This window comes from Cebidichthys violaceus, unplaced genomic scaffold, assembly GCF_023349555.1.
Source record: "Cebidichthys violaceus isolate CVI_PGR_0920_01 unplaced genomic scaffold, fCebVio1.0.p SCAF_5, whole genome shotgun sequence".
Lineage (NCBI taxonomy): Eukaryota > Metazoa > Chordata > Actinopteri > Perciformes > Stichaeidae > Cebidichthys > Cebidichthys violaceus.
The window spans coordinates 10,364,180-10,508,358 of record NW_027176705.1 but is presented as its reverse complement, the minus strand read 5'-3'; the positions used below and the strand labels follow the sequence as shown (position 1 = coordinate 10,508,358).

Sequence of the window (144,179 nt, the reverse complement as noted above, 5' to 3'; positions counted from 1 at the left end):
TTTGTATATTACCACTGTGAAATAACATTGCCATCGTCATTTTCTACTTTGCAGTGAAAATAACTAAATGAAAATGAATCACTATAATAAAAAAATGAATTGATGATGGACGTCTTTCTTGTGGCATTTTCTATTTATACAGAAAGAGAACCATCAGTGAGGTACAGCTTATGCACAACGTTCGGGAACATAAACAAGTGGGAGACAGACAGGACTGGCTTCAGGAAAGGTTAAAGGACATAACTGTTGCCAGCGCCAAACCACAACATGGACAATCAGCAAATACTAAAAATAATTTCCCAAATGATGTTCTTGGCTCAAGCATGCACAAAAGTTGAACACAATAATTGTTATCTTATATCTTACCAAACATAAGGCCCATACAAAATTTGAGGATCTAAAAGTGAAGCATTTTTTTCTAGCTGTTATTTTGTATGTTTGTCTTTTTATTGTTTATTTATTTCTGTTTTAAGCCAATATTTTGTTAATTTAATTTATGTTTTATATTGATGTTATTTCTTTTAATTTATTTCTTGCTTCTATGTTAAATATTTTAACTACCTTTAATTTCATTAATTTGTTTACATTATTTTGCAATGTCTAGAAACTATTAAATTCATTATCTCAGGCCATATGAAAGAAAAGGCCACATTCACAGGTTTTTAAAAAAGTTAAATATTAATTTATAATCTCCTGTTTGGACTACAGGTGTCGAAGATTAATATTTAAAGTAAATGTTGTTTACTGTGTATTGCAATGTAAATACGGACCAACTACTGTAAACAGCTAGTCTTATACTGGATGTGTTGTTTCACTTGTACACTATAGGCATCCTCTCATATAATTACTTTTTGGAACAGGAATGATTTGTTTGTTAGACTTGACAAAATTATTTCTACAAGATCTTTGTTTAAATTCCATCATCTCACTCTTTGCTCATTATCATATAGAAATCTCATTGTTGTTTATCACCAACAGTATAAATTGTTTTCCTGTGTCCATTTATGAGCTAGAACCTGAAAAAACTCAACAGAGATGCTTATTGAGTCTAAAATTTCTGGAGTATTTATATTATCTTGTCTTGCATTACATACAAATAGCACTATAGTTTCAGCATATTACAACATTTAATGTCTGAATTAATACATTGGAATTAATTATTCCCACTGTATATCCTGATAAATAATCGGAAGTTTTCCTTAATCCTTTAGTTATCTGTAACATTTATTCAAATTTACAAACTCTGTTAGCTTTTCATCATTCTGTAACTGTAAGAAATATGATGTCTCATAATGTTTGATAAAACAACCTAGGTCTGATGATGTAACAGTTGAAACAAATTGATTTATAAATATTTATTTTTCCATCCATCTCATGTCATACTGTGCAATGATCAACTCTATTTTTTGTCAGAATTCTCTATCTGAATTCCTGTAGAAATTCACCCAGTAATTACTTTTAGTATGTTTAAATTGTAGAGCATTACTTTAATTCTCCCTGATGGTGATTTTGCTTTAGACCAAATGTTTGACACCAATCAAATGTTTGACACCAATCTCATGTGGTTATCAAAGCCTATCATTATATGTGTGTTATTCCGTTTTCCACAGGGAATAACAACGTTAAAACTGATGAATCTGGCAAAAATGATTAACTTTATCTGTTTGTAGCACTTGTGGTTGTTTAATTTGTCTAATTTATAATTTTCCTTTGTTTCCTTTCCTTTTCTATAGCTGTTTATGCTTTAGGTTTTATGTTTAGTTTCTCATATGTTTATCTTTTACATGCTTTTGTATGTGCTTACCACAGGTGCTTACATTGTTTTAAAAAGTAAGCAAAAAAAGAAGAATGGATAAAAGAAAGATATCGCAAACGCGCGTAACGTCTCGCGAGATCTCAACACCATTCCTTTTTAGGAAATAATCAAAATCGTTCTGACATCTGTTGAAAACGGTTGAAAACTAATCGATCTCGTTCAAAACATTTTCATTCTCAAATTAAATTCACTTTTCAGACAAAGCTAAAGTAATAGCAAGTTAAGCAATAGGCAACATCATTTGTAGTTTTGTGTGCGTCATTACGTCAAGACACAATCGTTACGTCCAACGTCAGTGTTTTGAAAGGAGATGGCTGGTTAGCTGCTGAGAGATTGGGATTACTCTACAGCGGAAAACGTACCCAAACAGGTAGCTATTCTTTATATCTTTGCATAATCGTCCTGGAATATGACAGCCTCCGGTCAGTACTGTTCAAAGAACTTTACGAGCCACACAGTTGTCCTATAATATTATTTGAATAGGGTCGTACCGTGCTGCTAGCAACGCCAGCTAATGTTAGCTAGCATGGTATGCTAACGCACAAACTGACGTTAGCTAACCTAACCGTAGGCTGACTCAGCCTAAGAGCAACGTTGACACGATTTGTTGCTGAGATGTGTGCAACTCACCTAACGCTAACGATTTAACGTAGCGACAATTAACGACAACTCCCCCCCCCCCCCCCCCTCCAAGCTTCCTTTACATTCAAGTCGACGGCACATGTGAACTCAGTGGCAAACTATTTTGCTAGCTGAAAGCTGCTAGCCCGTGGTTTGTTAGGAGCTGATCTGGGGATCGAACTGACTTGTTGATTTCGCCATTAACCAGATTATGAACGGTGAAAGATCCATACCAGACTCCCCCCTGTATGGGTGATGGAAGCACGTCTGCAGTCATATGACAGTAACTCCAGTGACACCGAAAACTGGGAACGAAACGCAACAAGCCGACCTCGCAAACTCTGCAAGCACTTGAGGTGAGCAGCTGAGAATCTGTCAGACCTCCTGGGAAGAGTTCATGGCAGCAAGTGTAACTCACTGGTAGGAGGCAGGATTAATGCTGGATTATAGATTAGTCAAATATTGTTACTTGAAATAGGAAATGATAATATGGTATGTAAGTAACCAAGTATTGCCCACCTGTTTCAAATATATCAGATACAAATCATACAGTCTCTGTGAATCAGTTCATTTATATTAATGTTGTACATGACTCCTGTCTTGTATTAACTAAATCACTGGATTAGCCAAAAAACAGAGATTCCCATTTGGTTGTTTTATTTATATGTAGCGAGTCTAGATTAGTTTACATAAGGGATGAGGGGATGAATATAGTTATGAAAAGCATCAAGTGATTATTTCAATACAATTTATTTTGTATAATCACAAATTTGCCTCAGAGGGCTTTAAAATCTGTACACAAACAACACCCTCTGTCCCAGGACCCTCACATCGGTCCTTTTCCTACAGCAAATCTGTTTATTTAGAAGGAACAATAGAAAGGCGGATATGATGTAAGGAAAGACAGGTAAGACTTGTGAGTTTCGTCTTAGGTCAAGGGGGGTGTATTGTTAGCCTGTTGTCGGAGGGTCAGTTTGTACTGACTGTGAATTATCACCCTGCAGCTGTACTTGTCACCTCTTCCTTTTCTCCCTTTGATGAACCCAATAACTCGTGGACTGTTGGTTTTTCTTTAAGTAAGCAAATTTGACCGGTCAGTAACAAATTTTAAAAGAAGGGTTAGAAATTGCATGATCCCACATCGATATTGGTTTTGTGTTAGATTCAAAGGTGATTGCAACACAACTTGGCTGTATTCTAAGTCTGTGCGTAACACTCTTATTACAAGCTTACAGAATGTGGTAGGTCCGGTTGTTGCATACGTTTTTAAGGCCTCATATGTAAGCTTGCTGAATTGAAGGTACATATGTTAACGATAATAATTTACACTCCCTTAACTGTTAAGAATACTTGTGTGTAAACCAGGTGAAGCTAAACAGTGAGACAACCCTGTTAAAGTGTAAATGTCTTTATCCCATATTCTGGCAGATGTGGTGTTGTTTTTCATACAAGGATTTGTTTCATTAAATGCACAGAAGTCGCACCACATCTGTAAAACCTTTGTCATAATTTACAACTTCTGTATGAAACATACTCTGGGCTTGAGAAACAGAGAGGAATGTTAACTTTGCCTTTGTTTTGAAAAGAAGCAGTCAGGCCAGAGCATCTAGAGTGGAGGCAGAACAGAGGAAGATGAGCATGCATGGTGCCAGTGGAGGCTGTGACCGTTCACGTGACCGCCGCCGCTCCAGCGATCGCTCCAGGGACTCCTCGCACGAGAGAGACGGCCAGCTCACCCCCTGCATTCGCAACGTCACCTCACCCACCCGCCAACACAACAGTGGTGAGTGTGCAGGGAAAGAATAGAGGACTCATGTGGATATCATGTTAGAGGTCCACAGCTCCTGGCTGCTACTGTTGAGAACAGCATTTATCAACTTGCTGCTCAGACATGGTTTATGCCAAAGATGAAGAATGTTTCTCATAAATGCAGAAACTTCCAAATTCAGACACAAAATGATAAAAAAATGTATGTCATTAATTATGTCTTAACACATTTGTGATGTGATGTGTGCCCTGAGGTTTGTGTCCTAAGTTAAAAGGGGAAACAGTCCTTTATGAGTCATTGCTCTGCCTGTTTGTTTGTAGAGCGAGATGGTGGCTCGTCATCGAGGCCCAGTAGCCCGCGGCCTCAGAGAGTCTCTCCCAGCGGCTCCAGCAGCAGCGGGGTGGTGAGCAGTCGCACCAGCAGCCTGTCAAGTACTGAAGGCGCCTTCAAGAGCTTGGGAGTTGGAGAAATGGTTTTTGTCTACGAGAATCCCAAGGAGGGGGGAGCGGGTGCCACTGTGGGAAGCCGAAATATTAGGACCTCAGAAAGAGTCACTCTGATTGTTGACAACACACGCTTTGTAGTAGATCCTGCCATCTTCACTGCACAACCCAATACCATGTTGGGCAGGTACAGTATACTTTGACCAGTATTATTATCTGTCATTACTCATTATCGCCACAAATACTGAAAGTATTTAACTAATCAGCAACGTATAAATCCAGTGTATATGCATATAAATTTAGGTATAAATGTGCTATGGCAATTTTGGATTTCTTTTGTCTGTGATTCAGAGAATAAATAAAGTCTCTTTATTTCAGAATGTTTGGATCTGGAAGAGAGCATAATTTCACACGGCCCAACGAGAAGGGGGAGTACGAGGTGGCCGAGGGCATTAGCTCAACAGTTTTCCGAGCAATTCTGGTGAGTTTCTCTCTACGATTTTCTCTGAGAACTCATCTTGTTACTGCTTGACAGATTGAGCAATGAATGAGTTTGGCAACTTGTAAAGTCTAACCTGTGAAGCTCTCAACTTCTGTTAGATGGCAAAACGCTTTACCAAAGTAAGATACTGTTCAAGGTTTTTTTTATTTAAAGCTTTGAGTGTTTACGTTTGGGCACTTGATTCATTTATGTATGTTTCATATTATGAGCTAATGGATTAACACTGTTTGAAATGACAGCCTTCTATGTGATTTCTGTCTAATTGACAGGATTACTACAAATCTGGGATAATCCGCTGTCCTGATGGAATCTCTATCCCTGAGTTGCGGGAGGCGTGTGACTATCTATGCATCTCCTTCGACTATAGCACCATCAAATGCAGAGACCTCAGTGAGTATTTCGTCTGGGGCATTGTAGCTGTTAATGTTACCCATTAACGGTGGCAGTTTGAGTCAGCGTTAAAAAGAAACGCAGCAAGGCTGTCTTGTCACTTTCTTCCTCTTAAGCCTTACACAACAGAAAACATGTTGAACAGCAAAGAAAGTACATAATCATAAATGTATTCTATTGTAGGTAGAACTTTTATTTTTAGGTTTTTATTTAGTTCAACTCATGGTGGGAAGTTGTGAGAACCAGTATTAGTTGGTTCACATCTTCTTACTGATACAATCTCCTTTGTTATCAGGTGCCCTGATGCATGAGCTGTCCAATGATGGAGCTCGGCGTCAATTTGAGTTTTACCTGGAGGAGATGGTGCTGCCCCTGATGGTGGCCAGTGCCCAGAGCGGAGAGAGGGAATGTCACATTGTAGTCCTTACTGACGATGATGTGGTTGACTGGGACGAAGAATACCCGCCACAGATGGGAGAAGAGTATTCACAAAGTGAGTACACACTAATACAGACTACAGGCACACAGGTCTGCACCTGTACAAAAGACTGATATGTGATTAAGACATTTGTTGTGGTTCTTCTCTTCGCAGTCATCTACAGCACAAAACTGTACAGATTTTTCAAGTATATTGAGAACCGAGATGTTGCCAAATCAGTTTTAAAGGATAGAGGATTAAAGAAAATAAGACTGGGCATTGAAGGTAAGTTGGACTCTCAAATGGTAAATACTAATGGTTTTATTCTTCCTTCTCAATGGAGTACTAAGGGCAAAGAAAAACATAAATACATGACAGATCTGTTTGGGTATGGCAGGGAAACTATTAATATGGATTAAAAAGGGAGCAGTTAGTTAGTGTCTGACCCAAATTAATAAAAGGCACAGTGATATGGAAGGAGTCAAGCATTAGAATTGATAGTATAATGTGTGAGTGAGTTCTAAAAGAGAAGACAACTGACATCTTGCAGAAGGGATTATTTTGATATTACTGAGAACAATTAAAACCAATTACTTTTTTGTGTTCCAATATTAAAGGCAAATTGTTTTCAAGGACATTGAAAGCAGTTTACCACTTCTTTGGTGTGTGTGTGTGTGTGTGTGTGTGTGTGTGTGTGTGTGTGTGTGTGTGTGTGTGTGTGTGTGTGTGTGTGTGTGTGTGTGTGTGTGTGTTGTATGAATGGACTAAATGTCAAGGAAAAGGCTGTTAATCTTTGCATATTGGCTGTCCACCAAAACTGCAGTAAGGTGACGGCTGTCGCTCAGTGCACTCTAGCCATAAATGCATGAAAGAATTACCAATTACGTCTTTCAATGTAGACTATATTGGAGATTCCTCCGCTCCATAAAAAGGCCAAAAACCAGCAAGTGGTGTTGTGTTATATCTAACCCATTTGTAGTTTTATTTATCACCACAAAAGTTATAACTCGAATACGTAGCTCAACACTATCAGCTCTTTGTCCACGATAAAAGACTGTTACTTTAACTTACTTACCAATTATACATTCTCTTTTCCAAACAATCCAGCCACATAATTAGTCATGAGATGAAGTCACACACTTTATGACCCTCCTTTCCTTTGGAATATGCACCAGCATTAATGGTTTGAGTGGCATTTAACAATGTAACAGGACGCTCACCAGAAGTCATCCTGGCCAGTCATAAACCACAGAACAGCGCATCGCCCATTGTAAATAGAAAATATTCCTACAATGTAATCCATTAAATCACACTTCAGGATATTCTATACTATTGACAACAAACTGTATTAGTCTATTAATCCACTATCTGATCTTTCCTCCTCCAAACTATTGTTATTATATCAACCTTTTAAAATCCACTTCTAAGCCCTGAAACATCATTGGTGTTTTGACCACTTCACTTACTGGTCAAGTAGTTGTTGCCCCATCATTCTGGTGTTTTTGTCTTCTAGGTGACCAGGACTGGTTTACAAAAACTGAGCTCATGATTTGTCCACACTGTTCCTTTGGCAGGTTACCCTACATATAAAGAGAAAGTCAAAAAACGACCAGGAGGTCGTCCAGAGGTAATTTACAACTACGTCCAGAGGCCCTTCATCCGCATGTCCTGGGAAAAGGAAGAGGGTAAAAGCCGCCACGTGGACTTCCAGTGTGTCAAGTCCAAGTCCATCACTAACCTGGCGGCAGCAGCAGCCGACATCCCCCAGGACCAGCTGGTGGTGATGCACCCTGGCCCCCAAGTGGATGAACTGGACATCCTACCTAATCACCCACCCAGTGGGAATCACTACAGCAACAACTACAGCAATGAGCCTGACCCTGATGCACCTTCACCTGCTGTCTGAGGACACACTGGTCCTCTTTCAATGCCTCTGCCCCTCTCCTATTTCTCTAGTCCTTCTCCCAGCATGCTGCAGCATGGAGCGCCAGGGGCACCATAACCATATTGCCTTGACACCTCCTTTGCAGCCTTAGAGCCTCAAGAACCTGGTTGACTGTAGAAAAAGAAACTTGAGGGTCTTAAGATTGGTGGAAGGAAGAGTTCAATATTATTTTTGTTTTTTACTTGACCAAAGGAATTTATTTTTCTGTTTGGGGAAAAAAAAGATCTGTAAAACACTTATTATTAACATTATTATTTACAATGTTATTGTACTTTAATTTGATGGTTTTGACTGAGCACTCATGTGGTGTCACTGTTTTTTCACAGGGTTATATTTTACTGATAGTATTGATTTTGATTATCTTGAGTGGCCTAACTACTAAATGTGCTTTGGGGAAAATATGACTTTCTGGTCATCGAAGAAAAAAAATGTATCACCGCATAGTGTCATGATCTCTGGTTCAACTCCTCTCAGATGTCTTTGAATCTTGTAATTGGGTATGTAGTTATTGGCTGGATATGTGATGTTATGCTCTTCCCGCAGCCAAGATATTAAGCAGCGCACAGGCTGTTGTGGTCAGAATCTTTTTGTGCAAAGCTTGAAATTGTTGTTCAAAAATAAAACGTCAAATCATCAAATAAAGACATCAAAATACCATTTTTGTATATTCAATCCTTAATATTCTAAACCCTACCAATAGTTTCAGTAACACCTGTCCCAAGACTAATCACATTGATGTGATGAATAAGAGAGGAAGTAAGTTGACAGACCAGAGACGTTAACTATAACTATGGCCTTTTTAAATTGCCATAGCCATTATAAGTTCAACAAATCAAGTCTGGCTACAGCTAATGGCTGGACATGAGATCATAAAGAGGATCCCATTGAGAAGAAAGGTCTTAAACATGACTCTTTTTGAGAGTCTCTTTTTTCTTCTTTTTTATGGTAGATATATAGTGTAGCAGTCAGTCTTCAGTCTACACTTTCTAATGTAATTTGTACCAGAACATCTTTTGAAGATTGATAATTGACTTTGTAGTCATATTGTCCGACACATCCCTACGAGAGGATCGGAGCTGTCCGCTGATCACCGCATGGTGCCGGGTTGGCTAAGGTGGGGAAGGAAGTCAGTGGTCAGACTTGCTGTTCCATTATAAACACCTCCCTACCCTTTTGAGCCAATGTCCTTTTCTCTTTGGCGTCCTCATCCTCTGCTGCAGGTGTGTATGCAGGTATCCCATGATGATGGCGGACATGCAGGTCACATGATAAGATCACACCAGTTCAAGTCTTGACCTCCTTCAGCTTGTCCTGAAAAACATCTTCCTCGTTCTGACCTGATGCTGCGACCTCTCGCGTTGTTGAGTAGTTCTGTGCTTTTTCCTTCTTCCCAAGGATATTTTCCACCCTTCTCCCCAACAGGTTCTCCAGAGCTGCAGACACCACATATGGAACTGCCTCCTCAAACACCGTCTGACCCTCTGAGATCACAGTGGACACGTCCATCCTTTGGTGCAAATAAGTAGACAATGTTTTTTAGGTTTTACATGGAATTATGTGTAAAAGTAATCAATCTGCATTATTGTTTTATTGTTTATGCACATTTAAAGGTATAGTGTGTAGTGAGTGGAGGGGGTATTCAGTTGGTTGCAATCTGCAACCACACCAGTAGATGCTGCCAAAACCTACACACTGTCTCTTTAAGGGCAATTTTAGCAAATGTTTTACTCTGAGCAAAACAGACTGTGAATTGGGATTTCACATTGACAGATGACATAAATCTTCCAAAGTATTTACTGATATTAAAAGAGGTTTGTCAATATTAGTCAGGAGATGGTTACACCTCTGGATTTCCAACAGCTCTTCTGCAATCGTTTCTCCCAGCGTCTGCCCTCGTACCATTAGGAATTCCAGGCACCGTTTGGAGATCCAGCTTCCCTTCACCTGCAATAGGACAAGGCTGTAAGATTAATTGATGTGCTGCTTTGCTTTGATGGTTGAGATTGAAAAACAAATAACATAAGAAAGGGCTTTCTGATTGTCACCTGGCATTAGTACGGTGGCCATTGTGTGTGTGGGGAGGCAGCAGGCTGATAACCGCTTTCAGGTCTGTCAACTGAAGGACTGCTTTGTCAATGAAAAAGTAAAAGAGTGTGGAAAGAGGCATGACTGTGTTATGTCATAGCTCAGCAACCTACATTAGTCACACAGTATCTACAAATATCCTTAATTTATTCTGCACTTTCTTTTTGTGTTGCCGTGCAGCGGTTGGCCAGTCGGTCCACCAGTTTGGTCCAGACTGAAAGATCTCCACAACTATTGGATGGACTGCAAGAATATTTTGACGGACATTCATGGTCCCCAAAGGATGAATCCCCCTGACTCTCTCACTTATATCAACATCTACATGATGGATTGCAACACAAAATGAGGTACAGACATTCATCGTTCCCACAAGATGCATTCTAATGACTTTTGTAATCCTCTGAAGTTTCCTCCAGCACCACCAGCAGGTCAAAATGTACATTTATCACACATCAAATATCTCAACATCCATTCAAATGAATTGGCACATTTTTTACCAATTAATCCTACTGTCTTTGAGGATCCTCTTACTTTTCTTCTATAGTCATCATGACTGATTTGACTTTTCAACTCTTTAATTGAAAAATCTTGACACAAACAGATTTTTTGCTGTGAGATTTGATGCACAGATTCATTGTCCCCAGAGGATGATTGTAATAACTTTGATCTCATTGAGCACCATCATCTGGTCAAACTTTCAATCATTTATTTTGTCAAATACTTTTGTTTATGACTGACTACGTGCAAAACTAATGACATCCAGTTTCAGATGCAATTTGTGTTTGGTCTTAGTCTTGTTAAACTACAAAATCTACACAAAATACAACAAAAACAAATTACAACAAATAAAATAATAAAACTTCTAATAACTAGGCTTGTGCTTAATGAAAAATATATACTACATAAAATGTAACACTAGAAACAACAGTTATTGTTGTTTCTAGTGTACAACATGATATTATATTATAAGCTAGAAAAGGAGTTTTACTTACGTGACTAGATTATTGGTAGAGACAATGAACTCCACTTTGGTCCAAGGGTTCTTAAAACTGAACCAGCGGCTTTTTAGTGTGATGAATGAGCCGTCTTTTATTTTGAACTTGTAGCACCTTGTATTGATCTTTTCTCTCACCTGCAGCACTTACAGCAGACAGCGACAGAGGGGGACAAGGACAAGTAATGGATGAACTGTCCCCAGGTAAGATGAACTACAATACTATTTTCACCCATTGCAGCAAAGCACTCCAATTCCACCAGAGCAGAGCAGATCAGATTGACAGACATTAATCAGTGTAATCACTGAACATTGACAGCAGTCCTGGTCTTTGGCAGAGCTTTGCACATAAGTGCATTGCAGTTAATCAAGTGTTATCCCTACTATAAGATACATACCTTGCCTGTGACTTTCTGCTAAATGAGCATTATCATCTTCATAACAGTATGTGTAACATGAAGTTCCCACCAGCTCATAACCCAAAATGGCAGTGGCCCTTAAAAAGAAAAGAAAACTATTGTTCACTTTATTTTCTTTATTGTGAAGTTAAATTGAATAATTACTCAATCTCAAAATGAAATCAAACCATCACTATCTTTATCATGAATGATAAGGGGTGTATACAGCGTCTCATCCCAGAACAAAGTCCTAAATAACTTGGATAGCGATCAGTCTTCATGAAAAGACCACCTGAAAAACAAACAAAAATGTAGCTGTGGAAATGGCAGCCTGTAAATTACAGTGTAATTGTATTCTAGCCTACAATACAACAACAAATAAGTACACACCTATATCTACTAGTACCAACATATTGGTAAAGGGAAAAACACTTAAGATTTAGAAACCAAACAATATTGTCATTTGAACTTAAGGTGAATGGTATGTAAATTGTTTGCATGAACTATTCCGTGTTTATGTTTGCATAAATATTGACTGAAATAATTCAAGCACTTTTGCTATTCCAGTATTGTGAACTACTTTTTGCATTGGTGAGTCCCTCTTGTGGTGCAGTAACCGCTGAGGACAGCTGCTCCTTGACTTCAGAAATGTCTTTAGGATGTAGGTAATCAAACAGGCTCTGACTCATCAGGTTATTCTTGAGACAAACAGACGAAATACGGGAGTGATTACACAAGCCAGTATTCACAATATGCCATTCGTTCTCAAAATGTACACTATAGGAAAGTCAAATGTGTAGCACAAAATAAAAGATTTAGAACTGTTTTCATATATCATTTAAGTTACAGAAATAATAAACTGCACCTACCTTGCCATAGTTTAGGATATTGCATACTGATTCAGAAACAAACAATATTTTCCCTCGATCACAGTCAACAACAAACAGAAAACCATCAGCATCCTGTAGACAGGAGAAAAGACAGAGAGCAGTGAAGGGGAAGATCACAGTTTCTAACATTAATTTATTTAATCTGAAGATCATAATTTAAGGGCTGACCCAAGACTCTTAGTGGCACAGAATGAGATTGTGTTTGTGGTGCGAATACACCCGAACCCTTGATTTTCCAGCTTCTTATTGATGTCAGTGTAGAGTAGTTCAGAAGCTTTTTCTTTTTGGAGGACCACCTTCTATTTAAACAGATGCCCTTAAATGTGCATTAATTGATTTTGGCCACTTGGGGGGAGTAGGACACACAAAACACTAAGTTAAAACAGGAATAATGATAATAATGCATAATATTGAACATGATCATTAAGTTGGAGTCATGATTGTGTCCACCTGACAAATATAAGTCCAATATTCACTTTCCTTTCACGAAAATTGTGAGCATACTATTCACTCTTGTAGTTGGCGGTGAAGTGGGTGTTTGCCTGAGCTGTATAGTACAGATTGATTCGCATGAATTGATAAATACTGTGACTAAAGCAACACATACATTCTTCATTTTGATTAAAAGTGAAATCCACTGTAGTAGATCTACTGAGTGTTTTAGCTCCTCATCTGATAAGAAGGCAGGTTTGTGATTTACTTCTGTGTACCGGTTGGCAGCAAAACCTGCATTTCAGAGACAGAAAGTAAACAAGCTGTTTGAATAGGAATCTTCATAACTTAAAAAAATACCCAGCATTTTCTCATCTCTTAATGTTTTCATGTGTTGTATCTGATTTAGCATTGCATGTAGTTGACACTAATGATGCCAGCTCATCTATGAAGCTGTTCATCTTATCCCTGCGTCTCTTCTCTATCTGACAGTGAGTCTTCCTGCAGCACAAATAGTAAAGAGATTATTTCCAATCCTGCTTTCACACTATCACGGTTCATGTGAAATGCAGTTGTGGTCACCATGCATTGTTAGTGGAGCCTTGCTGGTCACTACACACCCTGTAGAAACAATGAAGGTCCATGTTGAGTGATACTCTTTAGATTTTCTTTCAGCAGTAAGGCAGTGTTTTAATCCACATTTCATACAAAATAAAATGGAAAAGTGGGAGACCTATGACCAAAACGTAGCTTCTTTATTTCATTTTGTGCTGACCATGTGTGATAATCAATGCTATTTGTCCATGCACCTGTCTTACAGATGCAGCATTAGAATAAATACCATTTAGTATCATAACATTATTTTATAAAAAGTAACAGTAAACATGGTATTCTGCTGTTTAACAAATATTATAGGTAACAAAATGCTTTTATTCTCTTTGTCTAAATTGACATTTCATAAAGAAGACACAGCACAATTGAGCTGATCACAATGTCAAATCATAAAAACAAATAAACCCAGGACCAAATATTGTAAGAACTTACATTTATTTGTGAAGAAATCCCATTATTGTAAAGTCAATGTTAAGAAGATATTAGATATAAGTGTCATATCCCCTCTTCAAGAGGTGGATATTTTATTCCAAACAATCAATAAACATTAATTCAAACATCTGACATCTGCTAAATAGGCCAACAGAACGGAAACAAAAGCAACATGTTTTACCGGCCGCGGGTTAATGCACAGATGGAGTGTGTGTGTAGACTTATAGGTATACAGTGGAGCTTCCTTTCCTTTTGCAAGAGAACCTCTGGCTGATTGAGCCAGTTGAGCTGTTGATCAGGTTGGCTCATGGTGAGGACATGAGCCTGTTCATCGTAGATGAAATGTTTGTACTGTAGTCTGTCAGGTCCATGTGGACTTCATAGAAGTACTGAAGTAAAACAGGCTTGTCTAGTCAGGTCATTATTGACTTTTGAGCACAAGAAGGAAATTATATATCAAGTTTAAAGCAGCACGATCAACAACAGCTTTAACAGCTGGTACTTACAGCATATGCGCCCCTGCCTCTCCACACACCTCATTCATAGTCAGGAACACACCTGAACATGGCAGCTAAGACTCAGTTTTGACATATAGGAGAGGAAACTGAACTTCAATCAAGATAAGGTAAACTTTACCCTTTAAAGCTCAGTAATCTAAACTTTGGGATTAAATTACTTGGTTTAAATGGACGTGTGCGTTTCTTAACTGAAGATCACAATCAGCCTTGCATAAGCCACGACACATGTGATAATAAACAGGATCTGCTGTAGGTGAACTGTTAAAGGACCCTTGCTGGATGTGATTACGTAAAAGCCCCCTTAAAGAATTACATTTTTCTAAAAATATATTCTCCGATTTGTAATAGCAGAATCCTAAAATAGAGAGATGTCAAAGTCGGCCTGAAACTAAAAGTTGTACAGAGTGAACAGATGGCAGGAGTAATCACATTATCAAAGTCAGTAATATGAGCTTTTTGTTTGCTCTGGGGATTAAAGCCCAATTTTGTCCTTCTAGTTTCCATCCCAACATCTTCATATTACTAAACATCATAAACCTTGTTTTTGTTGTTGTTGGTCCAATTATAAGATTATTAGCATGCTTTTACTTTACTCATGCATCAGAAATGAACTTGACACTAATTACTAAAATCCTTCCAATTAACCATTTTACTACAGTGGAAGAGAGAGCTCAAGAAGACATCTTGCAAATAAAAACACAAACAAATTGAGAAACACAGAAACCAATTTGACTTGACATGACATTTGTAGAGGGAAGGGTGATAGAAATCCTCTATGAGAAAACTCACTGAAGCACTTACAGAAGCTAGTGGAACAGAAACTACAGGACGGGGCTTTGGCTCCTGCATGATGAATATTGTCATCCCCTCTTCCTCCTCAACCTAAAATGGAAAAATATATACATTTTTCAAGTGGGAAAACAATTTGTGCTATGCCTGCGTGCAAGATGCAACACAGAAAGGGGCTCAGCTTTAACGGTCGCCACAAGCTCCTACAGTTTAAAAGGATTGTACAGGATAAACAACAGCAATTCACAGGGGCGACAGTGATCCATGTGTATAATAAATGTGTAAACAAGAAAAAGAAGGGCCCTACCCTGTATATAATTGAAGAGGTCAGTTGGGTTGAAATACTTTGTAAATCTTATTGGGGATTCATTTCTGCCTTTTGAGAAGAGACACAAGGCAGGGTTTATTAAAATTGTATTGAATGATGAAAAACCAACCTCTACTTTAATTTAACTCAAGGAAATTGCTTAATAAATGGCATTAAAGAAAAATCTATCTCAACAGAAAGCAGTCCATCTTTCCGACTGACTGTGTGATTACTATTATTGTTAGTAGCAGCAGCAGCAGCAGCAGTAGTTGTAGCTGATGTTTGTGTTGTTGTAGTTCTGTTGCCATGGGAACAAAAAGAGAGAAACAATAAAATAAAAATAAAAAAAACACCCTAATAATCAAAGTAACAAATGCAAGTATAGATGTTGTAGGACCTCATGTTAGATAGATTATCTCTTTCAGCTGGGACTTTTAGGCCATCGTCTCTTCTCGCCACATGCTGGCGGTAGAGTGCCAACAAATTGATGAAAAATCCCTACAGTCAACATACTGGTTATCTAACAGGTTGAACATCTGTCTTTTTTAAAACCAACAATACAATTATTTTTGATAAAACTTTAAATCAACAGAAACAATACTTCACAATTAGCATTTGAATCAGATCAGTAGGTATTAGAAGAATGATTTATTCTCATGTGATGCAGTTTTATTGAGCAATGGTGCCAGAGACACTATACCTGTTCTATATCTGTATCTATTGACATCTAAGGAAACGATATATTTAAGGTGTAAACTTCAGGCCTATAACATCATAACATCAATTGTAGAAGGATTCTGGAAACATTGTTGATAAGATGCTCATCTTAAGATGGCGCATCAAACACACATCTTATATTGCCAACATGTCAGTTTGGTCATGTCATGTAAAGTGATTTATAACAACAATTCCGACTATGCAAGAAGGATTTAGTTACACGTTCAAATGTGTGATGCAAATGATTTGGAGGTCAAAAGTGAAAGATTGAATCTGAAAGTAAAGATCTCTAATCTGGCTTTAGCTGTAAGAATGTCCTCATCAACTGCACAGTTCTTATACATCCCATTAGTAACAGCAGTGAGAAGATTTAAACCAGTCCTGTGTCATAGTTTATGTTACATTTGTTCCACTTGGAGCCTTTGTGCATCAGCAGATGTTGATGTCCTGTATCACTGTAAATGACATCACTCAGAGTTCAGACCAGACTGTTGGGTTTCCCACAGAAACCCTGGACTGCTCACACAACCTCTGCTACACTACATTACATTTATTTGGAAGATGCGTTTGTGCTTGCAACCGTCAGCATTACTGTAGATCCACGTCCTCCCTCCTGTTTAGTTTAGAAGATAACATCTTGGTTGGCATGGCAGAGTCAGAACTTCTCATGATAAATTAACATGAACAACATGGATTTCAGATAGGGCAACCTGCTGAACAGCCTTGAATTGTATCTGTAGTAAGTAACAAGACAACAGTCAGCATTAAAATGGACACAGAGTTGATGTCATTAGCACACATCACACAACCAATGCAAACAGTTATACAGGTAGCGTCTGTGACTATGGTCTTTATTTTTAATAATAACACATGACAGATATACAAAATACAATGATGAGTGAGAGATTTAAACCTCAGTGCTTCAAGAAAGGCACAACAATCTTGTGTGGAGTCAAGTGAGTATTTATATCATCATAATCAAACAGTATAAATCTGGTGGTGACCAGTGTTTTAGCTTCAGAAGAATAGATTCAGAAGTGACATGTAAAACTGATTGTTTGGCTTTTGGCCTGTTTCCAGCAGCTGGGCGAGGACAGGCTGTGATGTCTTCTAATTCAATATAATCCAGACAGAGAGATGTGAACATGCAACATTATACCTTATTTACTCCAACCCAATCTAACCATCTGCTCTTCCTGTGGGATAAAGTGTCAGTCAACTACATATTGACATGTGTACAATCAAATGAAAAATGTGCAGCATTTTTTAATGCAGCATTTTCTGAATCCTAAAATAAAAGACTCTTCTGTAATTTAATTACACTCAACACTCACATGGTGTTATTTATAGTGTTTCCCGCGATAAATTACATTTTGTTTGCTTTCATTTCACAGTTTGTGTTTCAGGATAAAGAAAAATATGCTCCTACTAAATCAGTTTCGATTTGCTCAGCAGATCAAATAAGTGGAAATAATATGCGAGCAGAGTTCATTTAGATAAAAAAAACAACAGAATGGCCTTAAAAGTTCACCCAGTTGTTCATTATCTTCAAAGCCATACACACAAAAATAATAATGAATAATAAACGCCAAAGGCAGCTGGATTTTCTTTTGTATTCTTTAAGACGTTTCACAGCTGGAGGTGTCCAAAAAGACTTTGTCTCTTGTCATCATGCCATTCTAATGGACAAACTGTATGTAAAAACATGTAGGGAAATGTATCCGATTCTGTTTTATCTTGTGTATCACAAAAGCCAAACCAGGCATCTTGCATAATTGTGATATAGTTACTATGTTTTTTATAAATCCATTCAGATTTCCTGTCAGCACCCTGTAACCAAAACATTGCAAGAAGCAATGTGTAGTCTTGCTTGAAAAACAACAAAACAACATAGCAACAAAATGTGAAACCAGAGATGAGGCAACAGCACAAAAGGTCAAGTGTCTAAGTAAGACAAAAGTAATCTGAGACTAAATGTGTTAACGTGTAGAGCGAGGGTACCGTCACAGAACACCCTTCAAATAAATGACTTGATACTCTGCTGCTGTGGATTATAGCTGTGTAAATGTGGTTATGATGTCAGTTTTACACAGCATTAGGTGTATTTCAGCTGCATGACGAGTGTGTGTCTGTTAATTGTTGCCTCAGTCTCACACAATAAAGACATTGCTTTAGAAAATAAATGAGAACTCTAGCTAAGACCATATTCATCTTGCAATTACAGACTGAGCTTACATAAAATGTCCTGCCTTAAACAAATTACTTGAATGTACCCCGTCTGTCATGAGTGAGTCATAAGGCACAAAATATTGTTTGGCATGTCGGTATGTTGGGACGCTTGGGTTTCATGAAGAATTTTGGCTGGCTTTCTCTGGCTACTGAGATCAGATGATGACTAAACTCTTGTTATTGTCTGTGTCCAAGTAACAACATGTGAAAACTGTGTGGCTGTTGATTTAAAGATAAAATCACATGGTTTATCTGATCAAAACCTAGTCACAACAAAATCTTATGACTAGATGCTTTTGTCCACAGCTAGATGCTTGTAGTCATCTTACTTCCTATTTTATAATTCAACTTGACACAATTAATTTGTTTCTTTCTACTTAAGTATTTGTTATCATCTGTTCTTTTGAATTAATAATGTGTATATCATGTATCAATATATAGCTTCAAAGCATAGGCTACTATATTTCTGGTATTCCAAAGCAGGATTTCTTCAGTACCTCTACACAAGGGTCCCATCTCTCAGAGGGCTGGCTTACCTTCAGACAGCCAGAGAGAAGAAGCAGCCAGTGGCCAGTTATTCCCATTATCTGTATGTCTTGTTAAACACCTAGTCAAACACTACTACTTTCATCAGAATGACCAGTGAAGAGCCTGCCTTGCTGTGGTATAAATCACAAGCTCCTATTCATGTCTATTGAGTGTAATCGATCATGTTCAAACAGCGTGATATCATTTACGACACATAATTGGTCGGTGTGTTTCCTGAAGTAGTGCTGTAAAGGCTAGAAAAGCTGTGACGGTTAAAATGTAAACATTTAATGATTCTCAATTATCTAACAGTTTTAGGTTCGTACTATACTATGACTTTTTTCAACATTCTATACTATTACTTTTTTTGACATAATACATTATCGCTTTTTTATCAACTTTTTGTTGGCATACCATACAATACTTACACTTTTTTTAGACATACTACACTGTGACTATTTTTGACATACTATTCTTTGACTTTTTTGTGAATTTCTTTCGACATTTCGGGTGAATGAAGACGTGGTGTAAAAGCGCTTTGAGTAGTCAGAAGACTAGAATAGTGCTATACAAGTACAAGACCATTTACCATTTACCATTTACCTGTACAGCACTCGTTCCGCAGTCCAGGAAACACACCGACCAATTACATGCGTTGTAAATCATCTCACATGATGCTACTCAACCATTCAAATATGTGTATTCCAATAAACTTCCCGACTTGAGTGAGATTTACACACACGGGGGAGACGGGGCAACAGACCGAGTAGTCGGAAATAATACGTGAGTCAGAGAAGTTATTTCACATGGCGTCTCCAAAAGAGAAATGTTCATTCTTCCCACAGGCATGTTCAGAGACGTGACGATAATTAAAAGCATTAATGTAAAGCGCAACTATGAGACAAAGCACAACTCTTTTGAGCAAACATACCCACTCACATCCGAAATGAAGGCGCTGAAAAATAAACCTAAAAGCCCAATGTGATCAGAATCCTTGCACATTAATTCACTGCCCAACAATGATGTTAACAGAGAGGAATAGAGCTGAAACAAATGGTTTCAACAACCACAGAAATTACCTTAGACCCTGCACACAAATTTCTCTTTTTAGAAGATGACAAGAATATAATATCGTGGCTTTTTTTTTAGTTGATATCATTTCACACTTGAATGAACTGAATTTAAAGCTGCAGGACAATTCATTTGTCTTAAATTAAGTACTTTATTTTAAGATAAACATTTTGATTTTGATTTTCATTTGATTTGATAGTCAGTTATTGACTACGTACAAACGTTGATATAACTGCTAGGCTACTTCAATATATACTGGACTAAATCATAGCACAAGTTAGACATTATTTTTATGTTCTGGACCTTTGCATGAGGAAATTCTGTTTAAATGGACCTAATTGAATTTTAATTAGCCCGAGCGCCCACATTTTTGGGGGCTGTGGAGAAAGTTTAGTGTACAGGGTGAATAAGAATGCACTTTTGAGGAACGAATATAATGATGTTATACTTTAGATTAAACAGCTAAGCCTGGGCTACAAGAATATGCAAGCTGTTTTTACATGCTCCAAACACAACTCAAAAGCTAACTAAATAATTATTACCAAATATCAAAATCCATATAGCGGCACCTAGGCAACCCACTCGCCACATTTCTGGCTCTACCGCTGTGGTATTTTATGCAATACGCACTCACGATATCTCAAAAGAAAGCAGACAGTCCACGGATTCTGGACATGTGCATGTGCAAATCCAGCTAGAACAAAGCATCAGTGAGATATGAGCCAAGAACACCGCAACACACATCGCTTCATCAAACGATTGTTGTAAAATTTCTCTTACCATAGTCGTTTATCCTTGATAAAATCATTTTCCCGGATATTTTTTCACCGGATACATTACAGCTATGTCCTGTGTTACATTTAAATGAGTCTGGGCATCCCTAGGTGATGAGAAGCGGGATGGAATGTTCGTGACTCACAGCCAGTAAGCGTCACAGAACGGAAGAACTCTGCTGATTCTGATTGGCTAACAGTGCTGTCATTCATTTCCATGTGTGTATAACTCAATTGTATTGGCTCTAACGCGTCAAAAGAGGTGCTGTGTGCCATCTTCATTTACTCTTAACCAGTAACATATATACTGATATTTACACATCTGAACAAATCTCACAAGTGTTCCCTTTATTATAACACCAAATTATTCAAATACACCTTGTGGTTGCAGAGATATACTCTTTTTAGTATGAGTATGCAATTTTCGAGCAGAGGCCTAAAAAATAGGGTGCTCCTCCATGTCGTCTTACTTTATACATTATTTCTTTAGATGTCTGACTTGGCTTCTAAACTTGCTTAATGGATGCTTAGTTAATTTATTCTGGGATTTGAATGTCAAATATGTCCTCCAACAGTTTATTTTATTTTATTTATTACACTATATTTATCCCGTTGAGGGGGAAATTTTTCTCTGCATTTGACCCATCCCTGCAGTGGGCTGCCCATGACAGGCGCCCGGGGAGACAGTCTTCGCAGCTCACGTGCCAGCCAAGAATTGAATGATGATGAAGAACCCCCATGACAACAATTTGAAATATAACACAAAGTTAAACTTCATTTAATATTTCCCCTTGTTAAGTGTCACCCTTTAGCCCCCTAGTTCAGTTTGCGTTTGGGTTCCCAGATGTCCAGATGACTGGTTTCCATGGCAACACTCCTTTCACCAAAATAGGCTCCACCTTTTATCGTACCAGGGAGGTTTGCACTTGAGTGCAAGAGTGCTCTCCTCGCAGAAATTCCTTATTCTTTACTAGCTCACTGAGTAGACTGGGGAGTAGTCTGTGAAGATACAAACATGGACGAAGCTTTCATTAGTTGAATCGGGATTTTTTTAATCCAGACTGTAAAGCAAGTACTTCACTCCAGTCTGCACATATGACTTACAGTGCTTTTGCAGGTTATTTAGGCATGTGGTTTGTTGTTCATTGCTGCTGTTGGTGTGCTAATGCACAGAGAGCTTACACTGCACACAACATCTTCCTCACACCCTCTATCATCCATGTTCAGTCAGTAGGGTTAACATGGTGTTAAAATCAGTTGAAATAATCAAATACTGTGTCCTCTCCAAAAAACGCCTCAAGCAACATATGTTTATGTTCTGCTTTAAATTGACGTTGACACTGGAGACCCTGGTTTGCATCTCGTCTACTCACTGTCAGCACTGGTCTCAACACTGGTCTCCTAACCCAAACATGAGTTGTTTTCAATATGTAACAATATAAAAATATAGAGCTTAGAACTTCACAGTTCTGATGAGCTGAGCAGTCAATGTGTTGTTGTAAAAGTGACCTTTCACAATCAAATATCTCCACTCAGCTTCAAGCTGCGTTTTATTTTACTGATGTGTCACATCTAAATAGCACCATCTTCTCCTCCCACTCTGTAGTTAAAAATAAAAAAGAACAAAAGTAGAAACCCATAATTTTTACTGTTTAATTTGAATTCGTTGGTGTCATGACAACTTGTACATGTTGAATTTTAAGATAAAAACTGCTTCGTTAACTAAATTGTTAAATAAACATAAGCAGGCTTGCCTCTCAACAGTACAAAAAAAATACACATTCCTTTATATAGTTAATTTACCTATCTCTCTCTTGGCACAATTCAGGGACTTCTGGAATATTCTGTTGCGGCAGCTTAATCATCTTTATGAGCTTGATCAAACTGGTCTGGTTGCACAGAATGATTCATGAAAAACAAAATGAATCAATTTGTATGTGTTAATGTTGTTTAGACGAAGCGGACATTATAATAAGCTGTAAAATGTAGTTTATCCATATGAATCTCGTTAATTTAGGTTTTAAAACTACAAATAAAATAATGCCAACCATTTAAAATATGAGGGTGGGACAAATTAGGTGAAGCACAAACCAAATTTGTCATATACCCTTGGTCAAATTATATTCAACAAATCTTATGTGTGTTTTTAATGAGCAACCAGCAGCTCCATCTTTTCAACCAATTCAGAGGGTCTCTGTGATTATGAGGAGAAGCTAAGAAAGTGCACATATGTTCATTATACTTAGGAATAAGGGAGAGCAGGCCTCCAGCCTCCCAGACATGCAATTTACATTTGAGATGTGACCTCACTGCTGTTAAAGAGCTTTCAGCCCTCCTCTCAAAAGACAGAGTGACTGAACTCTGTTGTGGGCTTCTGTCAGCTGTTTCTAAATGCTAATCAGCATGCCTGTTATTCAAGCCAGACTATGTGTGGGGCTCCACCTATCACAGCACAATACGTGTTCTACTACTTTGCTGTGGCTGTGAGCACAAAAGAAATTCAAAACAGCTAAAGAAAAAAGCTTCAGTCCAGGAATAATTACTTCTGTGTGAGAGCTTCCACCCTCTCAGCAGAGCTCAAATTCTGTATAGCCACATTTAGACAATTATTTTAAATCTAATTTTTATATCATCACTATGATTATAATGTTAAGTTTTAGCGTAAGCCTGAACTTGTTTTCAAACAGAGCAGTTGGACCAGATATACAGTTATCCAGTGTCTCCACAAAGTTAATGGTCATTATCCTCACTGAGACATGTCATTTCATTGATTATCTATACCGGCAGAATGAACCCTGCGCTCTGACAAAGAGGATGAGCAAGACGAGCAATGATAAAGCTGACAGCGGCTGAACTCATTGACAACCTTTAAACTTTCCTGTCCTGATGATAATCAGCTTTTACTCCCAGTAATCTATACTGAATAAGGGCTCTGATTGTCTGATGATGTTACTCTATGATGATTTTTTTTATTAAAGTATCAAGACTTTGTTTATCTGTTGTCAGATCAGTATCTTACAATGTAAATTGTGAAGATTAAGAGTTTCTGTTTGTGACACGCGAGTAAACAATGTGAAGATACCTTTTATTGAGTGGTATTGTTTACTACGCTTTCAGAATACAGCCATGTGTTTAAAATATATTTGTGTGAGAGATGTCTCACAGAAAGTAAGTTCCTACACCATGCAGCCAGTGAAAAAGCAGCATGTGGCAGTGCGTGTGTTGTGTCTTCAGTACAGTATATTAACAACCACAAACAAAACCACAGTGTATGTGGCTTATGGGTCTTTCTTTGAGCATCCAAGATATCAATGGTTTGGACTTCAAGTACAGACTTCTATGTGTTTGTACAATTTGTAGTTCTCAGACATGAGTCACTCCTGCTCTCTCCAAACTTTGTTGTCACTATTATTTACTTTTTTAATAATCTGCTTGGTGAAAATGAGACTGTTCAGACAAATCTATTGTTGTAAAATAAGGCCAGGCCTGTGTGTCCATCCCTTTTTCACTCATTCACTGTTTCACTATAGACACAATAGACACTTTTATAGTGAGATTTCAGACACCCATTAATCATCATCCTTTTTGCATCACTACTGTCAGGGACAGAGTGGCACAACTGTCATGTTTGCATTATTAGATTAAGTGATTTATCCATGTTCTTGCTCCATTGTTTGATTTTTTTAGAGCACTATATAATAGATCAAACTAACTAACTATAATAAAAAATACAGTCAGACAGTCAATTTAGTGATAGGCAGTGATTTCAAGAACAGGACTGGTTTACACATACACACATAGCCTTTGTTTTGGCCGGATTGTCACCTTCACAGTCATCAACAAGCCCACATCAGTTAGCAGCACATTGGCCAAAACATCAGTGTATTTTCAATAGTCTCCTGCATTTGAATGACAGATTAATAACTAATAATGGCATCAGAAAAATCTGTGCTTTACCTGCTATGAAATATAAAAATTCCTGCTGTAAAAATGTCTATTGCCAGTGATCGCATTTGCAGATTTAAGAATGTGTGTCATTTATCAGTTGCATCCTCATAGACTGATTTGCCCCATCTTGTCCCAAGATATTGTACACTCTTTCTGAGATTCAAAACAATCAGAATAAGTAATAGCGTGCTCAATGTGCATACACTATGAGTTAAAAGATTAAATGTACCCCAGATGAAATGTGCACTTTAACAACTGCTCATATCAAAATGTGTAAATATCCCTTTGCATTGAGGAAGGGCAAGAAAATCAGACACTTTCCACATCTTTGCTGTTTTTGATCCTATTTCAGTCTCCACTGTACACAATGTGTGTGTTTCAAAAGGAGAAATGGTGTGACCCACAAAAGTACTGCAACACAATCCATTCCCATTGTATGTGAAACCAAACTTCCCCATTAAGTGATGAAGAGGGGGCGTTACAGCAATTGTTCTAGAGAAAAGATTTTAGCCTCGAGCAGAATCCATTCACTTTTATGGCGAGGAAGATAATTCAGTGAATTTCAGAAACACTCAGACATCTTCATGAGTTTTTCTGTAACTGATACACCAAGCACACCCATGAAATCCTTTATTTTGCACGAGAGAAGAATGTCTGTGTGTTGTTGGAGGAGATAACTGTAATATGCTTACAGCTCTCTTTTCATCACTTATGGGTGTGACACCTTTTGCCACAGACAACCTAAAGCTGTTGAACACTAGTAAGATGTAATGTGGCGTATCATTCCACTAAACCCTGATACACTTTAATTAAAGGGGACATTTCATGCATATTTTCAGGTTCATACTTGTATTTTGGGTTTTTACTCAAGCATGTTTACGTGCCTAATTTTTCTCATACTGTCTGAATATACCTGTATTCAGCCTGTTTGTTTTAGCACCTGTCTCTTTAAGCCCCTGTTCAGAAAAAAAGCCCAGTCTGTTCTGATTGGCCTGCGAGAATTAAATGGTGCACCTTTGCAGAGGTGGTTCTCAGGTCGTGGGTGGAGATACTCGGATGGGGTGCGATATATTGTAATAAGCCTTCATGTGACATAGGAAGAGGAGCTAAATCTGAATGGCTTGTTGAATCGTAGGTTCGTTTTATCTAAACAGCCCACAAAAATACTGTCCGTGTACAGCCTCAACTGTACTTTGCATTAAGTGCAAATTAGCAAACTTTTGCATGCTAACACACTAAACTATCATGCTGAACATGGTAAACACGTTAGCTGTAAAACATCAGCATGTTAGCATCGACCATTTTAGCTTTTCTTCATATGTCTTGTTCATTGCTGGCAACTGTGGTCTAAGACTCCAAGTGATGCAGTTATCAAAACTTTAAACTTAACTTTTAATGATTTCTGGTTTTCGTCACACACTTTTTACACAACTATGACACAAATTATGAGTTCAGCATTGCCTTTTACCCATCCAAATATATCAAAGGTCTACCTTTCCCCATTGAAAGCTTACAAATCCAAATTCCATGTACACATCACATTCACTGAGGTCATGGACTCTGATGGACATCACTGCAGAGCCATGTCAAGGTTTATTATGATGGGTAGAGTGTTGGGTGTAATGTGGATGAAAATCTAGGTCCCGATGGAAATGACAGGAAAGACATGAAGAGATAAACAAACATTCATACTACTCATGGATCTTTCTGTTATTTGCATTTATATAGTTACAGTTTTGAGCATGACTTGCTGTTTTGCAAAACATGTATCACCTATTCTCAAAGACGGATCTCTTGTTCCCAACAAAGCATCCGAACAATGGAGAAAAGCTGTAGCCAAGCCATCTAGACGTCTTTTGAAAACCCAATGCCCCACTGGACAGCTTGGATTATGTCGATCAATTGACAATGTACTTCCTTGCTGATAAATGACAACTTTTCTGCCATTGAAACCTTATTAATATCCATTTGAATTCACTGTAACTGATATTTACAAGTTGGCTACAGACTGTGTTCTTGTGGTAAAACTACCTTTTTACGCTCACCTCTATAGTATTTGATTCTAAAAGTATAGATTTGGTGTAAAGTATCATTTTAAAATATCAATATCCGCTCATTATCTGCTCTCTGTCATTTGGTTACACACTGCATTGTTGGCAGTCTGCAATGGCTTTATGTATTTCCATTGCATGAAAAAACCGAGATCAGAGGTTTGAGTTAATCAGGAAAAAAGGTTGAGTGTAAGACCCATTGCTCTTCTGACCTTACTCTGTGTGTAGGTACACTATTATGTAGCGAGTTAAACACAATTCCAATAGAATTGGCTTTTTTACTAAATATCACTGATAGTGATTAGAAATGATACAATTATGAAAGTTAGACCAAAGATTTTGTAAAAACGTATTAGTACTGTGACAAGGAAACTTAGTTTGAAGAGCTTTGAGAGTGCATCTGTCTGCTTTGGAGATATGAGGAAATGTGGGATGAATCTTGAAGACTTCCTGATTTACCTGCCTCTGGAGATTTTCACGAAGTTGAATTACATCGAAAGCAGCGGATTCTTTATAAAAGACTTTGAAACGTTTTTTCAGATTTCAGTTAGATATCCATGCCACCAGTTATAATGTGGTTTTATGAGAGTTGGTAAACAAAGACTTGCATTAAAGTCCCCTACATACTCCACTAGTTGTGATTTAGCTCCTGTGAGGAAGGTTATTGGAGGGTAATGAGCCTGTTGGTGACAGATCTGGGCTGCGTCAGATTCTACAGGAGGTGACAGGCTTTGAGATGCTCGGAAAGAGGTTGTACAGTATCCCACAGGCGAGGTCCTGGGGTCAGCACCCGGCCTTACAGGATTAACACACCTGCCACCCGCACAATGAGGTCTAATGAGCGCACACTGGCAGCCCCAGTCTGTTAGCAGCAGGCCAAGTGCTCTCTGAGTGGCTCACACCTCAACGCTGGTTATTGAAGTCCTGGTTTTTCAGTCAATACCTTCATTAGTGACTTCATGGCGGATTGCTCTCTGAGGCCGAACAAAGGAACAACAGGAACACAAAGTGACACATTCCTGGGATTAGAAAACTCTAGCCAGTTGAGCCATTAAAATAAGTTTTTTTTTTCTTGACGTGCAAGGAATTTGCTTTGACTACAGGAAAAACAATTAATTTCAATGTAATTAATCTGACGAGTTTGAAGTAGTGTTGACATATTGCAACATATCGGAGGCATATGTGTGCCTAAAACATTTGAGGCTGTCTTAACAGTTGAAAGTGCACATAAAACTGGCAGAAAATTATATATTTAATCTAATTAATATTTCAATATATATATACACAGTGGCAAAAAAGCCCAAAATGCTTTTCAGAAATGTACTGTAGGTAACAATGTACATAACTGTGTTAATCCCAATAAGCATGTCCTTGTAACAACAAACTCAATCACAAACAGGTAGCAGTCTAATAGACATGGTGTAAATCTACAGATTAAAAAGGTTATGTAAGGCAACAACAGGAACATTATTTCTATTCAACCATAAATGAACAGGTCGCTGTTTATTGAGTGTGGATAACCTATTGATTACAATTTAAAGTCTTGTAGTGCAGCTGCTGTCTCTCTGTTAGTACTAACTAATTAATACAAATTACACTGCCCTCGAATACAACCCTTAAAGAACACGTTTTAAAAATTGGTTTAAAACAAATAATCTCATCTCATCTCATCAACATATGACAATATATAGAGCTGAGCAGTAACCCAGGTCTCTTACAACGCTTCCTTTGCTTACTGCTGCTTAGATAGCACATTGGAGTATTACCCTAATCAGGTTATAATTGAATTATCAGCATTTGTGTAAACACACCAGCTGCTGACATGTGAAACATGTGATCCTCTGAAGAGGATATTCTTCAAGTTGTAATTTCCTCATTTAGACAGAGTTGATGCACGGACTCTTTATGGAGTTAACAGAGGTGACATAATGATTTAGTGGCCGTGCTGAGATCTCTCTCTTCTGCTCTCGTACCAATACATCAAACCCTCTGCTCTGTCCATGAAGAGCCTGAGTTGGGGACCCCGGCTGCTTAAAGAGTCCTACCTCCCTACTGTTCACCTTCATGACCCCCGACGGCAGAAAGAGTCAGATGGCAACGACGCTTCAGTGACTTTAACCTCTGATAACATGACCTGTGAACCGTGTGATGACCCCAGAACAAAGACTGTGACATTTCCTTTGTTAGGGCCTGACATGGTTTTTTGTTAGCCTGCACAGGGAGTTGTACATCACATGCCAGAAAAGACTGAATTTCGGATATAGTTGTGTGATAACAGACGCAAATAGGCTTTCAGACAGGGTGCAAGAATCTCTGACAGAGTAGAGAAATTACGCTCAAAATTATGACAATCCTCAATCCTGTGTCTTTAATCATGCCAGCTCAGCGAAAGGCTCTAGAGAAGGACACTTCAGATTTCCTCTCCAGAGTTCTGGGGACACATATAATCAAAAGTAGACATTTATGCAAACCCCCATTCAGTGATGTGGGAAACACTCCACACAGACTTCACCTCTGAAACAAAAGACAAAGGAATGTGCTCATGTTGTCCTCAGGGGATACAGTACATAGTAGCCTATTACATTTGTGCTTGTCACATGTGAGATAAAGTTTTTTTTCTATCAGGTCAAGCTAATTTATGTTCTTCTGTGTAACAAAGGGGCAAATAAAAAAGAGAGCCATATGAAAGAGGAGTGTGCTGCCATTCAGCAGGCGAGTAATACAGTACTTCCTCTTGTTTGACAATGATGCTGCCCTAAATTCAAGACACTTAAGATGGCTTGTATAAGTGTGTGTGTGTGTGTGTGTGTGTGTGTGTGTGTGTGTGTGTGTGTGTGTGTGTGTGTGTGTGTGTGTGTGTGTGTGTGTGTGTGTGTGTTATTGTACTTCTGTCTCTGTGAGGACCATTTTGAGTTTCAGACCTTGACAGAGAGGACATTTTTGTGAAAATGAGAATATTTTGGCCTCAAACCTACAAAGAACTATTTACTTAAAACATTATTGTCCACAATATGGACAATTGTCTCTGGCTTTATCACAACATGAATTACAAATAAGACAATAGTAAGAAACAGTAAAACTATTGGGAGAGCTTGGAGTTTAATTATATGCAATCAAGTTTAAGTGTTAAGACCATTTTTCTTTATAGATTTAATGTCAGAATTTGGTTTTAGCAGCACGCAGTTTCAATAGAGTCATGGTTGGAGAATGTATTGTGTCATTGAGTCTCAAGGCGCCTCACTTTAACAACATTCATCTGAAATACCAGTACAAGGTTAAACTCTAGACCATTTGATAACTAACTGTTGATTAGTTTGTTTGTCAGAAATGCAAAGCACGTTAGAGACTATATGAGTTGCCTCATGAACATGAAACCTGTTTTTACTCAGACTCGTAATATATTCATACGGTGGACAGTGAAACTGGAGCTGTGCGCAATCAAATCTTTCGAATTGCTTGTCGAGTGTGATTTAGAGAAAGAGATTTACCTCAGTTTGATCTATCGAGAGCTAAAACATTCACTCTGACAGTAGATGGTTACAAACTGCTGACAGGATGGAGAGATGTGCCTCGCCTTGGAGGTAGTCATGTAGTTCCTGCTGTGTGGAGCTGTTGGTTTTCTGTAGGTCACATCTGCTTCTCTGGCAGCAGATTAACACAGCAGGTTGTTTATTCTGTGCGAGTTATGGACAGTATCAGTGTGCTTTTATGAACACACCAGACCAGAAGTCTAAAGAAGGAGGACGCAGAGCACCTGAGAGTTCACCTGCCATAAACAATGCATAACAACATGTTGACACTTGCATTAAGAAGAAAGTATAGTCTTTGTCATCTAGTGAAACTGGGAGTGCACAGTAACTACTGGGAATAAACAAACAGTGTTAATAATACTGCGTATGTTCTCCTTTGATAGGAATTATTCTCAATCCTAATGACTGTAGCTGTTATCTTTATCCACAGTTATCATTATATTTGACTTTTCATTAAGAGGAACCTAAAATGTCAGTGGCCCCCAGAAAACTTTAATAATCCATGATAGTTAGAAACAATTAATCAATGAATTGATATGTCAATCAACACCAAATTAATATCAATATTTCAATAGCATTTTTGCTTGAAAAACAGTTCAAACATTACTACACAGTTTCTGCTCTTCCAATGTGGTCATTTCCTGCTTTTCTCTGTTTTACAACATTGTCAACTGAATATCTTTGGGTTTTGACTGTTAGCTAAACCAAAAAAGCAGAAGACAAAGCAAGAAGTCATCTTGGGCTCTGAGAAATTTTGACAAGTTTTATATTTTTTACATTAAACAATTTAAACTCATCTCATCTGCAGATTATTCCACAATAAATCTAATCCATGACATGTCAGAGTGAGATGTAGATGTGTCCAAAACTCACATCCCACAATCTCTTCTCTGTAGGACACAACTTGTCTGCACACATCATGTCCTTTTTTTGTCCTTTTAAAGGAAGCTCTCTTTGTACTGCACACAGACACATTGCAGCCACTGAAAATCTGCAGATGTGGAAACATTAGTTAACATGAGCAGCTTGCAGCTCCCTCACAAAACAGTTATCTGCAGCACTGCACACTAAAGCGCTTCAGTTTTGCTTTCTATCATTTTCCCTTAATCACAAAAAGCTTAACAAGGCTCTAGTTTATCGCCAAAGTTTATCCATGTGGACGTCATTTCAATACTTTTTAGCGTGAATAACATACATTTTGTCACAAACTCACATTACAAAGTCCAGTCACTTGAGGAGATAACGGAGTTAGTGAATTGGGCAGAATATTGAGTTCCAGCCATAGTTCAATATGTTAATGCCCATATCTTCTATGAAGAGTCCAAACTATCAGTGCATCTGATGTGTCTCTCTGCATCTGATTGATTTACCAATACAAATGATGTTGGAATTTCAAACATTGTTGGCATATAGCAAAAAGAAATGAAAGTAAAAAACAAATGAGGAAATGGCAGAGTGGTACGTGTTCTCGGCTAACTTTTACATGAATATATAATGTATATGTAACATTTGCATTTCCATTTTTAGCTGTTGTGCTCAGTTTCAGTTTGTACTTTGTTTAAAACATTTTTCTTTCAAATAGCCAAGGGATAAAGTATAAAACATCTTGCTGACAAACAATTAAAACCATCAAGAGTTGCAGATTAAATCACTTTTTTCACAGTTGTGCATCTGCGTCCTTTTTTAATCGTAATGTGTTGTTTAGATGATAATGTGAACAAGAACTTGAAGCACATGACTGGATTACTGCACATCATAGTGATTGGAAGAAGTTGCCTGTCAATAATTTGATAATAAAGAAAAAGTCTCTGTGAAGTACCAGGATGAAAATATCATTATGATACTGAACAATGCCAAACCCACGTCGTTGTGTAACACAGTACACTGGGAAAACAGACTTTACCCCAAATAATCCTCCAGTATTCACATATAGGCCTATAAGTGAGTTATGTAACAGTTTCTTTGCTCAGTCACTGTATACACTGAGAAATAACATTTAACATCTTTTATTCTTCCTGTGGATTGAATAATTCAATACACCTATTACGTATAGGTATACAACTCCTGGGACACAGGTAGTAATGTATCCTTTAGTGTTGTCTTGTGTATCACTGTGTACTCAGGTATAAAACTGCACTTGGGCGGGTTTATCAAGGGCGGAAACTCAATACTCTTTCTGATGCTGTTTTAATGTTTGCTATTCTTTAGCACCGAGCTTAGGAACTTTACAGACAGTAAATTAATTCAGCAATGAGCAGCAATGTCATTTTGTTCTGTATTAACTTCAGATGGAAGGTGTTTTTCAGTGGCTGCAGCAGAGGATGTCACGTACTGTACTGTGCTCAATATAAACAGAGCATGTTTGTCATCTGTAGGCCACAGTGTTATTTTGAGTGCAGCTCAGCCAATTCTATAACAGCAGTAATATAAAAGTGAGTCTACCACGTTTCATCATACAAAGCTGAAATCACAACACCAACAACACCAACTCTGAATACCACATTTCTAATTATTTAGAATTAACCAGTTTGTGGAAAACTTAGGAGCACATTTTTGGACACAATAACACATGAGCCTGTGTAGACTAATGAATATCATACAGTGTGGAAACAATACTGTCTGCCAGATGTCTTTGACATTAGACTGTAAACTATATGTATGCAGCAATAATTAACAACTTATTGCCAGGATATTAAGTTATTAATAGGAAAAGCACTCATACAAATGTTCTCTCCTGATACGATACATCAGTACTGCCGAGTACTGATCCAATAGCAGGGCTCTCTTTTCCCCACATTTAAAATCTGTATAATACACAGAGGTCATTGGAATATTTTTTATGTAAAGTAACATGGAGCCTGAGAGGCTGTGGTACTACAAATTATGTTTTTTTTTTTTTTTTTATGACACTGACGAAGAAAGTGTATTTAATGTGGATCTGTATTGTTAATCCGCTAAGGCCAGAATCAACGCCAATATCAATCAGGCATCCTGAGGAGATTTTGATTTCAGCCAGCACAGCTGCCACTTCCTGTTGCCAGTGTGTCAAACTTAAGAACAGGCAGGCGGACTGTGCCAGGGATTCATAAGACATAAAAGACCGAAAGCAACCTTTACTGTATTCTGTTTTCATTTGGGGAAATGAAGGGTGAAGTGTCTTTCTTTTTTAAAGCAGCTGGCAGATAAAATGTGGAGAGGCTGCTGATGTCCCCATAATCTGGATGACTTATTCACTGACAAGTTTCAGCTGTGAGATGATTTTCTCTTGATATAGTTCAACAGCAATCATTCACAGCTTTCATGTTGTGTCTATATCAGACAGTGAAATGTCTTATCATCTGTTGGAGACTTTCTGCTATGACTTAATGATTCATATGTTTTCTTTATCCCTCAGTGTCTAGGTCACAGTGAACACTGAGATGTTGTTCAAAATCTGCAGACATATCTTAAAGACCTTTGACTTTGTGTTTTGGCTGTCGCCCTGCTGTCTCTGAGGTGTGTATTAACACGTCAGAGGTTGTGGAAATTATCTGAGAGTGATTTTGTCATCATCTCTTCATTGGTTTGCTGCATTCCTGACTCGAACATCCAAAAAAGATGAAGAGAAAAAAGGAACAAATGAGGTCAAGCTTCAAAAACAGCTTTTATTTTTATATCAAAACCACTTTCTTGGTGAGATTAATACTTATTGCCCCAACAATTTAGAAACATAGTTTCTAAATGGATGTTATAAAAATATATGAATATGTGAGGATTGTTATGATGCCATACAAAGATTTAACAAAAACACCATAAAATAAGATAAATTCAGTTTATCATCCATGTTTACTTCAGAGTAAATATGATCCCTGAGACTGTGGAGGTTTAAAAATGATAGAAAGCCAGATAAATCCTAAACCAGTGACTCCCACACAGGGTGGCTGTCTGAGTCCTGACTGTGCAGAGAACTTAAGCCAGTGTCTGAGTCGTCGTCGTTCACACTGTGAGATTTGGACAGACCCCTGGCCTGCTCCACCCACTCGCTTTTCCTCTCCAAAGTGCTCGTCATCCTCATCTTATCATGTGTCCCGTGGCTACATCTCTCCTCACTGACTGTCCCTTCCTCTATATCCAAAGTGTTCACTTTCTCCAGCAAATCCCTCATCTCCTTCTCCCTCGCTCCGCAAATCTCCTGGGTCAGCTCTAAATCGCTCCTAATAGCTTCTAAATCCATGTTGAGGCGCAGACCGACGTATAAACTCGCCTCTAGTTGAGTTCTGATCCTCTCTTCTTCCAAAAACAGCTCGTTGTCTGACGCTGCGTCTGCCTCGGGGCTGGGAGGGGATGGTGCGCCCTCGCCGGGCTCTGTGTATTTCCTCCGCTGCATCCATCGGTGGTTCAGCTCCTCCTGCACCTGCAGCGTGAAAATGTCTATAAGGGCTTCCTGCTCCCACAGCTCCTCTTGTAGTCGAACCACCTCCTCACACTGCCGGACATACTCTTCAAAGTTGGCAAGAGTTTCAGCCGAACACACTTTGTCTCCATCTCGGCTGGACGCCGCCGCAGCATCCACTAAATACGTGTCCTGCACGTAGTTAACACCGTGTCTCTTAATTCTGTCAAAATGCACCTTTGCCTCGCACATTTCGATGTCTGCGTCCAGCTCTGTAATCCTCTGGACCTGCTGGCGGATTGTATGATCCTGAGAAATGACAAGATGAACCAAAGTTTCCATCTTTTCCGCAGAGGACGCGTCTCTCTGCGCCCTCTTTTTATTGATCTTCTCCAACTTTCTGAAAGCTTTCCTGACGACCCGACGCTGTTTCTCGGGTGGGATGCCACCCGTGGGAGACCGTGCGGTCCCCTTGGTAACACAGGGGCTGTCTCTGCTGAGCACCACACGCGCCTCTGCGCTCCGGGCTCCGTGGTTCGCCAAAGACGCCTCGCTTTTCACCAACACAAACTTCACATTCCTCTGCTCCTCTCCCCACGCGACCCAAAGCCGCAACATCTTTGTCTTGTTCGGTAAAATCCTCTCGAAACCTCTCCATTTCTCCACTATACAGTAGGACTGTGGGTGTGCAGCTGTGGAGAGGCCGTGCTGTGAGTTCTGGTCCTCCAGAAGCACTTTGACAACATCAGCGCAGGTTGTGCGCTTTGACAAGCCGAAGACAAGCTTCTCCTCTCGGCAGACCCACACCGATATCTTACTCTCCTCCGCCTCCATCGCAAATATCTGCTAAACCGTATTTATTTTAAAAAGAAATAAGAAATAAGTCGTTTTTAAAAAAATCGACTTAAATCCGCATTTCTGGAGAAAAGCGCAGCCGTGTCATCTCCTCTGTGTGCATGCGCGCTGCGTCCCGGACGCGAGATATTGCTGATGGAGCTAAAGGTTTGAGGGTCCCATGTGTCCTTCTGTGCACTTTCCTGAGGCCAAATTAAGGCCTGCCCTCACGAGACTGCCTCTGCTGTGATCACATGACTGCCACCAGCAAGCATCAGCAACCAGTTATTGTCTGTGGCATGTTGAGGTTTATGATGGTTATTTTATCCAATGCTTTTTAATGAAATGTTAAAGGGTTAATAGGTTAATAAATGATTTTACCGTTTAAATCCTGATCTAAGTGTTTAAAACATCATGAACATAGTTATGAACACAACACATAATTATAAATTCATAAATTATGCAACATCAAATTTTAAGAACATAGGAAAAAGTAGCCTATAAAGCTGAGTATTCAGTGTCAGTGGGAAATAATTTATATTAAAATATAGAAAAGTATATTTTTTTTAGCTGAATGAGATTTTCTAAAATTAATTTATGCCGTTTTAGCTTTGGTTTGGTCTGCCGACTCCTGAAGGGAAACATCTGGTTTAACTTTCTTCGACTGCTTGTGTTCATTTGCACACAGAGAATGTACAGACAGTACAGAGCTGTTAACCCGCTAGCATAAATATAATCATAATAAACTTTATACAGCACCGTTTTAAAACAATGTTGCTTTACGAAGGAAAAGCTAGGCTAAAGTAAAATGAATCAGCACCACAGTTAAGCCAGCAAATTAGCGAAGGGAAGAGAATGAATAAAAAAAGAAAAAAGGTCAAATTAACAAATTAAAACACATAACACTTAGTGGAAATGGAAAAATAAAAGATGCAGACCTAACATTATTAAAAGGATTTAAAGAAATTATTTTAACACACTGACAACGTGCACTGTGTTTGTGTGACAGACTGATTTACCTGCAACTCCAGGTCTCACTGTAATTTTCCTTACTGAGTTGACATTGACTGACTTAATATGCAAACATGTCACCTTTAAAAGAAACTCCTTCTGAAAGCTGCACAGAGAAATGAAATGTGATGGTGTTGACATAAAAAAATAGTGTTTAACGGGGCTCTAAGATTTAAGTTTCTTTAGGAAGCTATTAGTATTTGACCCTTGAATTTGGACCGTATGATGCATTCGCAGGTTGTGATTCTGTACATTGTAAAGTATCAACGGTGACGTAATTTCAAATAATGAATAACCATCATATGACTACAGACAGAAGAAGAAAAATAAATCAGTTTATTGCAGAGCAGACGCTTCCTGCAGTCACCAAGGCTGTGTGGCAGAGGCACAAAGAAACTTACGGTACAATCATCGGACACATTGAGAGCTCTGAGTGGAGCAGAGGTGGCCCTCTGCTGGATCACACTTTTGTGTTCGATGATCTGAGTATTCAGGGTTAGTTTGCTTTTGTTGATTTGAGTGAGAGGGGACAGATATTTGATTGTGTAAATGACACCTTCAGATTGTGGTGAGGATACCCGAGGGTTAGAAACGCCCCCCAAAAAATGTCTGAGTATTAACTGAATATTGTATAAGTGTCAGCTAAGAATGTGCTGCTTTGCTTGTTCTGTCCTTGATATTTTGTGATAATGTGCTTAAAAGGAAAGGGATGTCTCTTTAAAATGCTATCATTTTGAGCCTGTTAGCTTTTAGTTCATTATCTTTTTCGTCTCATTGACCCTTTCAGATTTCGGCCTTGGTGAGTCCTGAATGCATGAGCTTAGATTTCAAAGCACATCGCTGCTCACCTTTGTCTTCAAGAAAGACCTGATATCCTGAGTTTTTTGGGGGATTGTCAAGGCTGCTGCTTGTGTCCCCAGGAGGCTTGTTTGAGGCGTATAAAGACCATGTACTATATAAACTTGTAAGAGGTGTGCCAGCTTCTGCTCGTGCAACTTGTGATGTTACACTATACGATTGGTTTTATGCTGAAGGCTTAAGAGGAATACCTTGTGTGTGAGAGAGAGAAAGCCACTAGTGGTTGGTATACTCTGCAGAGTCTTTTCAGACCAGAGCCTAAGAAACTCATTTGAAACCTGAAAGCACTCAATCCTCTAAATTTGTCATATCTCATTAAAATGAAGCGTTGTCAATCTTTACCTGGATTTGAAGGGTTGTTAATCTTCAGCAACTAACAAGAAGAAGATAGATTGAAAAAAAAAAAAAAATGCAGCCCAGTGAGTCCAACTCTTTGCTATTGAAACTAGCTTTCCCAACCCGCCAGATGGTTTGTTACTCTGATTCTCACGTGATCTCATGACATCGCGAGAACATAGCTGCTGTGCAAGGTAAGTAGCTGGCAGCACTAGCTCCAAACCAAACAAATGTCCCTTCAAAGACACTCACCGAAACTATCACAAGAACGTAAACCACGAACACGGCTACTAGTAATGACAGGCAGGTAGACAAGCAGGTGTCCGAGTATTTGATTAATTGATTAATTTCAGGATGTAAATAGAATTTCAACAAATCTACCAAAATGCTTTTCAAAAAGATGAACAACCCTATCATTAGAAGGCATCGTATTGGTGTAGTGCAACCGTAAAGTAAAATGCCATCACAATGTGTAGGCTCACTCAGAACACATGACCATGAAAGATGGCTTTGAACTACATAATCCAGAATAAATCATTTTGCTTGTACTCCCCGCAATTCAGGAGTTATTAGTCTAAGGGTAAAGTGATTTATAAATGACCACATAGTGGACTCAAACAACTATTCAGCTTTCTCCTGGTTCATGGGCACCTCTTTTTAATGAAATCTGTCAAGTATTTCATCAGATATCCTGCAGAAAAAATGTTCGGTTTTAAATCCTTTCACATGCTTCTAGAATTGCTAACGTGAACTCCCATTTGGGCAGAGCCTTTATTGCCTCTTAAGGTTTACTTCAAACCCACAGGAACAAGCTGCAATAATTCCAATATTATCTGACAGTTTGCTTTTTATCAATAATGTTTGTAAACACAGCAGGAAAACAGGCAAATATTTTCAATTTAAGTTGACAAACACAATATATTATGATATTTGTCATTCAAAGGGTCTCAATAATTATTGGTTGAGCCTTTTAGTATTTGATCTCTTCACTATTTCTGCTTTCAGTATATTCAGATGACAGCATCAAAGGTTTTCCTTCAAATGTTTGATGTGACTGCACTTTAATTACACAATAGATCATATTTACTGGTGCCTCAACAAATGGGTTAAACTCAAAATTAAATTGTGCAGTTTTCTTTAAATTAAACAATGTCTCCCTCTGGTGAGGGTTTCCGTTACTACAGTGGTAAACAGAATATTATATAGTTGTTTTACACGTGAAACAGGGACACAGACAGTGACGGCAAGTACAGGCTCCATCTGCTGTTGATCTGAGGTTTCTGCAGTTAGAGTAAAATGGGGCCTCAGTACAAACGGGATCATGTAATACTGCTTTCTCAGTAAATACTCAACCCGTGCTTATTGCTTCAGGACCGTAAATGTTGAACTGAAGTGACAACAAAAGCAGGCAATCTATTTTAAGATTTATTTAACTTCAATATTGTATACATACAAAGTATCTAGAAAGCTACAAAAAACTACTATTATCAAGAAGGCATCGAAATGTTACGGAGCAAAGACAAGACCAAATGCAGAACACAGAAACATAGCAGAGCGTCTTTTCTCTCCTTTGCTCCAACACTTTACTGTCATGGATACGAAAAGATATCACACATCTGTACCAAGAAAAGCTAAGATATATCATTTTGTACAAAGCACCTTTTTACAAAAAAACAAAAACAATTCTGCACACAAAACCCAAATGTGTGTATGACAACTATATGTGAGCTATGTGAAAAATCACTTTAAAGCCACCATCTGAAAATGGTCATAAAACAAAAAGGTACCAGTACCTACTCTTTCGACAGAATTACAAATAACAAGAGCTAAACTGCTGATATGTTTATATCATGATTCCTCGACTTGGCTGATTTTTTATTTTTTTTTCTTGTGTCCATTTTTTCTCTTCAAATGGTCCACCAGACATTGATGCCATCAAAGGCATCAGTCCTGCTGTTTGAGTGTTGAAACGACATGTCAAAATGTACCAGCAGTGCAGCAGCAACATCATTATATCATCTTATTGGGCTTGCAATATACAGACGATGTCATCACAAAACCAAGTACGACTGTATACAAGTACAATAATAAAACATCTCACTAAGTAATCAATAAATGTGAACAGATACACAGCGTAAACGTAAAGAAAAGAAAGCCTATTAAAACTCCACAGTGTCCACAGGACTGTGGCAAAATACTGAATGATTGATTGAACTTTATCTGCATCCACCAGAGACATTGTCTGCAATTATTTAGAGCTTCTTCCATTAAAATACTTTATAATTGTATGAGTAGCTATGGTCCTTACGGTGAAAAGCATTAACCTCAACGGCCTCGTCCACACTAGCACCTGTGAAGGATGAGTTTCTGAAACAGCATCTCAAACAGATTTTGGAAACAATTTCAACCACATTAAAAGTTATACAATTTGTAGTGTAGAATCATTAAATAAATGTTCCCTTTTCGTTCTGAAAGATAAATTATAAAAGCTTGTGTCGGTCCCTCAAGGACATCACAGCTGTGTCTGCTGCATCATCGAAGGTAACATTGTGAAGTTTTCACATCGTGCGAGCGCGTGGATGCAGGAGAGAGGAAACCATAATGTTTCCCAAAACCTTTTTTTTTTTAAAGAACACTTGAACCTGCAAGTGTGCACGGAGCAAACAGCTGCGGTGTCCATACGAGTTCACATCCTGCATGCAGTCAGCGGCCGTACGTTATCAGCAGATCTTACAGTCTTTGACCACAAGCAAAGAAATAGGTTTTCGTCAAATACATAATTTGTAAAATCAATGAAAATTTATATATAATTCATCTATTTTTTTGACCAGTAACCAGCTTTTCTCCTGCTGTGATAATAATCCTTTAAAAAGGCAATGTGGTGATTGGTTTCACGTATGTCTCATTTTTGGTCTAGCAACATTTAATTTGTAATTTCTGTTTGATCTTTTCGAAGCTGGACATTTTATACCAAAGGCACTTCCTTGCTACCATGCAGAACAGGACAAAAGATTGACTGTATCTCTGTATTTTTGGTCTTTTACGACAGGAAAGGCAGTCAGTCTGTGTTTATAGTACACTCTTAGAAAAAAAGGCTGATATTTTAGGAACATTTACAGCATTAGAGGAAAATATAACCGTGTTATAATTTTTCTGAGCTTTAATTTGCACACTTCAACATAAGAGCACTGCCTTTTAATAACGTCAACAAAAACTGTATTATTTTCTAGGATTGTACCAATTGTAAGAAACACAATTTCTCCGATGTGAAGATGTACCAAGTAACATAGCAGTGAGTTATTTTTGACTGTTTATCCACAAAACTGATTTTAGACTTAAAACAAAGCAAAGGGTGATGTTAGAGTGTATTCTAAGGCACTGTACATCTACACTTTGGCAGATGGGATTGTGAATTTCTTACACAATGCAAACATCAAAGAGTCTTCCTGCGTAGAGATCACAGTTTAAGGGGCATCTTTTGGAGTTCTCACAGCTATAACATGTTTAAGGCTCGGGATCGGCGTAGGCCACAGAAACATGTGAACATAGTGTGAACGTGAAGGCAGCACCACTCTGGTTTGGAGTTTTCACACCAGCATCCCAGAGTGGAACGATATTCTGAGCCTTTCAGGGGCCAAAGCCACAGCGTACTGAACAAGGCCTTCTGTCTACATGTGATTTATAGTGTGCTGATTATTTAAACTGTTCTAAAACCACAGCTGTAACAGAAAAAAGTAAGCATCACTAAGGCAAGTCCGGGCGCGGGAACAAAGTGCTTTTGGACAAGATGAGTCTGTTTTATCTAAAATCTAAAATTCTCCCATCAGTTGTCACAGAGAAAAGACTTGTTTGCAGCACGGAAATGCTTAGCAGGTGGTAAGACTTCCTACTTTAGGAAGCAGATGCAGGCAAAATGTTTCTTGTATTTTCACAGTGCAATAATTCTGCTGTTAGTGTCTAAGACTTGGAGTGCTTCAACGGAGATAAATATACTACTGAAAGCAGAGTTTTCTTTAAAGAAATAGCAGTAATTCTGTAATATTCACAACCACTTGCTTCAACTGTCCATGTAGTGTTTTGTTAGGTTAGTTTCTTTGGAAAATCTATTGGCTGTGGGTGCATGTCTGTATATCTACAGTATGTACGCTCACAAATTATGAACTACAGACGCACAAAACACACTCAAACATATTACACAGACCACATCAGGCCGCTGAAAGAAAAGGCCAGCATCCTTTTTTTCTTAATCTACATAACAAAGCAGAAGAAGACGACACACATATTTCCATTTACCAAATTAATCTAGTAAATTCCTTAAAAACGGCCACATTTATACCCATCAGAGACCAACTCAACATATTTTAAACAAGAATTCTCGTATTTAAACATAAAACAACTGTACCGCAATTCACAGCTGCAGTCAAATAACAAACACTTTATATTAAAACAAATTTATAACAACTGACTTCACCTGATACCATGACCAAAAAGCATTGTAGGTGTGACTTTCAGGTAGAGGCACTGCCACTTGTCTTGAGGTTGGTAAGTCCATGAAAACGGGAGGGGGGGGGGAGAGCTCGGAGCCTCTCATTCTTTTACCAGTCTGTAGATATGATGCTGGGCGCCGTGCTCACTGTTTGAAACCTCAAACACACACGCCATACACAGCAGCGTCTCCTGCGTGTCCCTATTCGTCACCACCTGCAAGAAACCAGACGGTTACTTTCTAGTGTTGAAGTGAAAGTATTCAAGGAGTTGCCATATTTTTAAAACAAAAAACACAAGTATAGAATAGCAGGTATAGAATCCAAAGCTCAGGGTCCTGTCTCCCGATAGCAATCAGTCTTTGAAGAAAAAACCCGTAAACGCTGTAAACTTCTAACGTTACATTTTTACATGTTTCCGAAAAACCCTACGAGTTTCTTAATGCAAACTCTCTTTGGTGTTGAAGATAATACTGAATACACTTTTGAGTACCTTGACATATTTAACTGTCTATAAATCCATTCTGTATATTCAAAAATACAGAGATCACAAAGAATAAACGTGGTAAATGATACAATAGAAATGTTTTATACGTAGAATCCTTCAGTATTAAAATGAATGTGCAGTCAGCAGTCTACAGTTTTCAGTTACTGGGTGGAAGTTAAAGGGTGAAACAAGGTTCATACTTCTACAACAACATGTTAACATGCTTTAATGTTTAAAAAAGACATTATTGTTCTCATACTGTTTGTATGACTGTACCAGTATTCGCCCTCTGTCTGAAACACTATGTTTAGCACCTGTCTCCCCAACCCCCCTCAGATGTAGATGTTCACTGATATGTGTCAGTTTCCGTTCCTCGTGAATATTTCAGAGCTTTTAAAGACAGTCTAAAACAGATAGGAGGTGCTCATTAATCTACTGTGATTATTTCCAACATGATGCCTTGGGGAAACACCTCTTAAGGCTAGAATGAATATAAATCTTACAAACCTTTTTAAGCTTCAGGTTCTTTGGGGCCTTGGTTACCCATGTAAAGATCTATGCCTGTCTTGTTATTTGTTTTTTTGCTCTCTCTGGAGTGCTGAATGACACTTTAAGACCCCATGTGATGGCTAATAACAGGGGTTTCTCTCCCCCTCTTATCCTCCCTTTTCCCCTGCAGATAATGAGGCTCCTCACACTGAGTTTCATCCCCTGTGGAATGAGAGCAATGCAAGAACAACGAGAGGAACTCATCTCAAGGCCCAGTCAACCCCCCCGGCCCACCAACACACCCTGACAGCAAGGAGAGGAAGAAGAATGAGAGGGATCTCCCCCACTCAGGTCAGTGTGGTGATTACCAATAAGATAGTGAAGTTCTCCAGCACGCTGTTCATCATATATTTCTCTGGCAGATGTTTTAGTTTATGGATGAAGTTGATCATGTATTCACACATGGGAGACCGGCTTATCCGGTAGACAAAGCGTCCATTCTCAAACCGCGCATATTCAGTCTGAGGAAAATGAGAAAAAAACGAATTAGTTAAAATAGTATGAGACCTAAAAATATAATGGTATAGTGTAGATACTCAATGTTATTCACATCCTTTAGTCATTGTTCTGATTCCCAGGATGAAAAGACTTGAGTTCATACCTCAACTTTCTCAACCACCTGCTTGCCAAAGGAGCAGACCTTTGTGGAGCACGTAATGGTCATGTTCTCCGAGCTCTCATACTGACTCGTGACTCCGTAGAAAGATCCAGTATCATCTTGAATGTTGCAGTTCAAGTCCGCCTGGGAGAAATAGGAACATAAAAATGAGCAGTCAGTGGCAATTCATATTTGTATTTAGGTGTTCAATTTACAGGAATAAACAATACACACAACCACGGTAAAAGAGGTAAATACAGCGTATTAAAATGGTGGAATAAAATACTAGAAGTGACAATGGTGACAAGTTGTACAGGAGAAGAGTGATGAACTAAATTAATTGAGTAATTATGTTTTGGTACAGCAACTTCTGTGAGGTTTTTCATACAAGTAACAACAAGCCTGTGAGTATATTAATTATTTAGAAGGTAACAACCAATTCAAAACAATTAATTATCAAGGATCACAGTGAATAAATATTAGTGGACGATCTGTAACATACCCAATGAAACTTTTAAAAGGATAATATTCAGCCACTTTTTGAACATAAACAAACAATCTTGATATGAAAACCCTTGGACTGATTTTTTTTTTTAAAGCTCTATGGCCAGAATCCATCAGCGGGACATTTTACAGTTTAAAAATAAACTCAGCGCTCTCTGGTGGACAAACTATGTAAAAGAGACTCTGTTTCTATATGAAATATATGCAAAAAAACAATTATCAGCTGATACATAAGTGGTCATTTTTTCACTACATACTAATTGTGAGCAAGTTTTGATCATGTAGTGTGTTCACACTGGAAAAGTGACAAAATTAAGTAAATTAAGAGTCCTCTAAACCCCCGCTTTTTAAATGTGCCATTGATGCCCACTACTTTCCAACAATGCAAAGCACAAAGATAATGGAGGAGCTGCTCACAGCTAAAAACAAACAGCTAATGATGGTTTAACCACTCAAGGAACACCCCAGAAAATAAAAACAGATCTTTAGTTTCTGAAGAAGAGAAATGCTCTCTTTGTTGAACGTGCAACATGTTTTTTTTTATCTTTTACCACTTGGGAGCAGCAAAAACAAGTTGTGAAAACAACATTGACATATCATCACCTTTGAAGTTAATATGACTTATTTACAACGATCATTTATGGAGCAAATTTATCATAAATTTTTTGCCACTGGTTTCTTGAATACTAACTACAAAGACAACACACTATGACGACCAGAATAAATTACATATATGGTGTACACAGGATGAATTTGAAATATCTGTACTTGGTCTTTTAGAGGAAGTCAGAATTTGGTTTAAATGTGGAATCTAAAAATGTTAATTTTCTTTGTCATTGTCTCACCAAGAGCTGTCGAGATTAAACATGTACATCGCATATCAAATTAAAAGATCTCGGCCACATCTGAAGAAGCATGTAAATGTGTCCATATTGGAAATGAGATTCTAAAGAGGATTAAATGAAGTTACGTTAAAAGACTGATTAACAAGGTCGAACTGGTCTACTCCCGGAGTGCAGCCTTTCTATGCCCTGAACATCCTGTTCATTATGGATTCAAAAAGAGGAGACATCCTCCTACAACATTCTCCTCCTTCATTAAGCAAAGCAGTTATACATTCATTATTGTGCAGATTCTGTCTTTCATTTGAAATTTAGATTGGTCGGTCACTTCAAAAGGAATTTGAGGGGACTTGGTCCAAGTGCAGACGGTCCTACTTTGTTGGCTGCCGCTAGTTAGCATTTTGCATCAGGGAGGAAATACATGCAATGTTTAAACAGCCATTAGGCGTGCAACCAGGTCACTCCATTGTTTGGAGATATTACATTGAATTAGTGACTGCTTTGATCAAAAGCTCTCCTGCTATGCAAGTCCAAATATAGCTGAGTGCATTCTGCAAACATTAAGAGAGCAATCTCCTCTGTGTAGACTGATTACACCCAATCACCAAAGACGAACCTGAGCAGAACGTTCCTGATTCTGCCATCAAACATTTCACAATGATATTCATGTTGATGTGCGTAAAAATACAATCCAGCCATTTTAGATGATTATCAATTCTGTGGCTGTAACACTCACCCAGAATTTTATAAGGAAGAAGGAATTCTGGGGACCTTTTCCATACAGCTCCTTCAGTCCTCCTTTCTTTTCTGGGAATTTGTCATAAATCTGACGAATGTCCACAGACTCCAGCAGGGCGTCACTGTAGGAATGATTTGTCTGTCCGATATGTACAAATAGGTGCTTGTTGTACTGAAAGAATAGATGGATAGTGTTAGAAACATACTTTAAAATATGGTGCTCTATTTCACATTATATCAAAAATGATCTATGTATCAATATCAAGAGAGTCATCAACACGGAAAGGTTTACTGAAACAAAATGAGCCGATTCTGACAAATTAACCACCATAATAAACGAGGTGGCTAGAATCAGATTGGTAACAATAAAACCTCATGATAATAACCCAATGCAACATTGCTTTTTATTTGGCTGTCTACATGGTTTTATGATGTACAAATTTGGATACAAAAACAAACTGATCCCCTAATTTGTAATACAACCCAAGACAGGAATGCCAGACCGCTTCACCCAAATTCTATAAGCTTATAAGTTGAGACTTTTTTATAAGCAAGAAAGCCATGAAATCACAAAGCTCATTATTCAGTCTTCATTTACATGAAAAGCAACATTTATGCATCAACGGCAACTACAATCAACCCAAATTGACAAAATGGAATGAAATATGAGTGCTTTATCTTTGAAAAAATATGTTTTATCTATTTCATCAACTTTTCCACGGAGAATATTTGGATTTGGTTTAACAAAGAGAATAAATGTTGTGGTTTGTTAACCCTAAAAACCCATGATGCATAGCAAAAAACAGAAAGAGAAGCAAATCAGAGAATAACATTTGATCTTCAGAGGTTCTTTGCCCTTGTCGTGACCGCATGAAACGCTGTGGTACTGCACTTCAATTTAAAAGCTCGCAGAGCAGCCTATCCAGCGTGGAGTCTTTAGGGCAAATGCAACAATTTCAGCATCAAGCTAAATGTAAGATTAATGGCTGTTGTCATGCCGCAGTACTAACAAAAGAAAGTGCTCAGGAAAATGTGGACAAACATTAAAAAATTGCTAAAGCAAACAAGAAATGTGAGACTTGAATTTGTCAACTCACACTCTGTGAGTCTGTGGATCGTCTGGCTGAGCTGACGTCTGCCGCGAAAATACAGTTTGGGCATGCCTTTTAAGGTACTGATTAATATACAGTCCTTCATTATTTCTGCAGGTTTTCATGCTGTGTGTCCCTACAGGCCAGGCTTCTCCCCTCTCAGCTTGTTTTGGCCTCCTCTCAGCTGACTCTCTGCCTGGGAAAAGGTCCCAGTGTATTCATAGAGGAAAGGACTGGATGATAAGAGGTGGGAGTGAACACCAAGAGATAGTGATATTTCATGCTTTAGTTTAATGCTCCACTCACTGTGTCTGGGTCTCTCTGTTGCTCTAGGAAGGCGGAGAACTCCACCAGTCGGAGTTTAGATGTACCGATGGAGCGGCCCTGCCATGCTGGTGCCGTTGGAGCTGGAACTGCTGTGGACTCGTAACCTACAGTAACGCCACAATAACACAACATTTGTCCTGTCTGTGGGGTGTTCTACAGTACAGCCAGATTCAGTTAGTTTTAAGACATTATAACAAAGACAACTTATATCATATTAGAGATATTGTCTGATCGGTCAGGTTTGTCCTTATGGTTCTAGCTACAGTCCTCTTTACTGAGATCAAAAATACCCAGCAATTCATAAAATGTACAACCAAGAAATACAACAAATAAGTAACACACCCAAAAGATTAAAAAAATAAAATGAAATAAATATCCACTGTATCTATGAATGCTTCTTTTTCAACTTTTACACAGGTTTAATAATTTTAAATCAATCCTAAATCACAAAAACACTTTAGATGGGTAAGAATAAAGTAGTTATTTCTGAATGTGTTGAATGACAGAATTAAAAAAAAAAAAGATTATGTGCATAACAAATGTAAAATTTTTTAAAAAATATTACATTTTAGCTGCTGACAAAACTTAAAGGCAGAATGACTAGGCAAAAAAAACTATGTAAAGACTCATACAAAAAGAATCCCTCTCAATAATCACTACCTAATAGAAGTGTGTAGCGGTGTCTGTATCTGCAGAGATGCAGACCCTTGCCTGTATTTTCTTATTTTTCTGTGTTTGGGACATTTCTGGGCATCAACCGCTATAAAAACAGGCTTTTATTGTTGTTGCCATCTCCCGAGCATTTTAATCTTTCTCTATCAACACATTCATTTTACAGCTAGACAAGTTTCCCAGTAAATCTAAAGGAACAGATTCAACAGCTAAGAATATTTTGAATGCTTTTTACCGTACAGGGAAATGCTCATGTGGAGATGGAGTAAGTTTGAATACAGTAAACAGTTAGCATGTTTTACTACGTCGTGCATGTTATTGGCTCTTTGTCCAAAAACCAAAGGGTGAGGTTGCATTTCCAATATTTCAAATTCAGCAATTATACAATATGATGTACGTTTTGGGTCATTTTTTCCTTAATAGTTTTCTAATCAGGTAAATTCTTACTTGAAATGGCTGTTGTGACTGGCTGGATGGGATAGGCTTGCTGGGTGAAAGGCTTAATACTGGAATAGAGAATGACAGACCCATAAGCATACTATATTAGATCTGTTGCTTTAAGAGTCTTTTGTGAATTCTAGTTCTCTTTTTATGAAGTTTGATACTTACTCTTGTGAGGATCCTGGCTGACCAGCCGATATCATGCCCTGCCATAACTGGAGAATTACATATATTAATAGAAAACAATCAACAGAGAACGTACAATTGTGATCAAAATGTATCACAGCTCCATGTTCAGTGGATGTGGTTATCTTGACTAACACTCCGTTTGATATTGTGCTTATCTGATAGTAGCAGTTATGCAAAGCTGGGGTGTGTAATGTGATTTGGCGCGGCGTGGTTGGCCCCATGGCTGCCCTGGGTGAAGCTGGACAGGATGGATCAATAGAGGGGTGCCGACAAGGCTCTTACCCCTGCTCCAGGAAAGGCTGGGCGCGGGATGCCTGGCAGGCCCAGCTTGTTGTGAATAGCCGTGGCAGAAACAATCTGAGCCGAGGACATGGAGGCCATGCTCTGGAGGGCTTTGTCCTTCACGGCTTGGTCCTTTAACAGCAGTCACAAAAGGCTTAGCACTCGCACAGAAGGGGAAGGTGGGGCATTTTGCAGAGGTAGCAACAAACAGACTCCAAACAACACACTAAAAGCATCACCGACCTCTCTCACAACAGTAAACTGCTAGCAGGTTAAAAGAAGATGCATGTGCATCACTATTCACATAATATAAGTGTTTTTACAGGAATGTGCTGAACAAGGACAATTAAATTCCAATATACAGTGCAATAGCTGTGGTATGCACTTACACAAAAGTTTTGTTGTTGACTAATCTACCAATAAAATACTTTCAAAAACTCATTCAGCAGCATTTCTATCAAGGCTGCGTTTGTCTGCAAAATCAAAAAATTGTCAAGAATGTCTCAAGTAGAACTGAAGATTACCAGTCCCACTTGGTGAATAAACGTTCACTTCTATCGTTAGTTCCTTATTCTTTGATCTTTGGACAAGTAGTCTTTAATTTATCAGAAAAAAATCTAATTGTAAATGGTAAATGGTCATGCTTAATCATAACAAAGAGCCATAAAAGCTTGCAGAAGTGCACTGCACATCGCACGTCCTTTGTTAATGAGCATTCACAAAGTTGAACACAGTCACACTGAACCTGCTAAATTCAGGTACTGCAGCAGAGTGCACACCTGGACAACATATAAGCACTAGCAAACCCATGCACTCACTGGTGGCAGAAGCTAAAGGTAAGCATGCTGGCAACAGATGCTGATGGAGCAGAGTCAAGCTACAGTATGGTAATAGTATGATGACACAATGAGAAACCACTAAACTGGAAAAACACTGGGCAGCATCTACTGTGGCAGGACAACAAATGCAAAACTAGCAGCCGAAGGACAAAGCAGGCCCTAATAAAAGCAAAGACAGCATCACAAACAGAAAATTAATACTTACCATGCTTGTAACCTAAATGCAAAGAAACAGGGTTTTGTTGTAAATTAATTTATTGTGAGTAATTCAACATTTATTAATAAAACTGTTATTTAAGTCTGCATGACAAAGTATGTCACCTACAAACATCATTAAAACAACACTTTAATTTGTGAATGTCAAGCCTTCTTGACACAGCACAACGCAACACAAATGTGCAATGAACACTTAATAACAAAGGATTATTACAAATTATCCTTGGTCTCTGTGGCGAATGTCTTGCTCTCTATAATTTTCACTATCTGATCAGTAGTCATCACTCGAGACAAAACAACAGAACAATAACGTAATGACTGTAATTTCACAAAAATGCCATAGACGAGACCAGAAACAGCAGGTTTTCATTGATGCCCCCTGAAATGAAGGGCACACTTGTATTTCTCTTTGCCCCAACACTCTAATTTGCTTTAAATGAGAAAAGACAGGGATTCATACAAAAGATGTCTGTTTTTCCTCAGACAGCCGCCTGTGCCCTTGAAAGACCAGGCAAAGCTGCCTGTCTGACTCGTGCTGTCTCTCCACACACACACACACACACACACACACACACACACACACACACACACACACACACACACACACACACACACACACACACACACACACACACACACACACACACGGGGTCATTAATTTGTGTTGGAGCAAATGGTAAAAGTCAACACATGAAGTCGGCTCCCCATGAAAAGAAGAGAATGGCACATGGGTGGGGAGTCCTTTGATATACAAGCATTACTTCATGAGATACCTTAAATTACAGGTCAATACTATTCAAGATGGCTTCTTTCACAATGCTTTTGTCCCATTTTAATCTACCATTGTGAAAAGCTTTCCACAGTGGATTTTAACAGAATTCATTCTTGTTAAACAATGAGAAGAACGCTTTGAAATGATGACATCTGAACTGGGAGGAAGGAAAGCGGCTGACAGCCATGTTACTGCGAGGAGGAAGGAGGAGGAACAAGAAAGCAGAGCAGAGCAAGAGTCAGCCATCAGACCGATTGCCTTGGACCTTCAGCTCTCGGCCACTCACCAGCAGCCAATGCCAGCATGCTTCCAGACATTTGCACACTTTGATTGTGATTTACTAAATTATTACAAATATGGATAGAGTTAAAAAATTAGAACCTGACCAGTAAATAAACCGGTAGATAAATATATATATATATATATTTCACATTAATCTTAACAATTTCAAGGAATCATAATCTCTTTTGGTCCAGACCGAACATTTTAAATGGATTGACATGAAATTTGGTACAAATATTCATGATCTCCAGAGGATGAATCCTCAGAATGAGACTTTTCTTTTGAGGTTGACATCTGTTTTGAGGGACATGTTGGATGGATTGTCATGAAATTTGGTTCAAACATTCATGCCATCTTAGGATGAATTATAATTACCTGTGATGAATCTCTGACTTATCATTTAGCACCACCGTCAGATAAAACATTAAATAGTAAACATTATACCTGCTATCATCGGCATGTTAGCATTGTTTTTGTGAGCATGCTAGCATGATGGTGATAGCATTTAGCTCAAAGAGCACTCAAGAGTGATTGATAATAATCCATTTTATTATTTTTTACTAACACAAAATGTCTTTACTATTCTTGTAATAATTCATGGATATTAATGAGTAAAGGCCCGTAAAGAACAGTGAATAAATGTAGATGAAAACAAGCAGACAGGACATTGACAGCATGTCATGGTGAGAGTAAAAAAGCTTGACGGAGAAGTTAGAGGGGGTTAGAAGTAGAACATTTGGGTTAGCAGGAATCAGAGCAGCAGGCATTCACTCTGTCACCACGGGAAACAGGAAGTTAAGTCTCACAGCAACCAACAAGCCCAAAAGCAGAAAAGCGCATACCTTTAGCTTGGAATGAAACTCACGAGATTTCCTTCTGGCAAGAACCTGAATGTGACTAGACACCTGCGGGGTAGGGGAGGGGAGGAAAACAAAGGAAGAGCCTGTAACCATGGCAATGAAAAGCCCCCTGCAACTGGGCAAAGCCAGACGTACCTTAATGGCAGCTTGGATTTCTCGAACTTTCTTTCTTGCTAAGACCTGTATGTGACTAGACACCTCCATTAAAAAAAACAAAAGAGAAAAAGTAAAATAAAAAAACAAGAAAATTCAAAAGAAGTACAAAGTGGATTATACATTTATTTGTTCAACAGACACTTGAGGGAGAAATGGTGCATAACAGAAGCATCTCCAAACCACACACCAAGCTAACAGCCAATAAAGCGTTTTGCTGTGTGTTGTCGTCACTTAAGTGAACTGATTAAGGAGGATGCAGGCCCCTTTAGCACACATTAAGACCACCCAGATGCGATCTGCTGTGTGTTGAATGAGAATTGGCTGGTCTAGTATTCTTACGGGAGCTTGGCGAGGCATTTCACCGGCCAAGTTTACCCTCCAACGTTCACACAGTGCTAAATTATTTAATATTCACACATGAAACATTCAGCAGTGCAAGTAACAGCTAGAAAGACAAAGTGTGTTGATGACAGGTTTGAGAGGCGTCTCCTCTAACGCTATCCACGCAAATCACACCCAAGGTGAGTTTTCTAGTGGGAGAAAAGTGAAACTAATTGATTGATCAATTGAAAATACAACAGCAACTATTTGAATCATTTCTCAAGCAAAAATGCAAAACATTCTCTGGTTGTAGCTTTTTCCATGTGAGGATTTTCTGTGTTTCGTATTTAATTATAACGCAAGGAATCTGTATGTCCTTCTTTCTGTCCATCTGTCCGTCTCTCTGTCTGACTGTGTGTTCTTTGCATATCTCGAGAATCGCTCATCTGATCTACTTCACAGGTGTATTGCTGTAGGACCCAAGGGAGTGCTTTGTTGAATATGGTGCAATTTGGACACTTGACACGCTCAATATTAATAAACTTAATAAACAAGCAAACAGCGCTCTGTGTAGCTGCAGGGGCGGAGCTTCAGGGCTCTGCAGTCGAGCATGTCGTCCATTGCTAAATGGATGGTGGATAACGTTATGACCCAACTTCACTTCCCTGGAATCAACGGGCACGAGCAGAGAGCCTGCACAGGAACAGTGCAACTCTGCCATTTCAACTCAAATTGTATACATTTTGCTCTACTTATTTATAACACAAATATGGTTTTGTGATTAATGATTTTTTTTCCAGACTGTTCACATCATGGGTTCACTGAAGAATGTAAAGCAATGGCCACCAAATTTCCAAATGTGAGTTATATGAAAAAAACTAACTACACTATTCTAAATGGTTATCTTCACGCATGACAACATATTGCAACTCAATAAAGTGACATATTATCAGCGTTTATTAACAGCACTCAAAACGTTCTTTCTGAAGTAAAACGATTAGGTATACGTAAAGCTGGTAATACTGCTCAGTAAAAGTCCTGCATTCAAATGTTTACTGTCAAGAGTGAAAGAGAGGCGTTATCAGCATAATATACTGACACTTACTAAATGGCTGTTCTAGGTGGAGCTTTCAACTCTATGATGTGGGATAGTTTAATGAATAATAATTCAACATATTTTAATTGTTATATTTTTTGAGTCAAATCTGAATTTGCAACGTAACCAGTTTCTCTGTCAGCTAAATATATTAGCATAATGTTTCCTCTGAACACAGTACTTATTATTACAGCTTATTTTTTAAATACTTTGGGGCAGTTATTTTGGGGTACAATCAGTTACAATAGTAACATGATTCAATATTTGTCATATAAACATAATTAACCTTTAGCTGTTTGGGGGTCTTTTAGTCTGGTGCCGCAGGCATTTGTCTACCTTGCCCAATGGTAAAGTCTGCCCCTGGTGTTTTTTCCTTTGCTGAGGACTCAAGAGAGTAAAGTGTCGAGTGTGAAGTTGTTTGATTGAACGGTTCTCCAGAAAGCTGCTAGCAGCAACAACAAGGGCCAAGAATTCAGCCCGCTCTGAACAGGCATGTTTTGAATGGGCACTGCACTAGTTAGTTATTATAAATTGAACATCTTGGGGTTTGGGACATTTGGTCGGACAGAACAAAACATTTAAAGATGTCGCGTTGGGCCCAGGGAAAATATACTGGTTATTTTTCACTATTTTCTGTCATTTCAGCTGCAGCTAAGTTATTTTCATATTTGATTAAACTGACGATTAGGGTTTCAATTCATATTTAGGGCTTGAAAATGACAGAAAATACCCATAAAGTGTTTCCTAAATCCCAAGTGGACATACTCACATAGCTTGTTTTGTCCAACCTCCAGTCAAGATTTTTAATTTACTATCATAGAATATTTTTAATAAACTTTAAATGGTGAATCTTTGACAAATTTGCTTAAAAAAAAGCAAGAAAAACAATTATTCGATATCAACATTTTTGCAGATAAATGTAATCTTGATTAACTTGACATTTTATCTCTACTGAAAATACTTTTGCAGCCTTAAAATAAATAACACAGCAATTACACACAAATACAACATGCATTTAAACTAACAGTAGAAACAGATGCATGTTTCTTGGTGTAGATGTGAACTCTCTCTCTCTCTCTCTCTCTCTCTCTCTCTCTCTCTCTCTCTCTCTCTCTCTCTCTCTCATTCTGATTCTGTGTCGAGGAGAACAGTTACAGAGAGAAACCACACGGCCATTCTGCTCCAGACTGATCAATTCACACACAGTGATTTCTATATCATTTACATGACATATTACAGCACAGACTAATAGATTCATCACAGCTTGATTCAGAAATCTGAGCTGAACGCTGTGGTGAGAGTTGTGAGTCTGCAATGCACTCAGTGTGTTGCAGAAGACAGGATGCATTCTCAGCGAATACTCTCTTTGATCAGAGATTGTACCAATCTATTAAGGCTTCCACCTTCCTATTAATACAGGCTTCTACTCCGACCAAGTGCACGACCTCCATGATTTAGTCATGAAGCAGAATACTTGCACTGTTAAGCTCCTGTGGCTCTCTTTTAATGCTCTTATGTTTATGGTTCATAGCGGCTATACTGTAGGAAATGAAAGGCTGCATTTTAAGGAGGAATTAGCTTTTTGAACATCTGCTACAGTTCTTGCACAGTATGTGTACTAATAAGTGACAATTTTAGAAAATGTCATAATCTAGGGGCATCTGTTCATGCAACACAGCAGTGATGGGGGACTTGTCAGCCTCAGAAGTCTCCTTGAGAGCAAAGCATTGTGTTATTCTCTGTCTGGAAACAAAGGCAACAGTCTGCCGGCATTCATATTTGACAGCCCTCTGACACTCATGCAAGAGAGACGTCTCTTGTCTTGTCTTACCTGCTTCCGAGTCCTCGTCTTCCCGGTCCGAAGCTTGATGTATCTGGCTATCAGCTCATTTCGACCTGCGTGTAGAGAAAAATGAGAAATGTGTATAAGAAAAATTATATATATATATATATATATATATATATATACACACACACACACACATCTACATCAAATAACATGAAACATTTACAGATAGATTAAATGTTAAATATCAAGTGAGGAGGGGAAGTATTTTAGCAAGAAAGACATGAACAGACTCACGTAGGCTTTTTACATAGACTCATGTAGTCTGTATGGCTCATGGTTTAGTTTTTTAATACTCAAGCACTTAACACATGCAAGTTATGTGCTACAGTTAATATAAGAAACATAACATTGACATTTTTAACCAGTGAATAAATACCTTTAAACCTAGTCTGAACATATAAATTGTAAATAATGGATATTTAAAGCTGGCTGACAATGAATGGCTTTAGTCACAATAAGAGTAATATATTCATTCACAAAGCTACGACAACTAGTCAAAAAATCCAACACAAAGCTATAAAGCAAACTATAACCATCATTTTAGGTGTATGCAAATTGGAAGGTATGTGTGTCTCCTAAACAAACCAGACCCAGTTTCCCAGTAAGAACACAAAGAGCCATAAGCATGAAAAAAAAAAAAAAAATCGCAACAGCACAGCCTTTCAAATTAATCTAATTCAGTCTCATTCTCTTCAAAGCCCGGCGCTTTGAAAGGAAACAGATCTAGCTGTTCATACTATTACAGAAAATAATGGCAACTGAATATATTGGGTTTAAAACAGTGCAGCTCTGACTAAATTATAATTAAAGCATAGCTTTGTAGAGATTTCCAATTAACAACGGCTCCAAACATTCTTCTGCCCTCAGCTCTGCTCTAATTGCTGTAGCAATGCACATGACCCCTGCTTAGCCCTTTCATATGGTAATAACATGCCGCCAACAAAAACTATTACACAAATTATTGGTAAGGAGGCACTCTAATTATGTGTCCAGCTGTAGCCAATCAATGCCATGGATCTGCTCTTCTGCTCTATAAAATGCACCGTACCCTCAATATAATGACACATTTTTCTACATTCACATCATTATCAATTAAAGGCCTTATTTTTTTCATGACACAATGGGGCCACAATGTACCACACATGTGCTAATAAGCCGTGTCTTAGGTAATCAGAAGAAAAGGCATTTTCAATGAATGGCAAAACATCACAGATCACAGAGTGTGACAGGTCGCAGGAGTACAACACTGATAGATGCTAATATCTGCTTGTTGTTTGTATAATGTAAATATAAGGTAGCCAGTGTGAAGCATCATCTTGTGATGTTTAGGGTTCTTGTGCACTGCTCAGGAGAGCTAAATGAAAGAAAACTCAGTCTGGGTAAAGCAGCTTCAATTACAACCCATCCATATAGTATGCAACTAAGGATTAATCTACTTATATTGTTTGGTCCATAAAATGTCAGCAAATATTGAAAAATGACAACTTCTCAGAGTCCATGATGACTTTAAACCAGACACTCAAAACCCAAAGATCTTCAGTTTTCTATCATCGAAGAAAACCAGAAAATATTTACATTTGAGACTTTGCCTTAAAAGATAACACTAGAGACAATTTAGTTATCAGAGTTTGTTTTCTTTGTTATTTTTTTATCTATCAATTTATCAACTAATTGTTTCAGATCTACAACATTTCCTTCATAGTAACTTGTTTTAAGGTTAAGGTTGCTTTCAAAAAGGTGCTGATTTTATTCATAGGAAAATTATTTCAGGCTGATGTATTTTGTAGACTCTTGGCCAGTAAAAGGCAAACCTTAGCTGTCATCTGTGAGTTTAAATAAAAACACAGGGTATAAAATTGTCAAGAACATGAGATCTTTGATACCTGCCGCACCTGGCGGCCGTGCCACACCTACAGATTTTATTGTTCCACTGAGCGTAGAGGGGGAGGGGTGGGCTTTGACGTCGAGCTGCAGTTTGTAACAGGTTGACCTCGTAGCTGTTTTCACGCTGAACATTTAGGCGAGGCCAGCCTGACTGAACCCAGCCATGTGATCTCACAGGACAAATAAATAACATCTGGGGATTTACAATGCCAGCCTGCCTGTCCACAGCACACACAGTGTAAACTTTACCAGATGACGCGGGGGGCCGGCACTATTTTCACTCATTCACACACAGTGGAAGAATAAGATGACAATACAGGCATTCATGCAAACTCCTGATTCCTAGATCAAAGCACACAAATGGCCAGCTGAAAGCTTGCTTACTGTTGAATAATTCATTATTTTTACCAGGCTGGAAAAAAAAGCTCAGTGGGTCCTGGCTGGCCTGCATTTCTTTTTTCTTGCCTGCCTTTGCACTGCAAAACAATTGCTGAAAAAATCGTGTCCACATTCACAACTGAAAATGCTTTAGACGCAACTCTGCTTTTTCCACCTGACATAAGGTGTAACATTTTCCCACAAACAAATAAAGAAACTGTCCCCCACAAATAATACAGGACAGTTTTTCTTTATGGCACATGCAATGTTAATATGCTGATTTCATCAAACTAACCTGATCAGGAACAAAATCAACTAAATTGTTTTAAAGTTATACGATGCAAAGACATTTCAGATTCAACAATGTTTAGTTTCCTTATGTAAATTCCATGTGCAATGAGTTCACATGCATTAGGGAAAGTTTGTGCACTTGTCATTTTATCAAATCCACTGACAGTGAAGATTCTGCAGCACCAGTAACACGTAGCTGTGAACATCTCTTTGTGAAAATGCTGTTGATAAGTGTCACCAACACTGCAGACATTGGATTGGACTGCAGAAATTAATTTAACATCTTACAGTATGTTTGGTGGCTGTTTCATAGCAGAAGATTTCAGTGTCAACTAACAGAAATCAAGATCATTTGCCCATTAGTGTAGCATTGTACACTAATGTGATACAAACAGTAATTTCTGTAACGTTGTATAGTACAATGTGGCAGATCGGAACTCGCATATGTGTTCACACTTGACACTTAAATGTGACCTGGCTGATCAGACAGTGGTTGTCAGAGGAACGGCTGTAAAATGTTGGATAAACACATTTTATTTCTTATAAATTCGTAGTTATTTTTGCAGCTTATCATTCCTCCCTGCAGTATAAGTAGACTTGTTTTATTGAAGAAAAGCCACCATCAAACAGTGATAAACACATTTTCCTATAAATTATTCACAATACAATTCTACTTTTATCTTGTTGTATTTGTATTTAAAGGCTTTTATTTTGAAGCAGCAAAATCAGGAAATGTTGGGTTTCCATCAGCAGTAGCTTAACACGAGACGGTGGGTCTCAGCTGTACAGTCCCGGTTTTCTTTGCTCTCGCTGGAGAGATACTGACTAGTAGTAGCTGGATTGGGTTACGGTGGCAAGAGGCCGATCTGGTATCGGATTCCATTATTTTGATAAATAACAATTCAGTACATTCATATCTATGTATTTATTTTATAATGTGTAATGCAGCCTGCGGAGGCTTCTGCTGTGTCCTTTCGGCCCGAGCCCCATTCTTAAGTTGTAGACATCTTCAAACAGGGCAGTGCTGATCTAAACTTTGAATTTGAAGAGTTATCTTATGGTCAGTCCTGTCTACTATTTGCCCTGATGGCTTTTTCTTGCATTAGTTTGGCCTGGAGAGGGCTGGTAAAACTAACTCTTTATGGGGTGTTCCTGTCACTCAGTAGGAAAGGGATTAAATATTTATAATGTGATGTGTGTAATTTGTGGTGCTAAGCAGCTGGAGGAACCCTCCACTTGGCCAGCCTGGACTCTCCTTTGAATCTCAATAACTCTGGAGGATCTGCGACATATGAAAGGCACTCCAGCAACAGCCCCACAAAGAAACGGTGGCTCAACTTTCTCTAGACCGACCCCAAGTAGCTGATTCCTCATTCAGCCAAAAATCAAATTAGGCCCTCAGCATCCTTCCTCCATGGAACCTGGGACAGGCTCCCTCTGTTGTGAATAACAATGGAGTGTATTGTCACAGTCCACTATGGACCAACCTCAGAGATACCACACCCAGGAATAACTTCCTATACTCTCCCTTAAGACCTCCAGTGTCTAAATCAACTTTTTATGAACTTAACTCTACAACCACAACAACACATGTAGCAAGGAGTTTTCTGCTATTATGCATCCCACAGTCACATCTCATCCATTTAAGCATATCTTAACATCTATTTGCAGTACTCTCCCAAGTTGATCACACTGAAAGAAGTATCTGACTTCTCTCTATCTGATATCAACTGGGTTGCTACGTAAGCCAATGAACAGGTTGCCTCATACGACCAATATTTACTATTTGTAAATTAACTTTACTTCATAGACACTTCCTACAATTCAGACCGTCTTTCTACAATATTGCTGCTTTTTACGTCAGTTCTCATTGACAATTAGGGGCCAGTCAAATAACCTGGCAAAATGCAGGTACCATGGTGGTACCATGTTTGGTCCTTGACTTCTTTCCTTCTTCACTCATAACTCCAGATGGAAAAAGAGTGCGATCATCTACTCCACTGATAAAGATTCAAAATACTTTCAATTCAATTTATTTTGTATAACCCAAAATCACAAATTCAAATTTGCCTCAGAGGGCTTACTTTATTGTCATTGAAACAATACAACGAAAAAATTCAGCTTGGTAACATCTTCCAGTGACCAGCAACAAGAGAACAAGATAAAACAAAGACGATGAGATGAAAACAAGCGGGATAAAACACCTAATTGAAGATAATAAATACTAAAAAGCTATTGCACAGAGACTTAGATGTATAATTAAGTGCTGGGAAACATTATGCCTAGTTCGCACATCTGTGCTTGAGCGCTAAGCGTGAACTGGTCAAAAACGCAAACAGAGAGCCTCGCCGGTGCATCGCAGACTCTTTCCTGATGTCTAGCATGCTAAATGTCTGGATCTGTCAGGAAGTCTGTCGGGGACCTACAGCCAATGGGAGCGCACGGGTTAAAGGGAAACCTGACGGAGGGATCACCATGCCGTAGGCATACCTGTGTGTGTTACAATTGCAATCCCTGTTGCACATTGGGTGTTGGATGTTTTCATGCATAAACATCACACATAGCACAGTGACTGATCTACTTAGGGTAAATAGTAAAGACACGTGGAAACACGCTACGCTACGCCCGTGTCACTTCATGGTGAAGTTCTTGTAGTGCGTGACCCCTTGACGCTGGTCAGTCATGTAGTGTGAAAACCACAACTCCCGATAACAAGACTGCACATTGTGTAGCGTGAATAGTACAGAGATCTGACAACTTTGAACTTGTAGTGTGAACTTGCCTTTAGCAGCCGATGAGGGCTGGGGAATGGGTAATAGTATTTGCTGGCTACAGCTGATTGAGGCTCTGGGGAAAAAGCTGTCCTTCAATCTGTTGTGATTCAGTGTAGGTATTTGTAAAATGCATTTATGCCCTCAAAGCCTGGAACAACTATGTTCAAGCATTAGTCATTTGTAATAGCTCTTAGAGCCAGTACAGGGATTCTTGTTATATTATTTAATTCTCATCCTGTGGATGCGACGACCCTCGCAGTTCAACAGAAATGAATGAGATTTTTCCAATAATAGAAAAGTGAGAGTCACACCATTTACTTTAAACACAACATACTTTGGGTTTACATTGCATTCAGGTTTATTGAGGCTTCTCCCAGTGAATAACCTTGTGTATACTGACATTCCCACTATAAATTACAACCTGGATGAAGCCTTTGCTCTTCAGTTCTGAGGGACTGACACCTTCATGGTGAACTGATGAACGCTTGGTTATCAAACTCTATTGTTGCTGCGTTTTCAATCAGCTCCTTACTGTTGGCAGTGTGGTCCAACATAAACACACAACTTTCTGACAGATTTTTTAAAAGTTTTAGTTTCACATGAAATAATTCTGTTTGTGTTTTTGTCTGATGTCACATGTTTCTGTGCACTAATCAGGATTCAGCAACATTTTAGGTTTCTGAGTGGAAAACTCTAAAAAATAAATAAAAATAAAACCAAGGTAAGGGTCTTCTTTTCAATTTAACTTTGGTCATTAATATTTCATGTTATGGAGAAATACTTTAAGGCAGGCCCTCAGGGAGTTTAACAACACGTCTTGTAAAAATACACCACCAGACAATAAAACATACTAATACAAAGCATTAGGGTTCCAGCAACTGCAATGTTGTATTTCCGTGATTACTCTAATTATAAATAATCATTTTCTTTCATATACTAACAGAAAATTGTGAAAAATGTTATACAGCCTATTTGAACATCTTGTTATATTTGACCAACAGCAAATCAATGTTCAGTATATACAACAAAGAAAATAAACTTATTATTTACAGCTGGATCCAGTGAGTATTTGTGCAAATTACTAAAATGATTATCAAAATAGTTGCAAAATAATTTTCTGTCAATTGACTGATAAATTAATAATTTCAGTTCAGGCTATTTGCTGTTTAAAAAAAGCTTTGTATCATGTTGAAAGGTTTTGCGATTCATATTCTTGTAATTTATTTTGAGTGTCTTTTGGCTTTTAGACATCTTAAATTTGCTAAAATGAATGATAAAGATTGTAAAGTGCATCTTACAGCCATCAGATACAGAATAAATAAAAATGAATCCACCTTTTTATCTGCATTAAAACAGGTTTTACAAAATCAATACAGAATAAAATAAAAGCGAATCACCAGGCAAATCCATACCACAGATGAATTTTACATGGCTTGTTTTTTCATGTCTAAATTAGTAAAGCAGCATTGAATGAAACACAAAGGCATGTCATTGAATTCACTAGCAAAGCCTGTATGCACCTGTGCAACATAAACCCTGGGGCTAATTTAAGTAATGGCATATTAAACAATTTAACTGGCTTGGTTTCATCCTTTGAGCGGCAAGAACAATACTTTACTGCTCTGCTCGAGTTTCCTTTTTCTTCTCTTCGTTTTAAAAGCATCCATTTCCTGTAACAGCACTTCTTTCTAATGCAGGCACAACCACAGTCACATCTGGCCCAGCACTCTGCCATGAGACGGCGCTGGGCCTGGCCGAGAATCAGTCGGCAGATTGCCTACATGTGTGTGGCTTCCACCGCTCGGCTGTCTCTCTCTCTGCAGGGCCTGCTAGGGCAGCCTCACAGAACAGAGTACACATGACACTGCCCGGACTGTAAAGGCAGAGCTATCATTAACCCTTCATTCTAATCAAAACTAGCTACAATACAGTTAATGACATCAACTTGGGCCTTAGTGATTATACAGACATTTTTTTAGCCGAAGCGATTAATCAAAGTAAATGATTGGAAGTGGCAGAACAAACAATTCTGAAAATAATCAATAGTTGCAACCCTGTCCTACTATACGTCACTATAGCCAATACTATTATTATACTAAAATAACAATACTCATTTCTAATGTGAGCAACAAATATCCAATATGCTGCTGAAACGATTGAATGTGTCAAGTGTCAACAATTTTTGAAATGTAAAAATTCCAAATATTTTCTGGTTCAAGCCTGTCAAACATGAACTTTTGTAGACATATTCACTTTTATATCATCAAGATGTAACTTAGAGCTCTATTTTTCACTATTATTCATAAACTAAAAATCTGTTTATCAAATAAATGATCAACAAATGAATCAATAGTTAGTTGCAGCCCTATCAAATCATTGATCAACAGTTCGTAAAAATCCAAGAAATCTTTCTGCAAGATAATTTGTTAATTTTAAATAAACATTTGATTTAGTCTGTTGGTACTAACCTTTCTATTTAGTTTCTTCCTCTTTAAAGTTATATAGACCAAAGCTCAGTATGTGTTTGTTTCTCTCTCTCTCACTGTGTGTGTGTGTGTGTGTGTGTGTGTGCGTGCGTGCGTGCGTGCGTGCGTGCGTGCGTGCGTGCGTGCGTGCGTGCGTGCGTGGTGGGCCAGCACAATGGCCCCAGCTTTCCTGTCATCCGTGATAGATGACTCAAGGGTCTCTAGCAGACATTAGCATCACAATAGACTAAACCAACAATATGAAGGCATACTCCCAGGTTTTGGGAATAGCAGGCAGGGGCAGGAAGCCTTTTACTGGCATTATCAATGGGAAACCACTGCTTGCCAAGTAGAGGAGAACCTGTGGCTTGAAAGAAAATTGACAATGCCCTGTTTTGGAGGGAAAACTCCATGCTATCAGTTAAGCATCACGTTAGCCCTGGATGAGAGGCCAAAGGCTTGGCTGGCAACTAGGTTCCTGTGTGAGCAATAATTTCACACGAATGAATCAAGCATAACTGTTGTGGTGAGAACCCTACATGTCAGTTATGTAAGCCTAAACAGTTACAACTAAAAGGTCTGCAGCCGGCCAGAGCCTGCAGGTGTTTCCTAAAATATGAGTGTTTTTCAAATATTTTCTCTCCGTTTGGTAATAATGCAGGTCAGAGCGACCGGGCACTCAGGCCTCTTTAGCAGAGGAACTGAACTCTCTTGTGGAAGTCAGAGGATAATGTCGACTGATCATATCATCGGACTCCAGTCCACCAGCTGCTTGTTACGGGAGCTTTAACTTCTCGTATTGTTGAACCCTCGCACAGGAAGAGTGGGTCCATAAGAAAGACTTCAAGGCCAGGCGTAGCATGCGTGACGCCACAATGATCACAAACACAAAGCCTATTCTCCAAAGCACATTAGAAATCCCTATTCCTCCTTCACTCACTCACACACACACACACACACACACACACACACACACACACACACGCTAAATGTTGTAGTATATTTTTGGCTTTTAACTTAATTTCACACTTTTTTGATTCAGTAGATGGTGATTATTATGGTAATCTTTTAACATTCTCTAAATTACATGTAGCAGTGGTTTTAATGTCTCGTAAAATTCTCACAGGCTCTTTCAGTTATAGCCTCACATGTACATGGGTGTTCCACCCATATCCACAGGAAACTAGTCTATTCAGTCCTCATTTAGACAAGAAAAGCAGGGACATAAAAACAAGAAAGCCTACAATTAAGAGCAGTATATTTCCAAGCCTAAGAATTTCTGAACTGAAGACCAATAGAGGCAAGACGGCGAGTGGGGTTTTCTGTTTTGTGTGTGTATCCATGTTTTACCTTCAACAATACCTTTTCCAGACACTGTGAATTTAAAACCTGTCGCTATTTTATGACCACGGAAGGACTGCCTTTGGTTATTATTCTTTGTCATATGTGCTTTTATTTGCACAGAAGGGTCTTTTGGTCTAATAAAACATCTTTCTAGTGAACAAAGAGCTTATGTCATCAGCTTATATCCGTATTTAAATATAAAACAGCACTATAGAACACACATCTGCAAATTCATTTTGTTCCACTGACCAAGTTTCCACCCAAATTTATCTAAAAATATTAAACAACTTTTTAATAAATCAACAAAAGAAAATGTAAATCAATGCGTCATTTCCATCCACTACTCTTGTGCTAATATTAGGAGTTAGGTGAATTAAGGTAAACAGTTGGTTGTGCTAATTCTCTCATTGGGTGCCATTAAACCAGTGGAGAAGAAGATGACATAATTAAAAGGAGTGCCAGTCAAAGCTAAAATGATTTGAAAAACGTGATGGATATATTAATGTTTGTTTCATTAATTAATATGAGGGACGTTACAGTCTTAGACTTAACGTTAATAAGTATCACTCAGGGTCCAGCAACGGCGCATTTAAGTTCTCTCCATAATGCAGTGTGCAACTGTAATTAACAGCTCTTTAAAAATCCATTTTTTCTCTGGACACCAAAAGAAATCAATACTTAACTTCAAATGACCTTATTGAGCTGGATAAAAGGCTTTATTGCATGGGCTGGGTCAGGAGCGGTTGAGCTAATGTGTTAGTTGAACAGTGGGGGATTAAAGGTGAGGTGTTCTCTCAAAATCTTACAAGACATCACAAAGCAGCAGGTCACTGACCTGAGCCTTCCTGGAGACACCGAGAGGATTACAGCAGCCAACCTCTGCTGAACTGAGCCTGTATTCATACGGGGCTGAGGAGGCAACGACAGCCTCTTTATCACTCAGCAGGTCCAGCCCGTTCTCTTTCCTCTCTCCCAGCTCTACGCCTCTCAAACGATGCCAGAGCTGAAAACCCACTAGTCCCAACTCTTTGCAATATACTCACAGGGGACCAATTTGCACAGGCAGCCCTTGTCTGAATCACTCTATCAATTAGGAGCCGCTGTGTTTATCATCACATACATTATTGTAGAGGCTGGCCAGGCCATTGTGTTGAGGTGTGCCTCTCAGGAGAGGGAAAGGGATGAAATAAACGACCAGAGAGTGAAGCCACAGTTGGACAGGCTGCTGGACTAATCTGAAAGGACGGCTGTAATTATGAGTCTCCTGAGGAACTGGCTGTGTGGCGAGTCCCAATGTGTGAACATGGCGCTAACAGTCAGGAAGGTGCACTGCCCCCCCCCCCCCCCCCCCGCCTTCTCCACAACAAAGTCAGACACTGAGTCCAATCAATATTTTCAATCTCTCAAGATCAATTCAGCATCTGAGCACAAAGGAAGACATGTTGGCTGTGACCAATATGGGTAAATGAAAAGTCAAACTTTGTGGTCATGATGGGCTCCTCTGTCTCGCGTTCTTTTGTAATCATGAGCACAAGCTGAGGCAGTCTGGACTGAAAGTTGTAATTGAATTCAAGTTTGGAGAGAGGCCCCAAATAGTTCATGACAATACTCCCAATAGTCATAATGTAATAAACATGAACTTACTATTACATTACAAGGATAATAGTATGATTGGTCATATATTATAATGGGGTCAGACCATAACACAGCATTGAGTATGATCATTTTATGGCTATGGTTACAGTCTTCCTTTGTTCCCAGGGATGCTGTTCAGTGTTGAGAGACCTTTCTCTCTTCCACAAATAGCAGAGAAAGAGATGACTGTCTCTGTTAGCGGTGGAGTGTAGTCCCTATGCTCTGGATGAGAGAATAACACTGGCATTCAGATTCCATTCATATGTTGATTACACAAAATGGTCCCATCAGTGTGAGATGATCTCATCAGAATAAAAGTGTTTCATCAATGGAATATGATGTAATCAGCACGAAACAGATGATTTCTCTAAGAGAGCACGAAAGTGACACTGCATCTTTAAGAAGCCCGGAGTCTCACTGTGTTTTAGTCAAACAAAAGCAGCCAATTGGGAATGTGCAACCTGAAACCAGAAGCCCGACTCAGAGGGCCTCACACAGACCTCAGAGCAGGGACACACCCCGTGTACTCCTGATTCAGGCAGGCAGAGAGTCACAGCCTGCTATCCAAGCATTCAGTGCAAACACTTCCACACAGACGGTCAGAAAATCACAAACACAGACTCACTGATCATTTTGCCTGGCTTCTTTCCAGCAAAGCAGTTTAAAAAAATACATGCAGGAAAGAACACAAACACACACACACACACACACACACACACACACACACACACACACACACACACACACAGGGACTACATTTCTATTATATGTTCAACAATGTTCATTTAGGCAACACATTTGCATTCAGCAACATTTTAAGGATGATCTGAGGTGCTGTGTCAATTGTACACATATACATTTGCCACTTAAGATAATGTTGCAGTGCAAATGTTGCCCATATGATAAATACAGGTACACTATGCAAAGCAAAATACAGAATCTCTGCCTCTGCCTTTTTACTACAAACAAATCCTTTGCCATCTTCTCACAGCCTGGTAGGAATCAGCACTGCTTACACCTTGAACCCCTCCACCACTGTTCACAGTAAGCAGCCGAAGCTGTGGGAAGGAGCCATCACAAGCCACAACATGTTATGCTTGGTCACCACAACACAGACATGAGTTAGAGAGGAAATCTGCTCCTCATGTACTGACTGCCATCAAATAATGCGCACTTCAAAATCAATCCTGCTTCTGAGCAACAGGATAGCTTCTAAATGTAGATCCATTTTGAGTCTCATTAATTGCAAGTTCTCAGGGCCACAGAAACACACATGGGTCATAAGCTAAAGATATGTAGCAATCAAACAAAACAAGTACGGTGAAATCAACTAGGACTCAAATCATCTATTTCCCTGATGTTTCCATCGGCTGTTGTCCAAACATCCTGACTAGCGTCCACTGGGCATTTAGACACATTTGCATTTGCAGTGCAAAACAACAGGTGTGGAAGGACTGTGAGCAAATGGTTTCCTTCAAGAAAAAAGAGAACTTACAATTTTGAATTACACAGGTCAGCTGTGGAGATTCCTCAATTACATTTTTTCCCGACGATAACTATAAAACAAACGGCAATGAGCCATTTTGGTCGATCCATGGCCGATACCGATTGTTTCTTTGTTGTTTTGTTTTATTAGCAGCTGATATACAAGCCTCCAGACAAATTTTTTCCACCACTGTCCTGGAACCATCCCGAAAAATTATTTGCTGCTAAATCAAATGTGCAGCTCCTCGGTACGCTCCACGGTTGTCATTTTTAGCCGCATGCACACTTTGTGTAGGACGCTCTCTAGGGAACCTGCTTTAAAATGATGTGGACCATTCATATGAGACCTCTGTCACCGGTCATCTCTAGAGGTCTGCGACAGTAGTTTCCATACACATCACTGCTGATTGGCAGAAATACATACAGTAAAAATCAGACCAAACAAAATGTTATTTCTGGTAGCGCCTTGGTAGCCAAGTACACTCACAGTATCTTGTCTGTAGTTCTCTCTCTCTCTCTCTCTCTCTCTCTCTCTCTCTCTCTCTCTCTCTCTCTCTCTCTCTCTCTCTCTCTCTCTCTCTCTCTCTCTCATTAACAACATATTAACATCAATTACATCAACAGAAATATCCATACTATCCATAATAGAAACACCTGTTGAATAGAGAAGAGGTGTTTCACCCTGTTAAGCAGAAGAGTCATGAAACCAGGGTCGATTTGTGCTTGTTGACCCATTTGCATGTTCTATCCCTGCCACTGTGTCAGGTTGAAAGACATCTCCATAGCGACCCACGATGAATATATAACCAGTTAGTCACAACCCAACCCTAAAATCCTAATTCAAAACGTCTTCTTCCCTCCCTCATCATACCTGCATCTATACTAGTTACACTTTTGGCAGTTACTCCTTTTGAGGAGGGACATAAAATAATTGGACTTTTTTCACTACCATGTGTGTGAAAACACAGTAGTCTTACACCGACAATGGCAGGGGAACAAATGAGGGATTATTCTGGAGGTGTGTGATGCCTCTCCTGCGATGAAGTTCCTCACACTCCATTCTGCGTGAATGTAGGTGACTCGGAGAGCCTGAGCTGATCCCAGAATTCCTCATTATCCGCCCAGCGGGGAGGATCAGGTCCGCTCGCTCTGTCTCAGAGCATGCTCGGCCCGGTGAGACGAGCCCCAGAGGAGCACCGTGCTGGGCCATCGGGGGCAAGCCAGGTCTGCTCATTATATCTAACTCATCCTTGGCATCTCTGCAAACCAAGTGCCACTTAGTTCCCACAGGAGGGGTCTGGGCTGGATCACTGACGAGATGGCAGAGCAAACAGCAGAGTGGTAATAGGAAAAGCTTTACATCAAAAGACACGTGCAAACAGACTCATAGTGTCCAGCAGTCCACTTAGGGGGTGAATATTACAACATGTAGGGCTATCTCACGTATTTGGTGATGGCATTCCTTATTGTAAGGCTAAATATGCGTTTAATGGTATGACTGCTGCTACTGTTAATCAGAACCAGATGTACACCTGACATAATGACACAAGCATATAAAAGCACCCTCAAATTCCCATGAAAATTAATATATCTGTACAATAAGCGTTTGAAAACTCAACTTGAGGCATCAAATACAATTGGTGGACTTGCCTTTTCAGCAGCAAAAACAAAACAAAAAAACACCACATGGTATAGCCTACAAGTAGAGTATGTATTTACATATGTATTTGTCCGGAGATGGGGAAACAGTATCCAACAGTAACTGAAAAAAAATTCACCAATGTCATTTAGCTTGCGGGGCAAGTGCAAATATATAACTCAATGAATAAACATACAATCTGAGTGAAGCGTGTTGTTTCGTTTATCAACTCTATTTCTGGGATAAATGAATGCAGCCTAGCACAGCAGGTGTATTATGCAAGTGCAGAGTCTTAGGCCTTTGGCTAGGGGCCAGGGCCCTCTATTTCCCTTTACTTTTTAAAGAATATTCTCCTAAGTAAACTCTGTGGCCGGGGCAAGTGCCAGCTGATGCGGTCTATGCAGATGTGGTGTCTTCCATTGCAGTCACAATTAGCCTCAGAGAATTGGAATAGCGCCAGCCAACGCTGGTCTCAGCACATCCGAAACACTTCAGGTAAACACCACAATAAGCTAAGAAGCAGAAATTAGAAATTGTTTTGTACCGCAACACAGTTGCTATAGAGACTGTTGCTAATTAACTGCACTCTACCCCAGGATAACAAAGGGCTTAAGGGCACTCAGGGCAGATCCTCTTGTGATGAGCTATGTGTATGGAACACTATGCCATCCCCAGGGTCTCTCAAATACAAAATACCAGTCTCCTTGCAGCCAACTTTCATCTCAGATGCCATGAGAGGTTTTGTGTGGCGTCGGTCTGCGGCTGTTTTAAACCCTATGGACCTGGATTACAGCCCCATATCGGCCTCACCATGATTAGCTGAACCCTTCCTTTCTTAAAAGACAAATCACTGGATGTATATGAAAAATAAATCCCTTGTAGCAGCACGGAGGACCACTTCATTGGTTACTTATCATCTCTGATGGCAATCCAAAGAAGTGCACTGTTAGTAAGGAGCAATGCACGAATGTAAATCGATAAACTCCTACAAAGAACACACATTCATGTGGCCAACAAATCATATTTGCTTTTATATCGGCATGCAGCCAGGGTTTGGATTTTAATTAATATTTTTTTCCAGTTGAGTTCTCTCAATAGTAAAGCTGCCTTTATACATTTGACAGACGTGGTGGTTCAGATGAAGCAAAATACTAAGACACTGAGCATTAAAATGCAATATTTTTTATCCTACATCATAAATGCCTTACACATTTTAAAATACTGAATACTGATTTTTACTTTTACAGTATTTCCACACATTTGATCAATCACATGCTAAAGTGACAGTGGGAAAGACTCTCCTTACAGGGAATATATTTTATGTTTAAATAGGACAAAAATGGTGCAAATGCCTGTTTACTTTGGGATTAAGATGGATAAGGAAATTGACATCAGTCAAACAAACCATTAGGCATTTTGTAAGAATTGCTCACAAAAAAAAACTGTAAATATAAAAAAAAAATAAAAAATCAATTGAGTCACATTCCAAGCATTCCTCAAAAGATTCCCAACACTGGGTTCATTTTTAACACAGAAATAATCCATACAGCTGGCCACTCCCTACAGCTAAAGCCTTATCGTACCGCCTCCTGCATGGATTGTCCTGATGCCTCTAAATGTCACCATTTTAAGTGGGCTAACACCATCTAAAACATATTGTATTTCCCTGCTCTAATGTTATATTGTGCTTGAATAAGAAACAGACTGAAATGTCTTTTGTAACAAAGACACAACAAACTCTGATATGCTAAGAAGGAGCACTTCATCCATTCAGCCTTTACTCTAAAAACAAAACAAAATAACAGCTGAATACTAGCAGTATCAGCAGTATTGTCATCATTTTGCAACATAAAACCATGCATTTGGTTTCCCTCACTGTGTCTTTTCAGTTTGCAAACTTGAAGAAAATCATTTTACTCTAGTGTCTAACAGTTCGGACTCAGTAATAAGAGGAATGACGGCCCTGTGATTCTGCTACTGGTGAGACAATGTGTAACCAGATACTGAGCACATCTGGCAAGACCAAATTCTATTCAGCTCTACATTTGTCTCTTCAGCAGATTTTAAGACAGATCCAACACCACAAAAAAAAAAATCTTCACAGTTTTGAATCAGCAACAATCTTTGTCCAGAGAAAAGAAAACTTGAATGTTTTAGTTTGTGAAATGTATCTTTTTGTCTATAAGTGATTTCATGAGGTAAATTTCAGCAGATTGTCTTCTGCCTCGGGTTACATTTAATCAATACCAGTTACAATATTTCTTATAGGGTTATATGTCTAATTTGATTGTAGGATTTTGAAGAGAAGCACCTACAACCTACATTTAAGGTCTTGCATTTTGGTATTTGATGCAGTAAATGTAAATCAACATCAAGTATGATGTCACGCCAACTTTCTACTTGCTCTATAACTTGTCAAAGAATATATTTAGGAGAATAGTTAACATTTTTAATGTCCCAGTCCACCATAAAGCATAACACTGGCATCATATTGAGGATGTACGTTGAGTAACAGCGAGGACTGCACTAAGCATTGCTCATTTATAGCTAGAAAAAACAAACGGACATGCTTTAATCCACAGCAGAGGGACAGCTTCTCTGGCAGCTTCGCTGTGTGTGGGACGAGGGAATTGGAGGAAGAAACAGTGGGGAGGGTCCTGTTGTCTGAGCCCACATCTTTGTAGTGGCAGCTGAGGGGTTTCACTGCAACTCCTAGAATTTACATTTCGTTTGGCCGGAGCGGGTCACATGACAGCTGCAAGCGAATGCTCTGAGGGGCTTTATGCTTTCACTTGACACTGACTGACTGGCTGTGAGACGGTCCAACACCACAGAGAGAAAATATTCCCTCTTTCCATGACATCACCCAGCCAGGAATGGGGGAAATGGCGGGAGGAGAGGGGGCACAGCTGGTGGAAGCCACAGTACCATCTGCTACTGACTAATAGTTCATGCTGCTTTACTTATAAACTTGCACTTCTGTGGACCAGAATAGTGGCTGTATGGTCACCGTCACAGATACATTTGACAGTTTTATAATATTACATTACTGGACACAGCCATGTATTGATGTTTTTTTTGTTAGTTTTTTTCAAAGGAATAGTTTGGAAAATATGCGTATGCACTTTTTTGCTGTGATATAAATGAGAAGATTGATACCACTCTCATGTCTCTAAATTTGAAACTACTGCCATCAAAAAAACTAAAAAAAACACAGTAAAAAACCACAACTTGTCGTTTATATGTATAATTTTTTTGTATAGATTAAAACAAACAAGATACAACATATTAACCAGTGAGCTTTAAGGGTGCTGATAAACAGATTTTGTTCCCCCCTGTTTCCTGTCTTTATGCTAAGCTAAGCTAACCAGCTGCAAGCTCTGACATGAGTGGTATTGATATTGTCATCTAGCTCTCCTCAAGAAATGAAATACATGTATTCCCCGAAATGTCAAATTATTTATTTCGGCTCACTCAGTTTACACCTATAAGAATATCATGCAGCTACACAGATAACACTGGAGTTAAAACTCACGCATACGCTCATCTGTACTCACCATACATCTTTCCCTCATCAGAGAGGATGATCTTCCTGCGTCCACAAGGAGGATAGATGGCCAGGGCCTCCTGGAAGCTCTGTTCAATATCAGGGCTCCACACCCCCTCAGCATCATTGTCCATGGGCTTGTCTGCCGAGTCGCTCATCCTCTCCATGTCCTCGGCAGGGCTCTCGCTGCCGCTCCAGCTGCTGGGATCAATCGTGGCGGTTGGGCTCTCCAAGCTGAAGCCTGGAGCAGACTAGGGAGAGACCTGGAATTCCCAAATAAACAAACACAACCAAACGGTCACTCTCCACAACAGAACAGTGGACATCTGCTTCCCAACAAAAAAAGAAAAAAAACACAGTACACACTGTTAGAGAGCACAATATGGAGCACAAGCAGCCAAACAAGCTCGGACATTGCCAAGAATGTTGTTGACTTGATTTACAATGGATGTTATGGGTTTAAACAATTGCACATATTCTCTCATATATTTGTGGCACTTCCTTCTTATTAAATGACTGGACACAGAGTAAAGTGTTCAAATCTTGTTTAAAAATAAGAGAAACTCTGCAGACTATGATGAGAAATGCAACCCCTGCATGAAAAAGTCCATGAAACACTAGACAGTTGTAAAGTCAAGGCGCAATTGAAATTCACCCCATTAAAAAGTACCTCTACCGTTATTTTTAACTTTTTATATTTTAACAAGCTATAACAAGAATCCCATCAGAATTGTCACCCAAAGTTGATTCCTGAGGCGATAAATCTGGGTGGGGAAATGAGAGAGCACCATTTGACACTCCTCAAACAGGTGAGACTGTGGTTGTCTCACCTGTCTCACCAGCTGGCAGCTTCCAGGTTTAAATGTGTGCAACTCTGTGGTTGGGAAGAAAGATATTTCTTAAAAAAAAAAAAACACACAGCAAGACTATACTGCACAAATGGAAGTAGAAAAGAAAGCATTGTGGCTTACGTCACATGTCATCCACAGCCGTCACACCATGGCAGCATATAGACATTAGACACTCCAGCCCCACAGAGAAGCCAAAGGAGTTAAAAAAGAAACAACAAGCTGGAGACCTGCAGGCATCACAAGAACACTACTGTTTACAGACTGTGGCTCAATCCAAGAAGCAGCCCCCTTTGTGCATCTTACCAAGCTGCTCACACAGCTGGACAAAGTCTCATCTCACCGGCAGCTATTGACAAGACCAACAAGCTCCGGGGTGAATCTGCAGCTAATAAACCGAGGACTGCATCATTATGCGGCGACAGCATCTGGAACAGAATGCGTTGCATGTCCAGAAACATAAAACAGCAGACTATCCCACATTTTATGAGAAATGACTATCACACACTACAGCTTCATAAATGATGGGCTTCGGCGAAGCGCATGTGTAGTAAAATGAGAGTCAGCAGTGTTGCGGTCAGAATAAACTGTGTGGCCTTCATGAATGGAGCGCATTCTGCACAAAGTGGCTTCAGCAGCCACAGCGTCCGACCCGGGACTGCAAGAGACTTTGACAGAGTTTGTCAAGGGGGTTAAATGACATAATAAAACATCGGAATTGATTTTAAAATGTTCTCTGTTGAGATCGAGTGAGAAACTAGCTAATTTATTATGTAAAGGTTGACTTTATAGTTGCAACACTTGTATGGCAGAGGTGTGCTGGCTTAGAGGGTGGATAAAGCCCAAAAATGGACACAGCAGACGGCAGTTTTTGTTTTTCTCAGATTATGTTCCAAATGAAGATGAGCATATTAGCATCTTAAATGTGTCTGTGCATGGAAAAAGGATACAATAACAAACTGCTACACTCAAAGCATGTAAGACAAAACGGTCTTAATTATGGGTAAATAAATAATGCACGCAGGGGACTGAATGTTTGAAAAAGCTTGCTCCGAGGCACAGCAACTGAACACAAAAACACGGAAGAACACAATGAAGGCACGTCAGCTGAAAGGCAAGTTCTCTCTCCTCCCAGAGGGAATGGGCAAAGCAACCAGTGGATAAGACATCCTGAGTGAACTAAAGAGGAAATTCTCTGACAGGCTAGTTTCAGCTGTTTTTCATTGTCCAATGCAGCTGTCTTACTGGTAACTCCTCCTGCTTCACTCACAGTTTGCAACCTGAAGTGATATTCTGGGCTTCATGTCCATTTTGTCACATAAACACAATAAGTACATGATTGTATATCGGGATGTGAGCTCTTGTCAAACGTTTGAGTGCACGACAGCACTGTGGCTGAACGAGTACAGTGTACACACTGCGCGATGTGTTGAGATGAGCTCAAAATTAAGTGACAGTGTCCTCCGCTTCACTCACACGCAAATCAAATTCACTCTAACATTCAGTAACATGTTGACTGCATGTTAGAGCAACTTTTTATCTACAGTCTAGCTCAAGACAAACACAGAAACAGATTTAAAACAAAGAAATCTCAGAGTTTGTCTCAACTGTCAAACTGTTTCTGCCTTAATTCACAATGTTTTACTTCCTTTACTAACACATTCACTGAGGTTTCTCTCTTTTCTTAATCTCTCCTCTCTTTCCAGACAACTGCTTCCTCTCCGAGCAAGATCCCATTCAAGCAGCACAAGCTGTCAGGAAGTGGGAATAGTAGCATATGTTTCTTCCAGCATGTCAGTTCATGAGGGGAAAAGGGGGGATGGGAGCAAGCTGTTGAAAAAAAAAAAAAAAAATCCCAGCAAGCAGAGAGAGCTTTTACTGAATTCCGTTTTTGTGTGCCGACTGCTGACATAGCAGAACTAACTCACAAACTGATGAGGGAGGGGGAAAAAAAATCCCATTTCAACCACTAACAGTCTGGGACTCTTTCTAGATGCTCCTCTCATCCCAACCAGATATAATAATGCGCTTATAATCACTTCCAGCTTACAAGTTCTGAAGAAAATGTTTGTTTGTATCCTCATCAAGCCCAAACATTGAATTACAGTGGCTTTCATAAAAGCTAAACTTTAAGACTTTGCATTGATATGTCTTCTCTAGAGCTGCTACCAGTGTGTTTCAATAGAGCTTTATAATGCAGAGTCTACTAAAACATTCTTTCGCGCAAACTCATTCTCACACCTTTACCAAAACAACCCAAGAAAAAACAAATATTAAGGCTAAACTATAAGTCTATTTCTATGCACAAGTTGACAAACATTTTTGTACATCCTTCTAGATCTCTTAATAAAATGTTTTCAATGAGCACCGGCTCTGTTTTGTTTTTATGATTGTTGCAATTAACTCCACCAACTATCCTATCAATAAAGGCGATAGCTATAAAGGCTATGCAACAACTCCAACATAATCATTTTGGCAAAACTAAAACTGTTTCGGAGAGCATCAAGAAAGAGAAGAAAAAAGTCAAGAATGTTGAATTGGCTAAATCACTGAGCACTGAACAAAAATTACCCAATAAACAATGTTTCTCCAGAGGGCTTTTTTCTAATATGAGATCAAATGTGTCTTCAGGATGCTGATCATTATCGGAAGGGAAAATGAAACGGCTCGCACAGACGCAAAGTCAACCAGCACAAATAACACGACAAAACTGTACACTGTACACTGTACACTGTACAAACTGACTTTCAACATCCAACCCACTCTCTTCAAAGCAACAACTAATAGATTTCTGTATTGTCATATAACATCCCAATGTGTAATAATGAGCTCTGACGTGGTGGGGGCAGCCGTTCAAGAGCATCAGATAGGGTATCAATGCATCTTTTAAATCTAAATAGCACAAAGCCTTAAAAGATGTCAACAGCTTACAACAAACACCATTACCTAATGTTTCCTGTCTCAAATTCAAATATGGTCAATTATATAAATGGTCTCTCACGGTCTTCATCCTGATACTTACTTTGGGAATTCATTTTCAAAAAATGTATAAAGTATTAGCAATGCTAACACAGTTTGAAATTAAACTAACTTAATTCAACTTTAGCTGCTAATAACACGTTTGGAGAATGTGCAAACTATTAATTTAAAAGAACATGAATAAAATATGGGTGCAGACTAATGTAAAACAATTTTGAATGCATAAATTATTTATTGAAGGTTTTTGTTATAAAATAAAAACTATTTAGCAACAGGATTCCTATGTAAGACGCATATGTTAACATTAGATGATGTTCAAATGAATGCTATTTCTTCATTACAAATTGACAGTTGACTCACTATTGTTTTTACGGCAGAACCAGTTCTTTTTTGATGTATGTGGGTCCAAAATGTTTTATTGTTTGGATGCTCTGTGGAATTATTATTTTACCCTTTTTCATTCATTCAACTCTTGGTCCTCAATGCTGCACTGTCAAAACTACAATGTTGTTTATAAAATGTCAAATTATTACCAATATAATGTGGAATGTGGTGGAATAATGAAGGAGGGAAGTAGTGTTTGCAATGAAGGAGGATAAGGATAGTGCTATAGGGATATTAAGGTGTGCACAAAAAATGTGCATACGTTTTGTATTACATACCACAACAGAAGATCTACTAAACTGGTAACCCTGTTGTCTAGATCTTGTCATGCCAAATGAAGACAGGCTGTGTTGACTTGTCCTCATACAAACACAGAAATAATACAGCATAGAAGTCATCCCCATCCTTAATAGACCGGTTTCTTAGCATCCCGTGGCATCAAATGGATGCTTTTGCCAAGTGCAACATGTGAACGAGTTGTCAACGAAGACAGTCTCTTAGTGCCTTAGAATCTGTGCACTAATTATGTCCGCCAAAGAAAGTATGAATGTCACCCATAGAAACACTTGCGGCTTCGAGATAATACTTCTGCATACTTCTGTCTTTGCAGGGTGTTCACCATAGAAATGGTCTTATTTGTGAGATGCGGGGTAAAGATCGCCTGCAATGCAATAAGTGAATGTGGTAACTAAGCAGAGTAGTAGCTGTGACATGGCATTATGGGAAATTACACTTACCGTGAGATTACATAAACCACTCAGCAAGCTGGAATCTAGCTCCTTAAATTAAGAGAACCCATTTCACCCATCAGACAGAGCAAGGTAATGAAATAGCAGATGAGAGGTCTCAAATGTAATTTTCCATGTGGAGTTCTTTTGTGCCGTTATCTCAGAGGGTGCAATAATGATTCTGTGAATGACTTTTGTGCACCCCATAATGGCCCACAGTAGTTAAGGCCACAGTGTGTAAAACTGTAATTACCATGTGATTTCCAAACTCAACATTTTCAGCTTGTTGTCAAGACATATCCTGGCCTTTGCATAATTATAACAGCAATGTCAAAAATATTCAATTTTGAGCAACACGTAACTTACTGTGAACATTTACAATGACTGAAATTCCATTTAGTTTCTGTTCATTACCTTTGGGAAAAGTATGTTTATGGAATGAAGTCTCTGACAGCAGGTCTTTGAGGACCTTGAAATGTGGTTACAGGGCAAAATAAAATTAATCAAAAATCTATGGAAATACTCTTTGAATTGAATGTATTTAGAAAGCTTTACTACACAAGGCTAAATTCAGGCATGCAGCCTCTGTTTAAAATAAAGCAAAATCAAAAAGGTGAATATGAGTTTTAACCTTTAATTAAAAACAAACAAAAAAACATTTTGGAGCACGCAATTATCCTACTGCAATTTAATTTAAAAAAAGAAAATCGGGCGGATGGCAGGGAAATATTTAATTACCGCGGTCATGTCGAAAACATTTCCAAACAGACTATAATGTGTCAAACTACTCAAGAATGTCAGGGCAGAACTCTTGATTCTGTATTGGATTTTCCTTTAGGTTTCATGAATAAATCTACACGTTTGGAGTACAGATGAATGAATAAACAAGGTTTTCAATACCAATTTCCTCAGGTCCACTGGAGAGGCTGGAAAGCTTACTTTCCGCCTCCGTTATTGGCAATGGCTTAGTGTTTATTTCATGCCTCTTTGAACCTGCAGGCTGAGATGCCGCGAATCTGTCTGATATCATCCCACTCAAATCTGAGGCCTGGATCCCACCGCCCAGCAACCATCAGGCCACTATGGGATCAATCTTTGTTTGCCAGAGAATAGGATTGATTTACAGGTTCTGTCAAAGCAGCCCTCTCTACCTGCCTCAGACTAAGAAACAGGTAGCAACAACATGACCTGGACAACATCAGATATGTCGGCTAAAGGTCTTCCAGTCTGAACAACAGAGGGAAATTTGACTGTAAATCTAAGACGGATACATCCCTGTCCTGCCAGTAATACCACAATATATAAAAAATACAATTGACCATTCAAACATGAAATGTAATGAAAGCTCAGAAGACATTTGCCTATCAAAAATTTGCAGTGCATTCCACACAGCATACGCCCATGTCACCGTGGAGTGCGAGCGGAACACATAAAGCTCAGGAAATTAAAGCTGTAAATAAAGGTCCGTCAGATAAAGGATCTCCTGACAGTTATGAGAGCAGAGCAGGCCGAGAGCTGGCCGCTGGCTCATTCAGGACGCGTGCGGAGGGGCATGAAAAAACAAATCACAGTGATGAGCATGAAGGCCACCATTTGCATTTGGCTGTGCCAATTCACACCGACTCTCATCTCCTTTCTTCTTCTCCTCGCACGATCAGTTATCCCCTTACATACTTCTTTCTTTCCTGTCTCTCCACATACATCTTCTCCTCTACTTCCTTTTTTCTCTTGACAAGATCTGCATGTCACACTGGACTCATCTGTCATAAAACAGCCTCCTAAGAAGTGATCTGCAGCCAGGCGAAACTGAAAAAACCTTTACCAATTATGTATATTGTTTTTCGGGGCTGACTGAGGGTGCATTAAACATATATCTACACACACATTTTTTGAGGTATCATCATCAGTAATGTATGACACCCAACAGCATTTTTTAATTCATTTGATGTTATACCTTATAATGTATTGCCTAGCTCTAGGACGTTCAACAGTATTTTTGGCAGACTAGGCAAAAATACATATTTACCTTAAAAATGTACAAGTTGTTGAGAAAATTGAATTTAATTAGAGGTTGTTTGCCTTTTCACATTTTTGGCTATGTACAGTGTGAAAATACTTGGACGTTTTCTATGTCAATTGTTTGACATTGAAAGAAGATCAAGTCAGCTATGCAAGAAATAATCAAAAACCTGTGACTTACTGGTATTGAAGCCTCCCTATTCAGTATTCAGGAATGAAGGTATTGACATGATCACAAAAATCATAGGCCAAACTAAAGCTACATTCATTTTTGGGCACTCTGTGGATAATGAGAAATAAAGATCCAAGGCTGAGACACTAAGCAGGTAGTTATTAAGTTAGACACAATACTAAGACGCTATGTGTAGTCTTAAGTGTAGCCAATGCTGGACGATGAATTTAATACATGTTTTCTCAAAAATTTGTCCATCAGGAAACAAAAACCTGAATGAAAAAGAATCGACACATCTGAACATTTGGAAGTTTAAAACATGAGTAGTGTTTGAAGAACAAGGCTGCGTCCCAAATTCCATATTAACATGATATTTAGCACTCGAATGTGAACTCGAATGTGGACTCGTATGTGGACTCGTATGTCCAGAACCTTAGTATGAAACCAAAATAGTACATGAATTGCATTCTATTTCAAGTGAAATATTACAGGACGGATGCACACTACACTAGATGGACACTTCACCGAGCTGGCATAAATGTCCCACAAAGCCGTGCCATGATTAGGGATGGGTATCGTTAGGATTTTATCAATACTAGTACTATTATTGATACTGCTTATCGATTCGGTTCCTTAACGATACTCTTATCGGTTCTTTTTGACCCCCGGGTATTTACTACTGTCTTATCGGTTCCCGTTTAGAACCGGGTATCGGGGGGGCATCCCTAGCCGTAATGACGGCAACGTTTATAACAGACAATGACGGAAGCTCCATAACATCAATAAAGTACATATAACAAGTATAAGATTTAATTTTGCTTGGTGTAACATATTTTTTAAATGAGTTCAGACCTCACAAATCATTGTTTGGTCACATGAGGTTGGGTCGGGTTACACGTCTCCAACCGGTAACAAGGCCCTCAGGAAGTGGCGTCATAATTACTGCTCTGTGCATCCCAAAAGATACAGAACAGGGACGGTTTATTCACACAAAAGTACGGATGGATTTCAAACAAAATACTATATATAATCACTGGGACCTATTCAATTATTTTTCAAAAGACAGACAAATGGAATGAGTACATTAAACAGGAAGTTAGAAATTATGAGACAGACTGACACACCTTTGGTTTTGTTTTTCACTAATGAAAATATAGAATATCGGCAACTTATTTTATAATATGATGAAATACGCTGTGGGAAAACAAGATAATAAATGATGTGTTGTTTGTTGACAGCACAGCAATCCTTTGTTGATGGTGTAATTATAAACCAACGTTACTTCTCGTTGAAAACGTCTACTATTTGGGTCTATTAAACAGACTAAACAGAGAGAGAAAAAAGTTGGGACAACTCCCCATTGCTGTGTCCCGGCTCGGATTCCAAACTAATTTACTGGGCACAGCCTGCATATTAATGTTGGGAGCTCACCCTCCAGTCTATCTGTGCCTCCGCTGAATCCAGGACACCTTCGGGGCAGAGAGGGAGCCTGCCTGATCTGTGTCAGCCATGATAACAATGCAGCGACCATTGATGGAAGGTCTTGTGGAAATTTATTACAAGCAGCGACTGGGGAATACGGTGCCAGAGAGACTGAATAACCCACATTTGAATACAAGCCACAAATTATACACAGTTTCACTAAATGAAGTGACTGTGTGCCTTTGTTCCACGGGTTTCCTTTCACTAGTGGAAAGCTGAACACCACTACCGCTACTCTGGCCCGCACTGAGAAAGGAAGTTGTTGAAGCTGAGATTTCCTGCTTTCATTGTGGTTAAGAACTCAAAATGTTTATAGTGGTTTCAGAAACTGACTCATCTAATGATTCATGGAGTACATATTGCTTTTCATCTGTGTGTGATCTCGAGGCAGCTCGTTTACTTGTCTTTTTATTTCAAATAGTAAGAAAGAAAAATGCTTTTCCCACCAACTTAATAACTTCTGAGGAACTACACATCAATTATGAGTGGTTGAGACACTGCGCTGTCCAAAAATGAAGGAGACTGCCATATGGTACAAATTTAAAGTCTGTAATATTAAAGTGGTAAGCCATCAAAGGGTCACAGAAGCTCAATCATTTGGTGCTTTATGTAAAACTAGAAAGGCTCAAACATGACTTGTTCCATCTGATACAACTCAAGCTAAAATGAGAGTAGGTTTAAACACAGGCTGTTTTCCATAAGTATGCACAAGGAGAGAGAAAAAAAACTGTGTTGCACTTACTAAGGTGGTTGACGGGGCCAAAGTGCATTCGGTAGCTGGCAGTCATTTTATGGCTGCAGTACTGAAGCAGATTTACTTAGATGACGTCAGTGGCTTTGAGCCAGCTTTTCCTTTTTGGTGGCACTCTCCGCTGGCCTCAGTGGGCCCTGCTCAAACTGCTGAGCAGCAGCACATACTCTAAAATTCCCTTTCTAGACCAGGGTTTACCTCAGGGCACACACAGTCTGGCAGCCTGCAGGAGTGTCCTTTTTTTGTTTTTAAAGCGTGCTTTGACCGCAGAGAAAACTGATGTTTTGATGTTACTCTACCTCTGCCACACATCACATCTAATTAGATAATTAATGACTCTGTGTCCAGATTCAATTACAGATCTTTTTCTAGCCCGGAATTTTCATAACAGTAAATAGCCTAATAATATTGTGTATTATTATTTTAATTAAAACGTGGGAGGCGATGTGTTCACATTCCCATGAGGAATTTCACAGGTCTTTTACCACAAATAGAAAACATGCCTTGTTGAACATACATTTGTATTTTTAGTCAGGTGAAGCTTTCTAACATCAACACCCCGTTCATGCATGAATGTTATGGAGTATCCAGAAACTATTTTAACTGTTGACAGTAACAAATATATAATTTCATTTGACTAACTAACTTAAAAATAAAAATGAACAACTAATTTAAATGTTAACAAAAGTGTAGTGCACAAACCAAGCCATAAAGACGCCTCCTCGTCTGAGCACACAGACACTAGTAAACACATAGTGTCACTGCTAAAAGGTATTTGCATTCTAGTGCAGAAAAAACAAAGACATGCTCAACATTACAGTGTGAATCCATGCCATCCTGAGAAACTAAATACATCACAGCTCTAAAGCACCTGTTGCATGGAGCACGGACTACACAGGTGCTTCTCTCCAGCTGGCAATTATGACTTTCAACCACAGACTGTATCTCTTAATATGATAATTAAAAACAGTCAGGAACCAGTTGTGGTTATTCTAAAATTGTATATATTGACAATAATCCTTGTGGCTAAAAAGGAGAGTTTGAACTCTTTCTGAGGTGTCATTCAGCATTAGTGTTTTGTGTTTCAAACGGACATGTGCTTCATCCTCACACTACACCAATTATAAGTAAACATGATCATATTCTGTCATCGCTGTATGCAAAGACTTCACAAAATCGTACGTCATTGTACAAACATGGTAAGAGCTTTAAACACATGAACATGTTCATGGTAAGGAGACTGGTGTGAGCCTGACACCGGGCTCACAGGAAAGACAAAAGCATTCATATTTGCAATGTTTTGTGAAGCATAAATTGAGCAAAGAATTTGACAAATGTTTGGCCACAACCTAGTTTTCTGAAAAGTGAACACTCCTCGAACAGTCTGGACAGACGAAGAAAAGAAGAGTCTCGCTTTGCCCCGAGAAGTAACACAGTCCATTCTGTGCTGCACAAAAGCACATTATTACTTCACGACAGATGAAGAGACTGCACTCTGTAGTTTCAACAAGGCAGCAAAAACAAGTTACACATCGCCTGTGTAGCCAATTAAGAAATAAACAATATAATACAAGGACATAAAAAACAAAAATAACTCTGCGAGTCGATACAAAGGGCTGTTCTTTTTTGCTCATGAATTATTTAAAAGTTTAGACTTATCATAATAAAGACACAGGCTCAGTGTCATCATTGCTGTGAACATATCTATGTTGTGGTCTCTTTAATATACTACGACAGCCTAATGTTTAATGCTCACACAAGCTTGGATTACAGCTCAAACAGAGTGTGACTTAATTTCCTGCTCAGGACGCCATTACTCCAATACAGCTTTACTAAGCAAATATATTGTTTGCTGCTGTATTAATGCTCTGAGTTTCGACTTTAGCAGCTTTAGGGATTTTCACACTGATATACTTTGGTTTCGTATTTTCCAGTTGATGTTACGACTAGACTAATACCGGCACAGTTACCATTTTTGAGTATTACAGCAATCTTGTTTTAATGTGTTATGTATCTGGAGACTATAAACAAGAGAGCCTTTGTTGACACAGCCGAACTCCCGGCTAATCCAAAAATGGTCAAAGAGGTGGATCGTCGGTGGAGCTGAGGCGGTGACCCAGCAGAGGAGACAGCTAGCAGCTAGCGACCTGAGACGACACCCACACTCAAAGCGGCCGCTCCCTTAATTATGACTAAATTATGTTAAGGCTTAAAGTTAAACGGGTGAGTTTTATAAAAATTCACCCCACGTACATTTATCATGAAATTTGAGAGCAAAACCGTTTTTTGTACCAGTCTGTAAACATGTTTATTTCTGCTGTAAAGTTGGACATTTTAACATGACGGTCTATGAGGATTGACTCACTTTTGGAGCCAGCCTCAAGTGGCCATTCGATGAACTGCAGCTTGTGTCAGTTCTGTCGAGTTGGCTTTATTTTAGCACTGGGGATTGCTGCTTAGTAATATATATATATATATATATATATATATATATATATATATATATATATATATATATATATATATATATATATATATATATATATATATGTGCGCGTGTGTGTGTGTGTGTGTGTTAGGCAATCCATTGTTCTTCGAATAGTCTATTTGTCCTTTTCCTCAAAAATACAAATGCACAAATTTAATTTGCAGAAGTTCATTAATTGTAAGGAACAAAACATGTATTGGGATCAAGCCCACTCACACAAAGGCCTCCCATATTATGCATATGCAAGCGTGGGGGGGGGATTGTATTGTGGCTGTGGCCCCCCTTGGCGGCACCTCTGGTGATGCTCCATCAAAAAGCAGAGGGCGTTTAGTAACTCCTAGTTTCAGAGGTAAAGTCTCATTCAGTCAAACAAAGACTACATCCTATTATTGCACAAACGTTATGCAGGCTTTCGTCCAACAGGTCCACTGGTTGCATAAGCTGAAAACAAAGCATCTGTTTCTACCCCTAATTCTTTTCTTCCAAGCGAGCAGATTTACATCGTGACATGTCTGGGGTTACGCCTGACTGACTGCATTCAGGCTGTTTGCTGGAAATGATCACGAACTTTCACGTTAATTAAATAAAAATGTCTTTTTTCCTCATAATAAGTTACATCAAATTATAATAAGCAGTTAACTGTAAACCAAAACGTACAGACTGAAAGTGGATTGTGTTGAAGCTTGTGCAGCTTTCTCAGTTGTGTCACTTCTTCTGCTATAATACAAAATAGTAACTTTCACAATCTTTTCTTTTTTTTAGAGAGATGATCAATTACTTTCCCCAAGCTTATGATGAAACACAGCTGAAGCCATGAGATGTCAAGACTAGTGTGACTAGACAGCTGACTGAGATACTGAAAAGGCACAACAGGAAAGCTCACAAGAGAACAAATGAGGTTATTTCATAACTGCTTAATTAATGAAGTATAAAGACACTGATTGAATCACAGCAGCATATCTGATAACCTGGCTGGGTGGTTGTTCAAAGCAAAACCACATCCGACCCTTTAAAGCGACAAATATCCAGTTAAGTGTCAGGGATTAAAACAAGTTGAGGAGATCCTTCAGAGTTTGGTGCAACAGGGTGTACACCCATTTTTTAATCCAACTTTACTGTTGCTAATGAAAGCTTTTGGCCTCGTTCTCGTCACTCCCTTTGCATGAGAGGCTGTGTAGTTGTCCACACAAAACCATTGTAAGGAGTAAAACTTTGTGACACTCATACACACACAGCTGGCAAACGGTTTGAGGGGAGTTCAGTTTTAGCTGAGCAGGCACTTCCCAAAGTAGAGGAAGGAAACCCAATAAGAGAATAAAAGTAATAAGCATCAATTGAAGATAATTGTCCTCACTAACGATAACCAAGGAGTTTAGCTTGAACTGACCATTTTAATATAAATCCAAACCACCAAAGTAACGCAAACACATCCTTTTAAAAAATGCAATTTAGTGACTCGCATTGTTTTTGTGAAAGTGTTACTCATGGAGGGGCTTTAATCCACCAAACAGTAAAAGGGTCTAACCTTTCCCTACGGTCCACTCGGTTTGGTTAAGAGTTACAGTAACAACATGGAGCACACACACAGCTGAGAGAAGTAACAAACAAACATTACAAAAAAAGAATCTACTTACACAAAACTTCGATGGCGATTAAAAATCACCGTCAAAAACGCGTTGAAGCAACAAGTCTCTCCACCGTGTTTTCCTCTTCGAGGTGGTCCGAAAATGCTCCGGCGTGATCTCCAACAAGTCCCGGCTGAGTCAACTACGGAGAGGAAGACAGCAACGTTTTCAACCGTCATCTTGTCCAAAAAAAAAATCGTTATTCGTGCGGTTTAAATATATATATATATATATATATATATATATATATATATATATATATATATATATATATATATATATATATATATATATATATATATTTTTAGTTGATCCCGAATCCCGCTGGGACTTTCTGCTGATCTGACACAGGACAAAACGGCCTCTGGAGCTTTTTATAGGGGCGTATGATCGGGCTTCTTTTCCAAAAAATGTGAAAAATGTCAAAGATTTTCGCTGCTGTGTCAAAGCCATCGGCTGCAACAGTGAGTGCTCAAAGTGAGCACCCTGTTGCAAACAGCGACCAGGATCGGCCATCTATCTCAGCGATGGAAACAGACGACCTAACGCTACTTCACGCCATGGGATAAATAGTAAACACCTAAATAAGCAGACATTTTTAATAGATTGTCTAATATCTCCAAAGACGTAAACTAAAACCTCACGAACAGAAGTCCACAACCAGTTTGGATACCTGCAACTACCATTGAAACTTACCTCGTTATTGATAGCTCATATAAAAATGTCCCTTTTTTTGAGTAATGGGATGTTACGGGGTATTTCTTTTTTAATACTATGTCAAGTTATTCTGGTGTTTCTGGGCCAGCCAGGAAGGTGTAGGTGAATCGCTTCGCGCACTGACAGAGATGCGAAGAATGCTCGGAATGAGAAGAGGAATGAAATGAACGCAAAGAGCGAGTTTGCGCCGGGGCGGAGCGAGAGGTGGCGTCATCCCGAGCCGAGGAGCCAGCCTGGGCAGCGGGCAGCAGCAGCAGCAGCAGCAGGGACAGGGAGGGTTCAAAACAGCCCGAGGAAGGACGCCTTCAGGGACTCCACCAAGCTCAGATTTTACAGCTTCACAGCCCCTGAAGCCCACTTGATAATAGCATCGATCCAACTGCAGTTATCAATACAGAACAAAGTCCCTTTCAAGACAGGGGTAGTAGAAGTATTCAGATAGTGTACTCAGTTACAAGTAAAAGTACAAAGTATCACCATTAAAAAATGCTTAAAGTACAAAAAGTGCTCATTATGCAGAATGGCAGAATGACCCATTGCATATGTATATATATAAATATATAAACCGGGTTTTGACATTATCTATCTATCTATCTATCTATCTATCTATCTATCTATCTATCTATCTATCTATCTATCTATCTAATATAAGATAAATAAATACATTTGTGATGCATGAATGTGTACATTACTTAAATGTTGCAGCTGATAGCGTGTGAAGTGTTCTCAATACAATAATATCAGAATGCATGAGTTGATTTTATATTTTGTACTGAATCAGTAAAGAGAGTAGTAACTAGAGCTGTCATGTAAACGTGTAGTGAAGTAATACGTATGATATTGCCTCAGATTTGTAGTGGAGAACAAGTACAAGTATGTAAATTGTATTTAAGCAATTACTTGAGTAAATATACTTAGTTATGTTCCAACACTGCTCTCAGATCACCTCAAGCATAACAAACCCCTGTCGAGACTTGGTCGCACACGAGGAGTGCTTTGTTATTTTAAATACGATTTAGAAGCACTTGTACTTTACTTTTTGAAGTTAGTTAAATTCCAAATCAAGGTTTACATGCAAATATATATTACACTTATAAAGTATATAAAATATGATCTGAAAATAGTATAATGGTATAACAATGACAGTATAGCCGCCCTGCATTATGAGTACTTTTACTTTGGATACTTTAAATACATTTTGTTGCTAATACTTATGTACTTTTAATTAAGTAAATGATTTGAATACTTCTTCCACCACTGAATTTTTAGATATCCTGTAACTACCCATCACAAAAAAATACAACATATGAAATGAGTGTAACATGTGATTAATTCACATACAAACACACACGTTTTCAGACATTCACCGGTATGAAATATCATATATAAAATATCTATATAAATTTCACATGCGTTTTTGTTGAAACAAACAGGACCTATTTTCACAACATCACTGCTCTGTTACAATTAACTGTCTACCATAAAGTTACAGTTATAGGTACAGATCCATTTCAAATGATGGAATGACCAGGAGCATTCAAGTTTGTTTGCTAAACTGACACTTGATATATGAAGGGAAGTAAAATGACTTGATCCACAAGCATAATGTGAATTCACAGAATATACCAATGTGATTTACTGTCATGGTTTCTATGTATTATGTAATTTTCCCTCAAGACAGATTTCAGCTCATTCCTTATCGCTCAGTTCAGGGATAAGATATTTCCTACAAGACTTAAAGGCAGCAGCTGACTTCATAAATCTGGCCAGATTCAAACAGGAGATAGGAGGGGAGTGTTGAAAGCGGGCCTTCATGCAGATTGGGTGTGGGGAAACTTTGTGAAGTTATAATCACAGTTTATCAAAACTGTGTCCTCCAGCTGGCTATCACTGAAGGCATACAGATACATTTGAATTAATTTAAATGCATTATTTCATGTATTTTCCACTTAATAAGTCTATCTCATCTGCACAGTGATATAGCAGTTACAAAACATACTATTAAATAATGAATATATCATCTTAAATCTAATAGATCTATATTCTTTCAAATTAAAACTGTTCACTGACTTGCTATATTTGGTATAAAGGTTGAGTTGGCCAGATTTACAAGAGTGGGTTCAAACACTTATAGACAGAAACCCCAGTCAAAGACATATCTGTGGTCCTGTCTGAACAAGTCATCCATTAGAAGCCAGTGTTTTGACACCAATCCTTCAAAAGAAAAGGATCTATGAAGATGAATGACTGCCCTTCCGAGGACATCCATCAACACCTTTTAACACGTGTCTCTGCATGTTTAGCTGAGAGAGAAACACAGGGAGCTGAATGATTTAAATGTTCTTTATACAGGATTGGATTTCAATACATTTTTAACTGTTTGTCTCTTTTATTCCTTAATCTGTTTAGAGTGAACTTCATGGCAGAGCAGCAGCCGCTCAAAGCCATTGTTAGCAGTCATATCACTTTCATATTGTCCTGGGAGTTAGCTGTTCCCTCAATAACAAACTATTAATCATCAAAATGCAGCTGTATCTAGGACGCCATTAATGAAAATCCCTGCTTTTTTTCCCTAAAGATGACTGCAGCAGTAACTCCAGGAGCTCAGAGTGCTGATTCATCAGCTGACAGTGTTTGAAAGCTACATGTTTACAATAATCCCCCCTCACGTGTGTCGTGTCAGTGCAACCAGAAGAGATTACATTTTTTTGTAGGTTAGTTAGCCAAATGATTATAGTTAAATTATGGATATATGTATTCCTGATGTTCTTATCTATGTGTTTAGTGTGCAATTATTATATTTCATTATTCCTGCACACCAAAGCAAATAGCTCACCCTATACAACAACACTATCCATGCACAGCCACTCAGCTGTTGTGTAATATAGGGTGTCGCCACATACGAGCGGGAGCTGTGGGATAAGCTCTATAGGCAGCAAATGAGACAAGACAAATGTGGAAGCAAGGAATGGGCGAATGAGTGTGAGACAGAGTGGGAGAGTCCTGTGTTCCAATGCATGTTCCACTTATTAGAGACAGGTGTTTAAGGTCCACACCTCTGTAAACACACACACCCCTGTCAGCTTTTTACTTCAACACATACTGTGTCGCTTATAAACAATGAAACTTTGCCTCAACCTTGCCAAAATATTTAATTATTTTCATGATATATTTTGAGATTATTTGCTGTAAATCAAGTATCTGCTGGGGCGAGCAGTATCTTAGAGGAAGCATCTATTGATTGTTATTGTAAATATTTTTACTATAAGTCTAGCTGATATTTTGAACTCCTGCGAGCCTATATGTGTGCAAATGAGTTTGATGATGACATCCATCAACAAAAAGAGTTAATCTTTTCCTTCTTATTGAGTACACCAGTTCAGGGTTTGGAATTGATGGTTAGGATCCAATTAACATTTATTCTCTGTGCAACAGGCACAATGTTTCTATGCAAGACTACTAGCTGATCCTTGATTTACTGTGCGGTAATTCAATAAAACACATTCATTTAGGAATAATAGCCTAACTATAAGTACAAAATTGAAATAAAGAAGGCCTTAAAACCAGATCTTTACGCAGCACCTCAAAATCAGCTGAACAGGACCCACTTTAAGGTCTTTATCACGGCTTTAGTGGTGCATATTTCCAAACTAATTGTCAATTAAATTGTTTAATCTGGAGCTTTTAGGGGCCCTGTGGAAATTACCCGCTTTGCCCAGGTGGTAGTCTTGCAAAGACAGACCAGCGGAACGGCCTTCATAGACTCCACAGAACCTTCAGGCCAGACGTCCACTAAACATTGTTCAGACAGTCCTTATCAACTTGTAGAGTAAAAAAAGAACAAGAAAAAGAAACAAAACACATTTAAAAAAAAAAAAATTTAATAGAAAAATAAATGCATTCTTTAACATTTTCTGCTGCACTTAATTTATCAGTGTATCTTACATGTAGATTAAAAATGATACCAATGCCAAAATGAAACCTTGGCCATGAATGCTCGGACTACTCCTGCATTACTCACACCTACACTCTCCAGTATTGCACTTACACTGTGTGTACACTTTGCCACAAATGGCCAACAAAATTTCCCAAACTGAACAAAAACAGGCTAATGGAACCGACCCTGTCATGAAGCAGCCTCACAGTCGTTCAGGAATTACACTGTAATAAAAAACACTTTCTGTCTACACAACAGGCTGCTGTTTTCAGGTGCCTCTGTGTCGATTTAATTGCTTAATAGTATCCCTTACTTTCAATAACTAATGAGTATAATGGGCCCAAAGCCAGGTCATGACTTATGGTGTTTTCTAGTGACTTCCTGCGGTGTGCAGTATGTCTGCTTTTATTTTCCAGTCTTATAGGCCTTGAACTTGCAAAGGTTTATCCTGTGATTTGATTTTTAGGGCCCAAGCAACCGATAACGTTGGGTCGCGAAGGCCCTATTGAAATTCAAATACACATAGGACATCGGGTGCATATTTGGGGGACTTGCCATAGTCGAAAACTCACCAAATGTTGCACACTTGTCAGGCCTGGTGAATATAGCCATCTGATATAGGTTGCATATTTGTGTGTAAATAAATGGCTCTCTAGCGCACCCTAGAATTTGGACCGGCGACGCCCCTTGGCCAGTAAGTCCGATTTACTTGAAATTCAACACACATGTCCACCTCCTCTAGATCTACAAAAAAGCCTCTCAGATCCTTAAACTCCGCCTACTTAGATTTTCCGCCATTTTGAATTTTGTGAAAAACACATTTTTTGCAAACTTTTCCTACACACTGATTTTGATTGATACCAAATTTGCTATGAATCATTATTGGATCCATATCATCAAAAGTTATCAAAAGCTTTTTGATATCTCTTTGTCTTGGCTTATATATTGAAATACACATAACTTCTCAACCATTTGTCCTAAAATCACCAAATTTGCAGCATATGTGCACATCGCATCCTGTAACATACCCTGACGTTTTTATTTCATTCAACCACCAGGGGGTGCTACAGTAAACCCACCATGTTGTGCTTTTTGTCACTTTTCGCAGTATTCAGCCTTTGTACTTTAATGAACTCCTCCTAAAGAATTCTTGGGATCAACCTCAAATTTGGTCAGGATGGTCTTCAGGCCTTTATGATGAAAAGTTATCAAATTGGTGAGTTTGGTGAGAATTAGTGAGTCCCCCACTGGAGCCCCATACAGGACTCCAGTCAGGGTCTCTAAGAAGGCCGAATACTCTGAACTGTTGTTCGGTGCATATGCACAGACAACAGTCAGAGTTTTCCCCCCATAACCCGCAGGCGTAGGAAGGCGACCCTCTCGTCCACCGGGGTAAACTCTGACGCAGCGGCACTCAGCCGGGGATTTGTGTAAATATGTTACAATTAATCACACAATATTGCAAAAATATGTTACAAGGACAATTCAATAACATCAGAAGTATTATACATAATGTTACACAAGTGCCATCAGAGCGGGGGAACGGATTCCATGGTCGATTTCGTTCTGGCATGATGAGAGAAAGTGCTAACAGCCAACCAGTTTGTATGGAATTCACCCGAGCAACTGGTTTGTGTGATCAGTTTTGCTTCTGTTGACACCGTGAGGTTTCCACAAACCTGTCAGAGACACTGTTTTACCACTCTTTAGGTTCTAAATGTGTGTATGCAACTATATGTGTATTTTTGGGTGTGGTGCTGAATGGGTAGCTCCCTCGGTGGTGACTGTATCACTTGTCGCACCCGCGTTGGTGACTGCGGCTGTCGCGGCCGTGAGCCGACGTGCGGGAGGATGCGAGGGCCCGTTCATCGCTGCTCACAGCTTTAATTTCTATTTGTTTTGCCATTCATAGTTAAACTTCTACACTGCCTAACAACCTCCGTTCAGTTGTAGGTTCCAAGCACGACAGTATCCAAATTTATCAACCTAGCAAAGACTACCCGTGCATCAAAATGTGTCATGCATTGCCTCATCTGAGCCACATGTAATCTGCATGTAGCTACTGATGTCTAAATGGCCGTTACCTGAAAAAAGTAAAAATAATAAAAAGATAATAGAAGTACAAATTCCTAAACCTTTGTGTAAAAAAATCTCTCACTAATGCCTTCACTCTGCTGTGTCAATCTCAACATTCATGCCATTTTTGTCTGTGCCAAAATATGTCAGAGAAGCAAGCCAATTTGGGAGCTTGGGGACGTGGCAGATAATAACAGTTTAATCATTAAATGCATGCTTCAGAGAACACCAATCAGCTGTTCTGAACCAGTGAAGCTATAGTTTCTCCACTGCACTCCTCACTCCTGGTTGACAAGGTTGGTCTGTGCTATCGCATGGCTTTGATTTGAACCTGCTGGTCCAAGCCTCTAAGGGAGGCCATGATGCAATAGAATTAGCCTGGTTTAGTTCATTTTGCTCCAGATCTGCCACGGCCTGGCCTGGTCTGGTTCATCCTGGCCTGCAACCTTCTCTAATCAGATAGCCATGTAAGGCCAGGTGCTTCGCTGGCTCTCTGCTTTGACTGCTCAGCCAGCCGCGCTGATTCGCTTTATTCAGAGATCAGAGAGGGACTAGTGAGGGCCACTTACTGGTTAAATGAATAGGAGTGGGGGAGCCCACATCCAATCAGCAGAGCTTCTGATTATTTCATTCATTGCATTTCTGTTTAAGTGCATTTGTTTTGTATGTGTTTTGTTTGTTTGTATGAGCAAATGTGCCTGAATTAACCCAAACTAAAGTTGTTAGTTTGTTACCAAATAATTCCTTGACACACCTAGAGGAAAACCACAAATTACACTACAATAGTCTGTGTTCATAATGTATTAAATATTGCTTTCAAGGCTTACAGATGAACTGATGAACATGTTTAAAGCAAGGTGTCTGGAAATGGCCCCTTGTGGCAACTTAAAAAATGGTTTTCTGTTTCACTTATTATTAATATTAGTATTTTTAACATTTATTTGAATATATCATTGTAAATTGGAGAAGTCTTTATTTTTTAACACTAGCTGTCAGACAGAAATGAGCAGAATTTAAAAGTTAGAATTGCTCACTGTTTCCTGAAAACACTGAATTATGTACACTGTGTTCCTCAGGCTGGAGTAGAGTAAAGGTGATCTGCAATGAAACATGTACAATCGTGGGAATAGGGCTGGGGGTTTTTTTGCCCTCACTGATCTTTAAAATGCATGTATTTCTTGTATTCCTTGTGTACAACATGCCTCCTGGATGCAAAAGTAATGGACCAATAAACATTGTGAAAAGTATCACCTCGACCTAAACTGCACAGTCAGAGTCAAATGCACATTTATACACTGATACTATTAACATTTCTTATTTGATCTGCACTTCACACTTAATTCCAGTAAACAGATTATCTTCCTTTTTGGATTAAAGGAGTTGGTCTGTTTCTCACAGTAAGGATATCTTATTAAATCTTGCCATCTGATTGGGTTTTAAAAATACTCTGTTTCCCAAAGTTGCCTTATCATGTTTTTCAGGGACAATTCTGATGAAATATGATTATACCACTTTGATTCAATTGTTGTCCCAAACGCAATTATTATGCAGCAGGGATTTACATTCAGTACAAAACACTATTGTCAACCAATTGTACATGTACAGACATATATACACTACAATAAGAAAAGCAATCATGAAAAGTACCGTTGTTCTAATGGTCTGTCACCACAGTCGACTATAGGACATATGAATGTAAGAAGATATTGCTAAAATCGTAAACATTTTTACAGAAAGCTGATTGGTTAGGAGGCAAGCTTTTCACAACATTTTATCTGATCGTATAAAAATAACCTTCAATGTAGTAATAGTCTAAATGAAACATGTTCTGAAAGCTCCAAATGCCTCATTCTCCAGCATGTTTTTAATTCTGCTTTCAGTAGGAAAAATCCAACTCGATGTGTCTGAATGACTATAGACATTGTCTGTTAAAATAGAGGTGTTTGAGCGCCTGGTTTGCAGTAACTTGTCCGGTGTTGTGTTTGAAAGCTAACAGCTTGCACATAGGACAAAATGGTCTGTCAATGATACAGTGTCATTATGTTTATTATAACTCAGCATTTAATGCATACCCTGCAGGCTGAACTCCTCCAACCGGGACTCCAAATGTCTTTGTGTCAGTGGATCTTGGTCTTCTTGCAGTGGAAGAAGCAGGTGGTCACAGTTCACAGCAAGTTCTTGAAAAGCAAGGTTATTAACACTGAGGCCCAACAGGGATGCGTTTTGTCTTCAGAGTTATATACTGTATGTATGAGTTTATTTACAACTCTGTCTGCTAAGTTCTTTAAGGTGATTCTGAGGTGATTACTGTACGTGATATGAGGTTTTGGTAAGTTTTTGTTCACTGTGAGCTCACCAAAACTATGTTGAATTGCTAAAGTATTGAATCTTTCCCTGGTCTTATGATGCTGCTTACGTTTGGTCACCATGGTAACCTATGCTGTACCAGGTTATGATGATCAGATCAAAAAATACAAACAGCCCTCCAAACCAGTCAACACAGGAAATGTTAAGTGGTCATTCCTTCTTGGTCCTAATATTAAAACAAAATGATCAAAGTGAAGAGTAATGAACAGTCTGATTCTGAAATGAATCAGACTGGTAAGGTCACTTTTCTGCCCTTGATGATTTATTCTATGCAAGATATAATAAATGTCTGTGGTACATCCAGTTGCCCTCCACTCTGGTCATTAAGTAGAGCTCCATTAAAAAGCACGTAGGTCTGTAGTTGACCAATGGTCCTAATAAAAGAAAATTAATGTTGCATTTGTGCAGAAATGTTTAGTGCATGTTCAATATTCCATCACTGCAGACCGTATAAAAATGAAGTACCTTTGTGATACATTTGTGTACAACTAATGAAATGACAAATTCTTGCTGTGTTTTCTATAGAGGAGGAACTCAGATGTCAGCAATCAATTCCTCTTACCACATACAGTTGAAGCGTCACAATGTATATTATTTTCCACTGATCAGGGTCCTTATTTATGTGAATAAATATAGAAATGTATTTATATATCTGATGATTTTGCATGGAATTGGTTAGTTTGTACAGATGCCATGGTACATTAATTGTGAATGTGTAGTTACAGTTAATTTAAGATTTAGTTCTTGAAATTAAATGGCCCGTTGCATTGTGTCAGTACCCCAAAACACACTGTACCTACTGTTACAAGCACATACACATACAGTGCTGTGTGTGGAGGTTATAAAGGACAAAATCCTCACAAATGCAGTTTCAAATGTTTCAATATACTCCTGCAGCTCTTTGGGTTTTTTAAAATCACAGTTTTAAAGAGTTTGCATACCTGCTAGTTGCCTACAAATCTCATAATATCAGTGGCAGCTCAGTTGTCTATTTAATAGAAGACTCTGCCAGGAGGACACAGACATTAAAGACAGATTATTGCATAACCAATGTTTAAAATGTGATTATAACCAGATGTGCGGGCAGATTGTATCTGAGGCAGAGGATTTTGTGATATCACACAGATGCATGCTTTTAGAACAGAGCTTCATGTCCTGCCATCAAAGAGAATCAGCGCACCATCGAATTTCTGCCATCTGGCAAAAAATGAGTTGGACCTACAGGGTGATACAAAAAAATTCAGAAGGAATGATTCCTGTAGAAACGATGCTTTTAGCTGCTACTTGTATATATGCTTACAATAAAGGCATATGGCTTCATGGATATTGTAAAATGCAATTTCTGGCACATAATCTATGCAGTGAAATTGATGAACAGTAATTTCAATAAAGAAGAACATCAAAAACCACAAATGTGCATGTTCAAAGAGATGATAGCGGAGAACATGGAATACATTTGATAGATTCTCCTGTTCTGAGGCCCTAGCACAAATCAATAACAAACACATACGAGTTTCTCAACCTCTAATAGACATAAACTACTCATCCTCATGGTTGTATTGCCAAGCTTACCTTACCTGTGGGTGTTTTTCTTAACTGCTGCCAGAACTGCTGTTGTCCTCTATGAGGGGCAGACAGGGCTGCTTGTTTGACATGAATACAGAGGTATATAAAGGCAGATACAGGAGTGCAATTACACCTAATGGCTGGAAATGCTCCTGTTCAAGACATCTTGGCGTATGATGTCTGATTATGGGTGATCATTTTCTGCTTTTTGGTGAAAAAGCACAGCTCCCTGGTCCTGGATTTTACTGATGATAGTGGTTCAGAACAATGGGCTATTGAAGAGCATTGTCACTATCCCAGCTTAAATGTCAGAGGATAAGGCTGACAAGAAACCAAGGGCTCAATTTTTAGTAGCATCCTCAACCAAAACTAAGAGACACTGGCATGATCCGAAACAACCCTTCCAACATAAAATATACACTATAACAAAAAAAGTGTGCATTTTACATGTGAAGTGATAGATTTATTTGTATTACTGTTCTAATAATGAGCTCAACATCTGATGATCTTAAAGAAGAGCTGTCAATCATACAAGGACTCTGAAATGAGTGTTACACAGAAAAAAAAAACAGCAAGGTTTGAAGCCTCAGGAACAGAACAATTCTGTCATATTAAAAGAGAGTACTATATACTGTAGGACAGTATAGTACATAATACCTGACTGGCAGCAGTGGTGGAAGAATCATTCAGGTCTTTAAACTAACTGTGTCTGTCGTTTGGTGGTCAGCAGGTAAACTGTACAGTATATTTTTACAGCATTCTTGCTAAAAGCAGCTGCCTGCAGTGGGTGAAAATGACGCCATGAGAGCGTTGATAGTGAACCAGAAATGTAAAGTTGAAGGTCGGACATCTAAACAATGAGCTATAAAGCTCTTTCAAGATGAGGGGAGCTATTCAGGTGATAATTCTCTATAGGTTCATCACTATGAGTGTTATTATAAAAACATCAGTTTGCCACTTTAGTTTGCAATACTTGTACAATACTCTACTATGTTACGCCCCCAAACCGGGGGCAGTTGCACACACCGGATAAAGACAAAATAAACATATAGCAACATTCACAACTTACACAGCTCATAATAACATTTTTTGCTAAACCAAATTCTAATCCAATTCAGGACAACTGAATAAGCTCACAGCAAAAAACACACTAGCGGTGCATGCAGGCAAAGCAATTTTGTTACTTCATATTACCCACACAAACCAAATATCATTGTGTCACTGAACTAGCAGCTAAAGAAGAGAAAAAATAAACTTTACTTTACAAGCATAACCATAAATGTCTTACCTTTGTTGTTTTGTGATTAAAAAAGAAACAGAAGAAACACTGCTAACGGCTACTCCAGTGTCTCTGGATCATGTTTGAGTCAATTCCAGATGTCTCTATTAATTTGCATGGTAGAGGAGCATTTGCACACGGCACTAATGCAGCATCAAAGAGCCTATCTACAGCCTTGCATGTGAAAACATGTTCTATGTCTCCATCTGGTGGATGAAATCCCACCTTAAATAAACTATGGATCAATGAGGACTGTGTGTAAAATCATTAGCTCGTTCTCAAAATTCTCAGTAGTTTACTCCCTAGTCAGATTTACCTTTACTCAGGTAACAACCCTCACAGTCAATGACTGACTGACTTGTCATAGCATGAAAAGCACAGGTGAAAGTAATACAATTAACAATGCCAGCGAACCTGTATGCAGTCCTGGACTTGTCTCGCCTAATTAAAAGGCAGCCACTATTAATGTCATTAATTACCGCTGTGGTTTTGACATGTTAAAATGCCTAGAGTGTAAAAAGTCTTATAAATTAGGGTTTGCCTGTCACTCCGTATCATTCCAGAGCCTGCTATTCCCTCCCTGCCCTGCAGTAGTCTCCAGTATTTAACATTAATCTCACACCCACCTGCACACCTGCTCTCAATCACTCAATCAGCTCCTCATCGCATACTGGCAGTAGGTGCATTTGACTAAAATCTGAATATGAATTTAATCAGAGTAAAACATGTTTTGTGTAAACATACTCCTAGTCTGACCAAAGTATAGAAAAGTGTCACCTAAACACTCTGTTTAGGTGACACCTAAACACTCTGTTTAGGTGACACTGTACTGTATTTTTGGAACATCTATTCACTTTATGCAGATGCTCAGCCACTTCAATTAATGTTTTTGGATTAAAATGTTGTCAAGGAAGGATGCACCACTCTATCTACCATCATATTCTTTTCCAAGTGGCCTCTCCCATTTTTCTGACAGGTGCATCTATCCTTGGAATCTACCTTTGAATATCTGATATTCGATAGTTATTTTTTAGTTTTGTAGACAATAGTAGAATAATCTTGTAAAATTGTTGCTCCAGTACAAAAGCACAGCCAATAATGGAGTCTATTTTCTAAACATGGTGGAAGGAATTTGACGTATTACATCTACTCACCTTCTTGGGAGCTGATGGACTAACCAGAGCCAGACATAACAAAGAGGTTTGCGAGGTAGAAGAGGGAAGAGGAAGTGCAGCTGCGGGCTATGTTTGCCTAAAATACATTTAGAAAATCACATTACATATTATTATAGTGTACATATTGAGTGGAATTAGTCTTTTCCATATGTATTCTACACATATTACAAATATAGGCAAAATTGCTATAAGAAAACATGTATTACTTGATACTACTGGAGGCATCTCCTGAGAGATGTGTGGTGGGTTTTAAAGTCAGTAGAAAACTAGTTTTATGTTTTACATTGGTGACCGTGCCTAAGTGGAGAGCAGGGTCGCCTTTCAATCACAGGGTCGGCGGCTCGATCCCCGGCTCCTGCTCCTCTAGTCTCATGTCAATGTGTCCTTGAGCAAGACTTTAACTCCAAAATTGCTCCGGTAGCTGTGCCTACGGTGTATAGATAGAAACTGAATTGTAAGTTTCCAATTGAGTGACTTTAATAGTGATTTTACATGTGATTGTTTTGTTTTAAATACAGTCACATGCCATGTGTGTAACAAGAACATGTTTTCATGGTTCTGCCTCACAGGTAGGACTTTTTAAGTTTTTATTCAGTTGCCATTTTCAGACATGCTTCTTTCTTCTCACAGATATAAAAAAGGAGAAAATGCCATACACCACATATCTCTTCATGATGTTTGAGAAAGGTCTGGACAAACTCACTGTCACTCTGAGATATCTGAATGAAATTATCTGAATTATCTGGGCTGTTTTGAATTGAACAAGGAGAATTGTCAATGGCATGCTTTCTGATCTGTTTGCCCAAATCACAAAAATATATACATACAAAAAATGTAAGAGCAAAATATTGTAAATACAACTTACAATTGACCCTTAACTGACAATCCGAGGCAATGTAAAAACATCACATTGAAATTAGCAGCGTATTTAAGTAAAACAGGTGAGCTGCACTCGATTTGAGCAGCTTAATGGAATTTTGGGGTTCAAACTGAAGCAAAAAAATGTGAAGGATTTTGGACGTGAAGGCTGTTGTGTTTGAACTTCCCGATTTTCTTTATTAAAAATGTGTTTACAAATATTTGTATTATGCTCTAAGCACCAGTTAAATTCAGAAGAGGCAGCGCACATTTATCCAAGGATCTCAAGCAAAAACATTCTTTCAGTTAATAAAACGTACTCTGGCGACTTTAAGAAATGATCACTGAATACTTTGTGGCATATTTACACATTTAGAGGGATGACATTTGAAATACACCGCTGAAAAATAAATAATTTCTTTATTGTGTAGCTGTAGAACAATGAAACTGTCAAAATTCAGGAAGAGATGAGTCAATAAGGTAACATCAATGAATAATAGAGTTAGATTTTGTTAAAAATGGAGTGAAAAATAGAGCTTTGTACTTTAAGCTCCAATCAATTGATGAAACGGTTTTACTAATTTCTATTTCTGGTTTTCCCAACAAACAATTTCAATTTTCCTACTATTAATATGATTAATGAGATGGGTGACTGCGGCTACAAGAAAGAAAACAAAAAGCTTCTTTCTTTTGTTTCAACTTATTGGAGGTTAAAGTAGAATAAATATATCCAGCAGTTTGTTTCTATTAGCTTTATATTTTGTTTTTACACTCCATTACTAACTACCAACTGATAACCTTTTACCGCATTTTGTCAGTTTCTGGGCTCCACATGTGATTGAAAATGTGACTTCAGTAAAAAGCATTATTAGCAAAATGTGATTCAAGTATTAGAAGTAAAAGTACTCATAATGCAGAAAAAAAGCTCCCATGTGTGTTACTGAATACTATAATACATTATTAGATCATTAATACTGATGCATTACTGTGTAAATTATAGCTAATTTATTCATATATATATATATATATATATATATATATATTGTGTATTGTCAAATCTTTAACAGTGCATAAAAACTCATCAAATGTTTTGTAATCAAAATCTTAATTTGCAAAGTAACTAAAGCTGTAATACAACTGTAGTGGAGTAATGATTAAATGTAGCGAGTAGAGGTGTAAACTTTTTTTTCCACCAGTGAATTTATGTTCTTTTCAGTAATGTTATGCTACTGTTGTGTTTTACAGTCTCATGGTGAGAAATAGATCTCTGTTTTCCTTTCAGACACACTGAGCAACAACATGTACAACAGGACCTTACCTGCCCAGTAATTACGATTAAAGCCTTTTCTTTTTCAGACATTTTCCATGTTGTTGCTGTCTGATCAAACAGACTGGAGCAGGAGCTCAGTGCAGACTGAGAGGAGCCTCGTGGGCCGGCAGCATCACCACACTGAAGACAACTTCATTGTTTCTTTCATCTGACCAGCGGGGCCTTAACTGTATTTCTCTGTGTTCTGTTATTTAGTATGAGATGGTCGGATAGGGTCTGAGTGGTTTGTTATAAGATATAGAAGGACATCGGCTGCCATTAGTCCTTTTCTTACATTTATCAATATGAAACAGGGAGCTTGTTTATCAGCTCCTCTGTGATGCTCTGTTATGTGTGGAGCCTGTTTCTACTGGCATTTGTTTTTAAACATGTTTGCTTTTATGTCATATAGCAGCAGTGGTTTGTTCATCTGAATGTTACCTTAGAAATATTTCTTAATAGCCTTACTGCAAAATAATGTAAGCATTGGGAATATAAATCAACTTCTGTTTATTCTACGTTTTATTTCCTCCTGAGAGGAAATATAAATGTTCAAATAAAATATTGATTATTTACTCCAGCATCCCAGCAAGTGTCTCCTCCTTTTTGAAGGTTTGTGTTTGACTCTTTAAAGGACGATTTGCGTGAAAGTGCCGAAATAATGACATTATATTTTTAGATTAATGTCCCCCCAGCTTTTCTATTTTTTTTATCTACTTTCACAGCTTCTGCAATTTCAATGCAATTTCAGGCTCTGATTGCTCTATTGCTTGGATGCTAATCATTGTTATCGTATAACTTGTTTTCTATTCTGCTCTTTTTGCATTTAAGGAAAGGTCGTTTCATACAAAAAGAAATGAAAAAGTTACAAGAGGTCAGTAAACAGATTGCACTCCACAAGAGATCCACACACAACAAAATGCAGGGACTGCTGCTTCTGCAGGACTGTTTTATACAATCACACAATTTGGAAATGTTGTCTGAAATTAGTCAGAAGACCAGCTTTGTATTGAAATTCTCTCAAATAAATTGAAATATTTAGTGAACATCAGTCTATCATCTTGTGTATTTATAGCAGTGGTGGGCCGTCACGGCCAGCAAGGCCTTCTCTGCTGGCCTAGATAGTGACAGAATCCCAAAGTTATAGCTATTTTATATATATATATATATATATATATAATTTAATTATTTTTCATAAATACACTACATGTATTCTAAATATTTTTCCCATTAGCTTATTATCTCATTGCATACTCTCTTCCTCAGTTGCGCTGCTTCCAGTGCAGCTTGTTTTAAGTAGAGCTTTTATCCAATCAGATTTCGCCCCTATGCTGTCTCTAAGTAAAGAAATCTGCCCGGAGCCTTTCAGAATTACAAGTGAATCCCTTTGCAGTTTAAGTAATTGGCGACAATATTGTTGATTGTCATAGTCTTCAACCAGTCAGATCATTAGTTTGACATGTTGGGCGTATTCTTTGACATGCCAGAGCCTTCTAGCTGGCCTACAAGTACGTCATTATTAACGCGCGGCTTGATTGGTCAGTGGGCCAGCATGACTGTTGTGAAACTAGCTAGCAGAACTTTGTACTAGTAAGAGTTAAAGTTTAAAGATATGTAAGAAGTTTTTTATGCGACATTACATTTTTAGCGTTTTGACATGTTTGGCGGTGACAATCCCAATATCTACTGCCTCTGTGGAGTGGACATTTTCAGCCCTCAAACGCATTAAAACGTATTCAAGAAATACAAGTGGGGAGGCTCGACTGTCATCACTGGCGTCTATGAATGGAGAAGGACCTCTTGCTGGAACTGAACCACACCGATGTACTGTACAACCGTGGTATTAAACTCTTTGTAAACAAAGAAAGGAGGATGGAGTTTGTCTTTAAATAGTGAACAGCAGCTTTGGTAAATTAACTGCTTTTGTTTTTGTACATCTGCAGTAGCGTGACTACTGTGTTAATTTTTCTATTGTACAGAAATATCAGAAATATCTATCATTGGTCATACCAGACCAAGTGTCTTGAATTAAGCAACAGTTATTTTGTTTGCTAATGAATTCTACTTTTTATTTGTAAGATGAAGAATTTTACACTTCTCATATTTTAGAATCTTAAAGTATTTGTAAGAAACAGACAATAGCTGAAGTTTAAGTGTGTAACATGCAGACTTCATGTGTGAAATTGTTGTGTGTCTGTGTCTTTTTCTAAAATATACAGTCAAGATGAAGGCTGTATGTATTTCCTGCTCTCAAATCCTAAAATCTGCTGGGTGTTGCTGTCAGTACCGAATCAAATATGAAACTGACAGAGGCTAAACTGAACACAAAGTAACAAGTAGCTGCATTAACACCTTAAACAAATCTGAACTTCAGTGTTTTATTTAAAAGATTTCTTTCATAGACTGTGAACAGCTCCGGTCTAAAGAGCTGACACTAATGCAATGACAGAGAAAGAGAGTACAAGAACAATATATGAAAACATAACAGTGTGCACACATTGATAACTTAAAATATTTAAAGCTCACATCTACTTAGAGTTTTAGAATTACAAAGGGTAAAACATATAGAGGTCATCATTAGTGAGATGTACATATTCAATTCAATATCTGGATGTGTTTGTACTATTTTGCCCTTTTAAATGACCCATTCATGAATAAGTTAAGAGAAGTAACACTCGGACTACTTCACATACATGAGGCCAGCTAAATCATTTCCTCTTATATCACAAAGTGCTGCCATCAAACTCTGAGTCAAATTCTTGGTCTTTCTACTCTTTGATTCTTAAAAACTTGAAATTTTATTTAACCAAGCCAGGCGATAATGACTTTCATTCACAATATGAATTCATTTTGTAGAGTCAAGGACTTCTTTTAGTTCACACTCTGAAGTACTATTGTGCAACACTTAAAATAATCTTTTGTACCGAGCAATTTTCACAAGTCAATAGAGGCCTAGCCCTCGCAGCTCCAAGTGCATTCCTCAACAAGACACAGGAGAGCAATTTCCTTTTAAAATGTTAGACTTTCAGGACTAAAGAGGAAACAGGGAAGTTCTCTTTTATTATGTGCTTTACCAACCAGGTTTTAGCCCAGTTATTCAGAGATACAGAGGTGAATTTCTGCTCATGGAGAGAGATGTGAGGGTATTCATGAGTTGTGTTGGTCAAGCTAAGAAAGACTTCACTTTTCTATGGGATCTTTTATTTTAAAGATAACTCTGCAAAAATTATTTAATCAACAAGACAGAAACCAGTTTGATGTACAGACAAACTATGTTTAATAATTAGTTTCAGTCCTTTACTTGACTTTTTATATCGAATCACATTGTAGATTATAGGCAATGAAACTGAACCACCTTAAAATCATTTAAGTCTGATAAACAAAGTTAGATATCAGCCAACAACACAACATTTATTGACAAATACTGTGGCACAAAAAGCAATCCAGGAATCGCTCCACAAAACAAGAATAAATGTTTTACACACTTTCAAGAAGTCAGTATTAATTATAAACAATTATATACAACAACGTCACAAAGACTTCTAATTATTCTTTAAATCTCAGTCCTCAGTGGGTGAAGTGACACCTCACTTGCATGGCAGCTTCTGAGTGAGAAACAAACAGTGTAATGTAAATCACTAGACATGCACACTCTTAACTGCTGCATACAATTTTAAATATGTATCTTAGGTGTATCTTGAAATTGTTACGGATCTTTGAGGTGTTACGTTTAATACAAACAGTACTGGTAATTCATAAAAAGTTCAGAACAAAGAGGAAAAAACATGAATTGGTTCCGGCAGCTGATGCCAGAAATGATCATCAGTCTTTGTATTTATTATATAAACAATAAAATATATTTTTATGTAGCTCATCTCCTTTACTGCATAAGACTCTGATGATTTGCTGGTCTCAACATGTGCTTACTTATTTTAAAATGTAGAGATGTAGGGATTCACTGATACTTTGTAATATGCACACAATAAATGTTATTAAAAAGTTAGGCTCCATCACATGTGCTCATAAAACAAGCTTTTAGAGGCTGAAAAGCTCTTAAGTACTGTCTATAGAACTAGATTTTATTTTGTTGGGGTGGTGTAATGGAAATGGCACAAAAGGAGCATTAGAAGAACAACAAAGATGCACAAACATTATTTATAAATTTAGAGCTGACAAAGGAACAGCACGGCATGGAGAGGATAATTCAGCAACAAAGCTATGTGTTAGTTTGTTGGCTGTCGTGGCGCATTAAGGAGTAGAGCTTTTGGTGCATAAACAGCAACTTCTGGTTTAAATTGTGTTCTCTGCTAAACATCACAGGCCAAAATTACTCAAAATATGCACCCACGAGATCTCATCCTTGACTTAGACAACGTTAATGAGATAAATAAAATAACTCCTGCGGATTTAATACAGTTTAGTTACTGGCATGCACGGACCGGGGGGGCTTTATTCCATTTAGTGTTTGCATATATCTACACTTATGAAGATACAGTAGAATGTATTATCATTAAAATAACAATGGGAGCAAAAGCCATGGTGGAAATGTTAAATGGTGGACATCTTATTTTTTCAAAAGTGTAATTAACCTTCAATATTTACTCTAAAAGCAAAGGAAGAACAGAAGTATCAACAGAATCCAAACTGGTGTTGTAGAGTCAAGGACTTTTTTACAAGTAGAATCATGTATCACAGCAATTTCTTGAGTCAATGGAGGTTCAGTCCTCTGTGCACAAAGTGCATCCCTGAATAGTTTCCAACACAACACATATGTACTTTCCATTTTAAGTTAAGAGGCAGAGAAATGCCACTAATGTGTTTTATAAACCAGGTCAGTTGTGAAGTGAAAATATAAAGTTACAGAGGTCAATGCGCACACTGAAAGAGGTTTCTCTAAATGGTGCTGTATTGAACCTCTAAATGGAAACGTTAAGTGGTTCTTTGCCGTTATTGTCAGATTATCATGAAAATATGACTGTACAAAACATGCCATTGCACAAGCCATGCAAGGTGAGTTTGACAGAACAACTGAATAACTTTGTTTTGTTTTTATTTAAAAGTTAATCAATGTCAAATTCAGAGCATATGATTGAGGGATTGCCTCCCCACGGCTCTCAACATGGCGACAGCTGAGACGGCAGCTAGCAGCTAACGAAGCTAACGGTGTAAACAATGGCAACAGTGCTCACAGAGCTACAGTATTAACCTGGGGGGAACAGAGGAAGGAAGAAAACTCTGAATTCGGCAATTAGTGTATTTTACAACTTTTTGGAACTAATGATTTAAATAAGGACTTTCCAAGTGTTCGTACCTAGAAGTTGATTTACCTAAAAAAGATTAGCTACCATTTGAAAGAGTCCTTGTTCATGTTGGTTACAAATTTAAACAAATAGTATTACTCACCTGGAAAACAGTTCTTGGAAGTTCTCAGAGAAATACAAATTCAATCTGCAAAACCTTGACAACTGCCGGGCAACTTTTGTGATACAATCAAAAGCTCTAGAAGAGAATAGTCCTTTGTGCAAATAGTATTTACCAATAGTTGACAAAACTAACAGAACCAATTTTGATCTGAAAAATATGTTTTGAGAAAAAAAAAAGTTGGAATAAAACCTGATTTGACGTTTCCTTGGTTCTTCTCTTTACAAGTTAGTACTGGTGCGAAAATCAGACTTTAATTTCAGTATTCATACTATTTGAACCACTAGAAAAGTAGGAGGTGGCAGCAATTCAGGGGTTGAACCAGGCTTAGTTAGTACCATTCCAAAAACAGCTGGAGGATCAATGACAAACGCTGAGGCCGCTCATTAGTTATGAGTTTAGTTTTGTCAAAACTTCAAACAAACATTTTTAATCACTTCAGCAATGTCGTTAAGTGACACCAGACACTTTTGGTCAGTCATTTATCATCAGTATCTGGAGACACATCACAAGTATGACGCATGACAACATGACCATGCAGATGATCACCTTTAAAATGTAAATTCTCCTAACCATCCAGCTGGCTCACACTCTTCATAAAAGGCTTCAGCTGAACAAGAGGAAAAGAGAAAAATGAGAACATACAGACACTAATAACGGCTGAAAGCACTAAAGTAGAAAATATTTATGAAAACAAAGTAAAATACTGACATTCATAATGAAGACGATGTTTGTATGTTGGCACCATTACACATGCTGTGTTGATTGTTGTCTTACAGATGTATAAAGTAAAGTCAGTCAGTGTGTGTGAGAACAGTTCTTTGGTATCTTATAACACTGTCAACCAGCTCATAGTGCATGCAGCAGATTAAGTAAATCAACATGACACATTATGTAGCTGACAACAAAGCATAAACATTATATCCAGCACATCACGTTGTAAACACGTAAAATAATGCCTGAAGACTTTGCAAATATAATTTTCAAATATTTTATAAACAAAAATCTTGAGCATGAAGCGCTTCATAAGCATCACTAGATTAGATTAGTGTATCTGAATAGGAAGCAACTGTGTAGCTTCCAGTCAAAGAGGCAACAACATGCTTTACAATTACAGCAAGAGTGGCGAGCACATTCAAACACATCACAACATGCTCACCAGCTTCTATTGTCTACAGTAAATCTGATTCAATCAATCATTTAAGACGTAATTGTCTGTATTGTTATACAGAGAGAGGTTATACAAAATAAAGGGGTGGGGTTTATCACTTTGTTTTCATAGTTTTTCTGAAAGTCAACAGTAGATGGCAGCAAAGTAAAACTAAATACTGAGAGAGAAACTCACCAGACAGATTCTTTGGTTTTATCCATTCAAGAATCAATAAAAACTGCTCATGAAAGTAAACCGAATGGTAAGAGTATAAAAAAAATAATGAGCAAATTGTTGACATGTGCATAAAACACATACACATTAACGAAAAAAAAACAAGAGTACATATGCATAGTCAAAAGAAAACCTGTCTGGTGGTCAGCGTTAACATGAGAGCTGGCATTTTCATGTGACAGTTTACTGATGCGCCAACGAGGCAGTTCCCAAAGATAAAGTGCATCAAGTTAGTCAGTCATAACCTGAGTTAAGCAATTTTAACTGCAGGGTCTATTTTCCAAGACAGTTTGTAAAAAGTTCTACAGCAAAGATGATCTCAGCAGTATCAAGTGCACTGACTGTGGTCTGTTTTCTTTTCATTCTAACTACCTTAAATCTATTTGTTCACCTTATTCTAAGTGTGCAAATTATGTACAGTTTCCACATCAAACACACTGCAAACATATTTGGTGCAGCTTTCATTAAACCCTGTGGTAATTTGCAAAAAAGTTGCATGAGCAACCTACAGTGTCTCTTCTTTGACTGATGCACGAGTACATCCAAGACACTGAGAGCAGTATCATCAAACAAACAAAAAAGGATAGTAAAACAATACAAAAGGTGCTTGTGCACGGCTACAAATGGTATAATGACAAGAACTCTCCTGCTAATGTGCACCCCAGCCACATACTTAATGGCATTTGTAGTCAAATATTAACAGCTGGAGTCTGCTGAGCGTCTAGATGAGCCTGTGCCCTATATGCTCCTGCAGCCACAGCAGTAGAGCCTGTAGAGAGCTGGGCCCATCAGGCACAGCCTCTGAGGACATCTGCAGCAGTACCTCTTGTAGAACAAGCAGCAGGGGCAAGCTCATACTCAGTAGCTCGTACAGGAACGCATAGTCTTGGGCATTGTCCCTCAGGTGGCCGGCGAGGGCCTGTGCTGTACTGCGCACACGATGGGACAGATACCCGGGGGCGTTACACACAGCACGAATCACACTCAGGGGCCGGCTCAGGTGTTTCCTCATGAACGAGCTGAAGATACCTGCTGAGGATTGACTCTGCAGGTCTGCTGTGCTGCTGGACTCCAAGCTCTGTCCATCATCAACACATCGCTCCTGAGTTCCAGCTCCAGAAAGATCCTAAGACAGACGACAGAGGAGTTCAATATCTTTCAGTAAATATTGCTAGAATAAGATGGATACTTTTAGAAATGCAAAGGACTCACTGAGCGCAGAGAAAAAGTCCTCTGTAGGTTTGTCCCATTGTTGCGTTGATCAAAATGAAGTTTGCAGTACAATTTTCCTGTAAGATTACAGCAAAGTGTCAGTACAAAGTAGATTTATTAGTAAAATCTGGATTCAATTCTGACTAGATAATATCGAATGACACATACCCTGTTCAGAGTCGAAGGCATGTGCTCCCTGACGCAGGGCAGAGCTGCAGGTGGAACAGCGGAAACATTCCCTGTGGAAGTAGAGCCCCTCGGCACAGACCCGCTCCACCATATAAACACGCCTCTCGCATGAGTGACACTTGTCACCCGACGGGGGGAACGCCCTTCGTACTGAGCCGCCCTGGGAAACAGAGTACAGGCAGAGTGATAAGCACTAATGTCAAATGTCATTGTAACTAAAGCTTAAACACTGACCTTAATCCTTCAGATAGCATTTACCACTACTTAAACCCAGGTAATTAAATACTTAGATCATAAACATAAGATTGCCTAAACAACCGAAACAGCACATTCATGAAGATGGAATATGCAAACTCTCTTTACAATTTATGGCACAAAAACAAATTCCTCTATACATTCCTTCACCAGAAAGCCTTTGTGACTATTGAATATGTTTAATCTAGTTGTAATTCTGAATGTTTAACTCTTTAAGTCTTAACCTGTATTCTACATACCTGTTTTTTTTGCTAACAAGTACACCTCGATTTTCTTTTTCCAAGACTATACGTTCATGTTGAATATTTTTTACAGGTCACATAGCTTTTGCCAGAAACTCTGTGTTGAATGAGTTACACTTGGAGGTGTTGGCATGTGTAGAAACACAGGTGGTATTACATGCAGGAAGAGTGACAATGTGAGAAGATCAGGAACACACAGTCATTTCAATGAATGCTTTTCTTGTCAGTGTCACCCACTGGTTCTAATATCATCTTGGGGATATTTTGAGTGACAGTTGAGGTGATGGCGAGGTCCATGAGACTCTGTGTCTGGGGTCATTTTCAGGGAGGGTGACTGTTGTCTTCCCCTTAAAGTCTACAGCCTCAGACTCATTTGCAACTGCTCACTAATATTTTAGCCAAGAGGAAAACATCATTAAGGGAAGCAAGTAAGATAATTAATAAAGGAGATAATCAAAATGAGAATGTTTGTCATGTCTAAATTGTTTCTCAATTGCTTTTCAGCAATGAAATTTGATCCTAACACTGGGTACCAGGAGTTGCTCTTTTATATTAAACTGTGACATCTGGCTGTTGAGTTAGAGCAGGCTGTTTGGGTTGGGTGGAGCCGAGGAACACACAAAGTGCCTCCACAAGAACGCACACTTCTCTTCTGTGAGGACTGCTGGTAATTAAAAGCACACGGGGCAGAAACAGCAGTTAAAAGCAAATCTCTCATGCAAAGCAGCAGCCCTAACGCATAAATATGTCTATTATAATTAAGAAAGTACATGACAACAATGTAAATCTTGGGCTTTGATGTTTGTTTTTTAAGCTGTTTTAGAACGGGCCCTCTGCATGCTGCCTTTAGGATGACTAAGATATGTTGAGCCTTCACAGCTGAAACAAATATTACATCATGCACATGAGCTCTTTTTGCCAGATGATTAGGTACACCTAGAACTGATACAACAAAGCTAGTCTAATACTACGACAGATTTAACTTCATCGAGTTGTTAAGTGTTCAGTGTTTGTTGCAGCGTTTTAGAGAGCTGTTCACGTAACGTGCTATAGCGATTGATGTAGCAAACCTTTTCGCTTTTTCACAGTTGCTTAGTTACACATCCAGTAGTGACGGAAAACCACCATCATTCACTTCGAGTCATGTTTCTGGTCACCTGATGAATGTTAATCAAATATCCCCTTTCTTTTCGCTCGGTTTTTGGTCTCCAGTAACTCCTCTATGTTCATCAGCTAATTGCAATCTGTGTCTATCTGCTGTTTGGTAGTCATCAGGTGGATTTCTTTAGCTTTTTCACTGAAACAGCGGCTTGCTGTGGCCAAAGTTCACGCTACAAGAGCAGTGAGAGTGAATCAAAACACTAAAGTTATGGACCAAACATCTAAACAATGTGCTGAAACTCACTATAAGATAAGATAAGATATACTTTATTGTCCCGCAGGGAAATTGGTCTCGGGCTCCAAGCCACTGCATTAAACGATACACTTGCTATAAAGCCCTGTAAAGGGGAGAAGAGCCGCAGATTCAGGAATTAATTCTCTAGGTTCATCAATATGAGCCCCTTTTGACCCCTATCACATTGTTTTAATGTTGTCATTTGATACAGTGTTATTATAAAATAAAATATAGTCACTTTAAGTGTCACCTTGATGAAACAAAGTCATTGCATTATTATGACAGAATTCCCTGCATCTAGACAGACGAGGGAGAAAATTGGCTGGATGTATCACTGGTGATGCCAAACATAACATGTTTCCACATGCAAATAAACACACACACACACACACACACACACACACACACACACACACACACACACACACACACACACACACACACACACACACACACACACACACACACACACACACACACACACACACACACACACACACAGTGTGAAGGGCAGGTAGAGCAAAAGACAAGGCCAGGGTGGCGTCACACACCAAGCTTGAGATAGTCACCTTGAGTTCAGCAGAGCTGTCTGATGAGAACAACCCACTAAGATGAACAGCTTTTTCCTTTATACTCTTTGAGTGAAACTCTCTAGCCTGTTGTGTCTGAGCTTTTTTCTGCAGGATGACACAGGATGAAAAGAAAAGCCATGAGTCTGGCCTCCTCAGTACAGTGAGACACATTCTCCCGCTAACAAATGGAGCTTTCTGTGTGTAGACATAATTAGGCAGACTAATAACCATTTGATAAGCAGTGCACAGTTAAATGATGAAAGACCTTTCTGTTCTGCTTTCCCAATAACAAGCAGGATTTGACAGCTAAGTGTGTAGACTACTGCTGGGCCGAGAACAATAACGTCGGTGTCTGGAAAGAAAGCTGCCTTATTACGTTAATTTCACACCCCACTTGATGTGGTTACTCATACTGTACTGGAGCAGAAAACCGAGACAGCCACAAAGACCTGGCACAGAAATCAGAGACAAGTATGTCGGTTCAGCCCAAAAAATACATATACATTAATAAATCCCATAGTGAAGTATGGACTCGTCAACGCCAAAATACAAAGCACATCAATTAAAAGGATAATCATAAAATGTTAGATCATTGTAAAAGCTTTATGAACAAAGTTGGATTATCTACACACTGATAATACAGCAGTGGACAAAATAATGAAAACACCAATTTAAAGGAATATTTCCCCTTTTCACTTTGTTGGAGTTAAAGGATCAATACTCTCATGTCAGCACGTATAGTTTGGAGCCAGAGCCAGAGAGCGATTAGACTAGCTGAACACAGACTACACAGACTAGCTAATCACCTCCTGGCTCCTGCTCTGTACTTAACACACAGACAGCAGTATCTTATCATCTAACTCTCGGCAAGAAAGTGTATAAGCAAATTTTCCAAAAATGCCAAACTATTCCTTTGTAATTATAACTAAACACTGTTACTCTACATACAGTATATGCCAGTTAGCAGCTTTTTCCCAGCTGTAAAAGAAGCATGGCAACCATGAAAGAAGCATGAAACATTTCACAGAGTGTTAAAATTGCAGGTTCATCTGTCAAGAAAACTGAAAATGTTTCAATATGTAAGAATACAAAGAAGTCCCATAAATCATGACCATGTAAAAACGCAGACAAGCTGCAATGACAAAGAGGAGCAGTGGTCACAAAAACAATCCATTTTTTATGGCAGGTTTTTCCAATAGTGAATTGGTAGAAATGTATTTTGTTTGTTTTCATTATTTTAAGAAAATGGATGAGATGCTTCAATATTTCACACATCACCACTGTTCTCAACAAAAAAAACTCACTAATTGATTTGATAAGGAAACAGTTTTGCAGATCTAAGCCAAGGCAAGCAGGCTTTTGGCAAATCTGAATAATAAAAATAGCTTATTTGCAGACGTAAACCAGTGCCTGCAGCCCGGTCCTGGCCGACCTGTTCCACACAGACTCTGACTGGCCAGTAATCCGCCTGTGTGCCTGTCTCAGCTCGTGGCCAGGTCTGTAGGCCTGCTCTTGCCATTTTCGTCAGGCTTGATAATTAAGGGGCTGCCTTCACCCTCTGCCTACACATTACACAAGCCTAAATGTATAATCAGGGTATGATATATAATCAACATTCACTCAGGGGCATTTTTGGGGATGAGGTCATGCAACAATCACAAGGGTTTGAAAAGAGAACAGAGAAGAAGTTAAATATATGAAGGAGGAGATAGTTGATAAACAGATAGTGATCACCTCAGAGACGTGTTCGTCCACCTCCCTGAGGCGCTGCAGCACTCTTGACATGAAATGGATTGCCGAGTGGCAGGAGGGAGAAGAAGCAGGGGGGTCTGCACTCTCCGGCTGAGGCTGGGGCTTCGTCTCAGCGTGCGTCCGATCAACATGTCTGAGCTTCACTACTGAAAATGGATGCAGGGACTCAGGCTGGAGCTGAGGTTTGGGCAGAGTCTTTGGAGGCAGGCGCACTAAGTGTTCTGCTGCTTTTCTGATACTGACCTCAAACTGAAAGGGATAATATACAGTAGTGCACATGTGAGCTGTGGTTTAGCTCCTCATCAAGCAACCAAACTATGAAACTTGAATTCACTTAAAGGCTGTAGAACCACACAGGTGGTTTTTGTTTTAGCCCATTAACTACAAATCATCAAAGTCATGCCAGCACAGCATTAAAACCACAGTGAATATTCTGTCTGCTTCATGTTTTGCCAGAGTTATGTAATATGAAATGGTAATTAAGCAGGTTGTTTTTAAAACTTTCTTCTAGGGGTAGTCAAGAACTGAAGGGGCAGTCTGACATCTGAGACCTTCGAATCTACAACCAATAGCTACATTTAACTCAGAGAAACTGTTAAATTCACATTATGCTTTTTTACACTTATGTTTGCTTTTGTTTATCTTGTTGGGTATGATTTCTACTTAATTCAAATGTTTTAACTTTAGCCAGCTCATTCTCAGGGCATCAAATACTGGCAGTTTGACGCACCCCTGGGTTTCTAAAATACAGACGCACAAGGCATGCTTTAGCATCAGAGATGCATCTGGCTTTCAAGTGTCTACCATGTAAACCCATCTGCATCATTAATAGATTGTAAGAGAAAACGCTCTGGGAGTGTGGGAGGGGAGCCAAGCGACAAACCGTCAGCATGTGACGAGTTGGGATGAGAATGTGTTGCTTCAGCAACTGCAAAGCTCTTTAAGAGGAATATGAATTTTTGTCTGGATTGTTTGGATAAATGGGCAGATATTACATCAGCATATCCTGTGTTTCTGATCACCAGACATAGTTACAAAAAATATTTACAAAAATCCTAAGTGGAATGTGAACCTGGTAATTAAGCAAAAATCAAAACACACAACTGATTAAGTAATTCAAAAAAAATTAAAAAGTGAGTTAAGATCAGTCACACTTGCATTGACAAGTGCTTATTTTTCTTTACCAATTTTAATAAAAAAAATGAATCATCACCATTGTGTGAATATGCTAGCATCAATAAAGCCAATTTCCTTTCATATCAACTTTGTCAAAATTGAATGTGAATTCTTTTGAGTTTTAAAAAAGAAACTTTGTACTGCTGTCCAAATATTAACTTTATTTCCAAAAGAGGTAGTTTGCATTGTTTACTGGATTAAGTACATATATAACTGTGTATTTACTTGAGTTTTCATTCTTATTTAGTTTCTGGTGTGAAATGAGGGTCCAAGTCAGTCAAGACTACAGAATGTTAAACCAAGTAGGGTTGTTTAAATATCCAAGAAAGACAGAAACTCCTATTTTAGGTAAATTATACATTTTCAGCATAACATGGGTTGTTTATGTGTACATGCTGTATATAGTACAGTGTGTACACATAAACATGACATACATGTCTGTATGTGTGTGTGTGTGTGTGTGTGTGTATGTTTGATTGACTTTTCTCATGTACCATACATATGTCTTGGGACAGTAGGACAGAATTAGCATACAAATAATCTTCTACTTTACATGAAGCTTTACAGACTGTCACTAGTTTTAAAGACTGTCCTGATGCCTTTGACTACTGCTTGTACAGTTTGTGTGTCTAAACTGCCGTCTAGCGGCTCCACACTACCTGCATCTCAGGAGGAGGTTTAGGTGGGATCGGAGGCCTGAGTTTAATGTGCAGACCCTCAGCCAGGTCAAGAGTCTGAAGCGGGGAAGACTCCTCACAGTCTGACTGAGATTTTGCAGAAAGGTTAGGAAGACCGTTAATAAAAAGGCACAGAAATAGAAAAGGGTGAAAAGAATGAATGCTGGGAAAAACAGACAAGAATAGACTTTGTAGAATTAGCAAAAGGAAAGTTTTGTCAGATTAAAACTGCTGACTGCTGTCAGAGCTCCAGCTCACAACAAGTTAAAAACATATTTATGATCCATGAAAAAGAAGGCAAATAGCCCCTTTTAACTATATTTATGAAGAAAAGATGTACAAAGTATTTCTGTTGATAAATAAAAACATATATACAGTATATTCACACATATGCACTTAATTACAGCACAACAATGAAAACGATAACCATAGTACAATAAATAAATATATTTTTGAATCTATGGGGCTAAAACGTATTTTTACCTGTTTTCTCCGGACGGTGTGGCTTTGTGTGCTTTCAAACTTGGCCAGCAACTGAGTAGCCATTGAGCGCACTTTGTTTTCCTTGGGCTCTCGGTCCTCTCGCACTGCAGAGCCATTACTCGACAGATTGGTGGCCTGACGAGAGTCGGGACAACAGACAAGATCCTACATCAAGATCAATAGAATTTTCTTCTACATGTTAAGTTTGAAATTACAAGTAGGTAGTTGAACAACAAACCTCCTCCAGATAACTGCAAAATTTCCGCCTCCTTTTGTAAATGGGATCTGTACTGTCTGACTTCTTTTCATCCTGTAAAGCACAAGGAAAGACTGAATATCCAACGGTCAAAGGAAGGGGAGCTTCAAGCCAAAAAACCGACTGGGAACAATATATTGTCCTTTTAAACGCATCTAACAATGACATGCTGTATGTATATAGAAAGAGTCCCTTATGAACTGGAAATAAAAATATTGGGAGTCAGAGAACATCAGATTGAAACATTTCAGTGTGGAGTTACCTTCGGTACCCGTTTCCTGGGCAGAGCAAGGTTGAGCACATTATTATTACTTCTGACTTCCTTAGATGGATAATCTTCATTGTTTTCATCCACTCCTCTGGAACCTGCAGTATAACATGTGGCTGCATTAGAGTTGTCATACTTTCCACAGGTTACAGCCATAAATGTCAGATAATATCAATGAACAATGACTATGTAGATTAGGAAAGTCATATAAGTGGTCTGAAAAAAGAGAGTTACTGCATTTGTGTAGAGCAATGTTCCACCAAAAAAAACAAAAAAAAACGTAGGCCCCGATCACACAGAGACGCGTCGCTACAGGCACGGTCACTTCAAAGCTTATTGAATTTCTCAGCTGCATGTCAGAGAAAGGTGAATGGCTGGCCGACGTTAAATAAAACAACAAAGTATACTGTAGGTAAGCATTACATATCCTTTCAGTAGAGACAGGCAGCTGTTTTAATGTTGTCAAGACTCCCAGACTACAGAAGTCCACAGCTCTGGTACAGACACACATTCCTCTCATGCCACCATACTTGACTAATAGCACTGCACAACACACACATTTTTAGAGGAAACCAAATGGAATTTGATACATTCTCTCTCACTGGAACTTTGGTTTTCTAAACATTTTAATCATAGAATAAATTGAACCAGAAACAGGGAAGACAAGATAAGACAACTATAGAGTTGATTACAATACAGTAGAGTAGAGAAAAGTCAAGTCCAGTCGAGCAGAGTAGAGTCGAATAGAGTCAAAAAGGGTAGAATAAAGTCAACTAGAGACAAATGGAATTGAGTAAAGAACAGTTGAGTTGTATATAATAAGAGTAGAGTAGAGCAGAGTAGAGTAGAGTAGAGCAGACTACCTGAGGTGGTAGAGGTGTGCCACGCAGGTAGAGGTGTGCCACGCAACAGCTCGTAGAACTTGGACAGGTAGGTGATCATCATGGTCTTATCCAGCTCCTGATCAGGACTCAGCTCCTTCACAGATGTGAATGATCGGATCCCAAATTCACGCTCACTGATGTCAAAAGCCAGCTGGAGGTTTGCAGAGTGGTCTTCCTTGTTTAATGAGTCAAAATCTCTGATGGAATAAGATAGTAATGGTGGCTTGAGTGAGAGGACAGTAATAAAGAAAGATTCTGAGTACATATGTCATAGTTACTGTTTCAGCCATAGTAGGGTTTAAATGTTTATTGTGAAACCATTGTTTGCATTTCCACTGATCATTCTGCCATGCATACATAATGATATTTCTTTAATTAGAGGTTCTTTTAACATATGTTTACTTCTTATTGTTTCTAAAATGCTGACTTTCCAGTATCATGACCAGCAGAATTGCCCTGAATAATGAGGCAGGAATGTAACAGTGGGGTTTGAAAGGCTGAGATTCTTTAAAGGATTATTTCTTGACTTCCATTTCATGTAGGCGTCAGGTGACTGATGTTGGGCAGAGTGTAAGATAATATGCACACTGATATGAAAACAGTTGAGGTAAGCTCAATGGAATGACTTTATACTGAAACTTAACTTGCTCAATCTATTTTAAGGCCTGCAGAAGAACTTGTTTCTCATATTGCAGGAGAAAATGGCTGCAAACTACTTGCCAGAAAAAAACAGCTCTGACGTCTTTACCTACACCGACGGTGTGCAGACACCATCAGAAATAATGTAAAGAGGGAGACAGTAACCTAGCAGCAGCTCACACAGACGTTGGTGTTAATCTCTAAGTACAGAGGCTTGCTCTTTCTTGCTTTCTTTCTTTTCTACGAACCTGCTCAACTCTCTGCAGACAGGCATGCATATGGAGGAGGGAAGGGGAAAAATGCCAGTAGTTCCTGGAAACTTACAGGACCACATGAAATTGTAGTGGCATGTGGTGAGGTATGAAGGCAATAATTAAAGAGTGAGAGGATATAATTAGATCTGTAAATGTACTAATCTACAGTTGCATTGGCTAATTCCATGCAGTGCAAGGCAGTCTAACTCTAAAAAGTGGAAACTAAAGCACGGTTTCTGTTTTTTTATGGAGGATTTTGTCCGAAAAGTGGGTGCAAAAGTACACCAAGTACCACATGAGTAGTTTTTCTCCATGGCTCTAGATAAACAGACAGGAAGGACCATTATTTAGAATTAAAGACTACTCAATAATATATTTAGAGGATCCACATTAATAAAAGGTACTGGAATAACCAGTATTTATTTCAGTTGAGTTGATAATCTCACTTAAAACGTAAAAACGTGTGAAATGTACACAGCTGCCCTCTAAAAACTCCTCTGTTTGCACTGTGTACTACCAGCTATGTGTACGTAAAAGACAGCTATGTATGAAGTCTTCTTCACATCTATCAGCACTCTAAAAAGGGTTGAGTGTTTTAGTTGTGAGGAGGTGGAGAGCGCAGCAGAAAACACACATTGATAAAAGAGTTGTTCTCATGCCGAACATAGTTAACACACCCATAAGGAATAAATTCCTCTCAACTAGATGTTATGTAAAAAATGGGGCAGAGTTCATTTGAAAAAAACAACAACACAACAACACATTTGTCAATGTGAATGTATGTCTGCATTTAATACTGTAAAGAGATAAGATGATATTGACTGGTTTTAGATGGAAAGATGCAGCGCTGCAGGCTGCTAGTGATTTAAGTTGATGTGTGTTACGTACATCAGTTGGGGTTTCAACCTGTGGATGAGGGCGCAGAGAGCGATACCGCTTTTCCAAGAAGACGTCAAGTCTGTTATCGTCACATTCCTGTAGCCCTCGGTCTGTGTCTGGCACCAGGTAAGCAGCCTCGCCGGTCTGATCTCTGACTCTACAACAGAAACATGGCAAGTTAGACTTTTCAAAAAAACACTGCAGTTCTTCCTCAAATAACTTCTGACTTTAATGCATGTTGTGTTAGAAAATCTAGACCCTCAGAGCGGCTGAAGAGGATATGATGTCACAAGCATGGACCAACACATGGCGTGCCAGTAAATAAGGTCATGACAGATGTGGTGCTGAGGTATGTACACATCTTTGCCATTTCTGTCTGGACATGTACTTCCTCGCAGCCTTTGATGACTCAAGAGTTACTTCAGTTGAACAGCTCAGTTCAACATGTAGAGCTTTTGTGTTACTGTTAATAAGTATATATTTTTTTAATACAAATGCAGGGTCCTTTTAAACAGGGACGTAAAGTAATGTTGAACTTGAAGAACAAGATAACTGTGTGGGACACCCGGCAGCTCTTCTTTAAAAACTTTCTCTGTTGATCATATGAGGATTCTTTCAAAGTAACAGAAGAGTGGAAACCCCAATCAATCAGTCAGATTCTACTTAATAATATAAAGAAGGGTCAGCAAATCTGTGGTTTGAACTACAGATCCTGTCTAGTTAGATTTACCTCGTCTGCAGAGATTGACAGGCCGACGTATGGTAGCAGCACGCTCCAGAGAGCAGGAATTCAGCTCTTTGCTGATGAGCAAGTGACGCACCTGAAACAGGAAGGGAAGGGAAAACAATTACAACCAAGACAATCATGAAGTTGTATTTTTGTGATAAAAATGGATGGATAGATTGAGTGTTATATTGCCACAGTGAGTACTCCCTCTCACCTGGTGTGGCCTGACACAAGAGGAGTTGAGGTTGGGGTATCGAGTCCCAGGGTCTATGGTGTACTGATCAAAATTTTTGGCAATGTTTTCAGTTGTTGTCTGTGGAAGTAGCCTGTAAATACTCTCCCTATAGAAACCCAAAGAAACACATGCAATATACATGGTGTTATTTCCAACGGTATCGGATGACGTAAATATGAAAACACACACTTTTATATTTCTAAGACATACAATGTGTGTGTGCGTGCGTGCGTACCTCTCTGCCAGCACTTCCAAAGCTGTCCGACCCTGAGCCCAGCTGTTTACCATCCAGGCTGTGTCAAAGGCAGCCAGGAAGCCTCTGGCGCAACCTGTTCCCATGGGCCAGAAGGGCTGCACAGGAACACATAATATGTATATGAATATACGTGTCAGCATACGAGAGGAGACAAAACAACATCAACATCTACATACTTTAAATACTTTTAAAACAAAATCACCATTGCAAATATTGTGAGTATAGACTGCAAGCAAAACAACACATTACAGGTGATCTAACAGAGACAGACATTACTTAATATACATTGAATGAGACAAGCATTACATTATTAAGGCTCACAAAGTGATGCTTAATTACAGTGCAAAATGGAGAGATGTTTGTTTTTGTGAAGGCGTAACACCCACCCAGCCATAGCCATGTTGAGAGGCATTTGGATGTTCTGTATATGCTCTGAATTCTGAGTTCAGCACATTTAACATGTTTGTAAGTATAGTGCTTGTCACTGTGAGCTTCAGGACCACCACAATTATCCAAGTGCTCAGCTGTGTGCATACTGGCAACATCATCATCAAGAATGAGTTAATATACAAAGAGGTAGAGCAGCGCACAGACTGAAAAAGGAACATCAACAACAGTTGCCAGCATCACAAAGGACCTTTTGAGTTTTTACAGTGCTATTGACTTAATAGGTCTTGCCCTTCTTTACCTCTAGCAGACTGTCGCCAACCAGTGCCACCAGCAGCTGGTGTCCAGATCTCTCCCTGACCAGAGCAGCGTTCTCAGAGGCGTACATGCTTGTGAAGTCAAACATTGCTACATCTGGCTGCCCGCAGTGGTTCATGGCAAAATCCAGTGTGGGAAGTTGGTAGTTGGTGCCAAAGTCAGCAGCCTCTCGGGCGTAGCAAAGAAGAGCTTCCTGGTTGACATTTTCACTGCTCAGCAGCATCTGGGTGTCTATGTAATCCTGTTGAACAGAAGCATGACTGTCAGGAGAAGTTCACACCGACTAAGTCTGAGCTTACCAAGATTATTTTCTTTATGATCTGTTCCCTTAGAGAGTTTTTTAGTAATGCTAAAGTTTAATCATTTTTATTATCTTACACATTTAGATATACAGTACAAAAGGGCTTTTATGAGTACAGATTGTGGACACAATACACTGAAATGAATACAACTAGCCTGGTTGTAGACCACTACAACTACGCTAACCCACATCAACAAGAGAATACGTCTGATTATCAGGTTGTATGCAATCAAAACTAATGCAATCATTGGCTGTCATGCTATTTATCTCACAACCTAAAGAGTTAAAGGGCTGTTGCATTTGATTGCATTATTGATTCGTTGTTATTATGATAAAATTAACAAAACTACGTAAAAAATTAGTTGTTAAAAACAAAAAATGAAAAGTGAAAATACGACTGTGAAAAAAGGACACTACGGATCCCTGAGCACATGTTCTGCTTACATTAATGACGACTCCCTTGTCCAGCAGGCTCTGTTTCTTGGCAGTCATGACAAAGTAATGGGTGTTGTCCTTGTAGTACACAATGTTCTCCAGATCGATACCTGCAGCAAATTACATGGTTTGAGAATGACCGAAAAAAACTTTAAAAGCACCAAAGTGGCATCAAATTGTTATACAGGAAACCCATCAATATCTAATTCATATTCATGGAGGCTAACACCACAGTGAAGCAGTTTGACTGAGTTCCTCTCCCACCTGTCTCCTCTTTGAGGTCGAGAAAGAACTTCTGGTTGAAGATGAAGGCCACACCGCTGATCTCTTCTACTTTGGCTTCAGCAGTGGTGTTCCTGTTGATGAAGTTGGCTGTGATGGCTATCGCCAGTTTCCCCCTGAACTCCTTCCTTTTGAAACCTGAGAGAGAAAAAGACAAAGTCAGATAAAGAATGTGCCAAGCAAACCAGTCAAATCTGCTTGTCTGTCAAAACCAAAAGAAATCTAGCCTTAAACCATAATTACAAGGCAGTTATTTCTGGATAAGAGGCAGCTGAAGGTAAGCCTTTATATAGCCGAGGGAACAAAAGCCATGGATTGTAAGAAGCACCAGGAATTAAATCCTATCATCAAAGTTAAAAGGCTTTTGCTCAATTAACCTTCAGAACTGCAAGTGTAGTAAAGGTTGTAAAACAACCATACCATACAACAGTCTTTTATTTTGTTAAGAGTTTTTAGAGAGGAATTTCATTTTATTCTTCACAAAATATGATACAATGGATGCTACGCAATACTGAACCAGGTAAATAGCTTTTTTGACAATCGTCTATATTAAATATTTTGAAAGACAAAACAGGGACACAGGAACAATATTCAAGGGTTCTTTCAATGTTAACTTTCAATCAAATCAAACAGAGTAACACTAAGTTTCAACGTTTCATTGGTAGATTTTCAAAATTACATTTTCAAACCAGCAAGAACTCACCAACAATGTCATTAATCTAAAGCTGTACGTGCAGTAAGGAAAAGGAACTGGATTGGTTGCTTACTACAAAGTGATGGATGAGACAGTGAAAGTACTTATTTGGGGCAGAGGTTAAACGGCACAACTCCTACATGATGTCACTGTTAAAAATCACGGAGGAGCTTTTCCCCTCTCCGTCTCCTCTTTGCAGTGCAGATCTGATTGTATTTAACTCTGTGTTACCGTAGCTAGGCCACAAAGGCTGCTCAAAAGCAGGCTGACTACAGGGGAAAATCATTTCCCCCAGGCTTCATCATAATTGAAGAATGAGCTAAACAGCTTGCCCTGGCCAAAAATGCCCTTTTTAGGAATAAGCATCTGAGGCGAATTGGTTGTTAGATGACAGCATTTTTAGGAGAGAGACCGAAAAAGAGGGACAGAGAGTCAAAGAGAGTCCAGTGTGAATGCATCAGCTCCAGTAGTTCACCGAGCCCAAGCTCACCTCTATTTATGTACAGAATTTCATGAATAAGTAGGAGAGATAAATGGCTTCAAACAAGTTTACAAAAGGTGATTGTCATTTATAGCTTCACAACAGAAATAATGCAGCACAAGTTGTTCAAAGTGAGATTCCAGAAACATTATTCAGTAAACAGAAGGTATGCTGGGTTTTATCAGAGTCAAGTTAACTATAAAAAAGGCTTTCTTGCTCCAAGTGATGCTTCAGAGATTTTCACAATAATGCAAACACACAAACATGGAACATGGACAGGAACAGCCCTTAAAATATAGTCACATGTATTATATATATATATATATATATATATATATATATATATATATATATATATTTTAAGTGACATTTAACAGCACCAGAAAGTAAATCAAACTAAATAAACTCCTTGTCTCAATGAAACCAGTGAATTTGAGAGTGACAGTAGACTCCAACCCGGTGCTTTGAATGTTTTTGGTGTGAAAATATACATTCGCCTCAGAGATTCTTACTTCCTTGACCAGACACAGGTAACTTTATATCGTACTAAGTGAGCAAAGCAAAGTACATCCTTGAGGCATCTTTACTGTTCACCCCTTTTGTTTGCAGGCTTCTCACCTTCCAGAGTATTCCTGCGTCCGTCAGCCCCCACCACGACATCAAACTCAAAGTTAGCCACGGGGTGATCAGCAGGTCGGATTGCAGCCCTCCACCCGAGCCCTGAGAGATGGAGACAAAGACAGAGAAGGATTAAGACACACAATATAAATCCGAGGATTATTCCCTTTGTGTTGTAGTTCAACAATGAGCACGTAGAATGTCAACTTCAAAAGCTTGATACTTTTGCTTAAGGACAGTGTCTCAGTCAAGACAGATGTCAGTAGAGAGAAATATAATTTAACTTAAACACTGATGACATTTTGTTGCTACGATGCCAGTGAAATGCGGAAAGATTTTGCGATGTATCATGTGATGTATTACAAAGGAATGCTTTATGAAAGCCAACTGGATTCGGTTTGTCACCTTGACTAACAAACAAAACATTGTTTCAGATTTAATATTAGTTGTTTGAAGCAGTGCAGTGCGGGTGGCATAGGAGTGTGTGAGACCAGCACAGTAACGGCTTGGCAGTTTGTTGTGTAATATCACCATGTGGAAAATGCATTCCATGATGTCAAGGGCACAGCTAAGTTCGTCACAGCAGAACAAGAGGGATAAGTTTGTGTCTAAATTTAGGCAAGGCTTTCACTGTTATCAGTGTAAAGTTATTATAGCTGAGGAGACAACACCTGACAACAGCGTGTAAGTTATTTTCTTCCTGAGTCTTAAGGCAATGTGAAGGGCTGAATGTCAGAAAAACATCATTACATGAGAGTAGAAGATATTACCGCTACATTTTGTTTTAAAAAAAGGGAACAATGTTTATTTATTGGTATTAATGTGATAGGTGGGTGCTGTATACAGCAGGCATTTGAACAGGAAAGTAAGGCAATATACTTGACCTCTGCGAACTTCATCTAAATATGATGAAATAGTAGATCAGTGCCAATGTTTGTCTCCTGTTTATTAGTGGCTGTCAAGGAAATTAAATACTGCAGGTTGAGAAGTCCCTTTCTGCCTCACAAGCAGAGCAGAGCACTAAAATATAATGTGGGAGAGTAAATACAGATCCTCCAGTAAGCTACACAGTATCTGTCTGACAAACTGATCTAGCTTTATCCAGCTGCTCAAATCTCCTTATCTTCCCAAAACTTGCAGATCATAAAACATTCACCGTCAACGGGTGAATATAAAAGCACTGTTGGATCTGTTGTTTGGACGTGTGGAAGGATACCTTCATTTTCCTGATCCTCTGGAGGTTCCAACAGCTTCACAAACTCCACATTGATGTGAAACTCCACTGCAACAATCAGAGCGACCTTCAGTAGGACCAGCTGCAGCTTCTGAATGCCTTTTAGACACAGACACACACATCAGTGTTTCATACAGAGTAAAGTAATTTTATTTGATAATATAATAATTTTCTTTCTTCATCCATTTCCTTCTCTTAGAAGTGGTTTTAGAATCAATCAATCAGCTCCATTTATGGTCCACTGGACTTAACCATGAAAAGCAAAAAGAAAAACGGCAGTGTGCTTTGTTTCTGTGAAGTCAGATACTCACTGATGTGGTCTATGGCCCCTGCGCAGAATTTGCCATAGAACTTTTTGGCCCCGAGGCCCCGTAGGTCATGAATGGTGTAGGGCCAAAGGTGCAGCACGTTGTTCCTGGAGAAGGAGTCTCTCTTCTCAATCACCACCACTTTGGCACCCATCAAAGCGAGCTCGATGGCTGTCCGCAGGCCACACGGGCCTCCTCCGATGATTAAGCACTAAATAAAAGAGAATGACAAATTGACCTCATTACTTACACAAGGCACAGAGAAATGAGCTACATCATGGAGACGTCTATAATCACAGACCGCTGGGACTTTTCCTGCAGAAGAGGCTGAGATGAAAAATGGTTTACTGCTTACTAGTTTATTAACATACCAGGGAGCGTTATAACATCTACATAGATCATCACAGGAAGCAGCACTTTACTGCCCCTCTGGAGCATTTAGAGGCCAAGTGTCTCACTCAAGGACACTTCGGCAGGATAGACAATGACTCTGAGGATCACTGCAGCCTTAAGATGACTTCTCCAGACCTTTGTGTGTGCATGGATTGTTAGTAAAACATAAAGAGAGTTTACACAAACCTGAAGCAGTGCATTTATCAGGACATGGCCAAGAGGAGGAACATCAACCGAAACCATTATTACAATTTTTACATATCTAAAGGTCCGTGAAAAAAATGCACGAAATCAGTTGGTTGAGGTTAGGGCGCCTGTCTGAGAATGTGTGGCTCGAACATGACATCATCCTCTTGAGAGATAGATGAAAGGAGTGACGCATGTGTGCTGGCAAACTATCTTCTTTCCTTCTAAACATGTCAAGAGGTATTATAAGAGAATTGTGGAGAGAAGAGATGTGTGTGTGTCTTTATTCTTGTGACATGTAATCCAGAACCAAACCACTTCTGAAGGTTTCCCCTGCTGTGCTAAACAAGATGGACAGTCTCCTGTCTGGATAGCCTCACCCAATTAGTGCTGAAGGTGTCTTTTCTTTCACCTTTTCTATGAAAGACTCCAACAGCACAAAGAGCTACCTCTCTGCCCGACCTCTAAATATTCCCACCAGCTTGCACACAGGGCTTTGCAGCATATTTGAACAGGAGGACTCACTTCATGCAATCCTGTGTGTCCACCAACACGACAACACACAGTGACCATAGTGCGATGAGGGTGCCACCCGCCCATATCCTTTCTGTGAGACAATCATGCTGGAGGCTGATACAGAGTACCCAGTGCGAGCTGACCAAAATCCCAAATCATACCCTAAATGGCTCTCTGCTCCTGTACCAAAAACAAGATGTTTGTGCTTTAGTCACTCTGTGGGTGTGTGGTTAAACCTTGTGGTGGCTTCACAGCGGATGTGGGTGATGAGGAACACAGGGTGTCATCATGTGTTGCCTGAGGTTATCAGAATGAGGTATTTTCAGGTGTGAAACACACACAGGTGGCAGAAGAGCCACCTGGACAAGTCTTCCTGCTGGCTACGTTTTTAGTTTTTTTTTTTTTTCCTCAACAAAAAGGTGAGTAATTGTGCTAAAAAATGTATTTACGTGCACAGTACTAGCTCAGTTTATTCAGATGTACGTTCACAGTGTGCACATTTTTATGTAAACTGTATTTATCTGTCTATCAGCCATTAGCAGTAACAGGCTGTTTGTTTCAGCCCGTTTCCACGGGTATATTATTCCAGATATGAGGCTTTTCCTGACAGCTTGCTCCATATCTGTTGAGTCAGGACACACTAACTTCCTTTCAACTTCCCACTTATGACCTTGCTCTCATCCCAGCTCCACCTCGCCCTGCTCACATTTGTCCCCCGCCTTATTAATGAACCCCATCTGTCAGTCAGATTGTCACTGTTTACATTTTATCTCAGATGACAGTGTGGCTAATACAAGGAGCTCATCACAGCATCTTCATTTAAATGTTAGGACACTAAAGCTGCAACTAAACAGAATTGTTGTTATCCATTAATCTTTGTTCAACCAACAGTCAAAAGCCCATCAATATTTAGTTTACTATTATATTTAACAAAGAAAATCTGCAAATATTCACATTTGAGAAGCATTGTGCATGAAATATTTTGTAAATGATTTTTGTCACAAAGCGTGACAATATCTTATATCTGTGCACTGTACAGCAAACTGAATCAGGGCTCAACATGGATCTGATGGAGGTGAAAGTTGTCTTCCGTTTCAATTAAATTTGAAATAAAACTAGATATCTTGAATGCACTTCTTTTGTTGACTCGAGATGTTTTATAGTTTCAGGGTTAAAAGGGGCATTGTGTCACAGGGCTCTGATTAAGGCTGCTGAGATTGATTCACATCACATTATGAAAAAAGATCAATTTGCAATTTCTTTGTGCACAGTGAAACTTTATGAGAAAGAATTGCACAGTGGTTATGAGTCGGTGTCACAGCAGCCAGCTGTGTCGCGCCATATAAAACACGGATGACATCACATCCTTTAAAGATTGCTGCTACATGGATATATGAAGGCGAGGCGCCGAGTGATATCACATCTGTCACTGTTAAAGTGCTGAGTTGCCATAAAACCACGAGTCGTCACCTTGTGATTCTCCCAGGGAGAGGAGAAATTAGTTATCAAGTAAAAGCAGAATGTCGCTCCACCACAGAGTGATTAAAACAGGCTTCATACTGCACGTGCACTGCATATGTGTGAAATTAATAAGCAAAGAAGAAAAAGGCAATCTCATGAATTCACAATAAGTGTTTAAATAATGCACTGTTTGTACATCTGGTTTACAATTTTGGTGCCACTAAAGCAGTAGTATAGTACCACTTTTCATTTTACAACACAACCCTGTGAATTGTCAGAATTACAAAATAAAACTTTTGGCTCAGGAGTTTAGGGAAAGTCACACTTTCTTCAAATGATTACCTTCTTTCTTCCTATTTTGGTGTTGGCTTGAAGAACCTGTAAAACTGAGCTCACACTGGAGCTTTTAAAACACACTTTAATAACAATCTGGGCCTTGCTCCAACGTTTTAGGAAGAGCCTATAAAGAGCAGAGCACACCCTCAGAACAACTAGGGCCAAATAATCATAGTTGCTGAGTGATGCTGTCTGTTTCTCTGCGCAGTAAAAACAAGCTGGAGGCAGCTGATGCCTGAAAGGTAATCACACTCCTCCAGGTTTTCCTACCCCCCCCCCCCCTCCCCCCCACACACACACACACACACACACACACACACACACACACACACACACGGTTTCTTTGTCCCAAATGCAGCCATCTCTTCATAACTCAAGTCAAGGAGAGCTCCTCAATAGCTCTATTCTTACATGTGCTTAAGGAATTTGTCTTTTGTCTGGAATTTATTCTCTGCCTGTGATTGGCTGTTTGTGTTATTTAGCTGTAGCGTTAGATGAAGCAGTGCACAGCTGTCACTGTGTTTTTCTTCTTTATAAAATTCTCTGTCATGTTTCATTTATGTGAACATCTGTTGCTTGTTGTGTTTGATGTACAGTGTACATATGTTTCTTAGCTGTGATGTATATCATTTTACTGTTTGCATGGCTAAATGCATACATATGGTGGGTACACTGACGGTTCAGTGATGCATTTGTCCATGATATAATTTCACGTTGATGTTTGTATTTCATTCTGTGCAGCTTTGTCATGGAGCACCTGGCTGAGAGGGACAGAACAAGTGCAAAGCAATATCTCTTTAATTTCCTGTCCTTTATGTTGGGAGCTGTTGCAGTGAAAGAGTGAGTGTTGATGGTTTGTGTCTGGGCAGGGAAGGTTTTATATATATATATATATATATATATATATATATATATATATATATATATATATATATATATATATATATATATATATATATATATATATATATATATATATATATATATATATATATATATATATATAATATCTACAGAACTCTGTGGAGTACTTAAACAGACAGAGTGCTGATTGTTTAAAACATTTTTTAAACCTTCTTAGGATTTCAGGCTTTAAAAGGACCATACGCTTTTTTGCCGTGCTGTCTGTTTTGCTTTCAGCGCATAAAACACATTTCTACTTTTCAGCACACAATGAAAATTAACTTAGACAGACGATAGATAACCATCAGAGTGAACATTTAGTCAGCTTCATCATTGTGATGTTACTGCAGTGAAAAACTCAAAAGATGTATCCAATAGTCAAGATTTGAGAGTTATCTGCATTTACAAGCTAACGTATATTTGTCAAGCAAATAAGAAAGATGTGTATTGTTTCTTCTATTTAAAATCTGCTGTTTGGCAGTTGACTGCAAAGTCTGGCATAATGGAAGGTCCTTGATTGCACCATAAAGTAGACTTTTTAAAATAGATGCGTGCCCACACAAAAATAATTAAAAAAAACACCATGTGAATAGAAACAAATCACTGAAAAATCTGGGGAAATCTGAAAAAAACTTTCATACCAAACCACAAAGAAAAACAATGCCTGCCTGGAAAGTAGGAATTGTAGAGTATACTCGACCAGCAGTAACAAAAATATACATTTAGCATCTATTGTGCAAAACTTGTTGGTTTGCTACATTTACAAATATCTTGCTCTCTATCTCCTGTAAATCCATCATCTTCATATCTAGCCTACTGGTAACTATTACAAAGATATAATTAAATTTACCTTGGTGCCCACACAGGCTTGGCCTTTCTTGTACTCCTTATGATACGTCCTCTTGTCTAGTTTACTCCATAGTGCTTTGGCCTTCCATGAGGTGACCTTCGCCTTCAGACTGCTGTAGAAGTCGTCATTGTCCGCAGGGTCGATGTCCAGCCTCATACAGAGAACGTTGAAGGCCTGAAGGGCTCCCTTACAGGTCGAGGCCTGAACGAAGTCCTCAAACAGCTTCCCCACATTATCCTTCTCCTCCTCCGTCTCTCCCATCTTTCCCCGCTGCAGTAGATGGTTTAATGTGTTGAGGCTCCTGCTTACTTCAGCAGTCTCTGCCTGATGTGGTCACACCCTCAGCTTGGCCCTCACCATCATGCCCAGTCTGTGGAGGCAATACACACAAGAGTCTGATGTCATCTCATGGCAGAAAATCTCTCACAGATGGCTTTTAGCTTTTTTTTCTCCATATTCTATTATTAGCCTGATAAAATAGACATGTTTCATTACAATATTTCATTTAAATGGTTTATAGATTAGACTGTAGACAGCTGTATTTCATCTTCTCCATGACTCAAGCTTACATTACCGAATTATCAAGAGGGCGTTCAGTACCAGTCCTTATTTAGAGTCGATATCTTAGTCTCCATGCAGTAAGCTCACACCCACATTGACGAGATAACATTTCAAGTAGGAGAGAAACTCAAGAAAAAAATGTACAATGAGCCAGTGTGTTGTCGTCAGACAGCTGTCGAGCATATTCACGACTTGTACTTTATAGAGGCATAACCCTGTGGCCTACAAAAAGGAGTTGTTTGTGGTTCTTGATACTAGTTATTGGTTTAACAGAGAACCAAACTTTTCAACAGCTTCAGGGTTCAATGATAGCTTGACACAGAACAAAACTGGTGAAGTTCAATGGACAAATAGTCAAAACTGTATTGTGTAATGGAACAATTCTACTAAGTATAAATTTCTACTCAGTATATTGTGTAAATGCCTAAGCACTTGTATTTTTGCTCTGAACTCAGTAGGTCTTCATCCTTTGTGTTAGCGTACATGCTCAAATGTATCTTACCGTTTGTTTAATGGAAATTTGGATATTCTTATGTGTATTTTCTATTTCTATAAAATATAACTGTTTTATAACTTCATAAGCTTGCATCATGTAACTTGTGATCCATGCAGCTGACTGCCTGCACACATGTCCTCTTCTTCTCTAAGACGGAAAACAAGTACTTATTGTATATTCACATGTTCTCTGCCTTAAGGATAAAACGTATATGTCTGTGTGTCTGTTGTTACACAGATAAAGCACTTCTTATACTTCTTTAACTGCCACGGCCTGCACGACCTGAAACTGGATGTTCCAGTACACAGGCCCCCACCCTTGATCACTCTCTTTATAACTCTGTACAAATTTTGATCTGGAGTGCACACTTCTACGGAGTCTGAGTGACTCTGTGTAACTGTGCCTCTTCTCTGGCCAGAGAATAAATACTTTTAAGACAAGTTCTGTTTGACAATGTTCTTCATTTCAGCTTAAAAAGACTCAACAGAGGGTAAAATAATTTTCCACCACAACTGTTACAAAATACCAGGACCTTGCTAAAACTGTAGCATTTTTGGGATGAACTTCAGCTGTGTATGTTTGTAATAGAGTCTGGAATTGTATGCATTTTTTAATCAATAAGTCCTCCATATGTTAAACTTTCTTAATTGCAGTGACGGCTAATTGTTATGGCTCCAGGGAGCTCTATATATATAAATAACATTTCTACTGTATATTAACATGGGTAAAAAGTGGTTTCCTTATTATTGCAACCTGCAAGGAATGCAAACCTTTCATTCCTGGTGTGCAGCACGGACCATGGATGAGTAGACCGGAAAAGTATTTGTCTTGTGGTATTTTTCATTCCAGCTGAAAACCAGACAATGTTTTCAGCCGTAAAATGAGAGGTCTTTGAAGTCAATTATAATGCAAACCCACACTAACACAGATTGATTGGCTTTGATTGGGTATGCGTGCTTAATAGTCCACCTTCTACTGAGGCATGGACATTCAGTACGCTTACATATGAGCCTGCGTGGGAAAGACACCGTTACTAAAACAAACGCTTGTGTCAGAATAGCACTGAACTGAATTAAATACAATGCAGTTTCTCTTTCCTCCAATCAACCATCAAGCATTTTGAAAATCATGCCCGAGAAATACTGTGCCAGAACTCAACATCAAAGCAAAATGTGGACATTTTCTGCATTAAGCGTGTGCATGCTCACTTGGGTGGAGACCACAGCTTCTGTGAGTTTTGGTTTAAGTCTGCCTTTGATATTTCAATGTCCCATGGAGCGGGATGGGCAGGGTTGGGGGGGGGGACTCTGCCCCCCACAGTAATCCACTATTACTGTCACACCTCACCCCAGGGCCTCAGGTGGTAGTGTGACTGTACCATGAAAGTGGTCACAGAGAGCTTTAGCCGAGGACAGTAAACACCAACGCAATGCAAAGTGAGTTGCAACATTCGATGACCTTTCAGTCTTGGGTCACAACATGTCTGATTGTGATTTGAATGCGGTAAGATTTTGAATATTGCTCCTACAGCAACAGTGTTTGTCCCCAAGCTAAAATTTGCATATTCATTTGCACAACATCCTGTTTGGCTGTGTGTTTGCATCCTGTTTTCAGAGAAAGATTCAGGCAGAGAAAGGAACAACAACCAGCCAGTAGAAATGCTGTACAGCCAGGTGACCTCCAGTCTGCTTGATACACCTTTGTAGCCTTCAAAAGGCCCCTGTCCAGTGGTAGATATTGTGGGCCCCCGAGGCCTTTCACAGCAGACATTCAGCCTCAAACTCAGAGAGCTGACATTCCTTTGCCACGTGCATAGAAGAGCCCTGAACCGCTCCGTCAGCATGAGTCCAACACTCTGCAAGCCCTCTCACTGGCTCCCCCAGACAGATAGTCACACGACCACGTCCATGGTTTTTTCACTCTGATTGTCAATGAGTGACGAGCGATGACTGAGACAGGCATGATATAAGATGCAGGTGCTTTAATCTTTCATGCATGGCAGCAGACTGTGATGGGAAAATTGCCGTATATTCTAGCATGTGGTATGTGGAGCGTTTGGGGCCTATATAATATCTTCTAAACGCCTCTGTGGAGTCATTTCATTGACAGTTGCGTTTAAAATTATTTTGTTTGAGGTAGTGAGATGTAAATTTATGCCTAAAAAAAGGACAAAATGTAAAAGAAAACTTAAATTTTTACAGCTGCTGTTTGTGGCTGTTTTTCTACAAAAACCCTAATCATTTTATGTTACAATTGTTAACATACTATTTTAAACTTTGGCCAGTGTTCAATAATTTATTGGAAAATTCAAATAAAGACATGTTGACTGCACTTGTGCTTTCACGTTTCAGACCTAGTAAAGAGGTAAAAGGCACAACTATTGGAACCATCTGTTGTACGAGTCTGCGAGGACTAATGAAAAGGTACCACTTACTGTCTTCATAGCCAAGTCAATGCTCAACACTCAAACTGCATTGTCTCAGACAGAGTCCAATGACTTCACCATCTCAGCCTGACAGAATGGAAAGTCACTGGTGGGCAGACAGAACAAACCCACAGAACGGCTGTAAAAATACAACTAATGACAGACAAAGCGGAAAGAGTACACACACACACACACACACACACACACACACACACACACACGATGCTTTAGAGGATCAGAGAGTTTAATAGCGAGGAGGTTTTATGTTTCTTGTCTGTTTAGAAAATGATCTAACTGAGTGAAACCGACTGTGGCTAATTGAGAAAGCTAACGATAGTGATTCATTTCTTTGTAAGCTGTGAGGAATTTATACAATGCTAACTTTGGTTTGATAGTTTTATTTAACAATTTACGCACTTCTATCTCCTGATACTTTATGTATCATTTTACCATTACTCATGTAATTACTTAACTGTATATCGCACGTTGCCCAAAGAGAAAAGTGTCTTCTACTTTGTGTAGTACAAATCCATAGCATGGACCCGCGATCAAGTGTATATGAATGAAAGCACTGCTGTGTGTCTGAGAGACAAAGCAAGCTATCGGTTTCCAGTATGACAGAAGGGAATGTTAGGAATGTGAAAAATGTACCTGTTACACCTAGATGATAACACAAACATGTACACTTTTATAAAACACATATATCCTCCCACATTTATGGAAAACAGACATACATTTCTTATGGTATTAAACGGTTTCTTTTTTATACATTAATAGTGTACAACATGGATGGCCAGATAAGGAACAACCACGGGAATTTCAAGTCTCGGAGAACAAAGCTGGCACTATTCAAAATTTTTCATAATGTCAACAAATCCCATGAAATCCAACTTCCCAACCCTGTCTGTGACACTCCGTTCTCTAAAGACTGAAATCTTTCAAATTTGGTCAGAAATGTATTGGTTATGTTTTTTAAAAAGCTAAAAGGATTTCATAAAACAGCTGGGTAATGTAGTTTTCAGCCAGAATTACTCAAACAGAAGTAAATAGCACATCTGCACACAGCAGCTATACACATCGTCCACTTTTGAGTATTTACAACACAGGGCAGCAACGATGAGGGACTCAAAATAAACTAGAACTTTATTTTTGACCCTTTGGCTACACAAACACTTAGTACGATCAAGGTATTGTTGTTTTTGGTCTTTTCATTGGATTTGCTATTAAATTACTATAGCTTTTTAGCATTCTTAACCCAAAATAATGAATGTTATACATTTACATGTACAGTATATGACCCCAAAACTGGTCATGTGTTTTGACTCTGACAGTGAGACACTGAACCAGTGTCAGACCAGTGACGCAATGTCTTCATTTGTTTTTGCAGAGCACATAGCTTCAGGCTATCAGGATACAATAGGAAGCTGACAACACAAGGAAAACATTGGGAGTGCTGGGAAATGCACATACTGTAGTTCAGCCAGCCAGCGACAGTAATTACAGACTGGACTGAAGAAAACCAGGAAGGAACCCTCTGTAGGCCCGATAAGAAGGCAGCATGCCTCACTAAACAGTGCACTCATGTGGACTTCAGCCCGCAGGCTCTGCCCTCCACCAGGCCGCAGAACTCCACAGTATTATCTCAGACCTCAGAAATCTGACTGCGTGTTCGGCAGCAGTGCCAAAACAAAAGAAGATCTGTCACTAGCGAGGTAGAAACACAAGCATAATGCAGTGAATGCCAGTCAACTTCAGAGGAGAAAACCTGTTGATTTACACAAACAGGAGCAGGCTTGTGGAGCATCAGGGCTGCTGTCTGCAGGCCCGTCTGGCCCACGAGGTGTGTTCACCACATGGCTCCTCTGGAGAATGATTTATCTGGACACACTGAGCACAGACTAGCGCCTGCTCAGCTACTGACACAAACAATTCACTTGAACAATTATTCTGACCCCCTGTTACAATTAGTCTACTGAATGTGTTATCATTTACAGTGAGTGTGTCCAATGTTCTAAAATAAAGACAAGTGGCCAAGGGAAGCATATTCACGTAGCCATCAGAACTTTACAAACTAGTGAACTTGGATCCTCTTAAGAGACAAAAATGTAGTGAATATAAACCACAAGGCAAACTGACTGGCACTGAGGGTCAAAGGTCAGTGGGCATCTTGTTCATATCACTGGGGGGCACCGAGAAGGTTTAAATGACTATTACTGCCGAGCAGAAATAGCCAATCCTGTAAGCCAACAATCAGTAGAGCCAGGCTCAGAATAGACAAGCATCATGTTGCAGAAGAAAACAGCACATGACATGAAAAGATATCAACAGGACCGGACCCTGTAAACAGGACTACCTCCGATGAAAACAAAACTGTTCAAAGTTCAAATCAATACCAGTCAAGGGTTCACCAGTGTTCAACAAGCAGGGCCTGGCTGGTAGCCACGCAGACTGAGGCCTCTCACAAAACCAAATGTTACGTTGGACACTATCGACTTTCTGCAACAACACGAGTCTTTTTGTAGTTAAACTGAATCATGGAGATGCACTGAGAAGGAGACGCGATGCCTTATTTTACATTTCAAAAAGCTCGGAGTGAAAGCTCCCTGAGACGCCTCCAATCCGAACTCTTCCTGCGGAGTGTGTCTGGTTTCCTGTCCAGATCAAAGCTCAGAGGAGAGCTGCCTCTGTAAAATTCCATCTCTGTGACTGTAAAGCATGACTAAGATACATTTAAACCCCTTCTCAGTGCGCTGCTGTCCCTGACCAGATGGAATGGGTTAATGATATCCTGGCGTGAATTTACCACAGCCAAGTCTCCTTGTACCTCCTTCAGTGGCTGCATTTTTTTAATGTGCTGTTGGTTTGGTTGTTAAATGTCCCCACATATCTTGAAACCTAGCAACAGCTTTACCAAAGCAGGAATCATGCCTAGCAGGTGACAAAGAACAACGTGCCCCACCTATCTCTGGGAGTTCCTCTATCGCTTTTGTGTCGCTGATGCCTGAGGGCATGTGTCCGTTTTTATGCTGTGGAACAAGGAAGGAAACATACTGTCGAGAGGAAGGAGAAAGTTTACAACACCTCCCTGGCAATAATGAGCACAAGCTTCCACTCACAGTTAGTTTATCAGGCTGCGTGAGACACAGTTACATTGTTTTCATCCACAGCATGACGTCCTCACATATCTTTATTACTGATTTATTTATTGATTGATTCATTCATTCATTCACTAGGGGATTCAATCATGGATTTATCTATTTGTCCACAGTATTTGCTTATTTGTTTACCTGTATGCAAGAGGCTGAAACCACTGTCTCATAATGTGACAATAAGAGCAGCTTAAAAGAATGAAGCAAACACTAAACCGCTGAGATCTTACAGGTGAGTTGAGCATACACAACACACAATTGTGTGTCTATATTGCAGGACTGAGAGTCTGAAATGATTTGGTGACTTATCTACAGTCATGATGTGTAAAAAACGAGGTTGTAAAAATCTGTTCATCATAATGTAGGCCTTCGCTTGACTGCATGATTGGAGATAAAACAGCATTACAGAAAGTTCCTCCTATCTTAAACTTCAGTAAAGCTGTTAATTACACACTAAAAATGGAAGGCTGGAACAGGAATATACAGTTAAAAGCAACTGAAGCAGTGTGGAAGCCTATGCTCACAGGGGTTTTTTTGCTCAGAGGTTTTTTTTCTGATATTTTGCTAACAGTCAAAGGACCGTTTGAAAAATGTGGAAGTTTGTATGAATGTCACTGATATTTAGAAAGCAAACCGGTTTCTCACTGCGTTACAGTGAAGTCCAGGACATCATGCAGCCATGTGATCTCCAGATGTTTCTATGTTCTAAGGTAACTGTATTTATTAAAAGCAGGAGAACATGATTCTGTAATCATGGAGCATGTTCACAACATAAGCCTTGCAGCTATTTGGCAAAAACACAAGAGGGCTTGATAAAGCATTCGCCAAAGGACTACTTATCTTATTGAGCAATACACTGTTTACGGTGTCTTTCCATATATTTATATCATAGCACATGAATGACTCAAAAAAAAAAAAGGTTTACAGAGAGGGAAATTCCAGCAAGAGGAGAATAATGTGGTTGCTGTTGAATGTTGATGTTAATCACCAGGAGCATAAATCACATGGACCATCAGTGTCTGGGCCAGATACTATATGTATGAGCACTGTTTAGATGTTAGCACGTTCACGCCGTGTAATAAAGTTTGGATCTTATGTTTGATGGAGAGCAGCTCAACAGTCGTAACGTACACAGGAAATGATGGCTCACACAGCAGTGGGGAGGAGAACTACCACTGTTTGTATGACTCTTTCGACCCTCCTTTAAAATGTTGCTGAAACAAATCGTGCATCATCCTGTAAGACACATGAATCACACCAGACTGACTGCTCATGCAGTATGTTGAAATGTGGAAGAGGAAGAAGCTTTTTTTAGCTCATTACTCCAAATTTGAATCTGGCCATTTGTTCCTGCTTCAACAGGAAGCAAAGGTATGCTGACCTGTAGTCAGACTAGAAAACATTAACAGTAGCAGTTTCTGTCGCTCACTGAGCTTCATTCAGTAACCTGACAGTACAGCCGGTCAACACCACAGCTTTACTTAACAATGCAGTTTGTGTCATTACATCCCAAGTACAGTATCTGGAAGCTGCTGAGCAGGTGGAGTCAGCCTTAAGAAAGGCTGAAAATAATCTTAAAAAAACTCGCAGCAGAGTTCATTAATTTGTAGCATCCTCACAGACTGCTTATAGTTAATGATGGGATTACAAAAAAATTAAAAACGTTGGCTGATTGTAACCTGGATGTACCTGTTTCTACTCTTTCTGTCTTTGAACCTACAGAAAAGCTGGAAGTCCACTTTTGAATGGGTTTTTGCCTACAGGCATGTCTAAAAAAAGGAGTTACACAGTCACTCAAAAGTAATTTATACCCAAAAAGGTGATTTGTGGTACAAACATCAGCAGAACAAAAACACAGGTTGCGCAAGTGGAGATAACCTTTTAGTTAACAGGGAGCAGAGACAAACCCAGATGCCGGACTCAACATTCACAATATCAGAATAACACAACAAGGTTTAGCACGTGTTCATAAAACTCAAAGCTCAACTGAAACAATCACACCTTGATTACAGCCAAATGGCAGCACAACAATTCAGCATTATCTCAGCCTAATTGCTAATGGCCAGTGTTAGTTCCTACAGTGAACCGTGGGCTGCTTGGATGAGAGCCCCTGCGTCTTAACTTGTAATACAACCCTGCCTGGCTGTTAAATTAGAGCTCTTGTCAAACTTACTGTTGAAAATACAGGTCATATTTTCAAAGAAGGAAAACGGCACTTCTGTCAGGTGTCCCCACATGATTAGGAAAGACACAAACACTACAAGGAGTAAAACAAAAGAACTAACCTCATAACTCAAAGCCAATCCAAGCTCTTCTTCCCTTGTGTGAAGTTTGTCGCTCCTCAGTCAGCCGGCTGACAGGCAGCAGTTCCTCTGTGCAGCTGTGTCCAGTGTTTGAGGGCGGGGCTGCAGGATCGGACACATCCCAAAGCAGGCAGCTACTGTGGCTGCTGTTTAGCCGAGAGGATCCCGGCTTTGTCACGTCAAAGACAAAGTTCACTACTTTAAGCGACCACCCGCCGTCTGCTGACAGCCTGAGAGTTAAATATGGTTACATATCCACAGGGATAAATGACGACTCGTTCAGGTTTATCGGGTTGAATCGAATGTTGGTTCGACTGCAGCTCTAAGAAACTAGATAGAAATAAAAGCTAGGCCTGCAGCATTAAATACGTTAAGATACAAAAAGGTTATTAAAAGGTATGTGCAAAAGCTTAACTGATATAGCTCCAAAATACGCCAATAACTCAATGAAAATATAAAGAAGCAAACAAAGCCAACACTGGCTTTTCAGGTGTGGTTCCTCATTTTGCACATGACCACCTGTGCGCCATACGTCCCCGGACCGCAGTCAGTCAACACATTATACATTTTACAACGTGTCAGCAGAAACTATAGTCTACGCAGCACATGGACAAAAAACGTTGAACAAACACAGCGAACGTGTGCGTACAAAGTTAATTCCGTGGCCCGGATATATTTACTATGAAAACACATGGCGCCATCTTGTGGTCAGATTGTAAAGCTACATTATGCATGGAGTCTGGTTAAATGGAAAATTTCAACCCTAAATATGAAAAGTATTTTCACACTTACCTGAAGTGGCCGTGACAATTGTTGCGGTTGAACGTCTCCCACCTTTCTGCCCCTTATACAAAACAATGGCGACGGGTCTGTCTGTGGTGCTCACGACATAAGGAAACGGTGTCCCAATTTCAGAACACGTGTTTCTACCTGTAACGTTGCACGTTTTTAATGCGGTCTATTTCTTGGCCCGAAATGTGTTCCCATGAAAACTGCCCACAATTATTATTGGCTATCAGATTTTTTGCAGTTATGTGTCATATAGCTCAACATGAATTAGTATGTACCTATGTACTGACTTGTGGAGATAGCATTTACCTCGCGTACTAATTTAGAACGGTAGTTAAACCTGACCGGAACTATGCTTTAGGGTGCAAGTTATGGTCCAGGTCAAGTTTATCAAACACCTACGAGGCATTTAGAAACGAGGAGGGTTTTTTCTTCATCATTTTAAAACCAGCTAATGTGAGTTTGTACCTGTTTATGAGATTATGTTATGGAGATGAACATGTTTGAGGTGATGACCCCTCAGTTATGAGACGCATCAGCTGTGTGGTGTCGCTGTTTGTGTTTCTCAGCATCACCGCCACACCCTCAGAGTGCAGCAGCAGCAGCAGCAGCAGCAGCAACATGATGCGAGTCGCCTTGCTAGTTGTGGCTCTCACAGCAGTCTGCCATGGCATCCTCCCTGAGATAGTGCACTCAGACTTCAGTCGCATCCTTGAGGATAATACCGCCCAGGGACAGACGGAGCTGGACCGCTTTGTAGAAGTGGAGCAACTGACAGAGGATCCGCAGCAAAAGCCCGAGGATGCGTTTCACCAAGTAGGCAGATATCTAGCTTTTTACATGAGATAGCATTATTTCACTGCTCACTTCTGAAAACAACCGTTGGTTGTTGGCTGGTATAATGATAATCGTTTAATGGGACTAAAATAGTTAGCATTACATCTCTGGTGGGAAATATAAAAAGCTTAGAGGCAGCAGTGGAAGGAGCGAGAATATGGGAGTGACTTCTTAATGCATCTCTTAACCTGAAATCTGTCTCTGATAATCTCTCTGATTCTTCTAGAGGAACAACGAGAGCGTCAGTGTCAGCCCTCATCCCGATAACCTTCCTCCAAGTCATCACAATGAAACCGCTTCCGATAAAGTTATTGATAATGAATATGTCCACACCTCAGTAGAACCGGTGAGCTTGAGAACAGTAAACAAAAGTGAGATAGTGTTTGTTTCCCTTTGTGAATGAAGCTTAACAGATGTCCCACCTTCACACAGGAGACAAACAACATTACCACATCTGTCCACTCTAGTGACCTGGGGAACAATATTGATCATGTAAGTTTATTCTGTTTACATAATGATGTTCAATACAGTCCAGAAAATCTTGAAGCAGAACGCTCTTGTGCTTTTCATGACCTTTGACTGCTCAGTTTGAATTTCTCAACATGGAAAGGCCTTAAGATTGCGTAACGTCTGGCAGGAGCATCCCAGCCACTGACATGGCAAAATGTCTGCAAATTAATCCAACTGTGTGTGTGTGTGTGTGTGTGTGTGTGTGTGTGTGTGTGTGTGTGTGTGTGTGTGTGTGTGTGTGTGTGGTGCTTTTAGATTTTCATTCAACTCTAATCATTTTTTTTGGCTGCACTATGTTTGAAATCAAAGTAGAAAGAAATGCTAAATGCGGCTGATCTATCAAAAATGATAACTGTAAAATGTTGTTGATAAATAAGTGATGAAGTGTGCTTTTACTGCTTATAACTGGAATACACTTTCAGGATTAAACTTCTGCAACACTGACTTATAAACATTGTTATTCACAATGTAGTTGTATGAAAGCCCAAATCAAACAGCAACTTTCTCTGATAATGTCTTTTACGTGGCTTAGATTGTGGAGACACATCAGATTTAAACCTTAATTGTCTTGTCAGAATAATAAAGATGTGGATCATCATTTTTTGGGGTATATTGTAAGTCTACTTTTACACTCTAGGATGTTTTTTGTCACTTTGTATATTGGCAGAAGAGAGTCCATTGAATGGTGTCGTGTTAGACACATTGTAGAAAGTAAATAGCTGTTTACGTGGTATCTCTGGTACAAGAGTCTGTCCCAGTTTGAAGAGGTGATGTCTCTTTCTCCCTGCCTAATTATCTGCAAAACAGCCTATGCAATCTAAAACTTTAATTTTGTTTAATTTTGTATTCATTCATTTTGTGTCATGAATGTGTGTTAAATCCAGAGTATGGTCACATGATATGTAGATGGGTATCCAGACATTTTCTGATATATTTGCTTGGCATATTTTATTACAAAAACAAATTCTTTCTCTGTTTAAGTAGACCATCAGAAACTCACTTCTTGAAAACATAAACAATGTCATTCTTATTTTACATGATAACCAAATGTTTTTGACCCAACCATGCAGTTAGATGTAATCCTTCTTTTTTCTTGTCTTTAGGGATGCACCAGTGATGGAGACTGTGAGAAGGGAAGCTATTGCCTTTATGACACGCGCAACTCCAAGTGTCTGCCTTGCAAAGTAATCGATATGGTGAGTGAACCCAAGTCCCTTTTATATGGCCGCCTGTGCTATTTTGGTCAGGTTTCTCTGTAATGCACTGTTGCTTTCCAATGCACACACACACACACACACACACACACACACACACACACACACACAGTTACTTCCGGCCAGCTGGGGTTTCACCTCGACTGCATTGCAGTGTGTCCACAAGTGTAACCGGAGTGTGTTGTTTGTGAACACTCTGTCCTATGAGCTTCACATGAAAGAACAGCTTGTGACAAGGTTAAATAAGAGCCCATCTTTTCCCAATGCTCTCTCTCTATCCCTCTCAAAGGACATCCAGAACAAAATGAACATTAGTAATGAGAGTCTTCCATCTAGAGACTCACCCATTGCTTTTGTTTAAGACTCCCTTACTGCTGCTGAATCTGTAGTGTCTTCATTGGATGAACTGGCCTCCGTTTGGCAGAGTAAAAAGCAATGCAAAGAGATAAAGGTACTGGCAGTCTGCCAAACAAGGGGAACAGTGTACATGGATAATAAATACACAGAGGACAGCATCTGTGTCTCGTCAAAAGTGCTGCACTGGAAAACTCTGCGTGGAAATAACCAGAAACACCGTTGCCCATATCCAATAATTAACAATTCATAGAGGGTGTGCAGGACAGGAGCTTGTCTCACCGCTATCAGAGACCAGTTGACCTGCTGATCTCATTTATATTTAACAAAAAAAAAAAACACATCGTAGACGTCACGCTTTGAGAATAATTAATGTCATTAATGCTCCGGTGAGTTTCAGCCTTTTTAAACTGAAGGAGCATGCCATGTTCTCATTTGTGTGACTTTTGAGACACCTGTGTTACAAAAAGACTTTACATGAAAGATATCTACTGAAAAGTTGGCTTTGCTGACATATATTTTAAGGAAATTAAAATACATGTTTTAATTCTTTCAGTCCTGCAGTAAGGATAATGAGTGCTGTGATGAACAGCTGTGTGTATGGGGTCAGTGCAGTCTAAATGCAACAAAAGGAGAGGCTGGCAGCACTTGTCAATACCAGACTGACTGCAGCCCAGACCTCTGCTGTCTTGTCCATAAAGGTACAGTACAACACACAGCTCAGTGTACAGTATGCTTGCTGATTTTCTACATTCTCTCGCAAAAATATGTCTGTATGTTTGCTTTGTGTGTTCAGCCCTGCTCTTCCCCGTCTGCTCGGCCAAGCCCATTGAGCGCGAGCGCTGCTTTGGTGCCTCCAACCACCTGTTGGAACTGTTGTCCTGGGACATTCAGGACGAGGGAGCCAGGAAACATTGCCCCTGTGCAGGAGATCTCCACTGCCAGCACCTGGGGTGAGTGCAGCACATTTGAATGCAAATAATGATACTAAAGCTTTACATGCATATCACTCACTAACTTGTGCTCTGCTTTTTGACAGGCGAGGGTCCATGTGCCTTAAAGGAGAGGACTCGAGTGAAGAGGACCTGACAGACAGTCTATACTCAGAGATAGACTATATAATCTAGCTGAGCTTGATTTTGTATACATTGCCTTGTAAACAACAGGAATCTCCCCTGACTCCACAGCTTTGTTGCAAAGAGCAATAGCACTTTCTGTTTGCCAGCGTATTCCAAAGAAGCAAAGCTACACTGCATGGAAAAATAA

The 144,179-nt window shown here is 39.0% G+C and overlaps 5 protein-coding genes across 17 annotated transcripts in view; 2 read left to right on the top strand and 3 right to left on the bottom strand.

The window, feature by feature from the left end:
* Window positions 1–2,081: 2,081 nt before the first annotated feature.
* Window positions 2,082–8,558, top strand: btbd10b (BTB (POZ) domain containing 10b). 4 transcript variants are annotated; one of them, XM_068730939.1, is made up of 9 exons: window positions 2,082–2,186; window positions 2,646–2,793; window positions 4,027–4,220; window positions 4,526–4,835; window positions 5,027–5,129; window positions 5,420–5,540; window positions 5,836–6,033; window positions 6,133–6,243; window positions 7,533–8,558. In XM_068730939.1, the coding sequence occupies exons 2-9, from the start codon at window positions 2,693–2,695 to the stop codon at window positions 7,862–7,864; spliced, it is 1,470 nt and encodes a 489-aa protein (XP_068587040.1). In that variant the 5' UTR covers window positions 2,082–2,186; window positions 2,646–2,692; the 3' UTR covers window positions 7,865–8,558. The 4 variants fall into 4 exon arrangements, with proteins under 4 accessions (XP_068587040.1, XP_068587039.1, XP_068587042.1 ...); XM_068730938.1 differs by having other exon boundaries at window positions 4,024–4,220; XM_068730941.1 differs by lacking the exon at window positions 2,646–2,793 and having other exon boundaries at window positions 2,086–2,186; window positions 4,024–4,220.
* A 25,356-nt stretch (window positions 8,559–33,914) lies between these two features.
* Window positions 33,915–35,457, bottom strand: rassf10b (Ras association domain family member 10b). The gene has a single exon (XM_068730888.1). The coding sequence runs from the start codon at window positions 35,411–35,413 to the stop codon at window positions 34,100–34,102; it is 1,314 nt and encodes a 437-aa protein (XP_068586989.1). The 5' UTR covers window positions 35,414–35,457; the 3' UTR covers window positions 33,915–34,099.
* Window positions 35,458–39,030: 3,573 nt separating this feature from the next.
* tead1b (TEA domain family member 1b) lies at window positions 39,031–87,005 on the bottom strand. 3 transcript variants are annotated; one of them, XM_068730422.1, is made up of 14 exons: window positions 86,828–87,005; window positions 86,141–86,273; window positions 72,666–72,918; window positions 55,196–55,260; window positions 51,774–51,989; window positions 49,867–49,878; window positions 48,823–48,954; window positions 48,520–48,566; window positions 48,358–48,416; window positions 47,218–47,342; window positions 45,819–45,992; window positions 43,740–43,880; window positions 43,447–43,599; window positions 39,031–42,319 (listed from the first exon to the last, which is right to left on the bottom strand). In XM_068730422.1, the coding sequence occupies exons 3-14, from the start codon at window positions 72,820–72,822 to the stop codon at window positions 42,206–42,208; spliced, it is 1,395 nt and encodes a 464-aa protein (XP_068586523.1). In that variant the 5' UTR covers window positions 72,823–72,918; window positions 86,141–86,273; window positions 86,828–87,005; the 3' UTR covers window positions 39,031–42,205. The 3 variants fall into 3 exon arrangements, with proteins under 3 accessions (XP_068586523.1, XP_068586525.1, XP_068586524.1); XM_068730424.1 differs by having other exon boundaries at window positions 51,927–51,989; XM_068730423.1 differs by having other exon boundaries at window positions 51,774–51,836.
* A 17,663-nt stretch (window positions 87,006–104,668) lies between these two features.
* On the bottom strand, window positions 104,669–139,349 carry mical2a (microtubule associated monooxygenase, calponin and LIM domain containing 2a). Of its 7 annotated transcripts, none has more exons than XR_011105082.1 (24): window positions 139,192–139,349; window positions 130,276–130,645; window positions 125,634–125,841; window positions 125,305–125,421; window positions 124,089–124,190; window positions 122,278–122,433; window positions 122,023–122,123; window positions 121,261–121,518; window positions 120,552–120,667; window positions 120,296–120,422; window positions 120,085–120,175; window positions 119,364–119,511; window positions 117,562–117,779; window positions 116,693–116,796; window positions 116,413–116,484; window positions 116,175–116,309; window positions 115,674–115,778; window positions 113,821–114,087; window positions 112,084–112,191; window positions 109,601–109,781; window positions 109,433–109,509; window positions 107,548–109,346; window positions 107,386–107,446; window positions 104,669–105,020 (listed from the first exon to the last, which is right to left on the bottom strand). XR_011105082.1 is itself a non-coding variant. In XM_068731199.1 (24 exons), exons 2-23 carry the CDS (start codon window positions 130,534–130,536, stop codon window positions 107,388–107,390), a joined length of 3,108 nt encoding a protein of 1,035 aa, XP_068587300.1. In that variant the 5' UTR covers window positions 130,537–130,645; window positions 139,192–139,334; the 3' UTR covers window positions 104,669–105,020; window positions 107,386–107,387. The 7 variants fall into 7 exon arrangements, 5 of the variants coding, with proteins under 5 accessions (XP_068587300.1, XP_068587299.1, XP_068587301.1 ...); XM_068731199.1 differs by having other exon boundaries at window positions 109,250–109,346; window positions 139,192–139,334; XR_011105081.1 differs by having other exon boundaries at window positions 107,386–109,346.
* Window positions 139,350–140,410: 1,061 nt separating this feature from the next.
* dkk3a (dickkopf WNT signaling pathway inhibitor 3a) overlaps window positions 140,411–144,179 on the top strand; it is a 4,663-nt gene continuing 894 nt past the window's right edge. Inside the window, exons 1-8 of one of the 2 annotated variants that reach the window (XM_068730150.1) lie at window positions 140,411–140,454; window positions 140,568–140,814; window positions 141,062–141,181; window positions 141,268–141,327; window positions 142,449–142,541; window positions 143,470–143,614; window positions 143,710–143,866; window positions 143,953–144,179. The exon at window positions 143,953–144,179 is cut by the window's right edge and continues 894 nt beyond it. In XM_068730150.1, the coding sequence (XP_068586251.1) occupies window positions 140,620–140,814; window positions 141,062–141,181; window positions 141,268–141,327; window positions 142,449–142,541; window positions 143,470–143,614; window positions 143,710–143,866; window positions 143,953–144,040 (858 nt within the window). In that variant the 5' untranslated portion in view covers window positions 140,411–140,454; window positions 140,568–140,619 and the 3' untranslated portion in view covers window positions 144,041–144,179. Of the gene's footprint in view, window positions 140,455–140,558; window positions 140,815–141,061; window positions 141,182–141,267; window positions 141,328–142,448; window positions 142,542–143,469; window positions 143,615–143,709; window positions 143,867–143,952 lie in introns of those variants that run through there. The other variant, XM_068730151.1, reaches the window with a different exon arrangement.

What these genes read in the sequence shown, in the direction of transcription:
- btbd10b (XM_068730938.1), top strand. Translation starts at nt 2,693, where the DNA reads ATGGAAGCACGTCTGCAGTCATATGACAGTAACTCCAGTGACACCGAA. An exon ending in CAGTTTTCCGAGCAATTCTG is followed by an intron (nt 5,130 to 5,419) that starts GTGAGTTTCTCT and finishes TCTAATTGACAG; the next exon opens with GATTACTACAAATCTGGGAT. An exon ending in GGGAGAAGAGTATTCACAAA is followed by an intron (nt 6,034 to 6,132) that starts GTGAGTACACAC and finishes TTCTCTTCGCAG; the next exon opens with TCATCTACAGCACAAAACTG.
- rassf10b (XM_068730888.1), bottom strand. Translation starts at nt 35,413, where the DNA reads ATGGAGGCGGAGGAGAGTAAGATATCGGTGTGGGTCTGCCGAGAGGAG.
- tead1b (XM_068730422.1), bottom strand. Translation starts at nt 72,822, where the DNA reads ATGGAGAGGATGAGCGACTCGGCAGACAAGCCCATGGACAATGATGCT. An exon ending in TCTTCCTTATAAAATTCTGG is followed by an intron (nt 43,881 to 45,818) that starts GTGAGTGTTACA and finishes TATTTCTCCCAG; the next exon opens with GCGGACTTGAACTGCAACAT. An exon ending in AGGTGGTTGAGAAAGTTGAG is followed by an intron (nt 43,600 to 43,739) that starts GTATGAACTCAA and finishes CATTTTCCTCAG; the next exon opens with ACTGAATATGCGCGGTTTGA.
- mical2a (XM_068731198.1), bottom strand. Translation starts at nt 130,536, where the DNA reads ATGGGAGAGACGGAGGAGGAGAAGGATAATGTGGGGAAGCTGTTTGAG. An exon ending in AGGTTGAAACCCCAACTGAT is followed by an intron (nt 117,780 to 119,363) that starts GTACGTAACACA and finishes TTATTCCATCAG; the next exon opens with AGATTTTGACTCATTAAACA. An exon ending in ACACCGTCCGGAGAAAACAG is followed by an intron (nt 115,779 to 116,174) that starts GTAAAAATACGT and finishes GCAAAATCTCAG; the next exon opens with TCAGACTGTGAGGAGTCTTC.